The sequence below is a fragment of the Cornus florida genome, unplaced genomic scaffold, assembly GCF_030987335.1.
Source record: "Cornus florida cultivar Cherokee Brave unplaced genomic scaffold, ASM3098733v1 CherokeeBrave_3.0.0_Hap2_Chr11, whole genome shotgun sequence".
Lineage (NCBI taxonomy): Eukaryota > Viridiplantae > Streptophyta > Magnoliopsida > Cornales > Cornaceae > Cornus > Cornus florida.
The window spans coordinates 96,995,162-97,132,790 of NW_026775581.1; the positions used below are offsets into that span (position 1 = coordinate 96,995,162).

At 34.8% G+C, this 137,629-nt stretch overlaps 11 protein-coding genes and 2 pseudogenes across 13 annotated transcripts; 7 read left to right on the forward strand and 6 right to left on the reverse strand.

Annotated features, from left to right (window-relative positions):
* The first annotated feature begins 19,022 nt into the window (after nucleotides 1-19,022).
* Nucleotides 19,023-19,121, forward strand: LOC132287368 (small nucleolar RNA R71; annotated as a pseudogene).
* An 11,713-nt stretch (nucleotides 19,122-30,834) lies between these two features.
* LOC132281622 (uncharacterized) lies at nucleotides 30,835-32,923 on the reverse strand (annotated as a pseudogene).
* Nucleotides 32,924-41,297: 8,374 nt separating this feature from the next.
* On the forward strand, nucleotides 41,298-48,094 carry LOC132287212 (pyrophosphate-energized vacuolar membrane proton pump-like). The gene is made up of 8 exons (XM_059789753.1): nucleotides 41,298-41,703; nucleotides 43,786-44,360; nucleotides 44,482-44,861; nucleotides 45,751-45,837; nucleotides 45,947-46,277; nucleotides 46,708-47,118; nucleotides 47,352-47,411; nucleotides 47,537-48,094. Exons 1-8 carry the CDS (start codon nucleotides 41,460-41,462, stop codon nucleotides 47,741-47,743), a joined length of 2,295 nt encoding a protein of 764 aa, XP_059645736.1. The 5' UTR covers nucleotides 41,298-41,459; the 3' UTR covers nucleotides 47,744-48,094.
* Nucleotides 48,095-49,779: 1,685 nt separating this feature from the next.
* LOC132284783 (uncharacterized) lies at nucleotides 49,780-57,893 on the forward strand. The gene is made up of 7 exons (XM_059786911.1): nucleotides 49,780-49,989; nucleotides 50,131-50,211; nucleotides 50,328-50,452; nucleotides 50,571-50,667; nucleotides 52,495-52,604; nucleotides 53,207-53,281; nucleotides 57,561-57,893. Exons 2-7 carry the CDS (start codon nucleotides 50,142-50,144, stop codon nucleotides 57,609-57,611), a joined length of 528 nt encoding a protein of 175 aa, XP_059642894.1. The 5' UTR covers nucleotides 49,780-49,989; nucleotides 50,131-50,141; the 3' UTR covers nucleotides 57,612-57,893.
* Nucleotides 57,894-58,254: 361 nt separating this feature from the next.
* LOC132284781 (uncharacterized) lies at nucleotides 58,255-59,654 on the forward strand. Its single transcript, XM_059786910.1, has 2 exons — nucleotides 58,255-58,984; nucleotides 59,297-59,654. The coding sequence occupies exons 1-2, from the start codon at nucleotides 58,541-58,543 to the stop codon at nucleotides 59,387-59,389; spliced, it is 537 nt and encodes a 178-aa protein (XP_059642893.1). The 5' UTR covers nucleotides 58,255-58,540; the 3' UTR covers nucleotides 59,390-59,654.
* Nucleotides 59,655-60,226: 572 nt separating this feature from the next.
* On the forward strand, nucleotides 60,227-61,290 carry LOC132283885 (triphosphate tunnel metalloenzyme 3-like). The gene has a single exon (XM_059785923.1). The coding sequence runs from the start codon at nucleotides 60,240-60,242 to the stop codon at nucleotides 61,146-61,148; it is 909 nt and encodes a 302-aa protein (XP_059641906.1). The 5' UTR covers nucleotides 60,227-60,239; the 3' UTR covers nucleotides 61,149-61,290.
* Nucleotides 61,291-65,524: 4,234 nt separating this feature from the next.
* On the reverse strand, nucleotides 65,525-71,290 carry LOC132285117 (phosphopantothenoylcysteine decarboxylase subunit VHS3-like). 3 transcript variants are annotated; one of them, XM_059787283.1, is made up of 5 exons: nucleotides 71,017-71,288; nucleotides 67,065-67,123; nucleotides 66,586-66,909; nucleotides 65,999-66,075; nucleotides 65,760-65,784 (listed from the first exon to the last, which is right to left on the reverse strand). In XM_059787283.1, the coding sequence occupies exons 1-4, from the start codon at nucleotides 71,107-71,109 to the stop codon at nucleotides 66,036-66,038; spliced, it is 516 nt and encodes a 171-aa protein (XP_059643266.1). In that variant the 5' UTR covers nucleotides 71,110-71,288; the 3' UTR covers nucleotides 65,760-65,784; nucleotides 65,999-66,035. The 3 variants fall into 3 exon arrangements, with proteins under 3 accessions (XP_059643264.1, XP_059643266.1, XP_059643265.1); XM_059787281.1 differs by lacking the exon at nucleotides 65,999-66,075 and having other exon boundaries at nucleotides 65,525-65,784; nucleotides 71,017-71,290; XM_059787282.1 differs by lacking the exon at nucleotides 65,760-65,784 and having other exon boundaries at nucleotides 65,876-66,075.
* Nucleotides 71,291-73,319: 2,029 nt separating this feature from the next.
* On the reverse strand, nucleotides 73,320-78,092 carry LOC132286896 (uncharacterized). Its single transcript, XM_059789321.1, has 3 exons — nucleotides 77,958-78,092; nucleotides 75,675-76,173; nucleotides 73,320-74,636 (listed from the first exon to the last, which is right to left on the reverse strand). The coding sequence occupies exons 1-3, from the start codon at nucleotides 78,035-78,037 to the stop codon at nucleotides 74,517-74,519; spliced, it is 699 nt and encodes a 232-aa protein (XP_059645304.1). The 5' UTR covers nucleotides 78,038-78,092; the 3' UTR covers nucleotides 73,320-74,516.
* A 749-nt stretch (nucleotides 78,093-78,841) lies between these two features.
* On the reverse strand, nucleotides 78,842-84,677 carry LOC132285861 (boron transporter 4-like). Its single transcript, XM_059788094.1, has 14 exons — nucleotides 84,591-84,677; nucleotides 83,529-83,634; nucleotides 83,356-83,438; nucleotides 82,836-83,028; nucleotides 82,597-82,735; nucleotides 82,337-82,502; nucleotides 82,084-82,250; nucleotides 81,258-81,431; nucleotides 81,069-81,164; nucleotides 80,859-80,975; nucleotides 80,210-80,532; nucleotides 79,516-79,795; nucleotides 79,296-79,436; nucleotides 78,842-79,110 (listed from the first exon to the last, which is right to left on the reverse strand). Exons 2-14 carry the CDS (start codon nucleotides 83,630-83,632, stop codon nucleotides 79,078-79,080), a joined length of 2,016 nt encoding a protein of 671 aa, XP_059644077.1. The 5' UTR covers nucleotides 83,633-83,634; nucleotides 84,591-84,677; the 3' UTR covers nucleotides 78,842-79,077.
* Nucleotides 84,678-94,168: 9,491 nt separating this feature from the next.
* On the reverse strand, nucleotides 94,169-95,603 carry LOC132281623 (zinc finger BED domain-containing protein RICESLEEPER 2-like). Its single transcript, XM_059783316.1, has 3 exons — nucleotides 94,494-95,603; nucleotides 94,235-94,371; nucleotides 94,169-94,178 (listed from the first exon to the last, which is right to left on the reverse strand). The coding sequence occupies exons 1-3, from the start codon at nucleotides 95,601-95,603 to the stop codon at nucleotides 94,169-94,171; spliced, it is 1,257 nt and encodes a 418-aa protein (XP_059639299.1).
* A 4,004-nt stretch (nucleotides 95,604-99,607) lies between these two features.
* On the reverse strand, nucleotides 99,608-100,090 carry LOC132281624 (uncharacterized). The gene has a single exon (XM_059783317.1). The coding sequence runs from the start codon at nucleotides 100,088-100,090 to the stop codon at nucleotides 99,608-99,610; it is 483 nt and encodes a 160-aa protein (XP_059639300.1).
* An 11,348-nt stretch (nucleotides 100,091-111,438) lies between these two features.
* On the forward strand, nucleotides 111,439-118,891 carry LOC132287125 (uncharacterized). The gene is made up of 7 exons (XM_059789632.1): nucleotides 111,439-112,086; nucleotides 113,452-113,587; nucleotides 113,900-113,981; nucleotides 114,720-114,895; nucleotides 117,495-117,632; nucleotides 117,709-117,848; nucleotides 118,266-118,891. The coding sequence occupies exons 1-7, from the start codon at nucleotides 111,969-111,971 to the stop codon at nucleotides 118,517-118,519; spliced, it is 1,044 nt and encodes a 347-aa protein (XP_059645615.1). The 5' UTR covers nucleotides 111,439-111,968; the 3' UTR covers nucleotides 118,520-118,891.
* Nucleotides 118,892-120,267: 1,376 nt separating this feature from the next.
* Nucleotides 120,268-126,021, forward strand: LOC132287126 (probable histone H2A variant 3). The gene is made up of 2 exons (XM_059789633.1): nucleotides 120,268-120,500; nucleotides 125,590-126,021. The coding sequence occupies exons 1-2, from the start codon at nucleotides 120,390-120,392 to the stop codon at nucleotides 125,884-125,886; spliced, it is 408 nt and encodes a 135-aa protein (XP_059645616.1). The 5' UTR covers nucleotides 120,268-120,389; the 3' UTR covers nucleotides 125,887-126,021.
* Nucleotides 126,022-137,629: the final 11,608 nt, after the last annotated feature.

Genomic DNA, 137,629 nt, shown 5'->3' on the forward strand with positions numbered 1-137,629 from the left:
GAGATAGAGTGTGTGTGTGAGAATGAGGAGGAAGAGGGGGTTGGGACCTGGGGTGGTTTTGCAAACACACACATGGTCCATACATTGCCACTTGTCAAAATCTTGTAGATTACTAGCTTAGGATAAGTTACCACATTGCCCCTACACTTCTAATGCAATACCAAATGCATCCTCAAAATATCATCCCTGTATATATTTATATAAGTGTGAGATGACCACAACGCCCTCAATGCAAATGGCAAAATCGGGAAAGGTTCCTGAGCATGACAATCATCATTACTTCTGAAAAATTCTAAAATCAATCTTGTCGCGTCTAATTGACTTAAAATAAATAAAATACACCTTAAAACCGGCTCAAGAAAATGACTTAAAATAAATAAAAAGCAAAACAAGGCACGGAAAATAATTAAAATAAAAATTCAAAAAATAAAATCTAGAAAAATCTAGGACACTATAGGGTTTTTTGCACTTTTGCCAAATTTGGTAGTACTTGGAATTTGGTACTATAATATTTCAATAGTAAAAAAGTAAGGAGTTGTTATTTGCGCTCCAAAATAATACTAAAGCAATCCACTTCTATATATTCATACATGAAATGACAAAATTGACCTGAACTATCCAACTGCGTCTTCTTCAATTTCCTCCATTCTCTTTGGATTTCAAATATATAAAAAGATATATACTTACTTTCTTATTTCAAACCTTTCATCGTCTTCTTCAAATGGATTGTTTCCATCACATTCTTACTTTCCACGAATCTTCAATATTTCACAAAAAAAAAATCATTTATATTTCACAAAAAAAAAAATCATTTACACAAACTCTGATATTTCTTTTATTCTAAATTTATGATTATTATTTGATATTATAATTTTAATTAAAAAAATTATTAATTATTACTATCAAAATTATTTTAGGGCGTGCTGTTTTTTCAAAATTCAGTTTGTGTAATTGTGTTAGAATTTTTCTTTAATTGCTGCCCAAATCAACGAAATCGAATTTTTCTTTATTTGCTGCCCAAATCAATGAAATCACATATTTACCTACTCTATCAAATTTTTCGATTAATTGGATTATCTGGTTATTTATAAGGTTAGTTATCCTCATATCTTGCTTTTTATTTTTTATTTTTTATTTTTAATATGAATGAATTTTTATTATGAGTACATTGATAGTCTGACATAGTAGTTATTAAGAGGACAATTGTGAATGTACTGAATAGAAATATTATGAATGAATGTTTTACCTTTTACATATATTGTTTATTCAAATTATATTATATATATATATATATATTTATATTCACATACGTATACATATACATATACACACACACACACACACACACATATATATATATATATACATATATTATTGCTATTAAAGATTGCTCCCGCAGAAAGAAATTCCTGGTTAACTGGTATATCATTTGTTCTTTTTCAGCCCCTAATCTTATTTAAAGCTGAATGATTAAAGAATTCCTTTTTTAATTGTTGTTCTTCTAATCTGAAATAACTAGAAAAGAAAGGAAAGAGAAAATTTTAAATTTTTTTTTTTACAGTTTGGATAAATAAAAAGAGAAATCTAATGGAAAATTTAGTTCCCACATTAAGTATTTTCCCTCAAATTTATTTAATTATTTTTTTATTTTTTTCACATGAAAGAAACGTTTATTTGTTTGCATTTCCTATTTTACCAATAACTTAATCGTGGAAAGTTTTCTCCAAAACAACTTATATTCTAAGATAAGTTCGCAAGACAAATTATACAATTATATATATAGAATATCAATGATAATTTGGGTAAAATTGCTCAAAATAGATCATGCTTCTAAATAGAATTTTTAGTTTTTTCAATAGTTTGTTCTATGTGTATATATATATTATATGGTGAAATATTTGATTTTTCTCCCAAATAGTAATATGCCTCTTCATCTCTTATTTTTTTCTCTTATTTTTTTATTTTTTTTAATTTGTTTATCTTAAACTAATAATTAGTTTTACCTAAGGAAATATTATGATGCCTTATTCTAAATATAAAAAATAAAAATGAATATAAACAATCCATCATTTTAGTTCACAAGGGTAGTTTTGGTATCCATAATCAATTTCTTTTCACTCTCGTGCTATACAAATTAACAAACTAATATTTTTCTACAATTTTCTTGGATAAATTTTCATACTAACCAAATGTATGCTAGAAAATCTTTCTTCTTTTCATTCATTTCACTTTTCTTTCACGTTCACTTTCTTTTCTTTTCTTTTCTAACTTATTTCCATCTAACCAAACAGAGCCTTAATGAATTTGACTTTCACTTCAAAGGCCGGTTGATTGAAATTTGAACGTTAGAAGCTTGGTAAATATGAATTTAAGAAGCTTGGTAAATATGAATTTAACTTAATTGTCAAGTCAGCTTTTTTACCCCCTTACTAGACTAATTCAGTGAGAGAGTAACTGGAGAAGATTTTTTCCCAATCTCATACATGATTCTTTCCATTTATTTTTATTTTTTATTTTTCCTCTTTTTATATGTATTTAGAATAATAGAATAACCAACTATTTTCATAATTTTTTTTTTTTTTTTTTTTTTTTCACAAACTAGGTTTTCATATCTCTTGAATGTATTGGCATACTTTTATAAGAACTCTATAAGAAATTAATTTATACAAAATCTATAACAGAAACTTCATTTGAAGCTTTAAATATCAACAAGAAGCGATGATTGAAGAACCTAAATTCTTATTTTATTGATTTATTTGTGTTTTCTTTCGCATATATTGTTTTTAAATTTTCAATTGTTACTTTCTTTGAAAGTTATTATTATTTTTTTCCTTTTCGGTAAGTAAAAATAGTTATTTTTGTTGATTTATTTTTGGAGTGTTTTTTTGGAAGGCATCCTATATTTTGGTTTTAAATATCCTACTTTTACTCTGTCACGTGAAGTCGGTGAAGTATCGGTAGGGGTGCACATGGTCCAGTTTGGTTCGATTTTAAGAATTTTTGAAACCAAACCACTCCCTACCGTTCTAGAAAAGCTGAAACCGAACCAGACCATTTAAGCCCTGGAACCAAACCAGCCCAAATCATGAAAAAACGGTTTGGTTCGGTTCGGTTCGGTTCCACAGTTCTAGTTGAATTTTATTTTCCTATTTTTTTCCTTGAACTGTATATATAACAAAAATATCAATAAAAGTATTCAGATTCCCAATTCCAAGATTAAAATACAAAGAGAAGAACCAAGGGGAAAGTGGATGATACAGATAAAAAAAAACTAAACCCTAGAAATTAAAATAAGATTGAAACTTGCTGAAACTGAATAGGATGACAAATCCGTGATTGAAAATTAAGAAACTTGATTCGTTGTCGTTGTTAATTGTACCTGAGCCGCAAATACACTGTGATACTTAGAGATCTGTGAACTAAAAGTGAGAGAGTAGGGGAGAGAGTGTGAGAAAGAGGATGTCACCGATGGCAGTGATAAAAGATTGACGACGATGACTGAACTTCGAAGGTTGCTTAAAAGAGATTGATCAACAATTGGATCCTGCGGTGATGAGAACTAAGAAGTGAATGAGGCTGCGTGAGCAAAGAAAAAAAATGAGATAGTGGAGGAATGTTGGCATGCACCCAAAAATTAAAACATTGGGAGAAGCAAAAACAAATAATAAAATATCAGATAATGAAGAATGTTAGCTCCCGTTTGATCGTTGTGTCGAAATCCCTGGCAAAGTTAAGAGTAATATATATATATATATATATAACTATATATATATATATATATATATTATAACATATATTTATATACATATTATAACGGTTCAGTCTGGGCCGGTCCGGTCTTGTAGGACCCTAATCCGGGACCGAAGTAAAAATTCTCAGTTCGATTATTTTAAAATTGTGACTGGACCAAACCAGTATAGAAGTGACCTAAACCACCCAATTTGGTGTAACGACCCGGTCATTTGCCTTCCTTTCCTTTTTCCTGAAATTTTACGAATGAATTTTTTTCGTTTAATTTTCCTTTATGAGCTCTGTTTCATGTCGCTTAGTGTCATCTCGAGTGCTCGAAATTGATTTCTGAGACTCTTTCATGTGAATTGATAACTTCCTTTGAGGACCGAGTCATTTTCGCATTTTTCTTTTTTGGACACTATGTGCTATTTCGTCTTTTCCCTGTTCTGTCATTTTCCCTATTTCGTCTTATCTTCGTTTGTCAGTTTTTGGCACAACCTCACTTTTCGTACTCAGAGTTGGTTTTTGACTTCATGTGCCTTCATCTTGAGTGGTTTCCTCGAAATACGTATCTTTACTTTTGCAAAAAAGTACTCTGGTTACTCCCAGTGCCCACAGAAACATGGATGCACAATTTTTTAGAATCTTTTTCATTTCTTGGGGTGCTTTTCGTAAATATCTTTTGAAGATATTTTATTTCAGGGGCATCTAAGAAAATATCTATTGGAAGATATTTTCATTCTGGGGCAGTTTCGCAGTTAACCCTTTTTGTAGGGCCCATTGTGCAATTAACGAAAGTTATTGCAAAATGTCTCGTCTGGAGCCTGGATCCTCGTACAGGATTCATTTTCATATTTTGTCGAGTCGTGGACTCTTAGAATTTCCTTCTGGTCATTTTTCTCCAGTTTCAGAGTTTCTGGACCCAGTTGCCGCCGAACTTGTTCGGGGCATAACTTTCTGCTCGAGACTCAGTTTTTTACGCCATTTCTTTCGTTGTTCATATTTTCTCATTTTGAATCTTTTTCGTTCATGGAGTTTTGCCATTTGAGCGCGTCTGCTTAAAATCCACTTTTTCGGACCTGGCGGGGCCCTTTCGGGACAGTTTTTGAGACTTACTATAAATAGGATGCCCTAAAGTGAAAAATTAGATTTTGGTCATCTTCCCCACCTCTCTTGGCCGGATTTCCTAGCAGCCATGGCTGCCACTTTCTCTCTCCTCATTTGGTCCACTTTTCCTTGGTAAAAATCCTTCGGCCTTAGCATTTATTGCTTCCCTCGACGTGCTCTACCTTTTGCCCTTATTAGAATCCATTTATGATGATTTTTTGAGTTCGGGTTTAGAGTCAAGTTGAGATTTTCATGGAGCTTCTTGCGGATTCTTGTTCACGGTGTTGTCCTCGACAAAACCTCTCGGTATCGTCGAATTCGGAGCACTTTTATTTTGGTGGGCCTTTGGGATTTTCATCTTAAATTGAGGTAGGAGATGTTCTAGGTTTAAATTCTTGTTATATAGCATGTTTGTGATGCTTGTACTACTTATTTGCATGGTTAAATATAAAATCTAGAGATTTTATTATTTATTTTTCTTGTACGGGATCTAATTTTCCCGGTTGCTCATGACTTGATTTAAACATGTAGCATGATTTTATATTGCCCCTTGATATGCTCATTGTCGTGTATTAAAATTGGAACATTTGAATAAGTATTAAAGATTTTATTTAATATTTATCTTAGGTGAAAGATTAATTTACATGGTCTTAACTAGCTTGAAATTAATATGTGTTAGCATATTATATTAGACCTTAGCATGCTCTTCAACATAGTTGAATTTGAAAGTAATTGGAGGTGTTTTGAAAATTAGTAATTATTAATTAATTTGATTAATTAATTTGCCCCGAGTGCACTATTCACTCCATTTGAATTCCGACTTGATATTCTTGATCTACATGCCATATAACTTCACATATATTTGATTTAGAATATTCGGTGAGGTTTTGAAACCTTTCATTTAATTAATTTCCTTGTTTAAGATTTAATCCTCATGGTGATATACAACTTGGAATTGAATTGTGGCATGCTAAAAAATTAAGCTTTGGTGTGGTTGTTCACATTCATTAAATTGGGATTAATTGCATGAGAATTGCAACCTTTATTTTATATTTAACTTTAGTGAAAGTTTAATTTACATAGGTGTAACTTGAATGAAATTAGCTTGTAATGTGATATTACATTAGTTCTTGGCATGTTCTCTAAGATATGTTAAATTGAGAGCATTTGGTTCAGTTTGAAAATTTAGAGATTTTAATTAAAAAAATTAATTAAAATATATTTTGTGGTCGCATTAGCTTAATTAAGATTTTAACTTGATATTTGTATTGGACATGACTTATTTACTAGTATATATTAATTGTGAACCATTTAAAGTTACTTTAGAACCTTGGAAATTAAATTAGCATGATTTAATTAGAGATCTACTTTGTTGTTCCAATAACCTAATTGAGTTTTAGAATGGATATAGGTGATGACCAGGCCATGTTCTTTAATATGTTTTAATTTGAGGTTATTTGGAATTGAATTAGAATCTAGGGAATTTAATTATTTTTATTTAATTAAATTCTATCGAATTGAGCCATGGATTTAATTGTGTTTGAAAGTCGTTTCTATATCAAAATCCTGGACATGGATTTGTTGTATATTCATTTGGTTATGTTTTGAGCATTGGATAACATAGTTGCTATGTTTATACTCATGAGAATATGTTTTCCTTATTGAATATATTGTTGCCTTGTGTAATGATTTGCACATTTCGTATTTAACATCATTCATGCATAGCGTGTAACAAATCGCACACTGAAGATTCGACATTCATCACATCATATTAGTTATGGACTCAGAGCATGTATTGTATAGGTTTCCAAATTTGGTTGTTCTTGGTAGATAGTTGATTATCTTGCATATTCCTGTTGATATATGCGTTGTTGCACAACTTGTTGATTTTGGAAACTTGGGGATGTCGTTGTTTGGCTATGGCTAGGACGTGGTTCTAGTACGGAGAATAGTCCCTCTATATAGTCTAGTGCGCACATAAGGAGGTTACCCATGGGCTAGTAACCCTAAAGTAACTATGTTGTCAGTTTGATCTGGCGTGACGTCCAAGTATCCACTTTGTTTAACTTCGCATTTCATTTTCAAGTTGATAACTAGACGATGTTGTAACTTGTTGTTCCTTATTTGTCGTTCTATTTTAAGTTACATGATGTTAACTTTGCGAAATTGTGCTTTATGCGTTATATTGGAAGTCCCAATGCTGGTTAAATTACATCGATATTGAAAATTGTGTTTTGACGTTCTAACATAGCTTAGGATTGATCCTATTGATTCATTTAGAACTTCGATGTTAGGTGGCATGAACCACCACTGTTATTTTGTGCTTTAGATTCTAAGTTGATGGCTTTGAGAACTTATACCTTATTGCATTATATAACATGCTCTTTTGTTGTTGAATTGCATGGATAATGTGATTCTTGTTAACTTGTATTCAAATATGCTTTTGTCATGTTATATGGATTACTCTAGACCTAGTTCAATTGTATTGAAAATGCAATTCATGTTAATCTATGCTCAAGCATTCTTCTTGTCGTGTTCTTAGATTATCCCAGGCATGATTCATTTCATACACGTATGTATATCATAATTCTTGTTGCTTAGACTTTAAAGTAGCTTAGGATGCTCCCCGAGTCTCATTTGGACATAGACGTTAGGTGGCATGAGCCCTTTAACATGTTTCACCTTAAGGTGATAAATTTGTAAAATGTAGGTCGATGCATGCTCATCTCCTACGAGTAGCTTTATGTTACTCACCCCTACGATACTGGGGCATATTTCAGGTACGAAGACTTAGTTCGTGACGCCTAGCATTCTTTGGATGTCGTGTAGCTTCTATGTTTCCATTTCATGCAAATGTTAGCATGAAATGTCATTTTGTAGACTTATATGTCAAAATATGTATAATTGATTCCATGTATGTAATGTGTACTTAAGTACACTCCTTTCAATGTATTTGATATGTATGAGATGAGGCCGGAGGCCAATGACCATTATATTGTATTCTATGTACTTTTTTAACTTCATGAAATATTGTGAAAATCTTGAAAAATCGTAAGTCATTGTTTCACCATGGTTGCATCGGGTGTGGGAATTCCATTTTCATTCTTTCATAGGGTCTTATAAATCATGTTTGAAGTGTGGCCAAGGGCCAAACGGTCATTTGATCCCGTTTTGTATTTTTGGATTCCGAGTTTTCATTTCAAGTTCCATTTTTACCTTTTTGCCCGTTGGGGGGTCGGATTTTGTATCGGTGGTATTTTTAAGTCGTGGACCATTGCAGCACGTCCAAATAGGTAAGTTACGTTTGCGTGCATGATCGTTTCCAGGCAAAACCTTATCGTTTGTGTTTTGAGCCTCTTTTGAATTCATTTCACACTTTTTTTGCATATTCTGATCTAGGGGCATTATAGACTTTTCACGGTGGTTTTATTTCCTTCTTTCAACATGGTTGAATAGAAAACGTGATTTTAGGGGGGAGGGGGGGTTCTTTTTTGTGTTTTTCCAGAAAATGTCGTCTTGGTGCCGGAAATCGATCACAAAGTTCAGCTTTCAGTTTTCTATTTTGCAGCTTTTTTGACCCTCTGGACCAGATTCTTGGGAGGGCATTTTGGGCATTTTACATTGCATTTTTTTTTAATTCTCTTGCGTGTCACGTAGAGAACTCAATTTTGAGGGGGGTTTCTTCTTTGTGTTTTTGTAAAAAAAATCATCTAGGCCTCCAAATTCAGCCTCTGTTCTGGATTTTTCTGAAATATAACCCCACAGCAGCTTTATGGGCTGCTGCTGCCAGCCATGGTGCACTCAGCGGGCGCGCGACGTGCATGGGCGCGCGCATGGGCGTGCGCATGGGGCTGTCATGGCCCCTCGTCGGGCCACCGCGACGTCAATTATTCTTTTAGGCTTTTCTCCTTCGTCCAGACTCCGATTCAAGTGAATTTTTTTTTGAACTTGACTAATTTTTCGCTGTCTTTCCAACGGTATGCTCAGTTGCATCCAGTTCTTCCTGCATAATTACCAGTTTACCCTTTTGCCTTAAGTGCTCGTTTTTCTTCGTCATGCCGTTTCTCCTTCGTCCGGACTCTGAATCATGCGATTCTTGAGTCCATCTTGATTAGTTTTTCGTTGTCCTTCCAGCGGTGTCCTCGGTGGCACCTGAATCTACAATTTTTAGAAATGACTATTTTGCCCCTGGGGGCTTATTTGTCATATTTTTAATTTTTTGCTTCCGCATCAGTTCTTGTTGAGTTCCACGACCTCATGGAAGGTCACTTTGACTTCTTAAAGTCTTTTTTCTGTTTTCGCTTCCGCATTCGGATCCGTTATCTGATCATCCTTACGGTTCATCACAGGACACGCTGGCCTAAAAACCAGGGTCGTCACATTCGGTCTGGTCTGATTTGATTTTTCAGGTTGACGGTTTTTTTTGCACACCCCTAAGTATCAGTTTTATATTTGTCGAGCCAAGTACCACAACTCTTCTGAAAAACTTTCAAGCTTCAACGTTAAATAATACCATCCAGAATAAGTTTCAATAGTAATATAAGACAAATGCAAAGTTCACAAAAAGATGAATAATCCCAAGATTTTCTTAGTTTTGCTGTTAATTCTTTTTTTTTTTTCTAAAAAAAAATCCAATTCTACTTTTGTTCATATGGGTTCAATAAGCATACAACCATTGTTGTAAATTGCAATAGAAAAATCCACTCTTGCTTTCCACAACACCCCAACGCTAATTACTGAAAAAAAAAAAAAAAAAAAAAAAAAACCACTACCGGCTTGTTCTTCTAATTGAAAACTTAATTCTAATATTTTTACAAGAATTTGCCTAAATCGAACTTCATATGTTTGGTTTTCATTTTTATTATTATTATTATTTATTTATGTACTATTGTAAAGAAGGAATGAGAAGACTGCTGACAGTTGGCCGTTCCTATACGCCAAAATAATGTAGTGAATGCACGGTTCAAGAAAAGCCTTTTGGGTCAAGTTTAAATTTATAAAAATCACTACTACCATTACTACTAACGTAGCAAAGATGAGTAGGGATCGTCCCAAGGGATTGGAAGGCTACTAGTAATGGAAACAATGTTTAGGGTTAGTAGGTCGAGTGATCAAAGGTAGATTGTTTGGTTGATTATTCTACAATTAAGATTAAGCAAGCTCACTATAAAACAAGTAATTAAAGGATAAAGAAAACAAGAGAGAGATGTCTTGGGACTTAGAGATCACCACTAAGTATCACATTTCTATACACTCAATTCATAATTAATGAGGGGGAAAACATATGTTGCAACAATAGTGAGTGTGTGTGGTTGTTTCAATAAGCATGGATGACTAATTAAGTGTATATTGTCTAAACAACATAATGAATAGCACAATATATCAAACTAAGCCATTAATCCTTCCTTTAAGCTCACAATCCAAACACATCACATAATTAGAAAAATATACTATTTGCATTCATAAGTATGAAATATCAAACAGTAAGCATGGATTGTCCTCCCATTTAACAACTAAGGTAATTACATTACATCTAAGCTAATGACATGAAAATTAAACTAATTGAACTAAGGGAGAGGCGCAATCCATCAAGAAATGAGTATGAACCATCAAATAAACCACAAGAGTATTATATTAAGTACTATGTCTTGACAATCTCTAGATCTATAGCATCAACACACATAAACATGCACCAACAACACAAGAGATAGAGATAAATTGGAAGATCTATGGATAGAATGAAATGATCAATTGGAAGAATTAAACCACACAAATCATTGAATAAACAAGATCTATGTATATAAATATGTCAAAACATGTATTACAACACAAATCCCCCAAAAAATACATAAATCAAGGTAAAGAAAGCATGCTTAGGGCTAACTCTAGCCCCAAGAGGATGTCTAGCCACTCATGAATGTTGTCCTTCAACCCTCAAGGGCTATCTCCATGGTAGAAATGTTCTTCTTCTTGAGTTAAATGGAAGACCTCCCAAGAATGTGTCTCTAGCCTCCTCTTCCCTTTTCTTCCTCTCTAAGAATAATCAAAAAATTGTATCTATTAACTCCTAAAAGCATCTGCATAAAAGTGGCTCATAATCCTTATATAGGTAGCTCAAATGTCACGCCCAATGGTCTAGACTCGTACATAAGGGCTCCTTCAATGATTGCACAATGAGACAACTTTTTATAAGCTGAAAATTAATTTAATTTGCACTTGAGAGGGTTCGATCGATCGAACCTATGCTGAGATCAATCGAACTTGGCTGAGATCTATCAAACTTTGGCTGGATCGATCCTCCCATAGCGGCGCCTTTTTAGATAAGGACAGATCTGTGATATTTTGGGGAAAGAGGCAAAAATGGTAAGTAGGGTGGTATAACAGGATAAGATGGAATCTTTTCGATCGATCTGAGAATTGTTAGATCGATCGAACTTTGTGGGATCTTTGAAAAAGGACAAAAGAGCTTGGATCCATCTTGGAGAGTCTAGATCGATGAACTTTTGATCGATCTAAGTATTCTTAAGATCGATCGAACATGTTGATTTCCACTATTTGCTTCATTCTGCTTCCACTTTGCTCATTTCTTCCATCCAGCTTGAGTTAGCTTCTTTTAAGCTCTTATTTGGCTGAATTAGCTTATTTTGAGGATAAACAGCTAAAAAGGACAATAACACGAAATTAGTCTAAAACGGGGAAGTAAGATAGATAAAGGTCCTAAAATACCTAAGCTTAAAGGGTTTAAATGCGCATTTTTCAGCGCTCATCACACCCCCAAACTGAAATATTGCTAGTCTCTAGTAATGAACTATAAAGTAAAGGGGTGAAATGAACAACTATACAAGTATGATCTAGAAAGCAATAAATAGATAATGCCACTTTCGTAGGGAACACAATCAGCATTTAGCGTATGCAACAAGCCTTTTAAACCCCTACGTTACCCCTAGTAGATGAGTGAAGTCTCGTGAGGGTTTCCAGAAATGATACCCACAAACATTAAGCTCATTGTCACCAAAAAGGTACCAATATTGCAAACAAGTATTGGGAGAAAACTACCTCAAGTATGTAATTTTTCAACCTTTCCAAGCAATCTCCCAAAATTTTAACATCAAACAAGCAAATATGGTCCTCCACACATCAAGAAAATGATCATGTAAATCAAAACAACTCTAGAATCCTTTTTGAGTGGACCGACATCAAATATGTTGCTATCTTAGCCAACTAAAGAAATAACCACAACCTTACCCTCAAACTAGCATACAAATTTAGTACCGATCATCAAAACAAAGAGTGGACCATTTATTAAAGCTTTATGATCTAGGTGTGCTTATTCTTTTCACTCAATTTTTTTTTTTTTTTTTTTTTTTTTTTTTTTTTTTTTTTTTTACTATCCTAGAGGATCAAAGATGGAAGCATGGTATAATGTAGTGATCTATTAAGCTTTCTAGTAATCTATGAGGTCGAGCGTTAGGTAAATGACTCCCAAACCAGACGGCTTTAGGGCACTAGGTGTTGAAACACCCCTAAGGACTTACAAGCTCAAATCAACTAGGCTACAAATCAAAACAACCTCCATCTAATCATTTCTCACTTCTCACCTTTTGGGAGAAGTCCTCACTTTTTTATTACTTTTGCAACTTTTCTTTTTCTTCTTCTTTTTTTTTTTTTTTTTTTTTCAAGTTCAATTATTAACCTAGAGTTTGGGCCCTCCACCTTTCGGCGCGAGAAGTTCAGTCTTTGATGAGGTTAGAATCCCGGCTACTTAATGAAAAGGGTTTGTTATCCACTTTTATCAAAATGAAAGCTTTCAATACACTACTAGCCCAATTGGGATATAACCAATTCAATAATCAACAAAGCATGTACCCCACAAATGAATGCTAGTGTGCACCTGTGCTAGTGTAGAATCTTAGAGTGAATCTTAAAACAATCACAAAATTAAGATGATGTAGACCACAAGTCTAAGCAAGATATCAATCTTTCGAAAAAATTTACTCCTAAATTGCATCCACAAAGTATACAAGGAGTGTTAGACTCTCAAGTCAAGCACTTTTTAAATTTTAAGCAATATAGTCCTCAAAAGATCAAAATCATAACTAGTTATGGACCAATCAAAGACAAACCCTCAAATACACAAGTCATGCTTAAAATTTGAATTGAAAATAAATACTACAATTAACACCATTACTCCCAAACTTAAATGGCACAATGTCCTCAATGTGCAAAGAGAACAAAGGAAAGAGTATATTAGTGTAGCTATGGCGAAGAATGACCGGGACACAAGTATCTAAAGTGGGTAGTATAACCCCCCCCCCCCCCCCCCCAAACTTGGAATTAACCATGGTCCTGAAAAGATGGCACTTGGATAAAACTCATTAGATAACAAAAGGGATAATAATAGTGCACAGTGGACATGCAAGTGTAAATGGGACAAGAATTGAAGTAAAGAGAGAAGAAAAATGATGGTTCTGAAAATTTGGGCAGCACTCTCTCTCACTGAAGTCACTTGGATGCACCTGGTAGAGTCAATCACAGAAAAATATACCAATACAAAGATATGACATCCAAAATATAGCATGTATAGAAAGATAAAAATAATGTACATCACAATGTCTAGCCAACAGACTGGCCGTAAAAATATCATAACAGTAGCAATGTATCACAGATATATGAAATAAAGGTATAGAGATAGAGAGATCAAGAATATCATGCTGAGGAGGTAGGACGGGCAGGGGGCGCTCCGCGGATATCTCAGGATATGTCTCGCAGCGCAGTTATGACATCCGTACTAAGAGATGAAATGTCAGCTCGGATAGAGACAATGCCTTCTCAGATAGAGACTACGGCGTCCTCCAAAGCCGGATACGCTCCCCAAAGTTGGGTATCTATGCTGAAGTCTCAGGTACCACTGGATCAGGAAAATGATGTGCATCCTGAGCCTGCTTTAGGAAATGTAATGGTGACCTCGCTGAAGAGTGATGCTGTAGATCCTCTGTTAGAGGCTCCTGCTCCAAGTCAATGTCCATATGTACTGCAGCTGCCGGTGCGACTGCTGCTGGATTTGCTGTTGCTGCTGCTGCTGCCGCTGCCATCTCCTCCTCCTCAGCTACTATCACAGTGTCCTCCAAAAGACTCTTGATAATAGCATTGTAGCTCTTATTCCAATCCTTATTTCCAAAGTGGCAAGCTCATGTCTCTGGACGCTCATCTGAACGGAATGGATAGCGCTGATCTGGCAAGATCTGAGTAATAAGGTGGCCAAAAGGAAGGTACTTAGCCCGCTTGGGCTCGGCCTTGCTGATGTAGTTCGCGTAGAGCTTCATCATGACACTCCAATATAAGGCCAAAATAGAAATCCAGTACCCTATGTAGAAAGCATACAGGGCAGTCAAATAATCGTCTCGCCTTTGAATCTTGTAGCCAGCCATAAACACATTTCGGTACAAGACCGAATTGAAGAACCACAGATCATAGGGCAAATTAGTCCGAGTAGTAAATGTCTCGCCCTCACTATAATGGCCTGTAAGTGCCATAGCCATGTCTGCATAAGAAGGCCTCCTCTCCAGGATGCGATAATCGAGCTCAAGATCAGGAGGGCAAACATGTGGGCATCGACAAGACCTGGCCAGAGTCACCACTGTAATGCGGATAGGATGGCCATCGACAGTAGTGCGCAGCTCCGCCAGATTACTCGGGGCAGGTCGGAGGTTCTGGAAGAACATCCAAACAAGCCTCGGGTAAACTGGGTATGTAACAGGGGCTAGAATGGCTGAAATGCCCCTCCGGTCTATATCCTTGTAGGTTGCCCAGGTCAGAATGTACCGGGAGAAGAAAAAGATGTCAAAAACTGACTCATGCGCCACTGTAAGGTGTAAGTATCTCAGCAGAGGTCTGTCTAAAGTCTGGCCTGGCTGTGCATGAGGCGAAGATGGAGAAGGCGATGGTGAATGCTCAGCCTCATCATGGGATAATGAAGATGCAGAGGCTGAAGACAGTAGTCTAGAGTCAGCTGAGAGGGACTAAGCTGGATCTGCCTCGATATAATCCTCTAACTGCTCCGGCTGCTCATCCTCAACAGGCTGCTCTGAATCCTGGACATGAGATGGTCCTGCTTGATGCTCGGGTTGCTCCTGAATATGAGAGGGCTCGCCTGGCCCTTCTATCCTGGGCCTGACTCGGCGTGGATGATGCCTACTGGCAACAGTCTTTACCCTAGCCATAGCCTGCAAAACAGAAAGAAAAACACTTGCAGAAGAGTCAATTCAGGCATAAAGAAGTGAAGCACAGTAGATAGAAACATGTATGTCAAATACGATAGACAACACAGAACATGAATCTACACAAGTGATGATGGAGCTAAATAAACAGTGACATTAAGTGAAGCATGCTAAACAATATAAGTATAGAATGCATCCAATGTGGAAAACACAGGCATTGGGCATGTATAAGATAACATGGAATCACAAAAAAGTGTGTGTGAAGTGTGGATGCAAATCTGTGAAGTTCTATCGATCACAAAAATGTGAGATCGATCTGAGATAAGTTTGATCAATTTTTGAATGATCGATCGAAGAAAACTTCGATCGATCGAACTGGTAAGGGAAATTCGAAAAGTCACAGATCTGTGACGTGGATGGCACGGGGGCACCCAAGCAAGCTTGTGGGGCCCTCTCACATAACAACACAACAAGATTAGTCACTTGTAAACTCAAAACCATAGTCAGAAACAAATATATACATAAATCTATATACAAATATATATACATACTTAAATCTTCAAAAATTGAAAGAATTCAAGCATGGCAACTCGGATCTAGCAAGGAAACATAAAAAATATGTAGATTGAAACTCAAAACCCAAAATTATAACTCAACTTACCAAAATGGACGAGAAAAGTGTTGCTCGAGAGAGAGACGAGTAGATCTGAGATGAGGGAGAGAGATTCGAGGTTCGGGAATGCCGCCGGAGGTGGGAAAGGTTGGGGTGTGCAGTGGCGAGGGAGATGAGGGCTTAGATCGATGTTGAAATCGATCTAATGACCCTAGAGTTTCATTTTTAAAAACTGGTCCCGACAAGTTCGATTGATCAGGGAAAATTTTTGATCGATCGAATATAGATCGATCTTAAAAATGTTGAGATCGATCTCCCCTCACTAAACGAAAAAATATTTTTTATTTTTGAAATATTTTAAATTTTTGGACATTAAAAATTAAAATTAAAATTAAAAGTATTTTTTGAATTTTTGGAAATAAAAAAAAAAATTGTTTTTGGGATTTTTGAAAATTTTAAAATGAAAATAAAATAAAACAAGTAATTAAAAATAAAAATAAAAAATAAAATGAAATTTTTTTTGGAGTTTTTGAAAATAAAATAGAATAAACCAAAAATATTTTTGTATTTCTGAAAAATTTGAAAACTCTTTTTTTTTATTATTTTGAATTGGAATTTAAAATGCAGTCAAAACAAAAGTCAACAAGGGGTACAGATCGATCAAGCTGAGATCGATCGAAAGTTACTTCGATTGATCGAACAGGTGAAAACTTACAGAGAAGTTTGAACGATGCACAAATAGGCTTTTTTTATGGATCTCAAATTTTTTTCTAAGTGTGGAGTGAAGATCGATGCAAGGATAATTTCGATCGATCTTGGAGTACTCAGATCGATCGAAAGAAATTTTCGAACGATACACAGAGGACTGATTTATGCAGGAAATTTCAGATTGATGGAACAGAGCAATGATTGGATGCAGGGATAGGTGTTCAATTGATCGAACCTCATTTGATATCGATCGAACAGGAATAAATTGCCTATTTTCAGAATGAAAGTGCATGCATACTCAATCAAAATCCTATCCCTGTGTATGAATTCCAAAACATATCTAGACGGCGCAAAAAATGAAAGATAAAATAGAAATGAGGGAAGAATATGGTTGTAAACCCTACGAAGCATTTACTAGTCTTTAACGTCTCTAGCAAGACGTTGAGCTATTTTAGCTCGGTTCAAACATCTTGTAATGCATCCCCTCCTTAATGGGGTGATAAGTACTTTGAATTCCACCCAACAAACGGTTCCCTAACGAACTTGTTGGATTAGGTTCAAAGGAGATTGTTGGTCCTTTGTCAATGTGATCTTTGGGCTTCCATACCCTCTCAAAGCAAGTTTTTGAAACATCGTTCTTTAGTTTCAAGGTCGAAAAAGAACTTTTTGAAGTTTTGGTTTCAAGCAAAGACTTCATTCTTTCATATTCATTGTCTAAACATTTTTCTACAACATTTACTTCTTTATGCTTGTCAAATGAATTTGGGGTCGGATTGAAGATATTCAACTTCACTTTCATATGCCCAAATGAGATTTTCATTACCCCCGTCCTACAATTGATGTTGGCATTTGCGGTTGCCAAGAAAGGACGACCAAGGATAACGGGAATTTGGCTCTTGGGATTCGAAACCGATTCCGTGTCAATGACAACGAAATCGACGGGGAAGAAGAATTTATCAATTTTAATCAAGACATCCTCAATGATACCCCGAGGCTTTTTGATGGATCGGTCTGCAAGTTGTAAAACTACCGACGTCGGTTTCAAGTCTCTTATGCCTAATTTGACATATACCGAGTATGGAAGAAGATTAACACTTGTTCCTAAGTCTAGAAGAGCCCGATTAATGACATGGTCACCAATGATGCAAGAAGTAGTAGGTGAACCGGGGTCCTTGAACTTTGGGAGGGTGTTATGTTGTAAAATAGAGCTCACTTGCTCGGTCAAGACCACTTTCCTAGGTGCTTGGCTCTTGTTCTTCCTCTTTTGGGTGCAAAGATCTTTCAAGAACTTGACATAAGCCGGAATTTGCTTAATTGCATCCAAAAGTGGAAGATTAATCTTCACTTGCCTAAACATTTCAATGATTTCATTGGTCTTGGTCTTTTGTTTATCAAAATAAATGGATCATTTTAAGGCATCCAGAAATAAAGCTCTTGGCTCAAAAACTTTTTCAAAACTTTTGTTTGAAACATCATCAACACAAGAATTTTTTAAATTTTTTTTCAAAGCTTTGTTCAATTCATCCTTCAAATCAATTTTGGACTCACTTTTCAAATCACTTTCTAACACTTTCTCATTTGAATGATTATGCATATACAATGAATGAGGAATATGATGTGAAATGGGACGGGAGTCAACTTTTGGTTGCACTGGTTCACTCTCTTCATTGGACACACCTACTTGGTTGTCCATAATCTTCCCACTTCTCACCGCATTGACATGCTCAATTGTGGGACCTTCCGATGAGGAATGAGTCTCCACAACACATTGTTGCTTTAGTGGGGCATTTAAAGGCATTTTCCCTTTCTCTCTAGCATTTAAGGTACTAGCTATTTACCCTACTTGAGTTTCTAACTTAGCAATGGATTGAGAATGAGGATGAAGCAATTGAGTGTTCGCCTCTAGAGTGCCTAAAGCGGTCAAAACTTTCTCTTCAAAGCCGGGACTCCTAGAATTTCCTTGAGAATATAATGGTTGATTAGGGAAATGAAAATTAGAGAATTGGTTTCCATGTGATTGAAATGATGATGATCTAAAACCTTGGGAACCTTGGCCTTGCATTGGTGGCGGAACATACTTCCCTTGAAAACTACCTTGGGGAGGGTTTGAGCCTTCCCCTTGGCTTTTCCAAGAAAAGTTTGAATGGTTGCTCCAACTTGAATTATAATGAGTGCCATAGAGATTATTCCCTTGATTAACAAATGTAGCATTGACTTGCTCATGGGGCTCACTTTGCACATGTCCATGGGGACAATTGGAAGTAGAATGCAAGACACTTGAACAAGTCATGCAAGATTCATTAGATGCACGATGATGAATATGAGTAGGGGAGGAAGATACTTGATTCGCCGAATTTTGGTTGATCAAAAATTGGTCAAACCTTTGAGATAATGATTTCATCTCGGCGACTATGTCATTGGAGTTGTCAACTTGATATAAGCCAACATTCTTCTTTCCACCTAGGTTTTTACCATTTTTAAAAGATAAGGACCTATGCGTAGAATTTTCACTCATACTTTCATACAATTGCCACACATCATTTTCATGCTTATCAAGATAAGAACCACCCATAGATGTATCAACCATACCCTTGTGATTATCCGGTAAATTTTCAAAGAAATATTAAACTAATTGTCACTTAGGTATGTCATGATGTGGGCACTTCTTAAGCAAGTCATTGAATCTTTCCCATGCCTTATGAAACATTTCCCCATCCCCTTGAGAAAATTCTCTAATTGAAGTTCTCATAGCATTGGTCTTAGAAACCGGATAGTACTTTTTCAAGAACTCTTGTTGCATTTCTGCCCAAGAGGTTATCGAAAAGGCCTAAGATTATTGAACCAATATTCTGCCTTGTCTTTAAGGGTGAAAGGAAAAAGTTTAGGGAAAATTACATATAAATGGAGTCAAAGTTTCATATTTACTTAGAGACTGAGTCAAAGTTCCATATTTCTCTAAAATGGATTGCTGAGGTGGCACATGATTTTTTACTGTTTAAAAAATTGTGGTGCCTAAAATGCCCTTCCCTAATAAAAAAATAGTACCTTCAGTTCAAAAAAGTAGTACCTTCAATTCAAAAAAGTAGTACCTTCGGAGAAAAAGTAGTACCTTCGCGAGTGTTTTTTAAACATGGTACCTGGACGCCAAAAAGTAGTACCTTCAGTTCAAAAAAGTAGTACCTTCGAAGAAAAAGTAGTACCTTCGCGGAAGGGTATTTTAGGCATCACAATTTCTAAACAGTAAAAAACCATGTGCCACCTCAGCAATCCATTTTAGAGAAATATAGAACTTTGACTCAGCCTCTAAGTAAATATGGAACTTTAACTCCGTTTATATGTAATTTTCCCAAAAGTTTAAATCTTAAAACTTCTTCCGGCATGTCCAAGTATTTCACGGTGGAACACACTTCAAGAAACTCATCCAAATGCTTATAAGGTTCTTCATTTAGAAGTCCATGATAGTTAGGAAGCTTTTGAATGGTTTGTGGTTTGATTTCATAGTGATGTGCTCTAAATGGGGACAATTGAATGCAAGTGGGCGCATTATATTCATTAAGCACATAATGGTCTCTTAATGCAATGGGAGGATTCACAATTGGTGGTGCTACACGAACACCTTGATTAGCTTGAACCATAGGAGGTTGTGGAGCAAAGAGTGGTTGAGGCATTTCCAATGGAATTTGGCCTTGTTGTTGTGGTGGAATGAATAGTCTAAGCATGCCTAATGGTACTTTGATGTTTTCATGATGCACATTAGGGTGGAGGATGCCTTGTTGGTCTATGTAACCAAGGTCCTCTACATGGTCGTCATTCAAATTCTCCATTGGTGAAATGGAGTGATGAGAACTACCTCTTCCCCTAGGATTGTAAATAACCGATTCAAGATGAAAATTAAGAGGGACAAGAGTAGGATTTAACGACCTATGACCATGTATGCACTAGCAAAGGCAAATAAAAAGCAAATAAGCAGGTAACAAACACTTCGCCCCCACAACAAATCAATCGACAAATCTTCACATACAATGATGCCATGCTCCCATGCTTGAACAACATGCGAGGAAAAGTAAATTGCCTCCACGCGGGCTCACGATTTATCTAAGAAATGAAAAACAAGCCTCCACGCGGGCCGACCATTTAACTAGAGCTTGAGTTAGAAAGATCTCACAAATGGTCCTTAAGCAACTTCAATTCATTTTCAACTTCCAAGTTTTGCTATGCTTTGCAATTTTTTTAGATTTTTAGTCCTTTTTGTGCTTAGCTTAGCTCCTTACTTTGAATTTTCCTTTGCTCAACTTCCTTCACTCAATTCACCTAGCCAAAAAAGAACGAACACAATAAGTAACCAAAAATAAAAATAAAGTAAAGACACGATCAAAAGAGTACTAATTCCTAAATGTTTCCAAAACACGGCGTTGCCAATTCAATCCCCGGCAATGGCGCCAAAATTTGACGGTAGGCCATTCCTATATGCCAAAATAATGTAGTGAATGCACGGTTCAAGAAAAGCCTTTTGGGTCAAGTTTAAATTTATAAAAACCACTACTACCACTACTACTAACGTAGCAAAGGTGAGTAGGGATCATCCCAAGGGATTGGAGGGCTACTAGTAATGGAAACAATGCTTAGGGTTAGTAGGTCGAGTGATCAAAGGTAGATTGTTTGGTTTGATTATACTACAATTAAGATTAAGCAAGCTCAATATAAAACAAGTAATTAAAGGATAGAGAAAACAAAAGAGATAGAGGTCTTGAGACTTAGAGATCACCACTAAGCATCACCTTTCTATACACTCAATTCATAATTAATGAGGGGGAAAACATAGTTGCAACAATAGTGAGTGTGTGTGGTTGTTACAATAAGCATGGATGACTAATTAAGTGTATATTGTATAAACAACATAATGAATAGCACAATATATCAAACTAAGCCATTAATCCTTCCTTTAAGCTCACAATCCAAATACATCACATAATTAGAGAAATATACTACTTGCATTCATAAGTATGGAATATCAAACAACAAGAATGGATTGTCCCCCATTTAACAACTAAGGTAACTACACTACATCTAAGCTAATGACATGAGAATTAAACTAATTGAACTAAAGGAGAGGCACAATCCATCAAGAAATGAGTATGAACCATCAAATAAACCGCAAGAGCATTATATTAAGCACTATGTCTTGACAATCTCTAAATCTATAGCATCAATACACATAGACATGCACCAACAACACAAGAGATAAAGATAAACACATGAACATCTATTCTAGTATACATAGACATATGGATAGAATGAAATGATCAATTGGAAGAATTAAACCACACAAATCGTTGAATAAATAAGATCTATGTATATAAATATGTCAAAACATGTATTATAACACAAATCCCTTCAAAAATACATAAATCAAGGTAAAGAAAGCATGCTTAGGGCTAACTCTAGCCCCAAGAGGATGTTTAGCCACTCATGAATAGTGTCTTCCAACCCACAAGAGCTATCTCCATGTTAGAAATGCTCTTCTTCTTGAGGTAGATGGAAGACCTCCCAAGAATGTGTCTCTAGCCTCCTCTTCTCTTTTCTTCCTCTCTAAGAATAATCAAAAAATTGTATATATCAACTCTTAAAAGCATCTGTGTAAAAGTGGCTCATAATCCTTATATAGGTAGCTCAAATGTCACACCCAATGGTCTAGGCTCGTACACAAGGGTTCCTCCAATGATTGCACAATGAGACAACTTTTAATGAGCTGGAAATTAATTTAATTCACACTTGAGAGGGTTCGATCGATCGAACCAATGCTAAGATCGATCGAACTTGGTTGAGATCTATCAAACTTTGGCTAGATTGATCCTCCCATGGAGGCGCCTTTTTGGATAAGGACAGATCTGAGATATTTTGGGAAAAGAGACAAAAGTGGTAGGTGGTACAACAGGATAAGATGAAATTTTTTCGATTGATCTGAGAATTGTTGGATCGATTGAACTTTGTGGGATCTTTGGATAAGGACAAAAGAGCTTGGATCCATTTTTGAGAGTCTAGATCGATGAACTTTCGATCGATCTAAGTATTATTGAGATCGATGAACTTTCGATCGATCTAAGTATTCTTGAGATCAATCGAACATGCTGATTTCCACTCTTTGTTTCATTCTGCTTCCACTTTGCTCCTTTCTTCCATCCAGCTTGAGTTAGCTTCTTTTAAGCTCTTATTTGGCTGAATTAGCTTATTTTGGGGATAAGCACCTAAAAAGGACAATAACATGAAATTAGTCTAAAACAGGAAAGTAAGATAGATAAAGGTTTTAAAATACCTAAGCTTAAGGGGTTTAAATGCACACTTTTCAGCGCTTATCACATTACTGGGAAAAAAACATTACCTACTTGTTCTTCTAATTGAAAACTTAATTATAATATTTTTACAAGAATTTGCCTAGATCGAACTTCATATGTTTAATTTTCGTTTTTTATTATTATTATTATTATTTATTTATTTATGTACTATTGTAAAGAAGGAATGAGAAGACTGTTGAATTCTAAGTTCACAAAAAATTAACAATCTGAAGAGTTTTTTTAACAAGTTTTGGTGTTAATACTAATAATATACATGGTCTTTGTGTAAGAAATTTCTAATACAAATCAACTAATAGATCCAATGCATAAATTTCATAAGAAGACATACCAGATATAGAAACTCAGTTTGGAGAGAACTATAGCGGAAACAATCTTCAACCCTCTCCTATGTCTATAAAATCGGATGATGGACTCTAAGGCCTTTTACGCATATATATAGTGAGGGTTGGGATCGTTTCATTCATACGTGAAGAGATGTGTTGGTTCCATCAATCGACACAACTCTTTATATGTGACTATTCATTTTAAGGGTGCAACCTTTCTTATATGCATATATAAATAATATATTTAATTAATTATTGATAGACTACTAATTTGCTTACATTCTCCCACTTAGTCTAAAAATAATTAATTCCGATCACTTCAAGATCAAAATGATCATTGCATGTACTACAAAATTAATCCATATATTCATAAGAAACACCTCTACTATTTAATTTGGAATACCTTTGAGTTTACTAATATGGGATCAAGGGCGTCATTATATCATCAATGATATAAGATACCAATGGTGATTGATACTAACAAACTCAACTCCAAAGTCACATATATACAACATGTGAAAATATTTTAATAAAATATTCATTCCATGCATGGGTCCTACCGTGTCTTAATAAGGACACACCATGTCTCAAAACAGAACACTTAAATCACAAAATTTTCCATACACACATGCACTAATATGAAAAAATCTAGTAAATGAGGATAATAATTGTGATCACAAAATAAAATTGTCTTTACCTAAGCCAAATGTGACCTCCCACTAACTAAGTAAATTAATGTTGTCAAAGAGAAATATGCATGCTTACTGTACAACATTAGCGGCAAACCCGTAGTTGGGATCAACAATCTTTTGTTGGGTATCAATGTGCTCAATCAGACACTAGCTGGTTCTGATTCCTCTATTTTACAATAAGGTATTAACGGTCATATTTTTAAACCAACTTAAACTCTTGTTGTTTCTTTAATACAAGACTGTAGCGAAATTATTGACCTGAAGTTCAAAACTGATATTTTATAATGCATGAAACGTGGCCTTATAACATGCAAATAAAATCCGCTTCTATCACTTTTCATAATAGTAAAACAATACTTGAAATGAATTTGTATAATGTCCTGACAACCAATAAAGTCAATTTTTACCACTCCTATAAAGATATGGTTTTTAATTATTTGCAGATATCTTATAAATTTCTTTGCCACGTACTATAGATCCAAACCAGGATCACTGTGAAATCTACCGATAGCAAATGTTATATTATAGTTAACCATATGCAGACTTGAGCATACATTAGGTTCCCAAAGGCGTAGAAAATGTCTTTTACCTAATACTGCTATAGTTATTTTCTTGGTAATTGGATTACCAAATTTCTCAACTTTTACAATAGGTACAATTCTACTTCTATAGTGTTATATGTCAAATACTTCCAGAACTTTATCTCATTACGTTCTTTGTGATAATCCAAGAATTTTACAAGATTGATTTAGATGAAACTTAATGCCAATAAAGAGGCTTCACCAACACCTTCATCTCAAATGTTTGAGAAGTTAAATTGTTTAATTTCATATACAATAATGTCACTATCATCCACATTTAACATTAAAGATGAATTTTACTCCCACTGACTTTGAGAATAACTAAGGCCACATATTTACAGTTTAATTTATGGGAATGTCAACTAAACTTTCCAAAATTAATTAAAAAATGTCTCAAAACAATTAACTCTAAATGGAATCAACATAACATATAATAATATTTCCTTTGGGCCAAAATTATCATATATTAGTCTCCCACTAGTGAAATAATTTTCACATTTGAAGCTAATTAATCATAGAAAACACAATAATAACTTATACTCCTTTGGGCGTAGTGAGTCATCAGTTGTGTCTTCTACACTAATTACCTCAATCCGCTTAGTTGGACAAACTCAATGATCCACCTTTGGGCTTGATCATTGATGTCTTTACTAAACGCCAACACAATCCTTTAACTTTAACAAAATAATAATTTTGTCACTAGTTACAAATATCGTTAAATTTTTCATGAGTGTACCACTTTGGTGACTAAACACTCAATCGAATTTAATGACACTTGCACTTAGAATTGCAAAATATAATTCACTTTTCCCAATTGAATCAAGACATATACATATACATATTATACAATAATTTATAACATGAGACACATGCATAATTATGTATATAATTTCAATAACATGTATAATTTCATAAATTTGTATACTATGAAACTTTAAATTAATCATTGACTATGCCATGTATATCATCAAAAATATAAAACATTTAACTAGTGATGATAATTTATGTAAATTAATATTTAAGGGACAAAATAAGATCCAAAATTTGTCAAAAATTTATCCATGTTATACAAACCAATTAAAATATTAACTTAGCGACCCTTATTCATAGAGTAAGTAGGGGTGCATGCAACATACATGACTCTGGGTGGAGAGACATGATTATTGGTTTAAATTCAAAAGACATATATGTTGGTTTAATCCTAAAAGACATGTCTGTTAATTCCAACTCCACATGACTTTTGATTGACCCAAACTAAAATATGTAATGGTACGTTGAAATATATAACACTTCACAATCAATGTTAACTGCACGTTGTTGTCATGCACATTCCAATTGAGTTTATAGCAAAACACCTTTAGAATACCACACGCATAACTCTTCGTGCATAGACCACAAAGCCTGCATACCGGTGCATGCAATATGTATGACACTGTAGGTACAGAGATATGTCTATTGGTTCAAATCCAAAAAGACATGTCTATTGCTTCAAATCCAAAAGACACGACTATTATTTTAGACTCCAAAAGTTATGATTTTTGAGAACATTTGTAACCCAAACAAAAAACATGCAATGGTACGTTGAATTGGTGGTTTGTTTCAACCTACAACCGACATAAAGAATCATACATATTCTGCATGTGATTAACACAACTGTCATAAACAATTATGACTATGCATGTGACTAAGGATAACCCTTTATATGAGTTCATGCATAAATTGAAATAGGAAATATTCACAAATGAAAAATGTTGGTGTGTCATGAACACTCATTGTCCCATAAATACCCAATGACGTTGATGTCCAACATATTCACGTTAAAACATTCTTGTAAAGACCGACTCATATATGTCATATTTAAGTACATGCATATGGACGTATATTATATATAGCGTGATACGTGATGATTAGTGGGTACATTCGTAAAACAACACCACAGAGAAAATCAAACCAACATTGTTTGTGTTCTTCTTTATATATATATATATATATATATATATATTACATCCGAAATGTCGGTTAATAAATGACCAACCACAATTACCAGGAATTTCAAAGAACAGTTGTGACTGTTCAATTTAACTATTTCAATTTCTTTGTCACAAGGTCTGTGTATTACGAGAATTGTAAAAGTTTTTTTTGATCTCTTTGGTTACAATATATGACATATATCTACAAAAAAATATCAATTATATACAAGCACATGTCATACACTTTTACTAAAATTGGACGCATATAATTATCTCTAGTTTCTTTGTATAAGAATTCTAATTTCAGTGTGTATAAACATAAAGCACAATAATGTTCTAATTAATAAGTCTCTCTGTGTTCAATATACTCCATGTATATATTGCAGGGAAATTACATACGTAAAATAAATTTATGTATTCAAATCCATGTCGGCTCTGATACCACATGTAAGAAAATTCTAATACAAATCAACTCGTGGATCCAATGCATAAATTTCATAAGAAGACATACCAGATAAAGAAACTCAGTTTGGAGAGAACTATAGCGGAATCAATCTTCAACCCTCTCATATGCCTGTAATATCAGAGTATGGACTCCAAAGCCTTTTATGCATATATATATAGTGTAAGTAAATGAGTAGTCTATCAGAGTAAAAAAGTATGCATTCGGAGATATAGGAAAAGAGTCAAAGAAGACAAGGAGGAAAAGATGTTGTTGGAGGTAATAGAAGTTATTCTTGTGAAGTGATCATTTTATCTACAATAATAATTTTAGAGCACCAATAACAGTTCGCAAAATATGAGAAAAATGTGCATATATATTGTGTCACTCAATAACTGACAATAGTCTAACATCACATTCGTTTTGTTTTTGCACCACATTCATTGTATAACAACTCTGCATTACGATATATCATGTTACTTGGCACCGGACATTTGGAGATGATTCTACTTGTGCGATCAAAACTATAGTTATTTTGTATAAAAAAAAATATATAAAAAAATTAAAAAATTTCAAACCAGTCTCTAATTTTTCATCTTAACAATACCCCAAAAATCTGACACTTTAAAAGACTACCATAAATCTTTGGTTAAATGTGCTAAACTCTCCCGAACCATCCAACTTCTCCAAAAATATTTCTGAACTATTTTTTTTTTCTCTCTTTAAAGTAAATTATTGGGTGAACTCAATCAATCATAGAGTCTTCTCCATCCCTGCCTCGTCATATTCATCTGTGGATTATGAAAATGTCATTGAAGATGATGAAGGTATAAAGGGGGTAATATATAAATTTTGTATTTAAGATTTTTTTTTTTTTTTTTTTTTTGGCACTATAAGCTTATAACCATGGTCAACAAAAATAATAATAATAATGATAATAATTATAAAATCTCTAACATGTATTCCCATCACATCATCTCATGCCGAGCAAGAGAGAGGGGGGTGAAGGTGATGGTAGCCGGCAAGCGAGAGAGAGTTCGGCGTTGTAGAGCACGGCCAGTGGAGAGCTCGGCGGTGCAAAACAACGACTAGAGAAGTCGCGATTCCGGTGCAAATCAGAGACTGGCACAGCGGCAACGGATCCGACGTTGGCCACGACGGCTTATGCACGCCGGCGATTGACAAAAAAAGGGGCAATATGGGCAGTGAATGAATTTCAGCAGTGCTCGGATGGGGGCGAGACGGTGACGGCGAGCTTTCGTAGCGGTGGGCGACGGGATTGTGGAGAGGACTCAGCTGCGATTAGGTGCTTCGTAGCGTGATGGCAGTGGTGAACTTGCATTCGAATGATGGAAATTAAGGGCATTTTAGTCCTTTCATGCGTCCAAGGGCAGTATGGTATTTTAAAATAAGTCAACTGTTTTTAACGGTGAACATTCACCGGAACTTGGTCGGATGGGGTGACTGCAACTTTTTTGCATAGTTCAGGGGGTTTCTTACATTTTTTAAAGTACAGGGGATTTCTTACAGGTTTCTCCATTGTTGAAGAGTTTTTTTTGCACTTAACCCTAAAAAAAAAATAGAATGTTGTGACTGGCCTGATATTTAGTAACCGCAATTCCCAAGGTACCAAATAATATCCCGAGAGAGAGAGAGAGAGAGTGGTAAATAAGTAGAACCTGACGCCCAATGTTTTGCTGGACTAGCCCAACACTGTGTTTTAGTATGCTAGTGGTGGGGATTGGGCCGAAGATTTGTTTGGTGAGAAACAAAATATTAGGGCTTAAATCCAATGACTTGATGTTCAAACATAGGGCCTAGTGTAAGGGATTGAGTTGAGCCTCTCATACGCCATCCACTATAAAGAAAGAAAATATCAGTTTATACAAAAGAAAGATCCAGAGCGGACGTCCAAAGCTAATTTGAGATGAAATAATTAAAAATAATTTTAAAACATTAAATATAACAGTGTGGTGAGTTCACTGAGTTGTGATACAAAAAAATAATAGTAATTCATGTTTACTGTTATATTTTAAATAATAGTGATAAATATAATTATTTTTACTGTTATATTTAAATAATTATTTTTACTAATTATTTATATTTTTACCAACTAAATATAAATAATTAGTAAAAATAATTTAGTACATTAAATTATTTTTAATGTTTTAATTTCAAAACATTAAAAATAATTTCAAAACATTAAATATAACAGTGTGATAACTGTACTGTTATTTAATGTTATAACAGTGTGATAACATTAAATATAACTGTATTAAATTATCTTTTTAAGCATTATGCCCTTTGAATATGCGTTTCCTTTTTGACAAATTAATGAAAAATATTATTTCTTAAAGTCAAAACAAAGCTAAAGAAATCACCATTAATATGAGAGATACAAGAGATATGAAAAATTGATCAAACCAACGTCCAAGGAATTGTCAAAGACTCATTTTAATATCCAAATGCTACGAACGTAACATGTCTCATACTTTATGACTGGTTACCATAAAATTCATATCAAGTAATGGTGTTAACATAGTATTATCAAATGGTTAAATTTTAAAGGAATAATTTCACTTACTTCCCTCGAGGTTAGGCTAAATTACAAATAATATTCTTAACGTTTCAATAACTACACCAATCTCCCTCAAAGTTGGCTCCCTTGTCACACTTTGCCCCTTCCAGTGACGGACAGCGCTAGTCAATAACGGTTTTTGATGATGTCAGCCATTTTTGAGCATGAAATGTCACATTTGCCCTTACTATAATTATAAAGATATTTTCACCCTTACTTTTGAATTGAAAATTACTTATATGCCCTCAAAACAATCCCAATTTATACATCTTCTCTCCCTAATACCTATTACTCCGTACAAGAATGGTTCTCTTACATACATAATATATATATACACACACACACACACACACATAGCTGCAAATCGTCGCCGCGACAGCAGATCGCTGCCGAAATCGATGGAGCCCCTGGCCGCCGGAATCTATGGAAACCTTCCGTCGACAGAGCAACTCTCCTCCTCAGCTCCGCCGTCCGCAGCTGCTCCCTAATCCAAAAACCACCCCCTATCGATCAAGAGCTATTTGAGTTCTTCATCGATCTGAACTCCGCAATCAACCCAATCAACAACATCATCTTCTGCGAAAACATAATCCCTACGACGACGATTAAGACGAACTCAATGAGTACCAGAAGAGCAACTACTTCATCGTTGTCAAATCATCGTCATTTCACAAGTTTTGCAGCTTTCAGTTGATCGGTGATTCGAATCACTTCACCAGTGAGAACCGGTCGAGCTCGCTACGGTTTCTGAATTCGGATTTGCATCCGATCAGGAGTTTCACCAGGTGCGACTTCTTCGGTGAATATTATGGCAATCACGTCCATGTCGGCGAAGTCGAGGCGACAGATGTTCATGTTTGGATCGATGAAGGTAAGCCGGAGATAGTAGCTCTACTCCGCCCACACATCTATATATCTATATATATAGATATACACAAGTTTGACCCATTTGAACTCTTTCTCTCTAAAAATTTCTTGGATCCACTAAGTTTTCTTCTTCCTCAGTCTTCTTATTTTGGGTCATCACAGTTGGCTTCACCTGTGGATGGTAGTGTCGCGTTGGTCATCGTAGAACAAGAGTCCACCATTGGTGATGATTATGATGGTGGTGGTATGGGCCGTGGCGCCACCACGGTCACCACCTGTGGTAGTTGTCTGTTTTAAGGTTGTTAAGATCGGGATTCTACGTAGAATCGTTTTGGACTTCGTAGAATTGGAATTGTAGAATCGGATCGTAAATCGTAAGATTCTACCAAATTGTGAAAAAATAATTAAAACTAACTTCTTAAACAATAAGATATGTAAAATATAACCAAAATAAGGCCAAAACACACCATATTACATATCCATGAGTTCACAAATCTCAAATCCTAACAATATTCTAAAGTTCAAATATAAATAAAAGTAAAAGAAAATATTCCAAAGTCTGAATATAAATAAAAGAGGATGTAACACAAAATAACATAGTCCACAAATCTCAAATCCTAACTCATCCCTCTCCAAAGTTAGAAACTAAAATTACATATCCACAAAGTCATCATTGAACCCTTCACCATCTTCTTCATTAGCTTCATCAATAGGATTTAATGGCTGCAAATCTTCATTATCATCAATTGCATAAATTTCCTCAACTACAAAGCATAAAGAAAGAACAAAAATTAATATAATGTAATAATTTATACAATATTATAATAAAAGTTTAAAGTTTAAGTTCTTACGTGTCCTAGTCATCCTTTCTACTTCATCTTCTTCATCGGAATCATCTTCTTGAACTTTGTCATTAAGAACCCTCAACCATTTAGATTTTGTTGGAATAACTGGATCCTCTTTTTCGGTAATCCATTCATCATCGGAAGAGACATCTTCAAAACTAATTGGTTCTATGACGGCTTGTCTTTTCACATTCCTCTCCCTCAATTTTATGTTATATATAACAAATACCAAATCATTCATTTTCTTTTGTCGCAATCGGTTTCTCCTTTTTGAATACACCTAAATATATTGCCAATGAGGTTAAAACTTAAAATTAAACTACAACATTATTAAAATTTTAAAACTATGCATTATTCAGCAATTTACCATCTCAAAGGCACTCCAATTCCTTTCACATCCCAAAGAGCTACATGTTAAACTCAATATTCTAATTGCAAATTGCTTCAATTCGGGGCACTCATCACCATATGAATCCCACCAATCAACTATTATATTAAAAAAATTATAACATTAAAGTTAAAACTATTCAATTTTCAATTGACATTTGAATTACGAAATATAATAAATTATCAAATATCAATATTGCATTTTCTAACTTGGAGACTTCCTGTTCCTTATTAATATTGCATTATCTAGGCCAAAGAGCCCTCTTGCAGCTTTGAATGTGTCCATTTGGCAATCAATTTTTACTCTCTCATTAGAATCAGGAACCATTCTTTGGAGACATTTATAAACTCCTATTTTCACATATGCATCTAAATGGAAACTTGGACTATATTGGAATTGGGGATTCAGAAAATATCCTGCCGCGTGCAAGGGTTGTTGAAGTTGAGATGCCCATCTTGCATCAATGATCGTACAAATAGGTTCATACCTGCAAAATCGTTAATTTAATGTAAGTCTAAGTTTAACTAGTTAAAAACAATACTATATTCTAAATAATAAAAAACTCTATTACTCTTTTAGTTTTTAAATAAATTAAAACTTTACCACTTTTTGATACCATTGAAGTTTTTCTTAATTTCCTCCTTTGCACGATCCATTGCTCCATAAATGAATCCCATAGCCGGTCTCTCATCAGAATCCACCAATCGGAGTACTTTAACAAGAGGTATTGTAGCTTTTAGACAATTAGCAATATTTGTCCAGAAGTTACGATTGCCTAAAGCCACGCCTTCAACTCTTTTCCCTTTACGTGTCCTTGCAAACTTACTAGACTTCCACTTAGAGGATGTAAAAAGATTTATCAATTCTCCTTTTAGTCGATTAAGGCGCTGCAAAGTGAAGTAAGAAGTGGCAAATCGCGTCACTGCAGGTCTAATAAGCTCTTTGCAATTTGTGAATTCTTTCATCCAATGGTTAAGCATACACCTTGAATAAATATATGAAACAATCATCCTTCCATCTTCAATTGTCTCACTATGCATCTCAATTTTTTTTTCTCAAAATCCTCCAACATCAAATCAATGCAATGAGCGGCACAAGGTGTCCAAAATAATTTTTTCCTCTTTTCCATCAACATCTCTCCAGCCAATTTGTACTTAGAAGCATTATCAATGACAACTTGTACAACATTTTCTTCTCCAACTTTTTCCACAATCTCATCTAACATTTCAAAAACCATTTAGCCAGTTTTTGAAATATCAGAAGTATCTCGGGATGACAAAAAGATAGTTCCCGATGGGCTATTGACAAGAAAATTACATATTGAACGTCTCCTCCTGTCAGACCACCCATCTGACATATTAGTACATCCAGTCTTCACCCATTCTCCTCTAAAATTCTCAAGTATATTCAATGCTTCACGCACTTCTTTCTTCAAGAATGTCTCTCTAATTACATGATAAGAAGGAGGATTGAGCCCCTTCCCATACTCTCCAATCCTTTTAATCATAAGAGGAAATATGGGATTGTTCACACAATTGAATGGTATATCATTGGTATAAAAAAATCGGGCTATGATTTAACATACTGCATCTCTCTCTTCCTTTTTAAATTTCTCATTCAATGTTGTTTGCCGTGACGAATCATTTGTTACAAATCCATCCAGTGCACCACCTTATTTCCGCTTCTTTGATTGTTCTAAGGCTATACATTCACTATCTTCTTCATCGATATCAACATCATATAAGTTTTTTTTCTTCTTCTTTTGACTTTCCTCTGTATGAGCTTGAAGAATTTTTTGAAATTGTGTTCTCACTTCTTCGGGCACTTATGGACACGGCTCAACATTTAAATGAGTGCCAGCCAAGTGATGTTTATGCCGATAAATACCCCTAGAATGGGAAGTGTTGCAATACCGACACTTCACTTTTTTTGAAGTCCCATCCTCAACCCCATGTTCCCATCCCGGATCTAATCTTTGTCTAGGAGCATTTTTTCTTGTAATTTTACCATAACTTCCAACTGATGACATCTATTTCAATATTCATACAATTCAAGTTATTTAACCAATCAAAAGTTTTGCATTCATATAATTCATATAACTAGTGTTTGAGCATTCTGACATAGGAGAAAGAATTGAGAACTTCAGGCAACAAGGACACCCCTAGAATTGATAAATTATCTACAAAAGGAAGCTATTAATATGCCTTGTTCAGATTACCATTACACCGAGCAACAAGCTTGAATAAACAATTAATATGCCTTATTCAGATTACCATGACACCTCTAGAATTTTGTAATGATAATCTTAAAGTCTTAGTAATTATATATTCATCTACTGGTAATCTTAAAGTCTTAGCAATTATACAATTATATATTGTATTTAATCAAGTCAAATTTAGAAGAAAAACCAAATTTAAGAAATCTTAAATCAAAACAAGAAATTTGATTTCATAAGTCAAGACTTTGATAACTCTACAATTACAAACCTAAAGAAGAAGCTACCCCAAATCTTGAATAATCAAGAAAAATATTCAGCTAGAGCTCAATTAGCTATAGTAAAAGCTCTAAAAAATAGTGATAAAAATTTAAGTGGCCAGGTAAACTTAAAAACAAAAACTACAGAAATCGAAAAAGATAGTCAAAACGTTAAAAATTGATCCAAATCAACTCATTAGCCAAAACTATTTTTCCTATTCAAAGTAAAATTAAACCATTAATACAAAAGATTATCAGAACATTATGAATAATTTCTAAGAACAAGTAGATAAAAGGTTACAATCTTAGAATAATCAAGCTACGAAGGGTTATAGAGATCAGAAAAAACTCTTGAAATTTCTTGATTAAGGAAGAAAATAAATATAGAACATACCTGGCCGAACCTGTAAGCTGCTGTATGGATCCGATCTGCTCGCTATGAGTCTCTGCACTGCCGCCTCTTCTCAATCCTCACTCCTCTAGGAGTAGGGTTCCCGTTTCTAATTCTATAATAGAGTAGGGTTTTGTATTTTATAATTTATAGAATAAATAATTAAATATATAATTTGGTAAATAACTTTCTATACAATATTTGGGCCAGGCTTTGGCCTAAACAACTAAAAGAATAAAGGCCCAAAGACCAAATAGTATAAAGGCCCGCCCAAACACCCATTTTGGTAGAATCGGTAGAATCGTTGGTAGAATCGTACGATTCTACGATTCTACCGATTCTACCCCCGATTATATCAATTGGGCAATTCTGCTGCGATTTGAGTCGATTTTGAGATTTGAGTCGTAGAATCGTGCAATTCTATGACTCAGAATCGCGATTTTGATAACCATGGTCTGTTTATGTATTCATGGTGACTAGTGTGTGTGATATAGAGGGAGAGGTGAGTGATAATGATTAACGTAATGGATCGTCAGAGGAAATGGCTATAGCGAATAAAATAAGTCGCCAGAGAAAATAGGTTCCATCGTGGGGAGCGGGCGGCGGGCGGCGGGGGTTTGTACATGTAGGTGTGTATATTGTTCCATTTACACACACATAACAATATTTTTGGACAATATTGTAATTTCACAAAAAAGATTTTATATCCTGTTATATTACTATAATATAAGAGGGTATTTTAGTTATTTAACATGAATTTCTACCGGAAATCAACGCTGGCCACATTGGAGGGAGGTGAGTGATATTTCTGAAACATTAAGAGTACTGTCTGTAATTAAGCCTAACCTCAAGGGAGGTAAGTGAAATTATCCCAATTTTAAAATGCAATCTGCATATATATTATATAGGGTTAAGTGCATTAAACCCCCTCACCCTATTGCAAGAAAGCCCCTTAAGCTATAAAAGTTGCAAAAAACATCTTAAACTATCATTTCTATTGCAGATTGCTCCATCCGGTACAATAATGCAGTAAAAAATATCACATGCTGTCACATGACACAAATTTTGAATTTTTATGACAATAGTGCCCTTTAAAACATGAATGGATAATAAGGCCCTTCTTTGTTACGGTTACACAACCCAAACACGCCTTATGCCCAACTGTCACTATTCATCTTCTTCAATGTGCACACAGTGCTCCAACTTCAAAAACCAAACATATGAGGCTGGTTCGGCAAAGAAACTTGCACGCCACACATGGAGAATTCTATGACGACATGTTCTATATATATTTTTTCTAACTCTGTTGTGAATGTTACATTACATCTATAACACATTGAATTCTCCAGATTAAATTCTAAAAAGTCAAAAAATAATGCGAGAAAGAGATTTGTTTGATATATAATAGGAAGGCACACATATTTATATATATATATACACACACGTATATGCATATATGGGATTTAGCGAAGTTTCATTTATTGATTTTTGATTAGCAGGTTTCCATTAAAAGTTTCGCATGAAACAAACATGGTAGGTCAAAAAGATAAACACACACACGCGTACGTACGTGTGTGTGTGTGTGTGTATCGTGAGTACAAAATCTTTTCTCTTGTATATATATACCCACAAAAAAATTCCCAATTCTTTAGAACCCTAATATCATAAAATTCCAAAATTGCTTCCCCAAATCAAACTCACTCCTCTCGGAAGAAAATGATCATGTGACTGAAAAGGTTGATTTGTATCAAGAGAATGGATTTGAAAAGGTTGATTAAGAGTATGGATTTGAAAAGGTTGATTAAGAGTATGGATTTGAAAAGGTTCCAAGTGGATGATAAGAGGTCGTGTACACAACAATAAATAAACACGCGCATGTCCTCATTTTGCTCATCAGCCTTATCAATGACATAAAAGATGATGATGATGATGATCATCTCAAAGGTGTTGCCCCTGTGATGTTTTTATTCTATTTCGTCTGCTATGCTATGGATGCCCGCAGTCTCTTCTCTTTGTCTCCCTTAAAACTTTTCTTTTTCTGTGTAATTGTGCTTCTTGTGGTTTGGGTTGTGTTTGGTGAACGGCGTAGAAGTACAATAGATTTCTTTTTTTCTCTCTTTTTAACCAAAGGCCAAGACAAAATAAGGGTGCATTTAGTAACGTTTTCGTTTTCTATTTTTGAAGTCTTAAGAAAGTAGAAATATGATTTTACTTTCTTGAGTGAAAATAGAAAACATGAATGATATTTATTAACACTTATTGTTGTCACAACTTTGAAAACATAAAACAATAACTGTGTTTAGTAATATAACATATTTGTTACAAAATGTACATAATATTCTTTAAATTTTTATTTTATTTTTTATTTTTTTCATGGCAAAAATTTTAGGAGTTATTGATTAGAGGAGAGGGTGAGGGGAAGGGTAGATGACTTGAACACGAACTCTCGGACATAGGGAGTAACCCAACCACTCAGGCACGACACTTACTTTTATTAATATCAAAAACCCATAAATCTAGAAAATCTAATTTAAAATTATAAATCTTAAAAATACCCAATACATTATAAGTACAAAATTAGATATACGAAGATAAAAACATTCCCACCAATTATGTACATAAATACATGTATATGCATGATGTATACATTTATTATGTGATATATAATATATTTAGCATATGATAATTTATTATGAATAAAAAATATTAAATAATATATCTTATATGTAATAAAATATATATTGTCTTATAATATAGTAAATTAATTATAATTTAATGTTTACATATAATATAATATAGATATGATATAATATAAAATATCTACTGCTTAATAATTTAAAAACATTATATTCTATATCAAAAATTATTTTGTCACAAAAAATAATTTACATTATTATTTAGTATATTATATATTAAAATATATTTTTATCAAATAGAAAATAATATACAATATTTAATTTATTCTATATTAAAAATATAAATTTTTATTAACATTTAATATGCAACTTAGTATATAACACAAATAATATGAATTTTATTTGAAATAAATAGTGCCTGTGTAATAACATTAGTGAAAACTTTTCTGCGCTGCAGTGCCGAAAATATAAGAAACATCATTTTGATGTTTTATCTTTTTTTCACAAAAATTAAAAATATTTTCTGTTATAGAAAAATAAAAGGGAAAATTACATATAAATGGAGTCAAAGTTCCATATTTACTTAGAGGCTGAGTCAAAGTTCCATATTCTCTAAAATGGATTGCTGAGGTGGCACATGGTTTTTTACTGTTTAGAAATTGTGGTGCCTAAAATACCCTTCCGCGAAGGTACTACTTTTTCTTCGAAGGTACTACTTTTTTGAACTGAAGGTACTACTTTTTGGTGTCCAGGTACCATATTTTTTAAACACCCGCGAAGGTACTACTTTTTCTTCGAAGGTACTACTTTTTTGAACTGAAGGTACTACTTTTTTGAACTGAAGGTACTACTTTTTTGTTAGGGAAGGGCATTTTAGGCACCACAATTTTCTAAACAGTAAAAAACCATGTACCACCTCAACAATCCATTTTAGAGAAATATGGAACTTTGACTCAGTCTCTAAGTAAATATGAAACTTTAACTCCATTTATATGTAATTTTCCCAAAATAAAAACATTTTATTGAACGCGATTTTTGTTTTTATTTTGCCTTTTTAAAAGGTTAGTAACAGAAAATAAGAAACGTTTTTCGTTACTAAACGCACCCTAAGGGTGTAGTTTAAAATGACGTCCTATTTTAAAAGGGTACGCTGGTCTTTTCCGTTTTCCAGCATCTAAAGCTGCGTGATTGGGTTAAATGCAGAGAAAACATAGGTTAAGGAAGTTTGTTTTAGTTTAGGGGGTTTCTTGTAATTTGATTATAGTTTAGGGAGATTTAATGCATTTAATATAATATATACATGTATACATACATTTGAAGCAAATCAAATCAAAACGGTGCGATGGTGGGTTCCCAATACTTTCAATCTGTGGACCTCTGTCAAACAAACCAGCTGATCTCGAATTTTGAGCTAGGGCTAAGCATTTATGGACCACACTGCCAATTGGGGTAGTAGGGTAGAACCTCTCCTTCAAGAGGAAGCAAACAAGGGCTACAATGAGCAACGTAACAACAAGGACAGTGCCACGTCCACCTCAACAATTATTTATTATTAATTGTTGGTGTCCTTTCCCATGCCTTACTTGGTTCTCTCACTAATCACATGTCCAACTCTTATGTTATTTGATTAATATCCAATTCCAATACTCTATTAATTTCACCTGACAACCTTTTATATTTAAGTATTTAATCGAGAATACTCATTTTGTGCGTTGTACGGCCAACTTCAACCTCACCCTTCTCCACCATTTTATGGGATCACAATTAATCGTACTTAAAGTACCCTTACTACCAAATTAATTAATCTTTTTCACAGTTTTACTTTATTTAATATTTTGACATTTCATAATAAATAAATAAAAAGTCATTTTCTAAATAATTAGTTGAATCTCATATTGGGATAAGAGGAGAAAATAGAAGATCAGAAAGGAAAATTATAAATATTTTGATACATTTAGACGGACCCACATGAATTCCTCTCATGTGCATCACTTGTAGAGAGCCCTTTCACTCTCATTCCATCAAAGGATTAACTAGTTGAGTAGTGTTTGAAAATAGAGCTGATTCAATTACCCTTGGGTCCTCCAAATTCAAAAGATTGATAATTTTAGAAAGAAAAATAAATAATTAAGTAGTATTTGCAAATTGGGATACAATTTGAGGTTTAAGAAAATCTCAAATGAGATTCCGAGCACCACAACCTTCATTATCACCACCTCTACCGCAATTATTCATTTGTTTTAATTTTTTAACCTCAAAGAGTTTCTGCTTAAGTTAATAATTACACATCACGCCTTAGAGAATAGTCACTCTCTTATTACACCAACGCCCATCTTTATTCACTCCCTCAACATAATTGCACAACCTTAGACACATAACATCACATTCTCCTTTCTAACCAAACACCACCAAACATAAAAAAATTAAATTATAAAATACACAACACCAACACCAATATATATAGATAATTAAATTAACACAAGTCAAACACCAGCCTACCTAAAAAGTAAAAACCCATTTTCACTACTATTAAATATATTTTTTGAATATTTTTTAGAATAATGGAAAGTATTTACAAAATTACCTTAATAATTAACAATGACACAAGTAAGGCTCATGAGACATTTAACAAATTATTTATCAATTTTTTTTTTTTTTTTTTTTTTTAATTGTAATGTTTGTTTTGGTTTATTATTAACATTTAAAAGTATATAACCATTGATTGAGATGTTCAAACAACTCCCCAGAACAATTGGATTTAAATGGTAATATTCACAACTAGCTAAAAATATCTCTCCAAAAAATGCCAATTATTGCAGTGGTACCAAATTACCTATCACAGTCCCTTTCCTTGTTGAGTGCGTTAAATCAATGTCTGTTGGAATGCAAGAAGCAACACATGGAGGGAAAACAACAAGTAATACAAAATAATAATATAATAATTAAAAGGAGAAAAGTTCAAAAAAAAAAAAAAAGATTATCCGGAAGAAAGGTGCACGCAATTCAACACACGCAAGGGACGTCAGGAACCACTCAGCGGTTCCAAGAAACCATCCTTTTTATCCTCAACAATATATTGGACGAGCCTGTATAATGTGTTCTTAAACTCCATTGAAGCTCATGCACACCTATCATCCTCCACCTAGCGATGATAATTAAATCTTCATCACCGACAATTTAAACGGCCTAGATTCTTTATTGGTTCCGTCAGATATGGAGATCTGGCCACTCAATTGAGATCTCTCAATCTGACTTCAGCTGGTGTGTTTGGGATCTAGTACAGACAGAACCACCCTCCAATCTTGTGAAGCACAAAATTTGGACCGTCCATTTTTAGTTTGTCCCCCTATTATACATTTCAAGCCTATAAAAATTGGAAATAGGTTATTCCAATGTAGGACAAGAGGTTTCACGGGCGTTGACAGAGATTTGAGAGTTAGTTCTTGACGTTTTGCTTTCAAAACGTACTCTTGACTTAAATTATATGTATTTTATGGGACCAATATACATGGTCTAAAAAGAAAAAAAAAAAAAGGATAAAAGAGAATCCTCAAATGTAAATTGAAATTGAAAATGATCTTATAAGTTTATCAAATTATTGTTAATTTGTTTTTTAGTTCATAACAAGTATTTCAAATAAGACCTAAAATTAAATGATTGCACATTAATTAAATCAGATTAATTATAGCATATTCATTGTGAAACTAATTTATTTTTTGTTTTAACTAGTTCGTTTTTTTATGAAGTTCAGTTTCAATTTGATTTGAGTTGATTCTATACTAATGAACTCTAAAACATTTTTTATACAATGTATTTATTTTCTAGTATTTTTAATGATTTTTTAATTAAAAATGTCATACTTTTTTTTAGAATTAATTAAAAAAAATTTATATACATATTTATATATTTACAATCTACAATCAAATTTATTGTTGTTTAATCTCTTTTAGTTTAACAAATGTCAAAACTCAAGCTTGGAACTTTTTTTCTTTTCTTTCTGGGAAGGTGAAACAAGCTTTGAATTTGATTCTAGACATGTGGGTTAATTTTACAAGTTGCAACAGTGGAGTATCACATATGATGGTGCTGAGATGTACACTATCAGCTCCTAAAAAATGAAAAAGAAGGTTGATTCCGACATCGATGCGTCGAAAGTACGAGCTCAACTCATCTTAGTATTCCCGCTCTATCCTTTTACAACAAAAACTCACATATCCTACACCATGCAACGCTGTCCCACCGGCTCACTCATATTTCTCTAAATCACAACCGTTGAATAATCTCAAATCTCAATCACTATCAAACCATAACTTAATAAACCGCCAAAAACAAGAAAATGTACCATACCTACTAGAAAACAGCCACATAATATGACTCCTACTTATCCTCAACTATATCGGTATGTATCTATATAAATTCTCAGTTCCTCACACCACCGAAACCCTTCCGAGCTGCGTGTGACACTCTGTCTCTTATCTTTCTATCTCTAAGTCTTTCGGGTCGTCACCGGCGAAACCTAGGGTTCCGGCGAGGTATTGAGCATGGCGTTGCTGTCGGATCTGGGGACGCAGATTGTGATTCCGGTGTGCGCGGTGATCGGAATCGTGTTCTCTCTGGTCCAGTGGCTGGTGGTCTCTCGTGTGAAGGTGTCGCCTGAACGGAGTTCTTCGTCGCCGAAAAACAAGAAGAATGGCTACAATGACTACCTGATTGAAGAAGAGGAGGGTATCAATGACCACGACGTCGTCGCTAAGTGCGCCGACATACAGAATGCTATATCCGAAGGTGAGCCTCAGCTCTAGATCTATTGTTTTTTGTGCCAGATTTGTTTGTGGTTGTGATTGTTCTTGTTTTACAGTATCAAGTTTCTATATATTTAGATCTTAGTTTAGTGTCTGTTGGTTTGCTCAGAAACAGAGCAAACGAAAAGGACAGTGAAAATTTGGAACTTTATTGTTTTTGCTGTGGATCCCATCCACTACATCACAAGGATATCTATAGAAATGGGTTTGAAAAATCGGCTTAAAAAGCATTTCCCATTTTGTTATATATGTCTTTCTTTCCTGTATTTTCTTGGCAGTCAAACGGAGCCGTAGGCTATGCTGTGACGGATTCAATTAAGGCTACACTTGACTGCACTCACTCTGCCGATAAATCAGCTCAAACAGTGAGGACTACATGGTCTCATCCAATCACAGCTCGACACACAAGCAAAAATCTGAATAAAACTGACACATTTACTTGCTTGTGGAGTTGTAATTGGTCGGAACATGTAAAAATTTCACGTTATCCATGCTTTTGTCAGTCTTCTGTTCTCTTAATTTGTTATTAGTTTCTTTTATTGTTGCATATATTTCGAAGAGTATAATAGGCCCATTTTTTTTTTTTTTTTGGTCATATCTGTATAAAGTACTTAAGAATTTTGGTATTGATTGCTGACTAGTACTACTATTAGTAATCTACAATATATGGTATTTGATAAATCCTTTAAATGAATTTTGATGAAAAAATATCTTTTATATATATATATGTATATTGGCCTTCTAGCTAAATTTTTTTAGAGTTAGAGCCGAGATAGGAGTGTCATTGAGGGTGAAAAGTGTTCGTACAGATCCTATAATGACAATGGTGTTGGGCCGCGCAGAGAAATATTGTATTAAAGTGAAGCTTTTTTTGCAACAAGACATAAAAATTGGATGATTTTCAGCCTAGATTGAGATGATGTTGCAATGAGTCGATCCTTGTTATACGTTACTCTCAAATCTCAATGTCATAACCCATTGACTGTCAATGTTGTAACCACTACCACAATTTGAGACCATCATATGGATGTGTGGCAAGATAAGAGGGATAAGATAAAATGAATACATTTGTAAGATAATGAAATTAGCATCCATTAGAATTTTAGAAATAGAATGAGTGAAAATCAAGGAAGAAGATTTTGTGATGTGCAGTGGAAGCCACAACTGTTTCCACGAGGAAGAGTGGCATGGTCCACTTTGTGGGTAATGTTTGGGAAATGATAATTTTAGGAGTGCCACAGGTCAAAATAATAAGGAACTGTCCGATGGTTATGTTGCTTAACTGAATTATATTCAAACACAGCGTAACGACAAAATAAAATTCATGTAACCGACCTCAAATAGTTGTAAAAGCTTTATTGAGTTAAATTGAGTAATATTATTGTGTAGTTAAGGCTTTTGCTTTCCATGCTATCAAGGTTTCGATGTTTATATTTGCTAAAATGTTGTTGGAGGTAATATTTTTTAGTGAATTGATGTCTTCCAGCATTAACCTTGGTACTTACAACTAAACGTATTATTTAAATGTGTCCTTACCATGGTTGTGTTCTTTAAGCTTGTTACTTAGTGGTGTTTTGTAGCAGGCGCTTTGCGTAATTAAACTTAACTGGTCTGTAGGGAAAAAATTAAGCTTCATGGTAGAGTCAAAGTATTAGTGTCTTTGATTGGACTTTTGTTTTTAATTTTTTTTGGGATGCCTCTATTACCATCAAATACTAAGTTTAAAACTAGTGTTATTTTGTGGTTTCTGACTTTCTGTCAGAGTGCCCATTATTTTGATTCTGATTGTAAGATTTGGTCCTTGATTTTCTTGCAAATTTAATGTTTTAGAACCATTGCTAGATTATCTTCCCCTTCAAGTTCTGGCTTGTATATGTATTTTAAAATATATATATGCTAGTTGTGTAACTGATAAGTGCTATCTATTATTCACACCATTTTTTACGTTAATAGATAGAATATATCTCTGCAATTTTCATTTTGCTTCACACTTTGTATGTTTTGTAAGCTTTTATAGCTTTTTATTTACAACTCATTTAAAGTAAGGAATCTGTTAATGCTACAGGTGCAACGTCCTTTCTATTTACTGAGTATCAGTATGTGGGTGTTTTCATGGTTGCTTTTGCAATTTTGATCTTCCTCTTCCTGGGCTCTGTTGAGGGCTTCAGTACAAAGAGCCAGCCATGCACTTACAACCCACAGAATATGTGCAAACCGGCACTTGCAACTGCTTTATTTAGCACTATAGCTTTCTTGCTTGGTGGATTAACTTCAGTCCTGTCTGGTTTCCTTGGGATGAAAATTGCTACCTATGCAAATGCAAGGACAACTTTGGAAGCTAGAAAAGGTGTTGGAAAGGCTTTTATCACTGCATTTAGGTCTGGTGCAGTAATGGGGTTTCTCCTTGCTGCAAATGGTCTTCTGTTCCTGTATATTGCCATCAATCTCTTCAAGCTTTACTATGGTGATGACTGGGAAGGTCTTTTTGAGGCTATTACTGGTTATGGCCTTGGTGGATCATCCATGGCTTTATTTGGGAGAGTTGGTGGAGGTATCTACACTAAGGCTGCTGATGTTGGTGCTGATCTTGTGGGAAAAGTTGAAAGGAATATTCCAGAAGATGATCCAAGGAATCCAGCTGTATGCTACATTACTCTCTTGAGTTTCCAAGTGTTTTTGAACACCTTTTCCTTTTTTTTCAAATTAGTTTATATGCTCATTCTTTTTTCTGTTAAGTTAATTTATATGTTTATTCTTGCAGGTGATTGCCGACAATGTTGGTGATAATGTTGGGGATATTGCTGGAATGGGATCTGATCTTTTTGGCTCATATGCCGAATCATCATGCGCTGCCCTGGTTGTTGCCTCCATCTCTTCCTTTGGGATCAATCATGATTTCACTGCAATGTGTTATCCCCTGCTCATTAGTTCTATGGGCATCCTTGTTTGTTTGATTACTACCCTTTTTGCAACTGATTTCTTTGAAATCAAGGCTGTCAAGGAAATTGAACCTGCATTAAAGAAGCAGCTTATTATCTCCACTGTTCTTATGACGGTGGGAATTGCAATTGTTAGCTTTACTGCCCTGCCATCATCCTTCACAATTTTCAATTTTGGAACTCAGAAAGTTGTGAAGAACTGGTAAGCTTCAATTTTCTTCATTTGCTCCTTTCCTTCAAAATAAAAATTGTAGGTGATATCAGTGTTCCAACTTCTATAATTTGCGTTAACTTTATGGTACAACATTGTTGTAAAAGAGTGAGCTGTTTCAGGCCTGGGCAACATGGAATGTAAGACCTTGATAAGTTGTTACTTTTCTTCTGAGGAAGTCATCTTGGTGACATCATAAGCATGGATAAATTATTCATCTGCTTGCTTACCTAGGTTGCAAGTTTATCTAATTAAAGTTGAAATTCTTACTTGAAAAATGGTAATTCAGAGTCAATATATTGATATCTATTAAGGTATCATATATTGGCTTTAAAAATTAAGTTCTCCCATAATAGGATAAATGATTTTTTGCAGTTGATGTTATAAGCTGAAAACAATTTGAACGTACTAGTTTGAGGAGTCCTTAGGGGGGTTCTAGGTAATGACTATACTGACAATTGCAAGTATTCCTCTTTCAAGAATTCTCGTTAGGGGATAATGAGTAATTGGATCTTGAATAAATCAGTTGTATTTTCCTGACAATTGCAAATGATGTACACAATTCTTTAGTAAGTTATCTACTATTCTAAATGGGCAAACATAATTTGATCACGTGTCATTCTCATTCTTGTCTGTCGTTGGACTCCATTTCCTGGAAGTTTTCTTGTTTCCAAGCAATTACATGCCTTACAATTTTCTTATAATAAAATGAGTGTCAAGTCAACGGACAAGTATACCTATAATTCGTTGCACTGTGAATTGAACTCAAGCAATTGATACTGGCAGATTTACATCTCATCTGATTATTTGCATGCTTATTAGGTGTATAAATTTGTAAAAGAAATTGTTATATAAGGAGTTGTATGATTCTATTTTGCAGGCAGCTTTTCTTGTGTGTGTGTGTTGGGCTCTGGGCCGGACTTATTATTGGATTTGTGACTGAATATTACACTAGCAACGCATATAGGTATTTCAAATAGTAACTTCAACCTACTTCTTCCTGACTTACGATTACTTCATTTTCACGTCATTTTCACGTCGAAACCCTTAACGCATTTTCCCCCCTCATAATATAGCCCTGTGCAAGATGTTGCTGATTCCTGTCGGACTGGAGCTGCCACCAATGTTATTTTTGGCCTTGCCTTGGGCTACAAGTCGGTCATCATTCCAATTTTTGCCATTGCAGTCGGTATTTTTGTTAGTTTCAGCTTTGCTGCCATGTATGGTATTGCAATGGCTGCCCTTGGAATGCTTAGCACCATAGCTACTGGATTGGCCATTGATGCTTACGGTCCCATCAGTGACAATGCTGGAGGTATTGCTGAGATGGCTGGCATGAGCCACCGTATTCGTGAGAGAACTGATGCCCTTGATGCTGCTGGAAACACCACCGCTGCAATTGGAAAGGTATCATATCCCCTAAGGCGTTTGTTAATGAACCTTTCTTTTCGGTGGGCAACCTCCTTCCTAGTTCAGCATTGATTAAAAGTATTCTTAAATGCTTATAATCTTAATTTTTGGATGTTGACAAGAGTTGATATTTTTTAGAACAGTTCTATAAATTTATACCAAGGATAGTCTTTATTATTCCCAGAATGGCTAATGACTAAATTGTATCATTTTTGCGTTTGATTTTTATAAAAATGATCAGCTGTTGGCTGGTTTTTGCACCGCAGGCCGTGAGCTACTCTATCATATGTGACACTTGTCAGTCCCTTGTGCTACTTTCTACTCTTAATCATATGTAACTTGTTATTAACCAAAACCTGCATTTGCATCTCTTTCCTATGCTATGCTGGTTGTCAGTAATTATATTTCATTCTACATTTTCTTATAGGGATTCGCCATTGGATCCGCTGCGCTGGTGTCATTGGCACTTTTTGGTGCTTTTGTGAGTCGCGCATCTATTTCAACCGTTGATGTCTTGACTCCAAAGGTCTTCATTGGTTTGCTTGTTGGCGCTATGCTTCCCTACTGGTTTTCTGCCATGACCATGAAGAGTGTGGGTAGTGCAGCTTTAAAGATGGTTGAGGAGGTTCGCAGGCAGTTTAACACCATTCCTGGTATAATGGAGGGCCTTGCCAAGCCTGACTATGCCACTTGTGTCAAGATCTCCACTGATGCATCCATCAAGGAGATGGTTCCACCTGGTGCCCTTGTCATGCTTACACCCCTCATCGTTGGAACCTTATTTGGGGTGGAGACTCTATCTGGTGTTCTTGCTGGTTCTCTTGTTTCTGGCGTCCAGGTAATATAACATAAGACGTCACATGGCAGATTAGTGAATGACTTGGTAACTAGGATTACAGTAGGATCTAGAACATAAACACCCCTGTTCTCCAACTCAAAGAAAACAGATAAAGAAAAAAAAAACATCATAAATTCATAATGTCTTGAAATACTTGTCAATAACCTTAATACCTTGTTGTTTGGCATTAAACTATAGTTTCTGAGTTTGCTTAATGGATATATTTATTACAGATAGCAATATCCGCATCCAACACCGGTGGTGCATGGGATAATGCCAAGAAGTATATCGAGGTAATTATCTGGTTAATTTGGTCATGGTTTTATTTATATTAATATTATATCATGATGTCGGCAGGTTAATTAGTATATTATGAAGATATTGCAGTAATGTTGTTGACTTGGAATTTTTTCTTCAGGCTGGTGTTTCAGAGCACGCGAGGACACTTGGACCAAAGGGGTCTGAGCCCCACAAGGCAGCTGTGATTGGTGACACCATTGGAGACCCTCTCAAGGATACTTCAGGCCCGTCGCTCAACATTCTGATCAAGCTCATGGCAGTGGAGTCGCTTGTTTTTGCTCCCTTCTTTGCTACTCATGGTGGCCTACTTTTCAAGATCTTCTAAGGAGAAGGGTTGCTGAGATAAATATACAAGGGGTTTCACTTCTCCCTTGTACGATTCTCTCTCTACCCTTTGAGTATCTCGCGCATCTCTCGCCAATTCTCCCTATGCATGCATTATCTTCCCTAATATGGGGTTTCAAGTTAGTTTTAGTTAGTGGAACATTATTTTTGATGAGCTGACGATGATGATAATGGTGATGGTAAGAACAAAGATGCGAATTGTCACTCTTATCAGAGAGTAGATTTAATTATGTATTATTTTTTCGGTACTATTGAGAACAGGTAGTTTACTAAATTTACTTTTGTAACTTTCATTTTTCATTAAAGCAAGGAGAGCCTGAACAGACCAGTATTTCCATGGATTGCTGCCATCACTCTGTTCACACTTCACAACGGGGCTAATCTCGTTTAAGTTCCGTTTGTTTTGACTTAAAATATATTTTTTGGAATTTGAAATTTTTTTTTTTTCAGGTAAAATATTTTTTTGTTCTTACTTTGTGTGTTTGGCAAAAGTTTATGTTGAAGTAGGTTGAGGTCGAGTCCTTGAACGGAATATGTAAAAATTTATAAATAAATTATTTTAATTAAATTTTAATATATTGTTTTTTTTCGTAAATATTTTACGACAACCAAACATCATAAAATATAAATGTATTTTCTGAAAAATATTATACGTTCAAACAAATGGAGCTTAAATGGTGGACAGCTTTTGCCTATGGATGGACTGTCACTGGCATTTCACTTATTTAGTTGAGTTGATCAGGGGCCACACACACCCTTTTGTTTAGGTCCGGAGTCACCTTTGAGATGGGAAGTTATTCCATTGGGCCAAATGCCCTTTGGTTTGTTGCTAATATTAATTTCATTTTTTTCTCGAAGAAATAGTAGAGATAATTTAAAATTTTCTTTTGTTTATTTTCTACATGTGACTTTCGATTTGGCTATAAGGTTTTTTTTTTTTTTTTTTTTTTTTTTTTTGCCTTATTATTACTTGATAGTGGTACCCCCATTTGGGAAGTAAATATGTTTATTGTGTAGACATATTTTTCCTGATTTCGTAATAGGCTAAAATGTTCCTCTATTTTTTATTTCTGGCTTGTCTTCTGGAATATAAATTCTCTTTTATAGTATGATTAAGTTAGTTATTATTATCTATTGATTAGTTAAATCATTTATTTATTTATTTAATTCATTTATTAAAAAGTGTTGAAATCAACAATGAATATATCAATTGTAATAATACCTTTATCACTCTTTATGAGTTAATTGCACACAACTCACTAAATTACGGAGTATTAAAAAAGTTGCACGTGAACGTTAAAATACTTGAAATATTGAAAGCTTGAACCTTAGTATTACTTTTACAGGGTCCCCAAAGCTATAAGAAGCTTGCATATTACTTCCTGGAAAATTTGATGATATGCAAAATATTTATATTGTCTTAAGTTTTATTTAGGCTATGTTTGGTACAATATGAGAGAGAAGGAAAAAAAAAAAAAATTATGAAAAAAGAAGAGAAAAAAAATAAGAGTATCATTCAAGCTAAATTGTCATTTGAATAAAAAGAAAGTGTTTAAGTGAATAAAAACATGCCCCAAGACTTCTATGGTATTTTAATTTTCTCTCTAATGAAAATAAGGACAAAGCTAGTAATTAAAAATTTTCATTAAATTTTATAATCATTTCTTTTTATTTTTTTCATTTTTAGAATGACAGCAAAATTAAAGTGTTATTTGAGAACGGATTAAATGCTTATTCACATTTGATGACTTAATTTAAATATCATTAAAAATAATAAACGTTACATAAAATGATGTAAAATTTTAAGTGACACAGTTATGCTAAATGATGAAAATTAAAAAAAAATATATATATATCAAAAAATATTTATTTTTTAATTACCATTTAAAAATTACACACTTGAAATTCAGTTGTTAAAACTTTTCAGTATTTATGCTGTCCCTCCAAATTTCTCAATCTGATTGGACAAACATGATCTAATCTAAAGCAGTGATGCGTAACGCACAACAGAGCAGCGAAGCATGGGATCATGAATTATTGTCATTTGGGGATAAACATCAGTTTCTTCGTCACCTTGAATAGCCAAATCTCAACGCTTTTTGGTGCTCCGATGATGACTAAGCACATCGTCTTATAGTTGGAGTATTCCTTGCTTCATTCATCATCAATCCTATCCTCTCTCTCACTATTCTCGTCTTTTCTTCCAGTCCCTCCAAGACTTTTCAGGTCTCTTATCTTTCTCTGTCCTTTTTTACTAGTATGGTTTATCAATATTCGCTTCCTGAACTGAAACTACATATTTCTACACAAAAATGCAAATATGATTAGTGGGTATTTGTTAATTTAATCAAACTTGTTCATTTACAGTCAGGGAATCAATGGGTAATGCATCATCAACGCTAACTCAATATGATATTGAAGGAGTTCAAGAGCACTGTAACTATCTATGTAAGTCTTCCTTATATACTTATATCTATCTATATATATATATATATTTTCTTCTTGGGTTTGTTTAATTTTGTTGTTAGCTTCTGAATTGAATGTTTTTTTTGGGTAAATTTTAGTTTCCCAGCAAGAAATAGTGTCACTCTATCAGAGATTTTGCCAACTTGATCGGAATGCAAAGGGTTTTATCTCAGCTGATGAGTTCTTATCGGTGCCAGAGTTTGCGATGAACCCGTTATCTCAGGTAGTCTATGGGGAGAAATTTAAGATTAATTAGTTAATTGATTTGTATCTGGTTCTTTTTGGGTGATGTGCTGTATGTGTTTGATAGTTTGCCTCTTTGGCTTTCTGGGCTTTTGCAGAGGTTGCTTAAGATGGTGGATGGTTTGAACTTCAAGGACTTTGTAGCATTCTTATCAGCATTTAGTGCTAAAGCAAATATGCAGCAAAAAGTAGAACGTAGGTGCAATCATAACTGTAATTCGCTTTACAATAAATAGATTACAGTTTTGATGAAATATTATTATTATTTTGGTTCTAAGATCTAAATGAAAAAAATAAATGCACTCGTGTAGTTGACTTCGATATTGTTGTCAATTTAGATGTTTCATGTTGTCAGATTGGAACCACCTCCAATAGGAACTTGCACAATATATTTTTGATGAAAAATTTCAAATTGGTGGACCTGGTGATCTTAACATATATTGTGTTTAATGGTGTAGAATAGTTAAAAATTCAGGATTTGATATCAGTGGCAATTGGGATAGCTTAGTTGACGTGCCTTACTTGTATGATGACTATAATCATTTTAGGTTCAAAGGTTTTCCTTTACATTGGTTAACACTAACACACACATTTTGTAGATATTTTCTTGCCCCCCCCAAAAGGTATACTTGTAGGTATTTTAGTTGAGTCGTACTACATCTACTCCATTATTGGTATTTAACAATTATTTGGCACTTGGGCTAATATGGAATTCGGGTGTTCAATTTTTTTTTTTTAAAAAGGTCATGGAAAACTCATGAAGGAGTGGTGCTAGACTTTGAGTGGATTATTGATAATATTCAAAATTTTGTAAATAATCCTTTACTTGTTTACAGTAATCACCCTATTATATGAAGCACAATCACCAAACTTGTGTTTAAGATTGTGGGTTTTTGGCCTAAGATGGTGGATGGTTTGAACTTCAAGGACTTTGTAGCATTCTTATCAGCATTTAGTGCTAAAGCAAATATGCGGCAAAAAGTAGAACGTAGGTGCTATCATAACTGTAATTCGCTTTACAATAAATAGATTACAGTTTTGATGAAATATTATTATTATTTTGGTTCTAAGATCTAAATGAAAAAATAATGCACTCGTGTAGTTGACTTCGATATTGTTGTCGATTTAGATGTTTCATGATGTCAGATTGGAACCACCTCCAATAGTAACTTGCACAATATATTTTTGATGCAAAATTTCAAATTGGTCGACCTAGCGATCTTAACATATATTGTGTTTAATGGTGTAGAATAGTTAAAAATTCAGGATTTGATACCAGTGGCAATTGGGATAGCTTAGTTGACGTGCCTTATATGTATGATGACTATAGTCATTTTAGGTTCAAAGGTTTTCCTTTACATTGGTTAACACTAACACACTCATTTTGTAGATTTTTTCTTGTCCCCCCCAAAAGGTATACTTGTAGGTATTTTAGTTGAGTCGTACTACATCTACTCCATTATTGGTATTTAACAATTATTTGGCACTTGGGCTAATATGGAATTCGGGTGTTCAAATTTTTTTTTTAAAAAGGTCATGGAAAACTCATGAAGGAGTGGTTGCTAGACTTTGAGTGGATTATTGATAATATTCAAAATTTCGTAAATAATCCTTTACTTGTTTACAGTAATCACCCTATTATATGAAGCACAATCACCTAACTTGTGTTTAACAAAAAGTCACTTGCAACCTAGGACATCTTCAAAGTTATAAATTGTTGTAGTTCAAGGAGCTGCAGACTATTGAAATTATCCTTGTTAACAGTAGGGATATGTCCATAGCATCAAAGGAATTATTTATTAATATTTTCTTTTTCTATTATTTTATTTTATTTTATTTTTGTTGGAAATCATTTTGTTTGTCTGTCCTTGTAATAATTTGGATGTTTCTTGACCATCAAAATGCACAAAAGTTTGATTTTTAATATTTTTGAATTTATGCTTTGTATTAGAATAAGATTGTGCTGTGTTTGGGTATTGTCTGGTATTTTTAGTAACACTTTTAAATGCTTCTGTGTCACAGTTATTTTCAAAGTTTATGATTCAGACTATAATGGGAAGGTGACTTTCAATGACATATTAGAAGTGCTGCGGGATTTGACAGGTTCATTCATGTCCGATGAGCAAAGAGAGGTACTATGAATGTTGCATTCAGTTTTGTGATTTCTTTCAGTGTTTAATTATACATTTTAAAAAGGGGTCATTACCAAGTTTGGTCCCTGATAATGGAGGGTGGTGTGAGGGTTGGACTCTGGATACACTCGTAATCTTTGGTATTATTTGCACAAGGTGGTGCTCTCAGGATTCAAAACCCTTGTTCTCGAACTTTGATACTCCGAGCATTTGTCCATAAATGTTTCACATTTATTGTTGTCTACAATGGCCGTGCTAATCAAGGTGTTTCATAAATAGAGAAACCTCTCATTGGGGCATGAGGTGATCATGTGCCGTATATTTTAGGAGAAAGCTTGTATTCCTAAATTATGGCTGGATGATCCGTATATTAGTAAACCATATATTTTTGACTGCCAAAATCTGAAGCTTGTTATACCATATGTTCTATAGATTTGATAATTTCTATACCATATAAGTCAACCATAATCTTATCATTTCGTTGTTTGATGTCATAGATTGGGTAATTTCTATTCCTTGTTCACCATATTGTATTATCTTGCTGCTTTAGATATTACTAGAGTACAAAAACTTCATCACACCATATGTTTTATGTTTTGTAGGAGGTCTTGAGCCAAGTTTTGCAGGAAGCTGGTTATAAAAAGGAATCTCCTTTATTGTTGGATGACTTCATTAAGGTTTGTTATCATCCATATTGTTTTCATATGACAATTTATATAATATATATAATAACAGAGGTTAGAGGAAGAGATGAAATGCTCATGGGGCAACTTCCTAACTTATTTCTTAGCACCTTCCTGCACTAAATGAACTCTATAAATGATAAATTAGCATATGTTAGGGCGGGGGGTGGGTGTTGGGGGGTAGTAATGTGCATAAAATGATTAGATGCTTCTCCTCTAGCATCTTGTTGGGCAAAAAGAGAAGTGCTATATTATTGTCTGATCTTACCCATGAGAGAATGAGATAATTTAGAAGGGTACCTTAGTCTTAATAAGACACTGTCAAGGCAGCTACTCTGATTAGAGTTTCACCAATTAATGCTATAAGGAGTCGACATTATAATGGTTAAATCTCTTTTCAGGACTGGTTTATCAAATTTCCGAGGATCTCTTTTTAGACATTTTTTCAAGTTCAAAAAGGGTTGTGTCTACATACTGTTTGTTGCATGTCCAAATTGGAATAAGTATGCATCAATTGCACTATCTTATGACTTACAAGGTATATGGTCCAACATGATTATAGTCTTTTAAATTAAGAACTTTCCATCTTTGTTTAATAGATATTACTCCGCTCGATAATCAAATAAGTAGTGAAGACCAGGCTACCATAAGCATGAACAGGATACATGAAATACAGTTTGATTTCAGGAAACCACCAATCATTATGAAAATGTACAGAGTAGAATAAATTATGTCAATACGTCCAGATATGGTATTTAGTTGTAGAATATTTGTGACAAGTAGTGAATCCTAATTTTAGGATTACTGACCCATTTAGCTTAGTCCATATAATGTATTTTTTGGAGCTAGATGAAATGCATGTTAGGTACATTTATTAGTAGGTATGAGAGGTTTAATGTCGGATCGCAAAAGTAGAACACTGGCACAACTACGACACAAAAAAAAACTATATAGTCATCATCATGGATCATCCTTGCCTTTATCACAAATGAATGGGATAAATAAATTGTAAATCATATAATAAGTAGATGCAGTATTATTTTTATATAAAAAGATATATTATATTTGATAAATATTATTTCATGTTAAGTAGATTCAATATCTATTTAGTAACATGAAATTTATAACTTGAAAATCATATAAATATAACAACTGCTGTTCCACAAAGAAAGTTACATGTAAAGAAAGGTGGAACAAAAATACAACATATAAAGGTGTGTGTTTATGTATGCTACTTAGATATGTTAATGTATATACACACACGTAACTTGACGACTCCTCTCCTACTCCAATTCCCAACTACTTCAATGGAACCTTTTTATATATTTCAAAATATAAACAAACTTTAGATGAATTTTATATAAGCATTGAATTTAATTTTTCTGAAGATTATAATTTCTTTTATGCTAAACGGAATTACTATACAACATTTAAGGTCCATTACTCAAATGTTAGCACATCCAAAAAGTTTCTGCTATGTCCAAAACTAAATATTTATACTGATACATCCGAGATGTGTGAGCCATGCATCGAGGAGTACCTGAGAAGTGCTGGTGTTTGACATAGATATGGGCCATATGGCTCTTCCTTACAAGCGTCTATGCTTCTTGACATAGATATGGCTCTTCCTTGCAAGCATCTAGCTTCTTAAAAAAGCAAGTTTTGTTTGCTATTCCAGTTCTTGTATATTTCATTAAACATTGGTTTCATGGAAAAAGACAAATTTGAAATCATTATCCTTCCCAACCATGATGTAAATACTTGAAAAATGTGACTAGCTGCCCTCGTTTTCTATTCTAGGAACTTCGGTTTATTTTTTGAGAAGTTATTTTAAGATGTGGATGTTTTTTTTTTTTTTTTTTTCTGGTTAAAGTGGAATTTTTTTATAGATATAGCGAGAATATACAAGTAACAACAAGGGCATTCCCTTGGAAAATAAAATCAAAGCAAGTAAAATAGTAAACAAACAAGAAAACTGTAACTACAATGATTAGTTACAGCAAGGAAACAAAAAGCCAACTTAAGCTTGTAGTGAGGCAGTTCCAAATTCCCCAAGTTCCATATTTGCGAGAAGTAAAACCTCTCCACAAACAGCCTGGGCAATGTGAGTAGCAGTTCTGAAAAGTCCGTGATGTAGCCTATTATTCCTCTCATTCCATAGATACCATATTGTTGTAGCACAAATTCGTTTTTGTGCCTTGTGCTGTATTCGTTGCTGAACAAACCAAAGAATGAGATGATGTAAAGTATCAAACTGAGGCATGTGCCATCCAAAAAGCGTAGACAACCACTGCCATACATCTTTGGCTAAGGAGCATGTGACAAATAGATGATCTATATCATCTTCAGCATGTAAACAATTGTGACAGATTGCCACGGTAGGAATGCCTCTCTTCTTCAAGTTGACAGAGCATAGTAGCTTGTTCTGAATTGCAAGAGCACAGATCAGCGAAGCTCTAGGTCTCGAGCCACTCCAACACACTTCATACCAGCCAACAGTAGATAACTTGATTCTCCATCTATCCCAGATATTTTTAAGCGAAAACATACCATGTCTCCATTTCAAATGGTTGGAAGCTTGCTTCAATGGTAAGGAAAGAGCAAAATTATTGAATTGCAGCACTGAAGTTGCATTACTTACAGGTAACTGCCATTGCCCATCATGAATAATTCTGGAAACAAGGGCTTGTTTTGGAAGTCCAAAATCCCTATACACTCTGTTACCCATCTTCTCCAGCATACGTTCACCTTGTATCCAAGGGTCAGTAAAAAGGAAGGTAGATTCTCCATTACCAATTTGAAAATCTACATTAGCAAGCATGAGTTCCATCACTTCCAGCATCTTCTTCCACAACAGAGAGTCAGTGTTTTTGTTGTGGTAGTTCCAATAAGAAACTATCCTAGTATACTTCCATTTAAACCAAGCCACCCATAAACACTCCTTAGAATGCAGGAATTTCCAAACTGAAACACAGGTAGCTGCTCCATTGATGTCCTCAATTCTCTTTACCCCAAAACCTCCCTCTGACTTTGGATGTGTCACTCTATTCCACCCTAAGGCATGCAACTTTCAAGAAGTGGATGTTAGCAGTAGAAAATAGTCAAGAAGCTCCAAGGGATCAAAATTTTCAATCTACTGAGAATGAGGGATTTGGATGAATAGTTGAGAAACCCAATCTCACAAAAAAGTCATAAAAGTGAAAAGGATGCAATGTTGGGGATTTTGTTTCCAAAGTGAGATTAAGCTGAAAATGGGGTTGATTTAGAAGCAGCTGGCATATAATTATGTAGTAATAGCAAATATAGGGCTGCAAATAAACAGAGCCAAGTTGAGCTCATTCGGGCTTGGGCTTGTTTGTTCCTAGGTTGGCTTGGGCTTTTGATGGCTCAGAAAGTTGGGCTTGGGTTTGCTCTGGTTGTTTATGTGTATTGTGTTGGCTCGCTCATAAGCTTGTGGACCATGTTCTTTAATAGATTTTATTTTGTTTCATATTTTTTATATTTCACTAAATTGTATTACTTTATTTATCAATAAATAGGTAACAAATTTGTCAAAATAACAAGAAAAATATATAATACATTTGTTTACTAATGAGCCTATAAAAATACCTGTTCACGAGCTTATACACGTCCCGTGTTCTTGAGCTGATACACGTGCATGAGGCGGTCTTGAATGAGCTTGAGCTGTTCATGAGTAGTTTGGTTCATTTGCGGCCCTAAGAATATTATAGCATTATCAGTCATTTATTTGGGCGGACCATTGGGGCCAGCCACGTGTGTGCTTATCATGAAGCAAGGGTACAACAGTTTCATCCCATTAGTTTATGAATTATACTCATCAACAAATCAGATGCCAACTTAGGGTCATATGATTGGTTGACTTTCTATTAAATGGGTATCATTCTACATAAAGAAGTTGATCTGAAGGCTTATGAATTGTCTCGAATTCGTTCTTAGAATGCAAGTAGATTTTACCATTTTTACGCGTGGTTTCAACCAAAAATGATCTCTATAAACCAATTATTTTATTTATCTTTAGACTTCCTCTGAATGAGTAGCACATACATGTTCTTGGATGCTGAGGGCATCCACTCTTCATAGGAAAACTTGGGATTTGTGATCCCAAATAAAAATTTTAGGATCATAAAAACCTTTCCTATATAAAATTTAAAGCTGCTTAATTTATTTTTCCTTTTCTTTACCATCTTTCGCTTATATATTTTTTCATCCAAATTCTGTTATGTTTATCATTATTACTCTGTATTGGTTTCAGATTCTTGGCAAACCAGGCCTGAAATTGGAGGTGGAAGTCCCGGTAGACTAAAGCTGAGACAGTGTTCTTTGCCAATTTAATTCAAGATTAAACCTGAAGAGAACATATGCCCCTTTGTGGAAGTTCATACCTGTATTATTGTTTTTTGTTTCTTTGCTTCTCTTTTTTTCTTCTTGTTTTCTTTTAATCTCAACCAAAAATTAAGAATAAGCAATGTATATTACAATAAAAAATGAGCTTATTCGTAAAGGTTCCATGTAAATACTGTGTGTGTGCATGATGAGGGTTTTGGCCAAGTGTTAATTTTCTGATATATTTGATTCAGCTGCTAAATGATTTTTGTGTGTTTGTGATTTATTGAATTTTCTAAATTATCCTCCATCAAAGACAAAAGAGGAGGACTTGAAGGTAATTTGATCTAAACCCCAGGCTAAATTGAATGTTGGTATTCAGATAAGGTGCTTAAATGCAGCCAAATTTTGCCTCCCAACTTGAAAGGCATTTCTGCTAATTTTAGATTTATCATAGCATCATCATTAACCGCCTTTTACCCTGTAAACTCTGATGCTAAAATCAGAGCCGAAATTCCCACCAATAGGGACAGATTTGGAGTAACGACATTTTCTTGTCAAGTGCTTTGCACTTTCCTATTGTGTGTGTGTGTGTGTGCGCGTGCGTGTGTGTGCGCGTGCGTGTGTACACACACAGTGTGTGTATAAGCAAAGAAACAAGATTTTCAGCTGTGTCTGCAACCCTGAGTTAAGCAGCTTCATTCCATTTTCACCATCATCTTCTCCTACCAACTTTCTCAACTTCCCACTTTACGCTTGTAAATATTTTAGAAAACTTTCACTGCAAGTACCTCACTCTTGGAGCAGAGCTTGTCTTTTTAATTGGGTTTTTTTTATTCTGTTATCCATGATAGACCACAGACGCTTGGTACTTGGAGTGAATTACCATGTGCAGATCAGAAAAACGATATGTTAGAAAGCTCTTTGTATAGAATTCCTTCCCTATTTGAGGTAGATTCGATGATAGGAAACAAGAGAAGGTTTGATCTTTGTACTTCAAAGGCAAGCACGTCAAGTGATAAAGAAGAGTCATCGGATTCAGGGGCTTCTAGTTCGAATCATGTGGCTGGAAAAGCATCAGCACGTCATTTTGGAGGTAAGCGCCATGAGGGTAGGAAGGTGTTGGTGAGTGCTGCTGAAGTTAAACTGATTGATGAGAGATTGAGAAACCTCGAGGAAGAAGCTGAAGTGATGAAAAAATCTTTCTTCGAGAGCATGGAAGAGAGGAAGAAATTGATGAATGAGATAGACCAGCAGTTTCAGGCTATACACCGAAGTCTTCACTCTAAAATTCAATTCACAGTAGAGAGATCTAGTGATGGAATCTTGATCATCAACCCTCATAAGATAAAGGTAGGTTATCTTTCTTGTCCACTGATACAAATAGATGATGGTCTAGCTCATGCAGGCCTGTTCTATTTACCTTCTGCTGCTTTATATATATATATATACATACATATATGTAAAAAATTAATCCTCACTTCCTGTCAAATATTAACATATATGGTTGGAACTTATTGTTTGGCTTGATCTACTGATGTACAGTGTTTCTGTCTGCTGTTTTTGATTGGACTCGTTGTGTTTGCTTTTTATCATTTTTCAGTATTTAATGGTTCTTTCCTCCATATTACAACTGACTGTGATGTGTTAATGTGATATATATAGAATGGAGGAACAAGGACTGGTTTGTCACAAATTCTGCACGAAGAATCGAATCCATCACTTGTCATCAGAGATCTAAGAGCTACATTCTCATAGCATTGAAGTGCCACCTGAAGTTTCATATGATTTTCTCATTTAGATACTGCACAATTTTTTGCCTATTCTTCTTCTACACATGTTTTTTCTTCCCTTCTTGTTTCTGTAACGGTTTTTAGCTTCCTTGGTAGGGTATAATGGTTCTTCTAAAACAATTTTCTCAATAAATTCTGTGATTTCATCCTTTTTTTCGCTTTCCTTTGTACAAATTTTTTGGAATGTATGGAACTTCCCACCATTAAGTGAGCTTAAAATTGTAAAATTGTTGAGAGCCATTTATCAAAATGGTGTCCTTCATATGCAGATTGCATCTTTTCGATATTTAGTTTTGTCAATATTTAAGCTATTTTTTCTATTAAATCAATAATAACTAATAAGTCCATCCATATAAGCAAGCCATGAATTGGGGACTTCATTTCCTTGGATCAGCTTTCATGGAGCACAGTTCTGTGAGGCGTGTGCCCTGCTTTACTTACCTTTGAAGCACACTTGTCTGAGGGGATTGGAGTGGTGGCCAAGGCTTTGGCTTGAGCACCCCATGAGGGGTGGGACTGCACTTGCACTCAATCTTGCAACTTTTTCATGTCTATTAGCTCCTCAATCCTTCCTTGTCGGGTAACTAGAATTTGAGAATGATCGTTTCTTGTTAGTTTTATTTAGTTTTTTCACTTCGTGTGTCATGATGCGAGTGTCCTGAACTATGTAATTTGTAATAAATTTTGGGTATAACTTGCAAATTTCTTAAAATTTAGGAGCATTAATTGCAATTAATTCTAAGGTCAATTTAGCGATCTCTGATACAGAAAAATTGGCTTTATTTACAAAAATTGCTAAAGCTCGTGCTCATGGCATGGGTAAGATGAAATTTTTGTATAATTTGTATGGATTTTTTTCAGCAACAGAAAAAAAGAAGCCCGATTTATTCAATTACTCGCGTTTTGTCGTTTCCATCACAAGTTTTTGGAATCTATACGTAAAGAAACCAAATCCCACAGCTCTTCACTGCCACCACTTGATTCAGCAACAAATCCTCCACGCGTCGCCACCATTCACCACCACGCCACGGTGGCGGCGGCGGTCTCCACCACCACCAGGACCACCGGGAAGGGCCCTCCAAACCAATTCCGAAAGCCGAACAGAACAAATGGAAGTGGAGGTGAAGCTTCGCCTACCTGACTCTGCCTCTCACCAGCGCCTCTCCGATTTACTCTCTCCCTTCCACTCCAAAACCCTACTCCAAGAAAACCTCTTCTTCGACGGCGCCGCCTTCGAGCTTTCCTCCAACCTCGCCGTCCTCCGCCTCCGCTTCTACGACCTCGATTCCCTCTGCGTCCTCTCCCTCAAGGCCAAACCCCAAATCTCCGCCGGAATCAGCCGCGTAGAGGAGGATGAAGAGCCAATCGACCCCGTCCTCGGCCGCACCTGCGTTGCCGAACCCTGGCGGCTCTTATCCATCAATTCTTCAAGAATTCTGAACAGAGTGAAAGAAGAATTTGGGGTTGGAGAGAAGGGATTGGTTTGTTTGGGTGGGTTTAGGAATGTTAGGGCAGTGTATAACTGGAATGGATTGAAATTGGAGCTGGACGAGACTCATTACGAGTTCGGAACGAGTTATGAGATCGAGTGTGAGAGCTCAGAACCTGATAGAGCCAAGAAATTGCTTGAAGAGCTGTTGAATCAACATGGGATTAGCTATTCGTATTCGGAGGTTTCGAAATTCGCAGTTTTCCGATCAGGTAAGCTACCTCATCAAGTGTAGAAAGACAAAGTTTGTGACTTTAAATTCAAATTGTTTGTTTGATAGATAATCGAATTCAAACTTTGAATTCTCTGATGTTTATGTGTAATAATTGTATGTGAATTCTGGTAACATTGATCAATTAATATAGTTCATTAGTAGATGACATTGTCTTATGCTTATTGATTCTGAATAAGAAATGTTGTTTAGTTTATGAACCAGTCTTGTCCAAAGAACCTTCTACATTATATATAAGGCAATGCCTATTTACATTTTGAATTGGGTGATTGCCCATTGTCTCTAATTCAACATATATTGTGAGTATAGAGCTTGACGTCCGTCCAAGAATTAAACAATTTATGTCTTTTTGTTGTACTTATACTTTTCAAGATCAGGTGTTGTTCAGATTACGAAAGTTTCTATGGCTTAATGTCAAAAGTTTCTATGCTTAATGTCTGTCTTAATTGGATCACTGTTTCAAACCATTATTTATCTTGATTGGAACCGTGGCCTTCATTTTAACACCCAAAAACGGAAATTTGAGTTGAGTGCTGCTTGTTGCAATAACGTTTTTATTCTAATTTGGACTTGCAAACACCTTGTTGTGACTTGTCAGAGAAGAACCCGCAAAACCCAACATACATTCTTCCTTCCATTTATTTGTGGAGTTAATGGAGCACTTGGACTTTCTTGTTACCGTTTTTTTTCCGGTTTTTTTTTTCCTTCTATTCAGTTGTACCACGTAATGCTCACTAATCTCAGTCACAACATCATCAACGACTAGGTTGTTCTACTCATTGTGATGCATCTTGTATATGCTATATTAGTTGAATTTTGGGGTACATGGTCTCGAGGCTTTTCGTATATATTTTTGTTGCTTTATAAGATTGAACTAAAATGATGATGCAATGAGCTAACATGCTCCTATTTATGCCAGTCTTTGTATCTCATCAAAGCCCCAAACAAACAGATGCAATTTATTAAATTTCTCTACTCACACCTCTTTGATTTTAAACATGGCGAAGATTTGCAAGGCACAGCAACCTCGGGTGACACACCAATGTCACGTGATTCGAATTTTCTTTATTATAAGCCTCTCTATTGCACGTTGCTCGTCATACGAGGTAGTACCATATGATCCAAATAACAATTATCAAGTGCATTCATTTGGGTGTGACCTCGACCATTGCACCCAAAGTGAAGAGCAATTTGGGTTAAGCATGAACCAAAGTTGCTTCATGACTGCTGCTTTATTCCAAGTTTGGAGATGTGGAATGCCAAGACCACCAGCAGAAATAGGTTTACAGACACTACTCCAAGCAACTCTAGCTCCCCCTTTCTTCAGTTTTTGACCTCTCCAGAGGAACTTCCTCAGGATACAGTTGATCTCTTCCAATGTGCTGTGACTTTATCAATGAGAATCTTGCAGTCAGTTGGCTTGAGTCTTGTAGAAATTAGAGGAACACCAAGGTATCTAATGGGGAGAGAGCCTTTTTGAATCCCAAGAGTGGAAAGAATTGATGCTTCCAGATGTGGGTTAACTCCAGATAGAAAGATATTGCTCTTTCAATGGTTAATTGATATACCTGATATCAAGGTAAAATGGTCAAGTGTCTGCTTTATAACCTGCAGTGAGACAATGTTAGCATGAGAAAAAATTAGGAGGTCGTCTTCTGCAGCTTAGAGGTGCCATTAAACCCTTTGTCAAAATGGAAATTGGGAATGGTTTCAACACCAATTTCTGGTTTGACAATTGGTGTTCTCTTGGTCCTCTTCAGCACCTTCTCACCCATGATCAGCTTTTAAGCACAGATGTTGATCCTAACACTAAGGTTAGTTCATTTATTGTTGGATCTTCATGGAGCTTTCCCCATGTCCTCACAACCATCATTCCACAACTGCTTAACCTCAATTCCCTACCTATCCCAAACCCAGACCAACATGATTGCAGCACATGGCTCCCTTCTCCAAACAGGAATTACACCATATCCCACACAATCTCAGTCCTTTCACCTAATACAAACAGCCCCTGGTCACACCTTAGTTGGTTCAAACATGGAATTCCAAAACACAACTTCATCCTTTGGTGTGCCATTCTGCATAAACTTCCTACCTATGATCGTAAACCAGTGGCCCATTGGCACACTCCAAATCTCTGTTGCCTCTGCTCAACCCATCCAGAATCTCACGACCACATTTTCTTCAGATGCTCATTCACCAATCCCTTATGGAAATTTATTGAAACACGTTGTGCGTTCTATACTCAGCCTTCATCATGGAGGGATCTCATCACTTGGGCAAGTCAAATTTGGGTAGACAATAATGATCCAAGGAACATTGTCCGTAAAATCTGTCTTGCAGCTCTAGTCTACCATATATGGATGGAGCGTAATCGAAGGTACTTCAGAGGAGGAGCCCTTTCAGCGAATGCTTTACTCAATTGGGTCCTTGTTGACGTTAGACAGAAACTTTCCTGCTTCTCTGTGAAAGATTGCCACAATGCCAGACGCATTGTGGTTGAATGGGAGCTTCCTGGTCCATTCATCCGTCCCCCTCCCATGCCGCCAGATTGACACGTATGGACCTCCTCTGCTGGTGCTCCCCTCACCATTGGAGGTCTAAACTGCTCACCGGAATTTTAGTTTTGTAATTCAGATGGTTGGGCCGACTGGGTCTTATTTGTTAGGTTTCTTGGCTTTGTGCATTGCAAGACTTTTGAAAATTTGGGCCAATAGGCTATATGTTTCTTTCAGCCCTTATGGGTTTGTACAGTTTGCAAATTTTAATCTTATCTTACTTACCATTAAAAAAAAAAAAATTATCAAGTGCGTTCATTTTACAAGTTGCAATAATGGAGTATCACATATGATGGTGCTGAGATTTACACTATCAGTTCCTTAAAAATGAAAAATAAGGTTCATTGTACCTCTGATGTTCCCACAGACAGTGATGAGGACTCACACATCCTGGATGCCATCAGATCTCGAGAGATAGCTAACGCAGCCACCAGAGAGCTCGTTGATGTCAGCAACTGTGTTGATAGAGACAACTCCCTGCTACAGAGAAGATTGAAGCACCTCCATCCAACTCTTGACCACAGTTATAAGCTTAGGATGGACAACAACAAAGCTGATGAAGCTATGTACCTGCGTAGATAGATTAAGCAGCTAAAGAAGTGACTCAACAAGCTGTTTGTTACCAATCTTGTGTATGGTCTGGTGTCAGAAGACCAGTATTTACCAAAAGTAGCATGCAAGTTTGAGTTTGAACCATCAAGAGGAGTAGGAACAAACTCACCCAGTGGCGCGTGGGGTGCACCAAGATCACCATTACTCTGTTGAGGGATCAAACTCTGGACAGCAAGTCTGGATGTGAGATCAGATACCTGCTTCTTTAGTTGCTTAATCTCTCTACGCAGGTACATGGCTTCATCAGCTTTGTTGTTGTCCATCCTAAGCTCATAACTGTGGTCAAGAGTTGGATGGAGGTGCTTCACTCTTTTCTGTAGCAGGGAGTTGTCTTTATGTAGGATATCAACACAGTTGCCGACATCAACGAGCTCTCTGGTGGCTGCGTTAGCTATCTCTCGAGATCTGATGGCATCCAGGATGTGTGAGTCCTCATCACTGTCTGTGGGAACATCAGAGGTACAATGATGAGGAAGGTTGTGGGAAGGCTGATAGGGTGGTGCGGTGGTGGGGGGAGAAGGGAGGAGGAGGGGAGGACATCCTTAGCTATTTTCAACTTCTTCCTGAAGGGCTTTATGGGTTTAGAATCTTCAGATAGTGAGAGAGAAGGAAATATGACGGAATGAGTCTTCACGTGATGGAGAGAGACTAAAGAGATGGAAGATGTACTATTGTAGGGAGAGAAAAACCCCTAGATTTCCAAGTATTGTCCTTTCTGAAAAACGCACATGCGCTCTGCACTTCCATTTGTCTACACACGAGAGAGAAAAAGTTGCTCTTGCTCGGATCTCTTACAATCCGGACCGCACATTGTCCCACCGTAATCTGTGACTCACAATACAAATAAAATGGGACGTATATATATATATATATATATATATATATATATATATTATATTTTGATGATTTAATCATTTTTAATTTAATTCAATGGTGTCCACAGATTTTACGCACCAGAAAATTAAAAGATAAAAGAAAAATAACATTGGTAAAATTAAGAGTTTTACCTAATAAAATAAATTTTTTTTAAAATTCACTTTTAATTTTAAATGAATGATGTAAAATTTATTTAAAATGATGTTCCAATGGACTCATTAAAGGACCATCCAACTAATAAACCCATTAATTATTTTTAATTTCACTACATAAAAATAATTTAATTCCAAACAGGTGGTTTAATATATTGATAGTACTATATACCATATGATCCGAATAACAATTGTCAAGGCTGAGGTTTCATCAATAATTGAAGCAGTTGTTGCACCTTATGGGGGTGTTGCATCCTTGAAATAAATATGTTTCATGAGTATCGTATCCTCAATGTGGTATGTTGCACCATCAATTTAAAATGCACGCACAAAACCATTCACTGGACTCGAGAGGATCCTGATACCAATGGGAACACCTTTCTTGCCCTTTCAAAAATATAGCATTTCTGGCATGACCTTATTCTGTTTAGAACTTGTGGACTGAAAAGGAATTTAAAAAAATTTAGCAATCTGTATAGCACAGAAATGATGGTGTGAAGCGCATAAATTTTTAGCACCAGTGTTCAAATTTAGTATTTTTAAAATTTCTACGTGCTTTGAATAATGTAAAATTACAACTGAAAAAGAAAAAAAAAAAAACACACACACACACTATATTAGAAATTTAGAACATCCAATAAATTAGATATCTGACCAAGTGCTCAATCCAAGTGCAGTCACTCCCACTGTGCCTATAACTTGCCAATCTCTGCTCTCACTGTCTCACAGTGCCTAGAATTTGCATAAGAAATAGCAAATGTTAACCTTACTCAAGAGAGGGTCTACAAATTCAAGATAGTTTCTACAGAAAATCATACAATCTAGTAATATTTTAAAGAAATCAACGCTCTGTATGAACAATTTAGACTATTAGATTGCTCTGCATTTGAAAATTCAAGGAAAAAAAAAAAAAAAGACATGAATTTTTTCTAGCTTAAGGTGCTAGGTTAAGTTCAACAAAAGAAGAGGATTTTTTTTTTTTTCATTATTTGAATAACCATTCATGTAAATAAAAGAGCCTATATATAAAATTTAATATAGACTCCACTTGTATAAATACCAGAAGGAAGTTGGTACACAAAAAGAAAATGGAAAATGTCTCTATTCTTAAATTGTAGATGACCAACTCAAGGTATTCTTCTACTTACTACATCTTTAAAAAGATCCATCCCCCACCTCAACCACCAAAGACCCAACTTGAAAAAGAACAAGAAGAAATCAAATAATAATGACATTTCTCACTTTTTCTTCTTAAATGGTGGCTGAGCTTGATCTTCCTCCTCGTCGTCCTCATCATCGTCATCAGATTCTTCATCGTCGTCATCTTCCTCATCATTGTCGTCGTCATCACTGTTATCATCACTTGCTCCATCGCCAATGGCATCAGAGTCGTCCTCGGAATCATCTTCATCGTCACTATCATCATCTGAAAGATCATCATCCTCGTCACCTTCCTCATCATCATCATCACTGTCATTTTGGTTTTCATCACCAACCTCGGTATCACTAGCATCCTTGTTACCATCACCAGGCTCTGTCAATTTTTTAAGGTCACCAAGAGGAAACCTGCAAGAGAATTACAATAAAGATAGCTAACTCATTTTCCACCATTCTCTGAACAGTTAATGAAGAACAGAAAGAGAAATGAGAAAATATTTGCTTGCATATATATAAATAGATACTTGCATATAAATTATAAAAAGAGAGAAGGATTTTCCTACCGTTTATCAGCTCCAATGGTGTCAGAAAGCATATCGATATCATTGCGCAAGGATGCAATCTGAGGAGGGAAAAAAAAAAATTTAATGCACAGATGTCCAGACAAGGAAGTACAACCAGCTTAACATTGAGACCGATATACTTCAGTGACAGTAACATAGAAGTTTCATCATTGACACACGAAACGAACACCAAAAAACTAGTAACTATAATTGAGCCTTAAGAAATGACCAGACTATCCCAAACAAAGATCTACAGAGAACATATATAATGAGAAAATTTAAAAAACTACTGTGAGCTAAAAGAAAATTATTTTTAAAAACAAAACAAAAAAAAAGAACTCTAGGAACAACTCTTTACTGCCTATGAACAACTACGAAAGAAAAAAGAAATTTTAGGGTGCTATTCAATTCTACCACGTTGTTTACTCTATGCGGAAGGAATCCAACACCCGTTGCGTGCCAAACATCACTCATAGAAGAAGCAAGCCAAAATTTATTAGGAACCCTGATGCTTGAATGTATTTTCAGCTAAAGCAACTTGTCAACTAATAGATAGCAGAAAGTAAACCCTGCTAATACCATAAAATCAAGACCAAAACCCCATAGGCTGCAGTTTTAACTTCTAAATAAACCTAGTTCTATATTTTTAAGGGTCCATTTACTTTGATAGTAAACTATTCCTGTAGAAAAAAATCTCCTAGAAAACCTCAAATCCCTCCCCCCCGCAAAGCTAATGAAGCTATTGTTGAAGCTATCGTAACATTTGAAGTAACATATGCATAAAAAAATTGGCGTAAAATCAAAATATAACTGGAAATAGAAAAAAAGATCACCATGACTTGCTCCTTCCAGAAAATACTTTTACCATCCAGACATCAAAAAGGGTTGAGAATTCTAAGTAGAAAGGGTGTAAATTGAAAAGCAAGAAATGGAACAACATCGAAAGACTAGGGAATTTTTGGATGGAATCCAAACTTGTTTTTTTTTTATAAGTAAATACGTAATGAAAAGCGTTCAAAAGGGGAACGCATCCCACAAAACAACAAGACCTAATAGGGCCTATAAACTCTCAAAGAGTCCACAAAATCAACAATCTCATCCATGGATTTACAGATGGAATCCAAACTTGATAAAGAGAAATAATTAAATTAAAGCTTAAACTTTGGCCCAATTATCAACTAGTAAGACTTGGTTCGCATGATCTTTATTGGTCTGATACCAATAATGGAAATTATTTCAGTGCAACAAGGACAAATATGTATCCACAACTGAAAAGTCTTGGTCCTACATTTTTCCAATATATTCTTGTATCACTTTGGGTATATGAAAGCAAACAAAATGTGCACTCATGTCATGTCTTACACCTCATTCTACATTATACTAATTTGATGATGCATAAATTCAATCCAAAAATAAATGAAAAATATCTTGAATCTAGGCCCAATTATTCGCTTGTGTGAGAGCAAAAATGTATCATCCTTTTGTATCCCTGTCTGATTCAAATTCCCTTCCATCCTTTACATAACATCTGCCCCACCTCGCTTCCGTTTTTTTAGGCTGATCCTTTTTCTTCTTCTTATTTTATTTTATATTTTCATTTTTCGTATTGTTATTTGATAAACCATTATAGTATATAAAATATCTGATCCATAATAATTATATATATATATAACACGGTTCAAGATTTAGGATTGCATGTATGTATTTGGCATGTTTTAGTAATAAAATTAAAATAAAAGATATTTTTGTACATTTAACACTATGACAGGTGGGTTGAGGCCCCCTTCCCCAACCTGCTCCTGCCCTATTTAGGTTCTGTTTTCTTCATCTTTACCTTGTCCCAATCCTATTTAAAGTTTTAAACTGCCCCAAACCCATCCCAACAGGCACAAGGCGAAGTCCACCGGCAGTGGGGCAAATTGTCATCACTACAAAAAATTTCTAGGGAAACGTCAATAACTGTTTCCTTATTTTTCAAAATGGAAAAAAGTGAGTTTCAAAGAATTAATTAGTTTGGCATTCAAGAGACAAAAAATCATTAATTTGACAAGTCATTTTGAATTGCTTGCTTTAATTTTGATAAGATTCTTTTCACTATCAGTAATTCATGCACGAATGAACTTGGGAAAAAACCTACGAGCCAAGCTTGCCTCATCATCCCTTTTGATTTTACGCCCTGTAACTCTTCCTCAGCCAAGCTTGCGTTGAATAACAAATCAAGTATTAATTGCGTAAAAAGATAAGTTTCTTATCATTATCATGTTTGTTGGGGTAACTGTGACTTCTCAAGAGAATTAATGACTACCATCTTTGATGCATGACAATACTACCATACAAAGAATTCTTAATCGACCAGTTGCGAGAGCACCGGGGCTGTGAAACAACATATTATCTTGGACTCACACCAAGGTATCGATTACAATTAACAGTTTCTTGCATAACAGACTTACCATCTTCAGGATTTGATCCTGCACCATTGCCTAATACATTAGTGAAACAACCCTATTACATTCCTTTAGTCTTATTTATATTCACAAAGACAGATAAGTCCTATAAAAATTTATCAGGATAACAAAGCCCCACTTTTGATAAATATTTCCAACTAAGTTCAAAATTCTATCAATAATGATTTTTTTCCAACATTGCTCTTTCTTTGGATACCTTTAATGTTATTTTATCAAAATACTAATTATCCCCTTCACTTCTATATTTTTAATTAGTATCAATTTACAATAACAATGTGAAAAAACAAATAGCCACCTAATTAACAATTTCCAAAATGCTTAACAAGTTATTTAATTTCACTAATTGTAGTGGAATTTATTGTAATAATGCATAAAAAGTTCCACATTTTTCTTTTCATGTAGTAATTCATGAATTTGTTTTTAAGAACAAATTATTTCAAAAAAATTATATTAAATTTATATAAATTTGAGATTATGTTTTATTAAAAAAAGTGCATAAAAAAATTATTTGAAATTTATTTTAATAAGAAAAGGACATTGTAGGTAATTCAAACAAGAAAGGGAAATACTGGGGAAAAAAAAGTTGTTAGCGGACGTGGGAACTTAAATGGAAAAAATTACTAAAAGCAAAATTTCGGAGGACTTAATGGCTCTTTCAATTGTAAGGTAGGACCAACATGTAATTTTTCCTAATGTTTTCTCTGTTTGGTTTCTAAATATTGCAGCGTTCATCTAAAACTTATTCATGCTCTGTGGAATAGAAAATTTGGTTTTGAAGGATCTGAAATAATAAAGATGTAAGATTCAAAAGTTTCATTTCTTGTCTTTTGCTCTAATTCTGTTGGCAACCAATCAAAGCATAAAATGCACATAAAATTTGGAAAAAAGGAAAGAAATCAGGAAAGAAAGGGAAAGAAAAAATAAGGCATCCAAATCTAAGTAAAGACTGGGAATAAAATGGGTCTGAATGGACAACAAAATAAAATAAAATAAACTAGAGATGAAGAACCTGATTGCCGATAAACAGAATATCTATTATAATCCAAACATAAGAAAATCCTACATAATGTCTAGAATTGAAAGGGAAAAAAACAAAAAACAAAAAACAAAAACGAAACAAACTAATAACCCTAAATCCAAAAGGCGGCAATATTACAAAAACAAACAAATAATCCTAAATCCAGAAGACAGCAATATCACAAAAACCCAACTCAACAATGTACTCCCTATTTGAAAGCACATCATTATAAGCGTGTTAAAGCTCCAAAGAAACTTCTACATTACAATAATAAATAAATAACAAAACAAACAAATAACCCTAAAACCAAAACGCAACAATATCACAAAAACCCAACTCAACAGAATACTCCCTATTTGCAATCACAACATATAATCATGTTACACCTCCAAAGAAAACTTCCACATTACAATAAAAAGCATATCTTTAAGGTTAAATTTCATAAAAAGTGAGATTGAGTTGTACAAACCTGCAAGAGAAGCCAAACAGGAGATATCTGAGCAGTAAGAGCTGTTTTCACCACCGCAGCCTCCACCACAGCGTAATTACTCTTCACCTCCATTGCACCAGGAACTGTGGAAAGCAATAATCAAAGAGCAGAGTGAGAGCAGGTGGGGTGTGGGTGTGTGGGTGTGAGAGTGAGAGAGAGAGATCTTGTACTCCTGTAGTGAAGGGTTTCTTTTAGCAGTGTTTGGTGGAGAGAGGGGTCAGAAAAATTAGGGCTCGGAATGCAGATTGTGCTTTTGTCTAAATAAAATTAGTGAGATTTTGCTGGTGTCTAAATAAAATTAGCGTTACTGTCCATTTTAAAAATTACTACGTATTAGTAGTATGCTTTTAATTAATGATGAAACCAATATAAAAAATCAATTCAGAAGTCCATTTCGAAAATCTATTTTTATATTTACAGAAATAAAAAAGAAATTCAATTTTTATATTTCAAAAGTTTGATTTTAGGGCCGATTTTCAAAAACTTTATGTTAAATGGCTCGTGTTTATTATTATTAAGTAATTAACTCATATTCACTGATTTTACTCTTTGGAATATTTTTTTTTAGGGTAAAAATGTTAAGAGTTAGTAACTAATTGTTAGAGTGAAGGAGCAGTAAGGAGGGGATAAGGTTAGAATCGAAACTCTCATGTATGAGGTGTAACCCAACTCATATACCGTACTTGCATTTAAATGCAAGTCTTTCTTATTATAAAGTTGTTGTTTTTCTTTTCTTTTTTTCTTTCTTCTTCTTCTTCTTCTTCTTCTTCTTCTTTTCGTTTTTTTTTTTTTTGTTCCCATTCTTTTCATGGGATGAAAGTATTTCCTTTGTTGGATAATATTGAAAATTAAGTATTAAAACTTTTAAGGGTTAAATTTTAAATGCCAAAGTTTTTGAGTAGTAATTAAAAAATAAATATTATTTTAATTTTTAGTGTTTATTAATGTTTTTGTCACTTAAATTTTTAGTTTATTTTAAGTGATATATAATTGGACAAATACTTAATCTATTTAAAATCAAATACTAAATTAAGTTATCAACCCGTATTATACGCCTTCAACAGCCTGTAATGTTTGACCACTCCAAGAGTCGAACCAAAACCTAGATGACAGGCTTTGTACCAACTAATTTAAAGTATGAGGGTTAAATAAAAGAAGCGAAGAAGACAAAACAAATGATATCATCGTATTAATTTGCAATTTTTTTTTTCTTCATGCAAATCACTTACACCTATTACGTCTCAAAAGGACTCGGAGATATCACCAAACTCATTAATGAATTTTAAGTGAGGCTTGAGGGAACAATTGCTTCTTTGAATAAATTCCAACATTAATTCAAAGTTTATAAACTATTAAAAAAAAGAAAAGTCTAAACTAAGTTACAAAATCCTTCTCAACAGGAGTGAAGAAGCCAAAACAAATGATATCATCGCATTAATTCGCAAATTTTTTTTTTTTTCATGCAAATCACTTACACTTATTTTGTCTCAAAAGGACTCGGAGATATCACTAGACTCATTACCGAATTTTAAGTGAGGCTTGATGGAACAATTGCTTCTTTGAATGAATTCCAACATCAACTCAAAGTTTATAAACTATTAAAAAAATATAAAAGTCTACACTAAGTCAAACAATCCTTCTTAACAGGTGTCGCTCTCGCTCTCAAACTCCACGCGCATTCTCGCTTAAATTCTCCTTGCTTCTGACTTAATTCTGCCGTTCTCATGCTCCCACTCTCGAATTCGCTCCCGCCTCGTTTTAGACGAGCAAGGTATTAAATACTAAATATATTCATACTTTTTACATGATGCAACACTACCTTTAAAAAAATAATGATGTTTTAATGTAAAAGTGTTCATAAATTTCGAAAAAGTTTAATAAAATTTAAACTTTCACAAAAAAGTGCATTATGAAGTATTGTTTGGTTTCCACGAAATTTTAACATGGTATAACAGTCCAAGTTCATTCCAAGAGATTGTGACCTGAACCTAAATTTGCCCAAAAATGCCTTAAAATACAAAAATGTGCTCTTAATGTTAATGCAATCACAATGCCAAATCATAACACCACCAAAATTCCAATTTATGATATAATTAAGGTTTCAAAAAGCCATAAAAGCGAGTACTCCAGAAAAGAAACTCTAAAAATCCAATTGCATCAATCAATTCTTACAACATTCCTGCCATAATCCCACACATGCAATGGATTACAATATTCAAACACATCATGATGAAAATGCAATAACTAGACTAATTGAAAGCCACTAAAATGAAGCACAATAGTCAAATAAAACATGCGAACGTAATAGTCACTTGAACAAACATTGTTTTGGAGGCAGATTAAACATAAAAACGTCCTTAAACACATAGCTAAACTGACTTAACATATTTACCATCATCTCATGAACAAAAGTACCAACCCTCTCATACAATCTCATCTATTTTCCCATTTAATTTCTTTTCGATTTTCTCTTAGCTGCATTAACTTTTTTCTTTCCCTTTGTACCACGAGTATTTTGAGAGTGCTCTTCTGTGACTGGACTAGAAGTACCTTGAGAGATCTTTTTGTTGCCCTTAGCTTCCTGGATCATTTTAAATACAACAAGACATTAATCAAGAATGCAAATCCGCTGTGGAAAAACTCTACAAATATATAGTTAATTAAGTTCATGTAATATAAAAATATATATATATTTGCAATTAACAACAGTACAGTGGGAGACAAACCTGAAAACCTAGGCTGCCACAAAAAAATTACAAGTTCAACTCAGGCATCATTATAATCCATCATAATGAGAGAAGATAAATTATGAACTTAATATTTTCAGCACAAAAACAAACCAAATGGGTAAGGCGGAAAAGATGAACAATCTATTACTGAAATAACCAATAACATCAAAAATTAGGTGGCAAAGAGTCCCAAACAAAATCCTCACGAGAATAATACAGACATGTATTGAATCTATACTTCATACTTCCCATGAGATATTTACTTCCTTCAAAATATCACAAACATTACAATATATATATAATATTTATGAAAACACCACCAATATAGACCTATAGTGAAACCATACTTTGTAGGGATTGATAGCCTAAATTGCAGCAAGTACAAGAACAGTCAGCAAAAAAAGCTGATTGAAAAATATTTTAAATGTTGAATGGGAGCTACGAAAAGAATTGCTACTGGCAGATCTTTGCCAAGAAATGAAGTAGATCTTTAGCCAGGCAATCATGTCCCACAAGTCTACTGGCATTTTAAGAGGTTAATTAAGTGTGTTATCAACCCCATAGGTTATTGGCTTCAAATAGTATCCCTGTTTGGAATAGGATATTGGCTTCAACCTGTATTTTGTTTGGACAAGCTATTAGAACTATTACCAAACTATACAATATTGTTCCTTAGTTATACCAGCCGCATTTAACACCATGTAAGGGGCAAAATCTACTGAGATTGGATTAATGGTGTTGGTGAAAATTTCACCATAAGCAGTAGTTGAATTGGCATAACGAAAAAGCTATCCAAGGAGTAGGCCACTGAACAGGGATAACTCTCCCCAGCAAGCATAAAATGCACCAACCCGAGTGAAGATCCCACGTCTACAAAAAAAAGTTAAAAAGAGAACCAGTGGTGTTAGTCATTACTCAAGAATCAATGACAGAAAGTGTGCAATGAACAAGAGGCTGAATATTGTCAACCCAACAAATCTATGCTTCAATGTTTACTTGGAAATTAGGAAACCTACACTTATCAAGCAGACCAAGGGGAAGACTGTAACTAAAATTCATGGGTTCGAACTTTTCAGTCATGCATAGCAAATTTAAATTTTGAGCAATTCATTCACTAATTAGATTGTAATCACAGTTGTTCTAAGTCGAACAAGTTTAATAATAGTGTCTTATAATAAATTCAAATCACCAACATCATACAGAATTGGAGAACGCAAGGATTTGATGCACTAATTAAAAGAGATTGCAACTATCAACATATCATATGTAAAAACACACAAAAAAAGGGCATCACTCGGTTTCCTTGAGATTAAGAACACTAAAGAGATTGCAACTATCAACTAGCCATGCAAGCTTCATTTCACACTCACAAACACAAAAAGTCATACCAGCTTCATTTCTCACACACCCAAACAAAAAAGCCACAGAAGGAACTATTTTTGTATAAGATCATACCAGATAGATTGAATTCAGTCGACTGATACAGTAGCATACGTCACAACAACTAAGGATTTGCGGAATTATGTGACCGAGCATGGTTGACTAATTTATTCTCACATCTTCCGATTTCCTTTTACTTAAGAGTGCTGGTAAAATGATATATAGGAATCCTGGGGTGGTATGCCTTAATATGTCAGTTTTAGGAATCAACTGTTTTGGTTGCCTTCCTCATATGTTTTTGCATTTTAGGTTCATATACCTTTTCAGAATTGATACTAAACCTGCTGATTCTTTAGGGATTGCTTATAATATACAATTGATCATATAATTTTCCCCACAGTCTACATGTTTAACATAAAACCTCAAACAAACTAGATAGCTAACACAAAGTAAGTAGTTCATATAGTCTAACCATAAAATTAACAGAACAAATAAATAGTGATCATGATGCAAGTCAACTGAGCTTACATTTAGTTCCCGAGCATCGCCATCAGTCACTCCAGTCTGTATCTTGTGCTCATGATGTTCATCCAGTCCCAAATCACGCATAAACTTTTTAGCCTGATCATATGACCCCGGCAATGTCTCACCTTCAGGACATACATCCTTACAAAACTCAAGTAAATCGTCGATACATTTGTCAGTCCATCGATATGTATCTTTTATATGAAACAACTTCGAAAGAAAAGTTGACGTGGCCATTGGAGCACCAGGATACATTTCAGGTTCTGCAACCCTTGGCAATCTCTCAAAGCTTCCCTCTCCTACCTCACCTTGTGGCAAATTAGAATTTTGACTCCACAACTCTTCACACTGTTCCGTTTGCATAATTGTTCCCATTGGTACATCTTTCAACGTTTCATTTACTCCATCAACATTTCCATCTTTATTGTATTTATTATCGCCAACATTACTTTCAACATTAACATTACCACTCTCTTGATATCCCTTATCCATGTAAATCTCCCTGTAAAAAGTAAAACAAACAAATCTAAATAAAAGTGATCTGATAATTGATATATGCATCATGTATGCTTAAAAACTCATTTAACTTCTTCTCTAACAGGTGGATGGTCCTTTTACATGCATGGATAAATGTTTGTCAACATATATCCATATCTAATGGTATCTCAACCCCTGGCTTTATCACATTCCTTCTTGGTTTACTTTATTTGGTATGTATGTAAACATAGGCCAAACTAATGACGAAACTACTAAATTGCATTGGAAACCACAAAGAACATGTTGCAGTCACACAAGGAAGAAACTAAGTATATAACAATCCTTAATCCAAGTGGAATATAGCGGCAGCTTACAGTATGCAATAGCAAAAGATTAGTATATGCTATAAAGAACCAACAATGTAAATAATTCCATATTAATGCTTTAAATCCCAGACTAATGATGTCAAGAACAATACTAAAGAAGAAACTAGCATATCAGGCAACAACCTGGCTATATAATAAGATGGTTCAACCATACAATCAGCTGCACACTACATCAAAATAATATTAATAAATTAAAACTAAAAGAAAAGTGATAAAGGAAACTCATATAACATTATGACAGTTTTAAACAAAAGACAAGCTTAGATGAGTGAAAAGAAACAAGAGCTGCTGAGTAGATGAGTTCGGATCCATCAAGATTGGAACACAAATAGTAAAGAAAGAAACTTTAGTCACGTAAAAGAAAAACCATTTCTATGCTGCACAATAACAATCAAATTAAGTTATAATCTTACCAAAAACATTTATGTCAAGATATTTAGTTATAGAACAACAAGGGTAATTTGAGAAAAAATATTTACTTTGCAACTATGAGAAACAAACACAAATAGAATCTCTAGTCATGTACTAATTCCCTCCAAAAAAAAAAACCTACACACACACACATACACATGTATTACTAATTTACTAGTGGTGTGCTATTATTTTTGCTTTAACTGGGATGAAGCCAAGCAAACACTACAGACCTGGTAAACAACAGTTTTAGATTGATCAGAAAAGAAACATAGCAAAGTCGTAGTCTAGTATTCTACCCATATTCTTGTATGACCAAGTACAAATCAAAAGCCTAATCAACTATATAAACATATCTCAATTTAACGAGGAAGCATAAATTACAGAAAACTTAACATCTAATTTGATATGCAGAAATGTACTTGCAAGATGATAGAATGGAAAAACTGGAAACATATAGATGAGAGAAAATAAATGATTATGATTACATACAAAAATTGTATATGCCTCTGAACCATTATGAAGTGTATATGCATGTCCAGTTTGGTCGCCAATACACGCTGATACACAATAAAACTATATATATATATATATATATATATATATATATATATATATATATACATGTGATTAATCGGATATCTATAAACAAACAAGAAAATAATGAAATAGATGACATTTACGAAAAAGAGAGAAGGATGTGACCAAAAATGATACAATATATACTAAACCAGCGTATATAAATAACACACACATATATATACACACACAGATTCAATAAAATACACGATTAAATCTGTAATGATCGAACAGAGTACTAATCATAATAGAATATAACAAAACACGTATTGGAAGGTAAAAAACAATAAGACAAAGAAACTCGCTTTACCCACTTGGCCAAAATGCATAAATTAGTGGAGCAATAAAAAATAAAAATAAAAAATCTAGAAATACATATACATAAAATTTTGAAGGAAAATAGAGAGACCCGTGAAAGAAGAGTACCTATTACCTGTCGGGAAAATGTTGACAAGAACATTTAGTCCGCCTTTTCCACACAAGCACACATACATATCCATGCATTTGCTTCATAAGATATCATACTTGTTTTCCAATATATATATATATATAATTATAGAAGAATTACCTGAAGAGACGGATTGAACAGTTGGGATTAGAGCAGACTGGGGAATCGCTACTAGGGTTCCCACGGCTCCTTCGTGAAGTGATTAGAGTGTACAGAAAGAGAAAAGCTGTGTGTACTAGAGTGCGTGGATATATACAACGTCCAAACGATGTCGTCCTGAACCCACGATCAGCAACGATAACAATTCGCAAAAATTGAAACGACAACGTTACCTTGCTTGATGGCAGCAAAGTTATGGCGGCTTTTTTTCCCGCCAAGGAAGCGAGGGTGTAATGGCGGCAAAGTTTTGGCGGGATTTATTTTCCCACAGAAAACGAGGCTCAAAGACCCGCCGACGAAAACGCAGTTGTAAAAACTCGGTGAGAAGAGAACCAAAACCTATGGCTCTGAACTTCAAAACCAATAATCTTCACAGCTCGTGATTAATCTAAATACAATTGTTATGACTTATGATCCTGAAAACTTACGGATAGCAATGCAAAAACGTATGCTCATGAACGTACAAAAAGCTTTTTATTATTATTTTTCTCGACATAAGATTTGATAGAGCGGCTATTTAAACTTGAAATCCTCATATGACAGTTTTAGTTTAGAAGATTAACTGTTTAAAATTTGGACGCTAAACATAATCAATCCCACATCGTTAAAATATAGTACAATAAACTTCATGCAGGTATGTCTTACTGTCTCAAACTCTCAATTGATTCAGAGCAGAAAAATATGATGGTAAATGCTTTAAACCCATTCCATCAATATTGAAGTATGGCCTTATATTATATTCATCAATAACATTATGAAAATAGTGTGGCTGTGCATCTTCTTCTCTATCTCCAAAATTACACTTTTGACAGCAATCACAGTTCTCCTCCCTACTATTGCATTTCTGATGAACTAAATACAACATGACAGTCCTTCTAAAGCCCTAATTATCATTGTCGTCGTCGTCGTCGTCAATTTTTCCCAATTCCATACTAATCCTATTCCCTCATTCCGTTTGGATAACATCCTCTGGATAAACCTGCAAAACCATAACATGTACCACCCTTAATTTTCCATCATTCAATGCACAGATACTTATTCACCATTATGTAAGTACAGAATTTCATATATAATTTAGTTAAAGATAGAATCAGATATGTAAAACATTATGTGAATGGGCAATTTTGGCGCGTCATTAGCTAGGAAAGTGACTCAGATACCTACCTGACCATGTCTGTCTTCGCTGAAGCTTACAGTTCTGAGCTTCAACTCCCCTCTTCTAGTTGTGAGTTCATCTAATATCTCAGCATCACACATTTCTACTTCATCTTCCTCCTTTTCGAGGTAAGGTGTAATTTCCTTTTCCTGATCGAAAAATTGTAAGTCGATCATACCAATATAAGGACAATAAAGATTGACAATGGAGAAACTAATAATCATATACCCTGAAAGAGAAACTGAGAGAACGCTGCGGGGTCCCAGCAATTTCTTCGTACTCAGCTGCATCGAGTTCCCGCAAGTGGCGTGATTGAAAAAACTTGGGAAGGATATGTTGCCTGATGCTTATGAGGAGGAAGAATAGCAAGGGAAATAGTATGCCAGCTATAGGTATCCATGTCACTCCGAAGCATACCAGAAAATATACGAACTGGAAGAGTGTAAATGTGACTATGTGTCTAAATGGTACTGATTCCACGAAGGAAGCATGAACCCCTTCCAGAACCCTGCCAACACGGTTTAATTTGCATAGCCAAGTGAGAAACTGAATTATTATGGACGAGTAAGAGACTAAGAGTTAAGCACACAGTGGTATAGCAATGTTCAGCAGTTAGCCTCGCAGAAAAGTGTGAATATTTTGAGTCCATTTTGTTGGTCATACCAACACATGAACCAACTTTATTTTATAGATATCAAGAGAAGGTTACGAAATTTCATTTCCTTGATTTCTTGACTCAATATTTTCTGTTATGAACTCCATTCCTATTTATAAATTTCTGCTGCCAAAATCAGGAAACCATTGGGGAATTAGTTCATAACTACATAGTTTGAAATTCCATTTAACAAATTATTTAAGTTGATTAAACCGTGCCCTTATATGCTATTGAATCATTACACTGATCTAACAAAAGTGAACTTACTTGTATCGCCGGTCAGGTGTAATGAACAAAAGTAAAATCCTTTCCCAGAACTGATTTCCAGGGAGGCTCTCAATGGCCATATAGGCAAAATATCCCCAAAGAACTGATGTAGGTATCAGCTTTATCATGGGCATAGCACATATTGATGCTGCCACAAGGAGTGACTGTAACAGGTTGCTTACTCTCTGTTCGTTAACTCGGACAGGCAAGTAGGCTTCAATGTGCTTATCGGGATCAAAAGTACTCTTTGAATTTTCTCCTTCAATTTTATTTTTCATAACTGCCTCTTTCAACTTTTCCAGCTCCTTAACTACCAATGATGTCTGCAACAGATCCATATCATGACATTATAGAAGGAAAATCACAAAACTGGAGTACTCATATGGATAATTTGCAATGTACACATGACAAAACCAAGACATGTGCCCTCATTGAAAAAACTGGGTAAATAACTTCTTCAAAAAATTTAAGAGATCTATCACAATGACTTGAAGTGTAAGCAAAAACTAGTATATCAAATCACAAATTTGTCTTTGCAGGGCATGTATTAAAGGATATGCATTTACTTCAGAAGAATACTACTAGAGTTGAGGTTTCAATGCCAAACATTTCTTCTGAAGGTAACCTTTTCTCTATCAGAGACACTTACATTTGGATAGCTGTCCATTTCTATGAACACGGCTTGCATGTTGCCATAGATTTCAGAGTTGCTAGCTTGCTGTTTTATGCTTTCCTTGGCACTCTGAACCATCTTCTTTCGAATCAACTGCATATCATGAATCACATTATTCAAACTACTAAACCATCTCAATTACCGACTAATTAAAAAGAAATTCCTCTAAAATTATGTAACACCTACCTGCTGCTTGAGAACAGCGAGGCTCTTAGTATGCATAGGGGACTGTGGCAGGACCCCATTTGAAGGAGGTAGTCCAATCAATCCACAAAGCAGTGTCTGTGACCACATATATCAAAATAGAGCACTAATTAGTACGTTAAGAGAATATGCAATGAAAAGGCAGAAAGACTAGAAGTCAGTCATATATACCATAAATCCAAGCAACAATATGTCATAGTGGTAAGCAGAATGGTTCTTGAGGTTGAACTCCTTTTGTTGTGCCATCTGTGAAGCAACACTGTGGTCGAAAAAGTAAAGCCCAGCAATCATGACAGCAGGAACGAGAGCAGCAAATATGTATGCCGGAGGAACCTTCCCCATATCCTGCAGTTTTATATGAGGTAATTTAGTATATACAACATATTGAACTACCCATACTTCAAACAGAGGAATTTTGTCATTCAATCGCACTTAAAGGGAGAGATAAGGCGACATCAATCGACACTGAGACAAATTTGAAGCCACTTCTAGACAAGATTACAGCTCTGTGCCACAGGAGGATATCAGATGACTGATTATGTTGTTCCCTCCAAAACCTGCATTGCTTCAGGACTACTTTCCTAACTAAAAAAGTGTGGCCTAAGACCACTTGGTTTCAAACAATTCTATGGCTTTATCGGTAGCTTTTTTCATGATTTGTTCAGTTTTATCAGTAACTTTTTTCATAATTTGTTCAATTTCCCATTGTTGTAAGAAACTGCTTTTATTGAAATATTAGAATTGAGGTTGTGTCCAACAGTGTAATTTAAAGTGAAAGAAACATAATGAAGGATAAGTTTTTTTTTCCCCCTTTCAGATTTGAATGCTTATAAAAAGTATTGATTTGTAGAAATGAACTGAAAAATGCATAACCATGTGTAAACTCTAGCAGGGACTGAAACATTATCTGGAAATAAGAAATGGGGTCCAAATCTCCAATAGAAAAATGGAGCTGCTTCTATGAAACAATAGATTTAAAAATTGACAACATAATTACCTTGATTACAGTCCAATGGTACAATGATGCTGATTCCCATGGGAGAGGGCTGAAGAGCCTTCTGGGAACTCCAGATGGAACTTTGCTCGGTACACTGAAAGACAGTGCTGTCCACACTAAGACCATTAAAGGAACCCCATAGTCAGCAATGAAACTTCGGAGCCACCCTGTGTACATTAATAGAATTCTAAGGTCACCACGTGAGCACATTGAACAATGGAGTTTAGGTCATTAAAAAATTGGCTTCATAAACCTGTGCCATATCTCCAAGACCTTGCCCTTCTGCTCCTTAAGGCAGTATAGAGGAGGCCAAAAGCAAAGATGATCGCCAGTAATCCGTTTGTGTAAAGCCACTGAAATTGATACTTTTCTATTGCCGGATCCTCACCTTTGGGGGTATTAAACTCACTTACAACTCCCTATGATTCAAAAGTCCACCTAATGTTTAGAATCACATACGATAATCGTCTGTCACAATCTATAATTTGATCTGTTTTCTGATCTTCAAAATACCTTGATAGCCTCTTGGATGAAGAGAACAACAATTAAAATGCCAAAAAGTTCTCCGGCAATTCTTGTAAATCTATTGATAACAGTACAAGCATTGCATATAGCAAGAAAAAACAGCAAGAGTGCTGTCCAGACACAAACCCTGAAGTAAAAAAAGAAAAGAAAATAAACATCAAATATGTATATTCAATTATATGCAAAAAACCATGGTTGAGAAATATGAGAAGGTTGATTAATAGTACCATCCAGCCCAGGCCAAGAACAATGTCTTTCCCAAATCTTCCCTTCCTTTTGCGAAATTGTACAAATAGGTGTACATGATAACAGTGGGTTCTGCAACTCCTAATATTAAAAGAGGTTGTCCCCCGAGAAATGAGTGTATGATACCACATAAAGCAGTAGAAGCTAAAGTTTCTACTGTGCTCAAGCTCCCATCTGCATACAGAAAACATGACTCTTAAGCGCATCAATTAAAATACCAACTGAAAAATAGAAGTGACGGCATTGACACTAAATTATCTTTTCATTTGTGCTCCATTTCATTGCCAATAAAGGAATACAAGAAAAAACATTTGTTAGTTATTTTCAAAAACAAATATACTAGTTAGAGATTTCTACTTTATTTCTAAGTTTAAAGGGAACCAAACAGAGCATTATCCTTATTGAGTCAAGACTTGCACATAATTTGATTGATTAAACATTCTTAAAATTCTGTTAACCGGAAAATATTATTGAAGAAAGAGTAGAGGAATAGTGACAAACCTGTATCTCTACTCAATTGCTCACCAAAGGCAATGACAGGAAGGGCAGATGCGAAGAAGATATAGGTGGTTGGAGCCAATATCCTGGCATCGACAGAGAAACAATTAGCAAACACCCATTAATAATTTATGCAATTCCAACTCTGTTTGTGTTAAACCAAACGAAGGACATACCCGAAACCTGAACGAATGCCACCAATCCAGTCTTGATAATAACACGGTGCTCTTCCTTGGATATCTTTTACAATACCTCTGAATGGAGCTTTAATGTTCTCCATTACTGAAAAGATAAACTCTAAACAATCGGATACTGTGTCAAATATCATACAGTGGGGAAATGCAGACAGACTTTTGAAAAATTCAAGAATGCAATGTCATGAAATCATCCACACCAACCCGAAAACAACAAAGGAAAGAAGAACAAAAGATTCTAATATGGATTCATTTTCTTGAAATTCAAGTTCACAACCATCAAGCATCTCACTATTTTGGCATCCTTGAGATTAGAAGTTCGAATCTCCTTAAGGCCACCTAGGAAATTTTCTAGGCAATTGTCTGGTGCATGTGGGACGGGAATTGCATGGGTCGGGTGGTGAATTATGGGTGCTCTGAGAGGCCCACCACCATGGTTGAGACAAAAATAAAAAAATAAAATCTTATTATTTTATTTATTATTATATATTTGTTGTGAATAAACAATTTGAAGTTCAGAATTTAGTTATTCGCATAAATGAACTGACAATTGGACTCAACAAATTTTTACATCCCCATCTACAACTTGGTTACCCTACAAAAATCCTTCATAGTCAAAGACATAGGAATTGAACAAAGCATAAGGAAACACCTAAAAGAAGTTCCTGATGTTTAGGCTGGCACAAAATTATCCTAATGTGCAGAAAAAAGACTGTATTTAATATTAATATGTGTGCATGTCTGTGTTTGTGTATGTATCTTCAGGAATAGAACTGCAGATTTAAAGCTTCCGAACATACAAATGTTAAATAAATTAATGGGTTTGCATTCAACATTATAAAAATTCTAGTTTTGTATAACTACTACATAAATAAATAAAAATAATAATAATTGGTCATATATAAATATATATATATATGTGTAATTATGTGTGTATATATGTTGTAGCCGTCCACGAAGTAGCTTAACAAGGAATGGAACTGATCGAAGGATTGAAGAGGAAGTAGAAAAATACTTGTCTAATAATAAAAATGGAAACCAAACCTTTTGAAGAAGATTTCAGGAACTTCGCCGGCGGGGAAGTCACCGTTTTCCGGGAGAACGCAGATTCGCATACAGGATGTTTTTTGGTTTGACTCGTTGCAATGTGGAGGCAAAGATCTCTGAGTCTTTTTAAAACACCCGCGCGAGTCTGTGGGCCCATCTTTGGCCATATATTCCTCTTTTCAGTGTCAAAATCAGGACTGACATAATGAGTCGTATCGTTACATAATTCATTTATTAAATGAGTTACACAAGTTGTATTGTATTTGTTTAACAAACGAATTGAGTTTGAATTGTAATTGTCTCGATAATTCAGTGAATTAGTGCCTCCGGTAGACTCTGAAATATCAGACTTCGACTCTCTGCATTTATTAATTTAACTTCTAACACTTCTTGACTTGTAAAAAAATATATAGTAATAAATAAATAAAAAATATTAATTTTGAATTGAACTGTTTAGCAAATACTCATAAATTGACACAAAATGACCATGACGATAATACAAATTGTCACTCCTAACAGAAGCCAAAAGTTGGATCATTCTGTGTGCATAAGAAAAGAAAAGATAAAAATCACCCCATATAAAGTAAAGTTCGCGTACACCTTATGTGAAGTGATGTCCACCTTTCACCTTTACATAATATCGAATTGTACTTATAACCAACTTCTTTCTTTCGTGGATATTGCAACAAATAATGCAAATAACTAATATATTTATTGAGTTTATACATATATATATATAATCTTTAAAAACTCTCCAATGAGTTTATAAATGAAAATTTATTTTTATTTACTATAAATAGTAGAACATTCAAATTGATCACAAGGGGGAACACCAGAGGAGACAAGTTTGTCTCAAGAAAAAGAAAAAAAGTCCCTCTTCACAGGGTGAATTTAGGACAGTAGTGTCATATTCCTAGATTTATATTATTTTAATATAAGAATGGTATGATGCATGTTAAATTGAAAACGTAATAGACTATATATATATATATTAACATATTTTCTCATCTATGTATACTTATCTTATCATTGAAATAATAAAAAAAAAAACACACACACACACACGTGTAACATCAATGTATAAATTTATGCATATATATATATATATATATTATTCTTAAAAATCATGCAACTTTTATTACATCCATTAAGGTTACAATATTGCATCAACATTTACTTTAATGGTGTTTGCATTCCTTTGTTGTGCTGGCGAGTGCCGACATCCATAGCCATTAGTGAATACATCTCCATGACATTGATTCGTGTTTGCCCAACAGATTCCCATTTCTAGGCTGCTAAGAGAAAGGGTCAAAGTTGGCATGCAACCTTGCCCTTTGAAAGACCTACTTAACAACGTACAACTGTATACAGCATATATATATATATATATATATATATATATATAACTGAACTTGTAGTTTGTTGGGCCACGTTTCTTACAACTCTTGCATAAGAAAAGTTTGTGGGAAAGCTTCACACATCACTCGTGAAAATTCAAACACCAAATCAACCCAAATATCTCTTGAGGTTGTTTCCAACTTTCCATGCAATTCATTTCCTTTTGATTTATTTTTTTATTTTTTTCTGTCCTTTGTGTTTAATTCAAAAATGAGAAAAGAAATAGGAATATGGTTTTAACTTTTGTAGGATAGGAATTGAGTTTGTTGTTGATTGTTGAGGACCTCTTATATAATTGAAATATATATTAGATGTTATTATCTGAAATTGAGTTAAACCCTTGTTAAATCATCTAATTAAAAACACTTCTAAAAAAGATGCACGTTTTTTCAATATATATATATGTGTGTGTGTGTGTCATTTTGAGATGAAAAAGACATTTTATTTTTTTGAAATTATTAAGAATGTTACCATCTACATATATAATATTAACTATAAGTTAAGAATTCAGAGTGAATTTTTAGGGTTCTGTTGGACATGTGAGAAGGTAGCCAAGTTAAGGACTAGTCAAATAGAGAAAAAGATGAAAAGAAAAATGTTTATATTTTATTTCTATTATGTATTCCCAAAGAATGCTGTCTTGCACCAATTAAAATTTGATGCATGAAATAGGTAGGACCCTTTGGAAAGAAATAGTCCACAATATTTATTATTATTATTTTTTTAAGTGTATGATATCATTTATTTGGACGCCCTTGTTGTGGTTAGATCAAGCGACAAATTTGGACACTTTGATTTGGACACCAGTAGATTGAGAAGGATTAAAGACTAAATCTAATTCTGATATCAGTTCTTTGTGACCAACAAGAATCTCCAAGTTCTAACACTTGTCTTATATCTAGGTGTGCACCACAAGCACCTAATACCAAGCTTGGATTAAACTCTTGTTAGTCAATTTGGATTACTTTTTTAAAATTTGTGACGGAGTCTTTAAAAAATGTTGTCCGAACCCTTAAAGATGAGGTTGGTTATGATAGATATGTCCAAATTGATCAACAACTATATTCAAGTGACTTGGATTTTTCATGAGCCTTCTCATGATTATACAAATATCAAATAATTAAATGTCGTATGTAACTATTTATCATTAAATGATCAATAGGTTGGTGGCTTAGTAGTATCAGGCTCTTACTTCTTAAATAGAGGTTAGAATTCGAGTCTCAGTGAAGGCACGTGTGTGTGTGAGTACAAATTAAAAAAAAAAAAAAAAAAAAATTGTATCATTAAAAGAAAATTTTGGACGAAAAAGACTGGAGGTAGATCCACCTTCACATGATTCAAGTGGACACGTGACCTTTTCTTGTCAAAAATGGAATCCAAGTGGTACCTAAGTTAGCTGTAAATTGTTGTGGTAAAAAAGTAGTTATCTGGTCGATTGAGAACAAACTCAAAATAGAGGTTGGGCTAACCTAAATTTGTTTTGTCTTCTCTTCATGTGGTGCCAAATAGTTAGAAAACAAAAATTGAAAGAAAACGATGTGAAATCAATCCATGTCATGGATTGTCGGTGACGGAAAATTGTTCAAGTAATTCGTCTTCGTTTGAACCAAGAGAAAATGATGCGGAGAAATCACATAATTTGATATCGAATACATTATCATAGTGACGATCTAATAAACAGTAAAATATCATTAAAATTTATGTTTGTATTTAAGAACACCAAATTGATACTTTAAATTTGAAGTTAGAGAAAATATAAATTTTATTTAAAATTTTAACTCAATTTTATTCAATTTCAAATTCATACTATAGAGTGCTTCAAAACATAGCATGACTGAATTTGTTTGATAATTCGAAAAATAAAATAAAAAACCCATCTCTTGCATGTGATAGAAAATAAAGGAGTAATTGTCATTAAAAAAGAAGGCAAATTAAGCAAGTAATAAAAATTTCATTGTTTGATATTTTAAAAAACTTAAAAGATGAAAATAAGATGCAAATAAAAAGAAGAAGAAAGAGTAATTTTTTGTTATAAAAAAATTGGTAAATTATACTGTTCTCTGTTGAGATTTGGACAAATGCCACGCCGATAGAATATTTAAGGTTTATTGTTTTAATCTCCCTTCATATTTGGTGCATATACTCAACAAACCCCTACCCCGTTTTCTCTACGTCAGAACAGTTAAATTTTTTAAAAAATTGCCCTAGTACACCATAAATGTCTAAAGCTTAATTAACAAAGAACAAATAACGCAGAAATCTCTAAAATTACATGAAAATTCAGACTTTCAATGGTACCAACAACAATCTAAATGATTCAATGGACATCTAAAACAAGATAATTTATAATCTAAATGATTCAATGGACATCTAAAACAAGATAATTTATCACACAGATCCATAAATGAAGATACCCTATAAATAAAAGGATTGATGGCGAGGACTGTAGGTTTTAGTTGATGTCGGCGTGGCCAATTTGTGGTCGACGTTAATAGGACCCTCGTTGAAGATCTGAAGGGTGTCACGTCATCTGAAGACAGAGGGTTTTTATGTACCTTGAACTAAAGAGAATTTTGGAATGTAGCCTTTATAAATTCAATGGATAAATTAGCTCTCGATCATATTAAATTGGGTTAATATTATGAATAACAATATTTGAGCTATCAAATTAATTTATCATCGAGAATTGAATAGTATAACATATATAGAAAGATCTTTTATCCATACCAATCCAAAATTGGATTCCTCATCCAATCAAGAATTTTTTTATTCATTTTATCATTCTTTCTATAACCTACCCTTCGTCTTCCTTGTACTATCATATGACGAATTATTATCTATCCGCCTTCAACTTCCATTAATCACAAACTTAAACAAACACTAGAAGTGAAATAGAAAATAAATTAGTTAAGTTCTAAACTCCATTTTAATGATATAAACTCCATTATATATATATGTCTGTGTATAGCCCAATAACTTGAAAGAGCCAACCAATTAAGCAATTTTCGTCTCACAGCAAGTTCTTATGAACAGACCCAAAATGTCCTATATAATATATATGAATTTTTAAAATTATTTTTACATATATATAGAAATTTGTATATTATGCCCCTCCAAAAATATTAAGGTTCCAAAATTCTCTTAATTTTTTCCTTTTTTTCCTCATTTAATCTTTAAATTTCTTTTTTTTTTTTAAATCAAATTTTCCTTATTCAATCATACTCTAATTCATTTCTTTCAAAATTGTGTCATTTTTCTTCTCCAATTACTTCTTATTTGTTTTTATTCCTTCTTCTACTTCTTAAACTTCTTCATTTTCTATTTTTTTTTTGGGTACTATGCCACCCTGAATTTAAATCCTGGTTCCGCCCCTGGTAGTGGTCGGTGGAGTTGGCGGTGACACGAGAGGTTGAGGTTGATGGTGATGGTGATGGTGATAAATATGAGAGAGAGGAGAGAGAATACTTGATTTTTTCAGTTTATCACTATTTTTTAATCTAAAAATTTAGGGTAAAGTACACCGACACCCCCCGAGATTTTTTATAAGGCCAACCATATACAAATTGAGTCATTTTTGGACAAAGACACCCCCTCAAGTTTGATATTGTTAACAAACATACCCCAATGGTCTCTGACATGTAATGAATTGACATTGTTGACCTTTGACTTTTATATTTACCCTTTGAATGTGGAAATTACCTTTCTGACCTCATCTAGGATTAGTATGCACATACCCATTTATTTCCTTATCTCCTTTCTCTGTTCTCTCTCTTTCTCCTCTTACCGCCCCAACACTAGTCGCCTTGTTTCCCACGACATCGCCGACACTAATTCCACCAAACCACCACCTCTTCATCCTTCCATTTTTCTCTTTTATATACATACATATATATATATATATACAGATACATCCAGATACATAAGGCGGCGGCGAGCTGTTGTCAAGGATTAATCACACCGGTGAATCAAATGATGATGATGATGATGAACTAGAGGCCTTCGATTTGGCTTAGTCGATTTCGTTTTCCGTTTCAGCGATGGCAGCTCTAACATCGCCTTTTTCAACTATGATCGGAAAAAGTAGCCGTAGAAGGTCTCGACGTTCTTGTCGGACTTGACGCCCACCACGATCTCTATAACGACCTGAACTCGGGAGTCCGAATCGCTAACTGGGTCCTTACTCGAACCGATGACATGCAAGAGTACTAAGGTCATTTCATAATAAATAAATACTTTAAGGCCCAATAAGGAAAAAATGGTCGTTTAACTCAATTGCAATGGATTATAATTCAAAAATGGTAAGACCGTTATTTGCTAAGGTCATACAATAATTAGAATGACATCCGGGGGGTAATCTGGTCATTTCACATCTAAGACATTATTATTACATCATTCTAGAGTCCATGGTAGAATAGAATAACCTTAAGTGAGTAGGAAGGGGCAAAAAATGGAAAATAAATATCAAGGGAAGAAGAAGCAGGAAACGACCCACGTGTGATACCCTTGGGGAACTCAGTCGACATGTGGTAATTTTACGCCGACCGGTTTAGCCTTCAACAGTGCAATTGTACACTGCCTTAATACCACGTGTGGTAATTTCACGTCGACTAAAACTTGTATGTTTTCTCCTTATTTGGCCAATCAATACACACTCAATTATACCCACTTACACAACCACTAAAACATTGCTCATTTACCACCATTATACATATATATATATATATATTCACTTACGTAAATCAACCTAAAGCATTGTCAAGTGTGTCGTTCATCTAATCCAATTACAATTGTAATTGTCCAAAACCCAACCATCCAACAACGGTGCATGTCAATATATATATATATATATATATATATATATATATATATATATATATATCCAGAAAATGCCAAATAGCTAAAATAATAACGTTACTAGTTTAAGACCCTTAAAAGGTCTTGATTACAATGCCTTATACAAAAATAAACAAATTACTGGCGCTTTACAAATAAATTGCATTAACTAGGCATTAATTACAAAATTGTCAAAGAATGTATCCGTCAATCCTAACTATACTTGTAAGGTCCGTCTTCAACCACGTCATTGTCATACCCTAAAAAATGATAAAGGAAAGGTTGAGCATGGTGACTTAGTAAAAGTCGCCTAAGGCGTTAACTTTAGACTCCCTTGAGTTGCACAACACACGTTAGGGATGAAAGAGAACCAGGATCATACATTGAGGATGTCATAACATTTAATTCACAAAACAAACCCAACAATGGCATTTTGGCATTTCAATACGAATATGCATAGAATGCAATGCAATGCCCATGACTCCCTTGGTAGTGACCGACCCCAAACTTGGCCCCTACGGGCTCCAAACTTTGTCTCTACCGACCCCAAACTCATATTTAAAGAAAAACGCTAACTAACTTTATTGAGGCAAGATTGATAACTATCCCTAATTCCAAGTCCGGCAACCATTTGGGATCTAGTATAAACTTTTTCACGTCCTACACCGGACCGCGCTCCCTCTAGGTCAAGTTAACACCGGACTCGCGAAATCCGGTTCATTTTTATATAAAAAAATTCATTCTTTGATAAAAACTTTCATTCAACCTCTTCTCATTTCCCGCCATGCAATGCACATGCATCTTTTCTCATCAACATAATCTCAATTTTACTTATATAAAAATGATGAAATTTACATGGCATTCTCAATGCAAGAGCATGACATTATGCATAATTTAACTATAAGAATAACATTCATAACCAATCAACTATAATCATGGCATTACTACTTTACATAACAAGAAACATGCTTATTTATATAATTCTCATCACTTCCATCATACTAGCAATTAATACTTAGAATAGAAAAACATCCATTTATTTTATATAAGCATGCTTAAAACATAATATCAAATCATCATCACTTATCAATCAACAAGTCATAATCTTGCATTCAAAACAAGAATTTCTCTATAAGAATGAACAATATGCTCAATGAGAAGTAAAGTACAAAATATTAAGAAGACCCTACTTCAAGATGCAAGCCAAACAAACCCTTATGCAAAGCCCTAATTTTTGAAATCCTCCAAGTGCATGCATAGTTGGTTTCAAATGGAAGCTCTTGTTGTGTAGATTACAACTCCCTTCTTGGCCTTCTCTCAAATCTCACTCTAAACCCCTCTAATTTGGCCTTGAAGCTTAGAGTATATGAGTGTATGTATAGATATATAGAGAGAAAGAGAAAGTTGGAGAGAGATTAGCTGAGAAAATGAGGAAGAAATGGTTGACAACTTAAAAGAAATAGATGTGCTCTTCATCATGCCAAGTGTCACCATGTAGTCCAATTACCTTTATGTCAAAGTTACCTAAATGTCTCTTGGCTTTATTACAATGCCAAGCATGCCCCCAAAATTTCCCACCGTTGTATAGATATAGATATATGTATATGTATGTGAAATGACAATAACGTCCCTCATTTAAAGTAAGAAAATCAAGAGAAGTTCTCAAACCTGAAAATCGTCTCGACTTCCGAAAAATTATAAAATCAATCCCGTCACCTCTAAATGAATTAAAATAATTAAAATAAAATTTTAAAACCCTCGACTCGAGAAAATGAGTAAAACGGCCATTCGGGCTCACATGACATACAAAACGAGGTGCGAGAAATAATTAAAATAAAAATTCAAAAAAATCCAAAAAGTTCGGGACATTACAATCTCGCCTTTCGAGTGCTTGTCGCACAAGCTAATCGTGGATTTAAGGACCAAATTGAGGATTACTGTCATGGGTAATGGAGGTGAAGATGCGTGGTGGCGGCGATGGTAAGTGGTGGGGGTGGATGTAATGTTTCCGATTTTTCTCATTTTCTATTTTCTAGAATTTTCTTGATTTTTTGAGAGTATTTTCATATTTTTTCGTTTTGCGTGCCGAACACCGTGGGGTGTGCCGGGTGTGTCAGAGTGTTGATTGGGACATTTTCTTGAGTTCAGGGCTTGTATAAATACAATGGTCGCCATTTCGGTATTTTTTTCGTTTTTCGGGCCGAAAGGTCTCATGTGAGACCCGTTATCGGTATTTTGTGTACGGAAAATTTATTTTTGGGTCCATTGCATTTTACACATGCTTATTTAATGCATTTATATGTAGATAAATGTTGGTGTGTGGTTGCATTTAGAGGTGGCAATTCGGGTTCGCGTGTCATAATCGTGTCGTGTTGAAGTAGGGGTATAACACTAAACAGGTCAACCCGAACACGACATGATTAATAATCGTGTCACATATCCTAAACCCGAACACGACATGTTTATTAAACGGGTAACACGACACGACACGTGTAACCCGTTTAATAAACGTGTCGTGTTAGACACACCAAACACGACGTGTTTAACGACTTATTTAACATGTTTACCGTTTAACCTGTTTAACTCGTTTAACCCGTTTAACCTGTTTAACCCATTTAACCTGTTTAAAGTGGTTAAGGCCCAAAGATTAAAATACTAGCAAACATCCAAAAGAGAGATTAAATGCCAAAGATAAAAATTAAGTCACAAGTCATAAGTTACAAACTGAAATAAAGATAAATCATAAGTTATTACAGACCGAAATAAAAATATTTAATAGAAATGTCAAGTAACATGCAATCTTCTTAAAAGCCAAAAATCCACAACTCAAAAACTTCCTTCTGGAATTTGCATGCACTCTTTTCTGAAACACCTAAAAGTAGAAATTCCTACAAAATAGGTAAGTGTAAAATAAGTTTAGATAATAATAATTAAAAAAAAAAAAAACAGATTGAAATATAAAAGATTGCATATAACAAATTATGTGAAAAATAAAACAAATGTAGAGGGCTTTTTTACCTAGCTGGATTTTAATATTCGGTCACGCTAACACTGGTGGAACATTGGCCTTCAACAGGGTCATCATTGTTGATATTAAGTTTCATCACATTATCAATCAAGTCATCCATTTGAAGCTTCATTGTATCTATAGTAAAACATACACAAAAAATTTATTACTTCACTATTTTCTGCAATAATAAAAATATAATTTGAAATTTATTATAAGTTATTTACCTTTCAAACCAAAAAGCCAATCCCTCGTGCATACCAAAGCCTCCACATTTTCTGGTTTAAGTGCACTACGATATTGATCAAGAACCCGACCACCAACACTAAACGCAGACTCAGAAGCAACTGTAGTGATTGGAATGCTCAATATATCACGAGCCATTTGAGCAAGCACGGGATACCTAAACTGATTGGCTTTCCAATAGGTAAGCACGTCAAGGTTCGCATTCCTATTGATTTTTGGTTCATCTAAATAGAGTTCCAACTCTGATTTTTGGGCATTTCCAAGCAATTTATCATTCTCAAATGAGTCAAATTCCTACATTTCAATAATTAAGAAAAACAAATAGATCAATCAATGCTAAAAGTAGAAAAATAAATTGATGTAATGAATAAAATAGGCATTAAATGAATTTAATATCTCACAAAAGTATTATTCACCTTCATAACATCAATGAACTTTTTAGTTAACTGTCCTTCATCAACTTGCCGGTTCCCACTTTCATCATTTGGTGAAGATGTGGATTTTGTGGTACAAGCCATAGGAGAATTCAACAAATATTGATCAAAAAGGTTAAACAATGCATCACGAACTAGTGTGCTCTCAATGTTGTTATCACCATTAAGCTTGTTATAGCTAAAAATAACAAACCCAAGCTTGTATCTAGGATCTAAAATCACAGCAATAGCAAGAATCATGCTATAATCAGACCAATACTTTGCAAACTTTGAATACATTTGAGTTGCCATCTTGCTCATAAACTGATCCTTACTATCCATTTCCTCTCGCAATGTCGATTGAACCGAAAACACAGATGGAAAATACAAGTTTGCTGTAGGATACTTGGATCTAGAAAAGATGTTTGTAACATCATAAAAAACAGTCAAGAACTTGTAAATCTTTTCTATCCTACTCCACTCTTCTTGAGATGGACAGAACTTGTAATTTGAATCACTCAACTGCAAATGACAAAAAGCCCGACGATAATAAATGGCTGACTCAAGCATAAGATATGTCGCATTCCATCTTGTAGGAACATCTTGCCTTAACCCTCTTTTACATTCTAAGGAAACATGAGAGACACAATCCAAGAATTTTTGTTTCCTCATTTGAGAACCTTTGACATATTTAACACTCTCACGAATCTTTATGATAGATTCATCAACCTCTTTTAACCCCTCTTGCACTATCAAATTTAAGATATGTGCACAACAACGAATGTGAAAAAACTCCCCACCACTTAATAAAGCATCATTCAAATTGAGTTGAGACTTCAGCAATTCAACAAATGAACAGTTTGAAGAAGCATTGTCTAGAGTAATTGAAAATAGTTTCTTTTCAATCCCCCATTTAGTTAGCAATGTATAAATCTTTTCTGTCAAAGCAACACCATTGTGTGGTGATGGCATGTAAGAGAAGTTCAAAACTCTATTTTGTAAGCGCCAATCCACATCAATAAAATGTGCAGTAAGAGATAAGTACCCATCAGTAGTCAGAGAAGACCACAAATCAGATGTTAGAGAAATCCTACCATTTGTTGATTCCAACATATGTCGAAGCCTACTCTTTTTCATTTTTATGCATCCTTAATATGTCAGCCTTGGCTGTGTTCCTACTTACGGGCTGAGCCTCCTCATTTAAATAACGACACATGTTTCTAATGCCCTCATATTCAACAAATTGAAATGGTAGATCATGCATAATGATAGCAGCACTCACTAACTCGCGAAATTTATTAAAATCAAGCTTAGAAGCACGCATAGATATGGATCCAGATGACTGAGATAAAAGCAACTGACCTATGTCTCGTGTATCCCTCCTAACACACGAATCTATATGCCTCTTTAAATTACCAGTGCCATACCTGCCCTCCGCAATATACTCAGTCCCACACTTCTTACATCTGCATCTTCTTTTCTTGTCCTTGCCGGGTGGAAGTATATCATAGTGCAACCAAACTTTTGATGTGAGTTTTCTTTTGCGCTTCGAGTCCTGTTTCTTTTTCGGTTGCACTTGCACATCTGCATTTTCATTCTGATCCACTTCAAGGTCAATTAAATTAAGATCATCTTCTGATCCACTTTCGTCAAGTCTCATGGCAGAATCCATCTAAATATTACCAAAAATAAATAAATAAATCAAACATATATAATAATTAATCAAACAAAAATTAAACAACTTGACCTATTCACCCCCTTTAAATTATTAAGTGTGAATCACAACTTGAACTCCTTTACATCAACACACCATATAGCATACAACCTGAAATTTCTTCACTTCTTCACGAACCACAGATGATTTGTGGAGGTTTAGCTGGCTTGTCAGAGTAGCTCAGCAGTAAGAAAACAGAGCTTATGGTTATGGGCTTAAGCCGGCCCGTAAAATTATTTTGTGGAGGTTATGAGATTATTTATTTATTTTTTTGTTTGGAGAATTGAACAGAACCATTTTTCTTTTCTGTGATATGACAGAGATTTATATAGAAAACACCATTGCAAGGAATGTAATGAACCAAGTCAACTCGTGCCATTTCTCCTTTATTTTTTATTTTTATTTTTATTTTATTTTTTTATTTTAGTTCTTCATCTCTGTTTGATTGGATGATGAATTATCTGTGAACTGTGATGTGACATTATCATGTAATGAACCAAGTAATTTATCATTGTAGAAATAAAAAATGCAGTTTAAACTTTAAAAGTCAAATTGTTTCTTTTTTTTCAAGCTAGATTACAACACAGTAACAAATCCATAATACACCTTTATTTTTAAAATGCTTAATATAACCTTAAAATGAAAAATGAAAAAAAAACAAAAAACAAAAAAAAAACAAAGAGATAAAGGTTGAAGACGGACAGGGACGTAGAGACAGACTTAAAGTATTTTATAATATAGACTCGAGAATTGAATGAATCGTAGGGTTTGGATTGTTCTTAACCTAATCGACTGAGATTAATAATAAAATGATTAGAGGCAACTACTGTGTGCATATTACTATAATCATCCCCTGATCTGTCATTGATTAAAATAGTGTTATTTTATGGCGCATGTGTTCAGGGGTGTTGTGGCAGTAGATAAATAATACTTCATGTAAAGACATGTGATCTGGTTGGCTTTGCTAGCTTTAAATACAAGAATTTGGTTTGTTTCGTGGACACGAGATTGGGTGATGGTATAGAAGCATGGGTAAACTTGAAAGAGGAGGACATGGCCAAATTTGAAGCTGACAAAGAGCTGCTAGCAATGGTTTCTACTACTTCGTGTTATGGGCTTAAGCTTGAGGCATTATGTTTAAATTATCATGTTTTCTTGTGCTGTGCCGTACCCTTTCTTTGATGTGAGTGAGTTTGCAATGAGCCAAAATCAACATATATATAATGAAAAAATCCGTGTGTCATGGACCCATGGTGAACTCACTGAACAACGGCCATTTTGTTGTTCAACGGCTCATTCAGAAACTTTAAACATAATGTTTCTAAAAAATAACAATAATAATGGAAAAAAAAATAGATAAAACTTGTTTAAAAGTAGATCTGAAAGAAAAAAATTAAAGAAAACTTGTTTTCAAATAGATCTGACAGAGGAAAGACAAAAAAAAATCGACCTCTTGTTGTTTCAGAGTAGATCTGAAAGAGAGAAGACAAAAAAATTAAAGAAAAGTATAAAACTTACTTCGTGTTCTTCGCTGGTTCGCTCGAAGTGTAGACTGTAGTGTTCTTGAACTTCTTGGTCGCTCGAGGTGTGCTGGTGTGGTGTGGATTTGAGAGAGAGAAGGAGTTGTCTGGGTTGAATTTTTCAGAGAGAGAGAGAGAGAGGAAAGAGGAGAGACCGAGAGACTGAAGAGTGAACCGTGATTCTGTGAAGCACTGAAGGCGCCGCATAAGGTAGTGTTCAATGATTTCAATCTGTTGATATAATTTGTATAATAGCCTTAATAGGGTTTCTTGTGTAACAATAAAATGACCAAAATGTCCCTAATAATCAAGTCAAAACAGGTAACCGGTTAGACGGGTTCACGGGTGACACATTTAATTAAACGGGTTAAACGGGTTGAGCCACATGAACCCAAACACGACACGTTTAACTAAACGGGTTATTCGTGTCAACCTGTTTACGACACGAACCCGTTTATGGTAAACTCATTACCCATTTAACTCGTGTCGTGTACGTGTCGTGCTGGCGGGTCGTGTCGAACTTTGCCACCCCTAGTTGCATTGCATTAGTTTGTGTATTAAAGTGTTAAGGAGATATTTGTTATTAAGTGAGCCCCACGAAGCACTAACCATATATTGTATCACCACACACTACTTTGCTGCCATTTCTTCCTTCAGATTCGTGGCTAAGCTTTCTCTCTTTACAAGAATCATTTTTTTCTTTTTAAATCATACTTTTTTAGTCTAAATTTCTCCATTTTACACTTGGTTTTCAACTTTGCCAATGAAGGTAAAGTTGACAAGCTTATCGAGGACATCATTTTAATCAGAGCAAAGTTCAATCTGGTCATCCTTTAGATTTAAAAATTTTTGGGCTGAAAATGGGGTTTTCTTCATCTCTTGAGATAGTGGTGTTCTAATTCACAATTTCTTTTATTCTTTGTAAATTTTCATTTATAAAGTTGGTTATAAGCATACTTAGTTTTAGTTATTTTGAATATGGTGATTGTATTTAGTTGTGTTCATGATGATAAATGATGTAGTGTGTTAATTGAGCCATGAACTTAATTAATTTGTTGTGATAAAAAGCATAATCAATAATAACAAGTTGTATGTAAAATGTTTGCCAATTGCTATGTAAATTAGAGATTATTAGTGTGAAAATAAATGTTTAGAATTTCATCTCAAAATGTGAATATGTTTTTTTTTTTCCTGAATGGGTATTTATATAAATATAAAAGAGATAAAAAACTGTACAAGTGCTTAAGGAGGCATACCTCCTTTTACAAATCAAGGCTTAGAGAAAGCCCAATTCCAGTAAATACTGGACAAAATCAAATAAGACAAAGTCATAGAAAAAACCTTTAAAACACAAAACTTAAGTCCTCTAAACTAAGGGAGAGGTAAGACAATACCTCCCATACAATAGTCCTAGCAATATAGGAAGCTTGCTCTTTAATACCATCATGTAGAATAGAATTTCTCACTATCCAAACTTTCCATATAGTTGTTCAAAACACAGTACTAAGAATTCTTGATATGATTGACTTTCGGATATATTGTTGGCTGAACCAATCCACAATCTGTTATAATGAATTCCATACAGGCAACTCCATGTGTAACAACCCAAACAATTCCAGCCATATACTATTAACATAATGGCACATACAAAATAAGTAATCATTGGAATCTTCATTCTGCCAACAATTATGACAGATAACAGTCAAAATAATTCCCCTTTTCTGTAAATTCACTAAAGACAAGTTTTTATTTTGCAGTATAATATAAACCATCACAGCAATTCGAGGCCTACAATGATTCCAAACTAAACAGCTCCATTGCAGGGTTGGACTTGAGAATCTGCTAATATTCCAAGCTAATTTCAGAGAGAAGTTTCCATGTTTCTACACAATAACATCCTTTCCAGAATTAATCTCAACTCTAAGTATGTCTATAACAGCTTCTTCAAGCAAAAAATCAGGAATAGCCCAATTACCATTCTGTATAATATCAGCAACTTTAAGATTTATATCCACTTGTCTAAGAAGAGCAGCCCCAACTTTCTGAATTAATGTTTGCTGCTCACACCATGGGTCAGTTAACAAATTAAAATCCATGCCATCACCTATTTTGAGCTCAATATTATCTAACAATAGCTGCCTAACACCAATCAATTGCTTCCAAATAGCTGAATCATCACCCTTATGAACCACATTCCAGAAAGAAACTCTCTGTAAATAAACTGCATGTAACCACTTGATCCAAAGTTTGTATTTTTTCTGAACAAAATCCCAGCAGATAGAAATTTTTGTAGCTGCATTTATATCATTAACTCTTCTAATGTTGAACCCTCCCTCTGAAGTAGGTAAAGTAACGTGACTCCACATGATTTGAGAGATCTTTTTTACATCATGTTTGCCACTCCACAGAAACAACTTGAATCTTTTTTCCAAACTATTCTTAACTTCTCATGGGATTTTGAAAACCGAAAACCCAATGATGCAAATAAGAAAATAGAACACACTTGATTAATTCAATTCTCCCTACAATGGACAGATTTATAGTGTTCCAATGAGCCAGCCTTACATTAATCTTATCAAGCAAACCTCTGAAGTCCCCAATTTTCAAACAATTGTTAGACAATGGTAATCCCAGGTACTTGGAAGGGAATTTTTCAATCTGAAATAACAAGATATTGGCCAACCTTCTACTACCCTTAACTGATTTAGAGAAAATGACTTAAAATGTGACTACGACGTTGATGGAATGTGTAGAATTTAATTGTTAGATTTGCGAATTGAAAGTATGTAAAGTGCCATGATTTAGAAATATGAGAATGTGATATTGTGTGAAAATTCATGGTTTAAACATGGTTAAATGATGTAGGTGATGTGTATGAAATTTCTATATTGTCATGGCATTGAAGAAATTGCATAATTCATGCATTGCCATTGGAAAAATAAAGGGAAAATTTTGTTTTAAAAACAAATGAAATTATTTTTGGGAAAAGTTTTTAAAAAGTGTTTACGAAAACCGGATGCCTATGAGGTGCCTAGTGATCCGTGGTGTTAGTGTGGTCTAGAGGGGACTAGGGAGAAGTGTGATACCCCCAGATTCCCGAATGCGGTTGGCCAGATCCACGCCCGAATACCCGAGGATATCAAAACAAATTGATAATAAACAAACATAGAGTACAAAAGAATAAAGAAGAATAAATAAAATGCTGACAAGAAACTAAAATGATAATCTAATAATAAACCTCATAATATATTTCCATTAATTAATAAACTCTTCTGATACAACTGATCCTCCAAAATACAACTCGGGAATCCATACTGTGTGGACCCCTAGAAAATCCAAACTAAACAAATAACAGCAATAACTGTCTAAATTAGAAAACTGAATCACAAAGGAACTCCTATGTAGCATCGGAAGAATGAAGCAGACTGATCCCTGCTCAGCACGAATAACCTCTACTCCTGACGAACACCTGAAAAATAATGGTGGGTCAAGCCCACAAACAAGTTCTACTCTACTACAGTCCAAGCAGAGATCCGATATACGTATACATCCTAGTCAATCCAACAGTAACTAGTAGTCCGTATATATATATACACACACACTAAAGGAACCTCACTAGACTATAGGGTTGTCTCAACCTGAATAGTAGGCAACATGCAAAACGCACATATAGTGGGCATGAATACCTAGACCTACCAGGGTACACAACTACATTATATCTAGTTACACATCCCTGGCGATACACGCACCTTAACCACTGATCCTGAGACTCAAGCTCATATCATGGCACCATACTAATATATATATAATCTAGTAACCATCCTATCCAGTATAAATTAATCTTCCATAAATCATTCAACTTATTCAGCTGACCTGACTTGAATATAAGTAGGACTTAACATTTTAGTTAATCCATTCCCTTATATAATAAATTAATCCTCCATAAGTCATTCAACTTGTTCAGCTGACCTGACTTGAATATAAGTAGGACTTAACATTTTAGTTAATCCATTCCCTTATATAAAATAGGTAGGACTTAACTGATACGTTAATCCGTCCCTAGAATGCTACCGTCCCATACCGGTGCATTAAATCACACAATTCAACAATTGATGTAACGATTAAGGAAATACATCAAACAATCCAGAAATAACTATGATAATATGATATCAAGTTATCACAAAATAGGAATGACTTATTATTTATTTAAGTTTCCTATATCACATGTCCTACATTAACTGAATCTTATACATATGATGATATTTTATTATACCGTCAAATAAACATTCTCCATATCTAATTCATCCTACACATTTAATCTTAATTGTTAAAATATATTAAAAGATTAAATTCATTCGTTTGTTTAAAACATTCAAATAGCAAGCATCATTATGATTGAGTCTATTTAAATTTATTTAAACCCAAACTTAGTTCCTATTTAATGTTTAGGAATCCTAGGCATGTTTTTACGTTCCATCATTCCACAGATATGAAATATACATAATTTAAACATGTAAAAATTCACATCAGAAATCAAATCAAAATCATGCATTTATCAATTCATAACACAAGAACAGATATGAACCAAATTCATAAAACCTATGTTCTAATTTAATTAAACATGCATAATTATTTAATTTTATGTGGTTAATAAATCTTGAAATTTCCTAGGCATGTATAGAAATACGAATAAAAGGGAAAGAGATAGAAGAAGAACTTGCCTTAAACTTTCGGATCGAAAGTTAAACTTCTTCTTCCTTGATCTTCTCTCTACAGGATTTTTTTCCTCCTTCCCTCTCTAACTCTCTCTATCTCTAGAATATATCACGTGAATATTTCTAACCCCCTTTTACAACCTATAACTATATATTTATAGGCTAAATAAAATAACCCTAACCCTTTTTCCAATCCAAGTCAACTTAAAAAATATATATATTAAAATATTAAAAAGGTAAGTAAAATATGTTACGTATATAATTTATGTATATGTTTATTAAATTAATAAATTATACACATTCCATTATTTATTAATGGATTATCCAATAATACTTAAGTTACCATAATATTATAAAATAAGTTAAAACATAACATGTCTCAAATCTATGTATATTTTTATTATTTAAATATAAAACATATACATCAGATTAAATATTACTGCCCAAGTTACTATAAAAGTATTTAATAAATTACTTTTCTTTTTATATATGTATATAATATATATATATATATATATATATATATATATATATATCCATACACAACTATCCATAGGTAATAATCCATACACATCCAACCTCCAATCCAAGTAGTCAATGGGACCCAATTGGTTGGCCCATTACTACTAACCATAACCATAAAAGAAAAATAAAATAAAATAATAAAAGAAAAGAAAACATTTAATTTATAATTAATCAAAATACCATTTAAGCACATAACCTAATTAAACAATTAACACATAGACAAATACAAATAATGCATAGACACATAATCAAATAATTAAGTAATACCTAATTCAATTAAACACATAAGCAATTAGTCAAATAATCAATTAAATAACTAAAAATATAATTAAAACAAATAAATAAATACCGAGACTATCCTTTTAAAATTAGGGGTATTACAAGAAACCCTAGCGTGGTTGAGCTAACTAGGCCGGATACGACGCCTTGGAGGTGCCTTGCGGTCATGGATGGTTAGCTAATCCTCCTTTCGTAACGCTTTGGAGGTGCCTTGGGTCGGATTACACTAACGATTTGAAAGGTGAAATGGTAGTGTTTCGAATATGGGGAACGACATTGCATGACATGGCATTTCATTGACATACATTGCACACTTGGTGATTGGACGACTTGCGCATGTATCTGTTGATATTATCGTTGCTTTGTTTTTTTTCCTCGAGATATGATTCTATTATCTCATATCCTATTCATTGTATGGATTCACGGGGTCGTAAGCGGTGTATCTTAAGCGCTTCCTACTGAGTTTTATGCTCACCCCATCATTTTAACATTTTTCAAGTCACGAAAAAGAAGTGGTGGACGACGTTCCTCCACAGATTTGAATGGGTTAGTTGACCGTTTTATTATCTTATATATTTGTGATCTCATTTGTTTTGTATAAGCCTTGGGATGGCACGTACATTATGTATCGACCTTGGGACTTACCATAGTGCCCTTAGACGACCTCGGGTCCGGGTAAGGACCAGGTTAACAATTTGGAGCCTCGGGTTCGAGTCGTTACAAATTTAGTATCAGAGCTTTAGGTTCGAAAACCTAAAGACGACGGGTAAGGTTAACCTAAATGAGACTTTAGTTGATTTAGAAGTATTACACGTTAAAGTGTTATTGTTTTGTGAAGCATGTTTACTTGTTACTTGCTTATGTGTTACGGTTTTGAAAGACATGCTTTCTTGATAAGTGTTCAAATGTTTACGTGTTTAAATGCTAAAAATTGTGTTACATGGCCATATATGTGGAATAATTATATATGATCCAACTATGTAAATGAAATGTGAAAGTATTTGAAAGAATATTATACATGATAAGATAGAAAGTATGTGATACATGACAATGCAAGCAGTAGGTACGGTTGTTGCAATTTTCTTTTATGATAATGTGACAAGTAATGAACATGATATTTTGGGTTTCATTCATTTTGTATATGTATATGTATCTATATATTTATGTGCGTTTATGCGGTCGAGTAAGGGATGGTTACTAGTACGTTAGAGTACTTGTCACGGTATAGATGGTTGTGTAAGTTTTGACCTGGATAGGCAAGGAGTTCGGTTACTCCAGGGTTGTTGGGTACTGGTTCTTATCGAATGACTGATGTCGACTTCTAGCTCGTGGACTCAGTTATTCAGTGTGTAGTCATCCTGATTTTCTTGTTACATTTTGTGCAGTGCTTAAGGCACGACTTTAGAACGGGTTCATATTTCATGGCATGGTGTCTTTGTTGTGTGTGAGTTTCTTGCATCGGTGGATGGGTCCCTGTGACCGTGGAGGTCAGGTGTGCGAGTGAGGGCTTCGAGGGAGAAAGGTATGACTTTAGAAGGTTAGTGTTTATGACTTGGGTCATGGTTTAGTGCGGAGGTTCTTTTCGAATCGATCGTAGTAAGTGTGACAGAAGTTGTTTTAGTCACTAATGTAGTCTTTGGGTTGTAGATGTGTACTGCGGGTGTTCTGATACGGTCTAAGGAAGTGTGTTGGTTACGATTGGTTGAGAGGTGATTCCCATTTTAGAAAACTACAAGAGCGTGTTGTGGGTAATTGACTCTCGGTGAGTTGATTGTATAGCTCTGTGGATAAGCGGGGTTATAGGTTGGCATGATTATTGAGAGAGTCTTGAGGTGGCATATAATGATCAGTTTTAACTGTGTAGTGCAGGGTTGCACGATAAAAGCAGGTAGTATGGGGTCATTGAAGTACTCGGTTGTTTCGGATGAAGTGATAGATGGTGGGTACTGCATCACCAAATGGACTGTGTTTTAGAAATTGAAAGCTGTGGGCTGGAGTTGAATTTTACGTTGCGTATGGGGTATGAGGAGGTAGTGCTTATTGTTTAATGATTCGAAGAGATGGAATGTCGATTGGAATGATTGAGACGGGGTTGATCTTGTAGGTTTAGTTGGTAGCCTCATTTGACTTTTGTCGGAGCTAAGGGTGTTATGAGGAACGGGAATGATGAGAAGTAGTGACGTTGAACCTATGGTATGAAGTTTTATTGTTTAGGTATGTAGATTGTCTTAGGAGGAGTGGTTTAAATGGCCAGTTAAGCATTGGTGATTGATTGCATTATAGATGGTTTTGAGGAGACGGTTGGGTGTTGAGCATTCTTGGTTTTATGCTCAATTTTGTTTTGAGAATTTCTTGGCATGGCATTGCCGTATGGAGGTTCTTTTTTAGTGGTAAATAGTGGCCGTTGTAGGGGAGTATCGAAAGTGATGTTTATTATCTTGTTGTGATGGTGTTATCTTAAGGATGTTGGAGGAAGAATCACTTGGTAGTGGCTTGATGGTCCGGTGGGATGATAGGTTTGAACTGTTGATTTGAATGAGTGGCAGTGAAGGTGTTATGGTGTGATGTTTAGTGATGAAGAACAGAACAATTTGAGGCATGATCCGAATGTGGTTTAGGAATTGTGAGTTTTGTTATATGTTGTCAGGTAGGTGATGGGATTGTGCGTCAGTTGAGAAGATTGTGGTCGGCTTAGTCTTTAGAGCCAGTGAGAGCGGTGTTGCTATATAGGCATCTTTTTTTTTTTTTTTTTTTTTTTTTTTTTTTTTTTTTTTTTTTTTTTTTTTTTGCCCTTTTGAAGGGTCAGTAGGTTGTTGTAACTGAGGTCACGGGTCTTGTGTGCACGGTGATCGAGGCAGTGTCGCCTAGGTAGGTAGAGATGGAATGGGTGGTAAAGTGTCGTTTTATGGCTTCGAGGTTGTCGTTTGGGAATGGCTGATTCTAGGTAAAATGGGGCGTGTTGTCCAAAGGGCTGAGTGTCGTATGCAGGGTTTCGATGTTAATAGTGTATGATGGTCCGTTAGTGGCGAGATCTCCTAGAAGTGAAGTCGTAGTTCCGTATATGTTTCCAGTTGGTTCTTCTCATTGTGTGTAAGGAGTTCATTTCATCTCAGGTGAGATTGAGTATCCACGGTTAGACGATTAGTGAGTAATGAGTGACAGGGTGTCGGGTGCATTCAGGTAAGAGTAGCTAGTATCTTGTGAGAGCGGGGTTCGTTACCCTTTCCATTTGTTCTAGTCCTGGCAAGGACATCGTTTGTCGTGAGTTTTATTTTTCATTTGGGAGTTATGCGCATTCGTGGGTGGACGGACTTGTGTGTGGTTTGTTATGTTGTTGAGTTCATCGATAAATGTTTGGTTGATTCGGTCGACTCACTCCCACGGAGGGAGATAAAGTCATCGGTTTTTAGTAGTGCTTGTTTTGAGAGTAGTTTTGACGGCACGAGTTGCCGAATAGGGATTGTGTTTTAGGGAGATAAAGTTATCGTCCAGGCACGTCTTCGATGGTGGTCACTGCAGAGGCGGCGCCGACACCACCACAATCTTCGTTCCTAAGCGAAAATGATCCGATAAGAGGCTGTGGATTTGGTGGTGGGATTAAGACAATGACTGTTGGTTTGGTGGGGGATTTGTTCAGTTGTTGGCTTTTCTGTGATGGTGGTGGTTGTTTGGGACTAATATGTACAGAAGTTAAGATGGGTGATATACTAAGGGCAAAAATGTCATTTAAAAGTTTGATATTTTATAGTTTAAATTAATTAAAATTATTGAAGGTCAATATTGACTTTTCACAATTTTAAGGGCTTGACCAATAGGCCTGTGGCCTAGCGGTACAAGACTCCTACCTCCCAAAGGGAGGTCAGGAGTTCGAACCTCAGTGGAGGCAGTGTGTATGAGTTTCCCAACTAGGAAAAAAAAAAAATTAAACAAAAAATAAATAAAATTTAAGGGCTTGTGTTGGATTCATTTTTTGACAAGGGGTATATTTGTACAAAAAAGACTTAACATGTATATGACTGTCCTTATGGCAAACCTTAAGGAGGTGTTAGTGTATTTTACCCAAAAATTTATTACATTTAAAAGGAGGGTACATACGGTCTCAAGGAAGGTTACTATAATAAACTTCAAACGTTATACCTGAACAAGATTTGCCCAAACCCCAAAGAAATTCACCATAATTTATCATAAAAAAAATATATTTAAAATTGATCTTTTATTAAAAAAATTCAAACAAAAGGGATAATTATTTATTCACTTTATTTGTTCCTCCCTTTCTGATAAACCATTTCTCTCTTCAATTATATTTGTTTTTTCATTCATTATCCATTCATTTCATACGAGTAAAAAATAAAAATAAAAATAAAAATGATACCAACATTTCTAATTAAAAAAAATATTCTGCGGAACATACCTTAGCCCAGAGCTGGCTCGAGCCTTAGGCGACTTAGGCGGTCGTTTAAGGCCCCAGCCAATAAGAAGGCTCCAAAATTTTAAAATTTCTTTATATTAAGTTATACAACTTATACTATAATTATTTCTTAATATGGTTAAACTCTAATAAATATAAAAAATTTATATTAGGCCTTAAAGATTTATATCCTAAAATAATTTATTATTATTATTATTATTATTATTTTGTCAATCCCACTCGTTTCAATTTTATATTAGGCCCTCAAATATTTATATCCTATAATAACTTTTTTTTTTTTTTTTTTTTTTCTCTTCTCATTCCGATTTTATAGTAGGCCTCAAAGATTTATATCCTTATATGACTTTTTTTTCCCTCACTTTTTCTATTCTCATTTACAATAACACTAAAAACATTTTTGAGTAAGTTACACCAACACTAAAATATTAAATATCTATTTAATGTTGTTGTTTGGAAAAATGGAAAAAACTTTCCAATTTTTTTTTTTTTTTTTTACATTTTATCTTCTTCTTTTCAGCAAGTCTTGTCCTCCCCATCTCATTACAAGTTTACAGTTGTTATGAATGCATTTTTATTCTATTTAAAAATTTGTAGAAGTATTAAATTTAGGTTTTCTAAATCAGGTTCAATGGTTCTTTTTCTTTCATTATTTTTTAATTTTATTAATTTTTGTTATTATAAATTTGTGTGTATATTAGTATATATATTTGTATATTTTGTTTTTGAGTTATGAATAATTTTATTTATATTTTTGACCTAAGACCTCAAATTAGATTAACCCACCTCTCTATTGTATCTTTCTATATTGGTGGAGCTTCTGTAACTATCATACTAAGTCTAGGTCTTCTAATAATTTCAGGGGCCTCAGTCTTATCAATATGTGCGTATTCTTAACAATGCAAATTATGAAGAGGGAGAATATGGACTAAGTAACATCCATAAAGCATAAGGTGACTGAAAATTACAAGTGGATATGTTTGTAATTACACAACTCTTTATTGTATCTTTCTATATTGGTAGGGTTTCTGTAACCATCTTATTAAGTCTAGGTCTTCTAATAATTTCACATATCTGTAACTATCACACTAAGTCTAGGTCTTCTAATAATTTAACGCAAGTCTTAGTCGTATCAATATGCGTGCAGGAGCGGCTGGACCTTAGGTGATTTAGGAAACCTAATGCCTCAGCCAATAAGAAGGCCTCAAATTTTTTTTTTTTTAATTTCTTTATATTATATTCTTCCTAAAATTTTTATTTCCTTCTTATTATCACTTCAGGCAATATAAATGCCCCAAAATTTGTATTTCCTTATATTATAACTTTCAATTTTTTTATTTGTTTATATTATAACCTTCCTAAAAATGTTATTTCCTTCTTATTATTAAACTCTATCCAATAGAAAGGCTCCAAAATTTTTTTTTTTTTTTCGTATATTATAACCTCCTTAAATTTTTTATTTGTATTGATTATTACCCTAACCAATATAGATTTAATAAGGGCCAAAAGATTTCCATCTTTATCTTAACTATTTTTTTTCTCTCTCTTTCTCAGCTCATTCACAATTTTTTCTTTTCCTTCTTCTTTTTTTTTTTTCCTCTCTCTCTCTCTCTCTCTCTAGATTTTGTAAAACTTTCCATATTCTTATTTTAACTTTTATCTCTTTGTGGCTTTTTTTTTTTTTTTTCTAACATATTTTTCCTCATTTTTCATTAAGTATAAGTTGTATTACTCTAAGATCAATTATGTAACAAAAAAATTAATTGGATTGACTATATATATATTAGATATTAAAGGCCACTTTTATATTTTTCGCTTAAGACCTCAAATTATATTGAGCCGCCCTTACCTTAGCCGTGGCAACATACATCCCATGGTTGGCATGTGAAAGGCCTATATACCATAACTCATCAAACATGTGTTGTGTTAGGTTTGTATGCATGCATGGACCGGGACGCGGGAATGAATACATTTGGTCCCCTTTTGAATGTGATTTTTTATTGAAAATGACGGAGTGAAACGTATAAAACCAAACAAGGAAAAAGATTCTAATTCCACTTGTTGATGAAAATGTTATGTTGTTGACAAAGATGCAATGAATTCTTGGTTTTCCAATTTCTTTTCCTCTTTACTGTGCATTTCAAAATATAAATGTGACAGTTGCCAATTTTATTTATGGTAGGAAAGCTATGGAGATCAAATTGGAACACGAATGTGAAGTCTGGATGAGCTTTGATTATTTATTTTTATCTTGACAAATTAAGAAGGGAGGAGACTCGAAAGCAAGCACAATAACTAGAAGAACTGAGTATATTACCAATAAACCTCCTCGATCAATCTAATTTAAAGGTAACCAAAAAAACAGTCATTATTATATTTTTGAGAAACTAACGTGTTCAATCTTGTATAATTTATAATTTTACGAATTAAAAAACAATATTTTTAGTAAACTTTCACATAAAATAACTTCTTATTTCATGGGTAAATTCTGACTTTTTTTTATTTTTTTTCGAGAAATAATATGTCTTTCAACCTCAATTGTCGACTCTTCCTCCCAATATAATGTGGTTGGGAATGAGTCGAAGAGAAAGAAATGTTTATAGGATTTTTTTTCTAGAGTTTCAACGTGATCCAACCACGTTATATTTGGAGGAGAAGTCGACAATTGAGATTGGAAAACCTATCATTTCTCTTTTCCTTTTTGTGCATAAAAAAGTGGATTTTGCATTAATTGAGTTGGGCCATATCAGCAGCAGATACGTTTGGACTTGGTTACTGAATCGGGTTTGGGCTTCTCGTCTTGAGTTGAGCCTGAAGATTTAATTGGACCTAAACAAAAAGCATGGACCTCTTTTTGTCACCATAAATCGTAAACCTCCATATCTTCCAAGTTAAAAAAACGAAAGTCTGGAGTTCCTACTTGCTGGTCAACAGCCCAAGCCTTCCCGGTTTATCATCACACAACATTTTAGAGAACTTCATTTACTATTCACCATTCCTTTTTAATGCTACATTCACACTATGTAGTTATAGCCACACTCATTTTGGGGTTAATTGCACAAATTCAATACTGATAAGCAAGCATATATATGTGTGTGTGTGTGTTTTGTTTTTTTTTTTTGTTTTTTAAAGTGAATATATGGTTTAAATATTATGTAATGATGCGGAGTTTTTTTAAGAATAAGTTATACTAACCTCCTTAAGTTTGGACAAATTATATATAAGTAAATAGTTATTACTTTTATTTACGATTTAGCATCTGTTTGAGGGTGGTGGAAAAGTAACTTTTTAGCTTGAAAAGTTAATAATGTGACTAATATCACTATATTATAACTTATTTTATACACAGATAGTGTAAAAGGTTAAGAATGCCGTAAAATCTTATAAAAAGTCGTTAACCAATCTTGTGACCTAGTGGTATATTTTTTATATTCCAAAATAGATGATTAGAGTTGGAATTTCCAAAGAATGACCAAAAAAAAAAAAATCTAACAAAAAGTTAAAATAATAAATGATCCATTATGTATAATTTGTCCAAATTTCATAGGTCAGTATAATTTAACTATTTTTGTGGATTTATAAAACTTTGAAAATTTTACAACAAGAGGGTGGGTTTATATTTAAAAATGTTTTTTTGCACTTCATTTTTATACTTTCAAAATTCACTTATATATATATATATATATATATATTTCAAAAGAAAGGAAAAAAACAAAAGAAAATGAAGCGATGCGATTGTCCATTCATCACACACACTCACTGCATGCTATATATAATCAGAATGTTCCATTTTGCTTCACTGCGCCTGGCCCTACAGTTTCATATATAGATACTGATACATTTATTATACTTTTATGAATTTTAATTTTCACTTTTATTTTTCTTCTTACTTTCAATAATTTTGATATATATCATGGCTGAAATTTTGATTTGTTAGGGTTAGGAGGTTTGGATTCATCCAGAAATCAGGGCGATCAAAGGAAATATTAGGTTTTCCCACCTGTGTTCATTGCCGCCATTTCTTCCTATGCACATACATATAAATTGTATTATACAGATAATGTATCTGTAAAAGTTCGTTTCAGTTTGTGTAACTTGCGTAATGATCAATTAGAGGATCTAATACTTTATCCGAAATCGCATTTTTCTTCAGGCAATTGTGCGTTTTTTGGGGGGTCAATTGTCGGTTTTTAGGGTATTGGGTGATGTTTAATCGGTTTTGATCGTTTAGGAAAGCTTGTTAGTCATTTTCATCAAAGCGATCACATTTAGGGGTTTGATAATTTGAATTTGTGAGGAATGGATAAGAAGAAGGTGTTGGTCCCACTTGTCTGCCATGGCCACTCTCGGCCTGTCGTCGATTTGTTCTACAGCCCGATAACGCCGGACGGATTTTTCCTCATCAGTGCTAGCAAGGGTAAATGTGAATTTCAATAGAGATGTTTAGTTTTTTTGATTCATTATGCCAGAGATTACTGCCAATTTTTGCCTTGTGCATTTCATACTTACGCATTGTTCCTTTATTTCTTTTATCATTATGGACACTCCTTGGTTTAGTATGGAATGGGAAATTATCCTAATTGTTTGTGTTTGGAGTGAGTATGTGAATCTTGAAAAAATGATTCAGATGATGGCATTTTAAAATTTGAGTTAAGTTTTATTTTACATTTTTTTTTAGAATACTTTGATGGCACAAGATTAGGATCCACTGTTGGATAAGTGCACATTTGTATTTATAATAGAAGTCTCACATTTTCAGAACTATGACATAAGATTAGGATCCATAGTTGGATAAGTGCCATTTATATTAATACAGGGCTTGATTTGATATGAGTTTAAGTCACTTGATTGAAGTATGATGAAATTATCAATGAAGCTGACTTATGATGAAACTGGTCTACTAAATGGGGCCGATTAGATGATGCATTTGGTCAGATTTAAGTGATGGCAATATGTTATTAGACAAACACAGGTATATGAAGTTAAGACTAGTGCTGAAACATAAAATCAGTGTGCATAAAGAGCACAAGTTGTTGTGCCAAACATAAGTTTATACTACTCTGTTCCTACAAAGTCTTTGCCTATTGAACATGAGTCATGGACTCTTTACTTTTCGTCATGCACTTCTGTGAACACAATCAAAACAAGGGTACTGGTGGACTTTAGAATTTAAAAACACTGGATTGGGAGGTCCATCCCCACACTTGATCCTCCTCATACATGAGTCCATGTAACATTGGTCCTTGCCACTTGTCAAGGAAGAGTTTTATAGTTAACATGAATTACAATTCAACTTTTTTTTTTTTTTTTTAAATTTAGTTAGGTCAACCTTGTAGTTATGATAGATAAAATAAAATTTTGATTGTTTTGAAATCCTAAAAATGAAAACCATTGGAGGGAAAGAGATGAAAGATTTTTCCTGCTTCCTGCTAGACCTTGACATGGGACTTGAGAGTTAAGATCCATAGACACCAAGACAAATTATTTGAGATAAGGAATAATGATTTGGACGTAAGGAGTTTGGACTTTGGCGAAAAAAATTATCTGAGGTTTAAAGTAGAGCTAAAAGTTTCCTTGAAGTTGGTAGTGAATGGTAAGCTAGATATGCATCATTATATGCGACCTCTTCCAAGGGTTTTTGGTATTTAATGAAGCCTGTGTTATTATTAGAAGCTATCACCAGAACCTCTTCCAAGGGTTCTTGAAGTTGGTTCTGGTGATGAATGTGTCTTATCACTGAAAATCCTCATTATACTCATTTTCTCTATCATGTATAATTTAGATTCGAATCCGATGCTAAGAAATGGTGAGACTGGAGACTGGATTGGAACGTTTGAAGGTCATAAGGGTGCAGTGTGGAGTTGCTGCCTCGATACTAATGCTTTACGTGCTGCATCTGGGTCTGCTGATTTTACTGCGTATGTGACCAGGCTTCTTCTTTTTACACAAATGTTTAATGCAACAGTTCTATGTATTTTATGGTCAAGTGTATGCCTATTAAAAATGTTGAAAAATTATGTTCTTTATGCCACCAAGAAAAATTATGTTCTTTATGCCACCTTGAATAACAGGTGATGCCCATAGCATAGCTTTCACATATATTTCTTTATAAGGATATGTTATTAATAGCAGTCTTCCTGAGCTCAAAACTGCCTCTTCTCAAGCCTTGATTACTTGTATACATAAATCTTTTAGATTTAATTTTATGACTTGTTCATATTTGTTTGCAGGAAATTATGGGATGCATTGACTGGGGATGAACTGCATTCTTTCGAACACAAACACATTGTTCGGGCATGTGCCTTCTCAGAGGTAGAATTGATATCTTTAATCAACCATGTTCAGGCCTTTGAGTGGAATTTCAAATTTCCTTTATGCCTATTTTTATGTCCTAAATAATTTCTTCACTGGCCAAATTTATAAATTTCAATGACTAATCTGTATCTCATTGATCTTTATGGGCACTTGATCTATTAGTTACTGCCGAAAATTGGAAAACATCAAATGGTAGCTCCTTCACAACATAATATTCATGTACTTCTTGTTTGGGACATGTTTTTGCTTTGAATATGGAGTGTTTACATGGAACTATTTTCCTTATTTATATCTAATATCTTAAATGTTTTCATATATTCTTTCTTTGAAGTTGGCTTTAGTTTTTAGTTTTTTATTTTATTTTTAATCATAAATACATTTATTCTTATGTATTTCCTCCCTCCTGTGATAAATCTCTTTCTGATACAAATTGTTCTTCCCTTGGTTGGTTTCTGCAGCCTTTGCTTCATTTATTCTGCAGTTCCTTTTCAAGTTGAAAATTATTGTGATTAATTTTATGACATGGACCTTTATTTTTACTTGGTTTATTCACCTACTCTTTAACTTTGCAATCAATTCTGGATTGCAATTTTTTTATTTTTTTATGAAATAAGTGACATTTGTACACCATTGGTTTTTATTTCTACCGAGGGAAATTATCCATATGCATAGATGTCTTCCCCTTGCATGGTTGATGGATGTAGTTTGAATTGAAATTTATTGATTATTGTACAGGATACACACCTTCTACTCACTGGTGGTTTTGAAAAAAAACTTCGCATTTTTGATTTAAATCAACCTGATTCACCTCCAAAAGAAGTCGATAATTCTCCTGGTTCAGTCAGAACCGTTGCATGGCTCCACAGTGACCAGACCATATTGAGTTCCTGCTCCGATGTTGGGGGCGTGAGGTATGCACAGAATAATCGTGCGAGTGATATTATTATTATGTTGTTCTTTTTTAGATACGTGTTTGTCATATCCTTATTTTGATTGGTTGAGCTAGAGTTTATGGCTTAGAATGTGTTGATTGAATATGAAGCATAAGTTCCTCAAATTGATTGATGTATTGTCCTTGTCTTACAAGAATAAGTACTGAGCATTTAAAGTAACTTGTTATTTTTATCATTTTCCACCCTTTATATTTGGAACAGTATTTATGGCCTAACCCAAGGACATGATAGCTATCGATAAGCTTTTCTGTTTTCACTCTCATTAATTTGTGGGCATGGGCAAAGAACCCCTTGCTATTACTAAAAATTGCTAATTTTTATGCAATTTCCATGTCACAAAAAGTTGGTGTGTATCTGTTATCATAGTCGGATAGCTTTTTAGTTTGTCTTGTGGTTAGAAATGACAAATTATATTAGTCACATGGTGAATGAAATTTTGCAGGAGACTAAGGGAAGAAAATTATCGAAAAGGAAACATGGCAGTGAGATGATGTATACAACAAAAAATAAGCAACAAGAAGATTTAGAGAAATATAATATATTAAAAATTGTCGTCAAGAATACAATATGTAAAGCTAAACAGAATGCATTAAACAATTTATATGCAAAACTAGACCATAAAATATTAATGAAGAATAAAGACATTAGCTAGAGGGAAAAATTACTTTCAACACCTTTTGAATGAGGAATACCCTAGAGAAGAAATGGAACGTAATGAATTTAATATAGGAATGGTAAACGAAATCAACAATAAGGAAGTAGTAGACACACATAAAAAGATGGGAAAGAATAAAACGGATGGACCAGAGAACAAACCTATAAAAGCATTGAGTATGTTAGTAGAAGTTGGAACTGAATGGCTAACAGATTTATTTAACAAAATTATAATGGAGGGAACAATGCCAAATGAGTGGAGGGAAAGCACAATAGTACCCACTCATAAAACAACAGGGATATATGAAATTGCAATTATTATCAAGGAATTAAATTAATGCATCATAAACTGAAATTATTGAAAATGGTGATAGAGCGAAGATTTAGGTAGGAATCCACAATATCTAATAACCAATTTGGATTTATGCCGGGGAGATCCACAATGGATGCCACCTACTTAGTAAGACTGTTAGTTGAAGGGCGTAAAATCTGCACATGGTCTTTATAAACTTAGAAGAAGCATATGACAGGGTGCCGAGAGATATAAGTTGGACCTGACAAAGAAAACAAATTCCTATAGCAATGATAAAGATTGTTCAAGATATATATCTAAATAAAGAAACTAGAGTTCACATAAAATGTAGGGAGAGTGTGAGACTAGCGATTTTTCTATAAGGTGCAATCCTAGGACGCATGGATACAACCATGGAGCATGAATACGACACGGTAAGGACACTGCGATATGGCAAATATAACAAAAAGTAGGATAAAGATATGATAGGGATATATCAAAAAAAATTATTATATAGTAATATATTACTATGCATAAAAATTATAATTTTACCTCATTTTATCCATATAATCATGATTGAAACCACTAATTTGGATCTTAGATTTATATATTTTAAATTACTTTGAATCCCATTCTTCTAAGAAAAATAATTACAAAACCACCTCGTCGTGTCCTGAAAGTGTCCAAAATGTGTCCTTGTCGTGTCTCAGTAACTTGTGTCCATGCAGTGTCCAACTAGAAAATAAAATATACAAATTTTAGGACACTTCCAGTTGTGTGTGATGCATGTCTGAGTGTTTGATTCCACCACGATACCTTAAGGAAAAAGTGTCTCTTCCGAGGAGCAATCTAAGGGTCTGCACTAAGGCAATATTTATTCACAAATCACAATTTGAGGATAAATTGGCCGCACAGCCATAACTATCGTCTTCTCCAAAATCACAAAAGACTTACAAGAAGAAACTCCATGGTGCATGTTATTTGCCGATGACATGGTGTTATATGACACTTCTAAAGAGAATTTAGCAACAAAATGACCAAAAGAAGTGTGATAATATAATTATCGCACTTCAGAACCAAAATATTATTCAAAGTGACCATTTTAGACACTTGGGATCAATAATACAAAAGGATTGTGAGTTAAATTGTGATATAATTAGGAGAATTGGAGCAGGTTGGACAAATTGGTGACAAGCTAGCAAGATTTTATGCGATAAAAGAGTAACAAATTCTCCCTCTGTCCCAAAATTCTTAACAAGCCTGTCATTTGTCATCTTTCTGAGGTACAAAATTAGTTATATCATCTAATGCATTGATTTACAGCAACTTCTTGTTACAGTTTTGTTGCAAGTTTCATCATGCATAGAATTCTGTTTGCTTGACTTCATCTTTTGTTTTAAATCAGAAGTGCATGAACGTCTTGACTCTTGTTACAGTTTGTTGCAAGTTTCATCATGCATAGAAGTCTGTGTGCTTGACTTCGTCTTTTGTTTTGGTTTAAACTTAATTTAAATCAGAAATGCATGAACGTACTCTTGTTATCTGCGTTGGCCGTTTTGTTATTATTAGGTTATTTGCCCTGCTGTGCCTGATATAATTTCAATTCCCTAGGTTATGGGACGTGAGAAGCGGAGCAATTGTCAGAACACTTGAAACCAAATCATTTGTAACCAGCGCTGAAGTGAGTCAGGATGGTCGCTATATAACTACTGCTGATGGGTCTACAGTCAATTTTTGGGATGCAAATCAGTAAGTATGAATTTGGTTGTGCCTAGCAAAAAATCTGCATGAATGGGTAGTAAAATTTCACTTTTTCACGTTTTAGTTTTGGATTAGTGAAGAGCTGCAATATGCCCTGCAATGTGGAATCGGCTTCATTGGAACCAAAGCTGGGTAATAAGTTCATTGCTGGAGGAGAAGACATGTGGATTCATATTTTTGATTTTCATACCGGAGAAGAGATTGGTAAGTGTCTTGAACTAGTAGGAGTATTAAAATTAAAGAAGTTATTTACGCAAAATTGTGATTGGCTAGTGCCTAATTTAAGTATTACCTGCTGCTCAGTATATACTATTAAAGACAACTGTTACCAACAGTCCAATGTCAAAATGATCAAGGTTGGAATCGCATTTTCCAATCTTTCACCATATCTAGGTTCTTGAGAGACCACATTCACTGGTAATCCTAATGTCGCATTAAGGCACAAATGATCACATATTTCGTACGAGGAAGGGAAAAAAAAAAAAAAAAGAAGAAGAAAAGAGAATAAATTACTTGTTTTTTGCTGAAAACTACTCAAGTGGCTTAAAGGTCTGTAAGCCTTAGTGGCAGACTCAATGATAACACTTTTTATTAGCATCTTACTCAATTACATTGTTGCAGGATGCAACAAGGGCCACCATGGTCCCGTCCACTGTGTTCGATTTTCACCTGGAGGCGAATCCTATGCATCGGGATCTGAAGATGGAACCATTAGAATATGGCAAACTGGCTCTTTGAGTCATAATGAGCAAGAAACATCTTCAAATGGGCCAACCGGAAAAGTGAAGGTTGCAGCTGATGAGGCTATTCAAAAGATTGAGGGCTTTCATATTGCCGAAGGTCAGTCTGAAGAGAAGGAAATGGTAGAAAATTGACAAGGAACAACTAAACGTGTTTTTACCCAGCCTGATCTGTGAGTTGAGAGCTTGTGGGTGTGACTCTGGTGGATTATTTTGCTCCAAAATGGTAGCAAACTTCTTTCGGTAATACTTTCTCTTGATCTTTTCTTAGAAAGGGCGTCCAAAGAATTCACACACAGGACAATTACTTGAGAAATCTTGGTTGAGAAAATAGTGTAGAATTTCAAAAATTGCCTGCAGTTTACTAGCTTTTTCAAAAGAGTCACTGAATCAACAGGATTTGAGGTCTCCGTACTAGAACTTAATAACAGGAACATATTTAAGGAACTTCTACAAAGCCTGTTAGGCAGTCACTTGTAATAATATATTTCTATTAGATTTTGTGTTTTTCCCCCTGGCAAGACATCTTCACACTCCAATGGGGGGACTTGTACCGTCACCTCTCACTTTGAGAGGTTGGGGGATATCTTTAGGGTTGCCTTCATTTAAGCCCTAAATCTCACTTGAGGCGAATTGAATAAATTGTATGTGCACGTATTTTTAAAGCAAGCCAGCCTATTAAGAGAGCCTTGAGCCTTCTTGTGACAGGAGTTTTTGAGATGTGTAGAAAGTTAAATGAATATTTTAATAATCAGTCTAACAATTATTTAGGACAACTCATGACTCTTGGTATGAGAGTGATGGTCTATTTTTAAAAAAACAAATGGATTACTAAATTCTATGATATGTAAGTTAGGTTGTGCAAGGCAAGCTTGATTTGAAACTCAAGAACTTCAATTTGAGATATATTATTATTATTATTATTATTTATCGCTATTTTGTCAGGATTGATATAAGAAAAGGGCTTACAAATTAGAATGTTCAAGACTCGTTATGGGGCTTAAAGAGTGAATTATTTTATTTTAGTCCACAGTCCTTTGAAATGCCAACAATTCGAGCCAGGTATCATTCAGACTTGCTTCAGATGATAAACTAGTTAATTGCTCATTCATCTTCGTCAATAAATGGAAATCAATAAATCCTTGGGGAGTTGAAGCTTGAGTTTGATAAACTCATTCGAAGTAGGGTTGATGGTCACTTTCTTGCAATGCAATACGGTATCAATTTGACCCATCCCAGTGAGCCTGAACTCAACCTACTTCTGATGGAATAATTATGGATGCACCTTATAAAAAATTGACCTTGACAAAATACAAGAAGACCACAACCTCAAAACACATTTTTAATACACCAACACTCATCGATGAAGTAGATAGCATGGGACTTGGATGCTCTACATCACTGTGGAAGGTTCTATATTCCATTTAAAAGTAAAAATTATATTTTCGAATGCTGAGGGTGGATTATTGTATGTGAGTTTTACTTAATGGTTCAATCTTCACTATTAATATAAAGAATGTGACTTTGACCCTCTCTAGCCTTCTCCTTCTCAAATGGTGTAGACATTCTTAACTTAGTACGATATATAAAATTTTTATTCAATAATCATTACTTTTCAAACTTGAAATATGTGTACATATCTCACATCTCAGATATATTTACTGTTTGATACTGCTTCTAATAAAAATTCTTTATTTTTCCATCATAAAAAAAATAAATAAAAATAAATAAATAAAAAATTTCCATTCTTAGACGGGGATTTACCAAGCAGACTCAGCGGTCACCAAAACCCCCACATCACACGGATAATTTTGTCATATAAAAGCTCCAATGAGGGTATTTTCGTCATATAGCCACCATATAACTTGCTTCGCCTCTCGTACTCGAATCACTTTTACGAAGTACGGGTCTCTCCCCTCTCTCTACCCCCGCTATTGATTTTTCCGACCGACAGACCGTTGACATCAACCGGCGAAAACCCTAGATTTCCTTTTTTGGCGGGAAAATGTCGGGCAAAGGAGCGAAAGGTCTTATAACGGGCAAGTCCTCCTCTGCCGCAAGCAAGGACAAAGACAAGAAGAAGCCGGTCTCTCGCTCTTCTCGCGCTGGTCTCCAGGTTCTATCTCTAAAGCATATAACAAATATGCTCTCTCTCTCTCTCTCTATATATATATATGTGTATGAATTTCCCATTTTCATAAAAAACTCACGATTTTGCGGATGGGATAGTTAGAATACCTTTTCTTTTAATTGGTTTACTAATTGGTAGCTGTTATATGTGTATGAATTGGTTTACTAATTTTGAATTAAAGCAAAGGTAATAGGCAAAATCATTCCATTAAATAACTTTATGTAATCACAAGTCTTGGACGCTACCAAAACAGGTCACAAAGACAATACAATTATGAACGAAGACAAAAAAATGTAATAAAAAAACCATAAGCAATGTGGTACCAAATGGGTTACTTTTAATTATCTATGTTACTTAAGTAAATCAAACCAATTACACCCAAATCAAAGGATCATGCAGAATCATAATTCTGGAAATTTACATGATTGTGGCCTTTTAAACTGTTTGTGGAAGGAAATGTGAGGCAGTATGGTTAATTTCAGATGGGCAATGGAAACAGTAAAAATGAGGTTATATTTTACCAAGAAAGCAGTGCGACCTCCATAAGTACGGAATAATCAATTGATGATATTGGGAAAATCTCTGATCACAATCATTCACGAGAGAAGATATTATAAAGAGAGAAGAATAGACTTAGCAACCATCATAATAAAGTGGCTTTATGTGTCGAGACCTTGACCGCCATATCACTTAAGTAAGCATGTGAATGTTTAAATAATGTGTACGGGTACATTTGAAGGTTACAGACAATGTAGAAAAAATTAAAGTACCAATGTCAAAGTAAAGAAAATAAAGATTTTAAGACTATAGTGCACCTTACTTGATAATTAATCAAAAGTTATTCATAGAAAGGTAGACAAGTCTACCTATATATCTCTTTCGAGTCTTTCCAACTGTTACTGTGAGGTCAATGAAAGTAGTCACAACTTACAAGGTTTGCTTCATAGTGGTTGCCTCAAAGTTGATTTAATCGAAAGCACAGCTGCATTCAAGTAGTTGCTGACAATACAAGCCTCAGAAGAGTGATGATGTTGATAGTAAATTGTGATTGCCTTCAGTCAGGTTGGATGACTTTGGTACATAGAGCTAGGCTATTCCTTGGCATAATTGTAGGGAGTTGGACAGTCAAATATGAAATGTATTCAAGTTCGGCAGAAATCATTTCATGCTAATAAAGTGGAAGTTTAGGTCCGTACCAACCCACCCCCTATTACCCAATGATGGGTCCTATATTTATAAATGACCTCTTCAGTTCGCTACTGTTAGAGGATTTAAATATTAAAGTTACACCCTCTCTAATAGTTTAAGTTTCTATAGTAGATAATTGTTAACATGATATCAGAGCCGAATGTCTCAAGTTCAAACCTCATTGTCACCCTAATAATTAAAATTAAAAACACGTGTTGCACCAAAAGAAAGCCACATGTAAAGGGGCGTGCTAGAGGATTTAAATATTAAAGCTACACCCTCTCTAATAGCTTAAGCTTTTAGAGTAGATGATTATTAACAACTACATAGTTAGTATGAGTAGACATCACAAGACATTTCCAATTGAGGATGAAAATAATGAATTTTATTTTGACTTACTTCTTGAGCTCTAAGCTTATCTTTATCCGTTGCTATGGTCAACATGGCAATGTTGGGATGATTATTAAGGGCACTATTGCGATTGCCCCATAGCCCACGCCCTTGCCAAGAAGTCAGCATATATTTTTAGGATTCCACTGACTCCATTGTTTGAAATGACCGACATTTCGTCTCTTTAGTTATTTTATTTTATTTTACTTTTGTGCTTGTGTGATTTATGCTTGCAGGGCCCAATTTCTCCTTCATAGGATAGTTTAGGTTGCGTCTTTTGATATATATATGAAAATATATTACTCAAATGTGTCGTAGAGCTGAGCTTTACATCCTTTTCTTGAAATATTGATTCGAAGAAATCAACAAGGAATTCTGTATTCTTTATTCACATCTAAGCTATTAAGCTTCTTATTTAGTTTTTATTTTCCTGGTAAGTTGTGAGTGACTTTTTAATTTTTCTCGTTCATCTCCTAAGCGTTGCTTTCCTCTCTCTTGATCAGTTATGGCCCAGTATTTATTTTTATTCTCTCTCTCTTCTTTTTTTCTCCTCAATTTTTACATTTCCTCTACTACTGAAGCTTGATGTACTTTAAAATACTATATTCCACCTTACCTAAGATTCGTTTACTGAAAATTATTATTATTTTTATGGTAAAATAAGAAAAGAGAGCAATTGGAAATTCTAAATGCCTTACTTATCGAAAGAAAGAAAAAAAGAAAGAGATTCTAAATGCCTCAAGAACTAATTTTGATCTGACCTCAAGGACGAGAATTGATTGATGCATGAATCACTGTATTGTCTTGTCCTAGACTTATATTTTCTATTCATTTTGGCTGGTTCAGTAATATTATTAGAACAATTGTCATTGGCAAGGCAACTAGGGAATCACCATCAATCTTGGAACTTCATGGTGGCTCTCATGGAAGTTGTCGAAAATGTATTATGTTGATGAACTTGCTAATATTCTATTGGAAGTCCACCCACTCATGTTGAGAAATCAATTTCAATGGTAAAAAGAGGAGTGAAATGAAGGTATACTGTTACATCACATAAGAAGTGTTGACATGATGTCTAGAAGGGAGGTGTGGGTTAAGGGTTCAAGTCTTATTGCTAACAATCAAATTTTTGTGCTTGTGTGTATATATAGTTACATGTAAGAAAAGAGAAATGGATTGTTAGCATTATAAGGTTCTTGTAGGAGATTCACTGGAAGAGTTAAAAGGTTGTTGAGGGAAGAGAAAGAAAGCTAAGAAGAACCTAGCTCAAATAAAATCATGAATCCTTGTTTCTTAAAAGTCAGGGTCAGAGACAACCGAACCCTCTAGTTAGTTGAGCATCTCACATCTATGTGGCTTGATTGAAGTTCTTTTTTCCCTGAAATAATACTGACATAACGTATAAGGTTGATTATGCTCTGCAACTTTTGTTTTTTGTCCTTCCTCTAACAACGTTTTTGTTTAGTTAAGGTAATTTTTAATTTTCAGAAATGAAAGCAACATGAATATAAAATTCAACACCATTTTATTTTCTTGTTTTTCTTAAGAGGATTCACCTTTACTTCGTTTATGGGGAGGTTATCTCTGAGAGCGGCGTTGGGTCATGACCTTAAGATCAGAAGTGCTGGTTAACAACTTTACATTTATATGGAATGAAGTTGAAGTAGCCTTTTTTGCCTATAATTTTTTGGTTTATCTGTCTTTAGGAAATACTTTATATATTGTCATTATTCACCTCATGTTATGATAAATTTTCTATTTTAGCTTGACAAATTTTCCAATCACGAGGATGTGTACTAGACAGTGCAACACATTTTCCATCTTCCTGTAAACCAAAGGGATCCTTGCCAGGATTATCTACCGGGTTTATCATCCTTTGGACCAGATGTCCCTAGAACAAGAAGTTGTATTTACACCATATTTTAAATAGCAGCATGAACAGCTAGAGCTGGCTCATTGGCCAAGATGTCTCCAGTGAAAAGAATTGCTATGGAGTGAAAAATGGGCAGTCCAGAATTTCACTAATTTTACATGTCCGAACCGTGAACATAAGAGTGGAGATATCACTCAGAAGACGGGGACTTGTAATACACTCACATTGACATTGTTGAGTAATTAATGGACAGGTTAGGATGGTTATATAATGAGTTGAGGACGTTAGTTGTTTTTGTTTCAAGGAAGAATAGATAGTAGTAGAATGAGAAGCTGTGAGAGCAGAAATAGAAATGGGGTATAGATAATAGTGCAGTTTGAGCATCAAATTCGTTGTTTTGAGATTACTAAATTTGAGTTGTTAGACTAACACGCCAGTGGCCTAGCGGTACCAGGCCCCTACTTCCCAAAGGGAGTTCAGGGGTTCAAGCCTCAGTGGAGGCATGTGTGTGTGAGTACCAACCAAGGAATAAATTTGAGTTGTTAACTACTTCAATACATGTGGAATTTGAGCATAATAATGGAGTTTGAGCATCAAATTCCTTGTTTTGAGATTACTAAATTTGAGTTGTTAGACTAACAGGTCAGTGGCCTAGCGGTACCAGGCCTCTACTTCCCAAAGGAGCTCAGGGTTTCAAGCCTCAGTGGAGGCATGTGTGTGTGAGTACCAACCAAGGAACAACTCACATGTGTGTGTGAGTTGTTGACTACTTTAGTACATGTGGAATTTAGATCTAATTACTATTTTGCCCTGCTTATGAGATCTGAATAGGATATACAACAGTTGACGTATATCAGCTTTAGACACTAAATTTAACTTGACTCGTAATAAGTCTTGCTCCAACTATTTGGTCCCATGCATAAACCCTGTTTTGCCAATTGCTCTATCTTGGGTGATAAACTTCAGTTAAACCATACTCTTATGGCTTTTCTACAATGTAGATTCACATTAATGTTGGTCTTTTCTTACCCAGGCATTAATTTAACATGTCTTCCTTCCTTTAGAAAACTATGGATTTGATAGATTAATTTACCCGGTCACTTTATACTTATCAAAAAAAAAAAAAAAAACTATGGATTTGATAGTTTTAGATCATCCCAAGAGAGAGACAGAGGGGATGGAATATTTATGCTGAAGAAAGCAAACAATAGAGATGTCGAGAATATCTAGGAAAATTTTGCATGGTAGTTTGGTATAGTGCTATTCTATTATGGTCAAATTGGATACATGTTTTCAAAATACTTGGCCAATAAAAACCCATAGTGGCAAGAAGGTCAAGATATTCACCACATGATGTCTAATGAAGAAACCTGGAAATTGAAATATGCAACTAACTTATTTGTCTCGATAACAGTTGTGGTCTTTTATGAGGTCAATTTTACAAGTGAGTGTAGAAAACAGTCTGCAATGTAACGCATGTTTTTAAGGGATTGAAGTCTAGGAATTTTTCTTTTGTGATGTTCTATACTCAAACCAACAGAACATAGTGGTTTGTGTTTCTTGTGAACTGAATGACATAGTAGTCCTGTATTTGAAACCCATTTTGTCTGAAATCCACTGCAGTTCCCCGTGGGTCGAGTTCATCGTATACTGAAAACAAGGGTTTCTGCTAATGGGAGGGTTGGAGCTACTGCTGCTGTTTATACAGCAGCTATATTGGAGTATCTTACTGCAGAAGTGCTGGAGTTGGCAGGGAATGCTAGCAAGGATCTGAAGGTAAAGCGCATAACACCAAGGCATTTGCAGCTTGCAATCCGAGGGGATGAAGAACTTGACACCTTAATCAAAGGAACCATAGCTGGCGGAGGGGTTATCCCTCACATCCACAAGTCACTGATCAACAAATCGTCCAAGGAATAGTTTAGAACTTTTTTTTTTTGGTTAAATGTTGAGAACATGTTTACTTTGGCTTGTTAGGTTGTACTCTTTAAAACATGAAAAGAATGTGCTGGAAACACTGACAAAGTCCAATGTGAGGAAGCTGCTTTTCTCTCCTGCCATCCTGTCATTCATGCTCATTTTCGGAAATGCCTTCAGCAGAAAATTGTTGAGTTCTACATTGTAGTTTTGAAGAATCCAATTCTTCAATATCTGTTACTTTTAGCTGTGCAATTCTTCAATATCTTTGATTTTTATGTGAATAAAATGAATCTAACCTATGCACATTATATACATGAGTAGATGCAGTAAACTCATTTGGAACCAAAATTTTCAACTCCAAAGAGAGCCAAATAGTTGCCCTTGTTGGATGTTCTATGTTCATTCCCCACCTCGGAGGCTCGCGAAGCTTTTAGTTATTGTTTCAGCAAATGGGACATTCTTTTTATAATTAACAAACATTGGAGGTTATGTTGAACTTTTTCATAAGCTAATAAACTAAGAATATGTCATCTAACATGCTCTTAAAATTATGGTTGAAATCAAAGCACATTTTCAGCAAGTAACAAAACCTGCCAATCTGGACATTCTTCCGTGCAAACATTCAGAGAAAAAAAAAAAAACCTGAAGTGTCGTTCAAAATGGTAACTCAATTTAGGTTTTTTTTATAGCTTCCAAAGTTTTTTTTATCAATAATACATCAAAAAAATAATTATTAATAATAATAGTTTCCCGTGATACTGAGAATTAAAATGTTACATTGCAATCTGATTGCTTCCAACTTCTTGAACTACCTTTGAAGAATAAACCTAATGTTGACGATTTTAACAGTAACACTGTTAACTGAAGTAAAACAAACGGTCATAGATGTTATCCAAAATATGGTCTAAGTATACCAAATACTATAGTATTATTTATTTAAATATTATCTGTAAATATAAAATAATATAATGCTTATATATATAAATATTATAAAATAATAATCTATATATATAATTACTTATAATATATAGTTTAATAAAATAAAATAAAAAATTATAAATAAAGGAACCTGATTAAAAGTCGAGGCTAGAATTTGATTCTATGTCCTTAAGACAGATTCGCCCCGTTATGGTGCTTACGGACTCAGTGGCATCTATCTTCCAGGATACAACGACTTGTCTTCCTTCGGTAGCAGCACTGCAAACCAAAGGAATAGGCGAACCCACTCGGTGTAATACTCTCTGACTCGAACTCGGACTCGGAGTGACTGACTAAGGCTCGAACCCAAATACTAAGGCTCAAACCCACAGACTAAAGGGAGAAGGAAGAAGAAGAAAATTCAGAAGAAGTGAAGAATTCTCTAAATTTGGTGTGATTTGCAAATGATCCAAAGGGGGGTATTTATAGATAGTAAGGTGCCTTTTCGGGTGGGTGCAACCATGGGTTATGATGGTTCGGAAAAAGGTGTAACCCTTTGAAAAAACTAAAAAGTGATTTTTTTAATTTAAAAGGTGTAACCCTTTAGAAAAACTAAACTTGTTTAAACTTCAATTGGTTTCAACATTTTTTCCATTTAGGCTTTTCAAACACCTCACTTTGGATCTAATTTTTCATTCACCCAGAAACGGATTTGAGAAAGTAAATATATCACGTTCATCTCCTTGCGGAGGGTAACGCGCTGGTCTATAGATCCGCAAAAAATTCTTAGTGGAATCTATTCCAAATTTCATCCAAAGTTTTTGTTTTGTATACCCCATTTCCAACAATCCCCCACATGAATGGAAAGTAGCGTCAATTGCAAATAAAAAAGATACAGACACTAGAGAGAGTACTATTAGAAAGTAACTGCATCGGGATAGGTAGTTTTTGGCCTTGAATCTTCCCTAGTGTATTACTATCGGATTTACTGGCTAACCAGTAAACATGATGTCTTGAACTGTTCAGCCGTTGATGTAAACCAAGATAATAGCAAACACACAATTCCTTCCCGCACAAAGTCGGTTTTTACGGTTGTGTTCATATGGCCCTGAACAACTCCTGGTATTTCATGAGCGCTCTAGAAAACTTAGCCTTAGAAGTTCTCATAGAAGCGGCCCCACTTCACACTCATATAGGTGACTTCTTATTAAGAGTATTCTACTATACCCCACTTGAATTTTCAAGATATAAGAGTCATTAAAAGCATAGCTTATCCTACTCATCGCTGTAAGTAGCACTGTCTCATCATAGAAATGGGTAGAAGATTAATTCTTCCCAGTGCTTCTGGTGAGCCATTCAGAATTTATGTTGTCCCTTTGAACCTAGATCTTGGGATCTCCAGTCAACTAGGTTGGGTTTCCATTAAGATGACTCGTTAGCTCTCGGCTTTAATCCCATTCCCCTCGATGAACTATACACTTGCTCTCTTGTCAAACCATTTGTAAACGGATCCGCTAAATTATCTTTTGACCTGATATAATCTATTGAGATTATCCCACTTGAGAGCAATTGTCTAACGGTATTATGTCGTCGACGTATATGTCGAGACTTACCGTTATACATATTACTTTGTGCCCTTCCAATTGCTGATTGACTATCGCAATGTATACATATAGCGGGCACAGGTTTAGGCCAATTTGGAATATCTTCTAAGAAATTACGAAGCCACTCAGCTTCTTCACCAGCTTTATCTAAAGCAATAAATTCAGATTTCATAGTGGATCTGGCAATACAAGTTTGTTTTGAAAATTTCCAAGATATGGCACCTCCTCCAATAGTAAAGACATAGCCACTTGTGGATTTAGAATCCTTTATATCTGATATCCAATTAGCATCACTGTATCCTTCAAGTACTGCTGGATATCTAGAATAATGTAATTCATAACTTATGGTATATCTTAAATACCTTAGAACCCTGATTATTGGAGTCTAATGGTTCTTTCCTGGGTTACTTGTATATCTACTCAATTTATTAACTGAGTATGCTATGTCTGGTCGTGTGCAATTCATCAAATATATTAAGCTTCCTATAATGCGAGAATACTCAAGTTGTGATATGCCAGGACCCGTATTTTTCAATATATGAAGATTTACATCAACAGGAGTCTTTACAAGACTACTATCTTCCTTATTAAACTTTTCTAATATTTTCTCAATGTAGTGAGATTGAGATAATACTAGACCATCTGATGTTCTAGAAATCTTGATTCCTAGTATGACATCAGCTATACCTAAATCTTTCATATCAAAATTTTTGGTCAACATCTTTTTAGTAGTTTTGACTATAACATTATTACTACCCATTATTAGCATATCATCCACATATAGGCACACAATGACATATCCATTTTGAGTGTTTTTCACATAAACACATTTATCACACTCATTAATTTTAAAACCATTTGACAACATCACTTTGTCAAATTTTTCATGCCATTGTTTAGGTGCTTGTTTCAATCCATATAAGGATTTTACAAGCTTGCACACCTTCTTTTCTTTTCCTGGAACTATAAAACCTTCAGGTTGTTCCATATAGATTTCCTCCTCTAATTCACCATTCAAGAAGGCTGTCTTAACATCCATTTGATGTATTTCTAAATTTTGCAATGCTGCAATAGCTAATAACAATCTAATAGATGTTATTCTTATGACTGGTGAATATGTATCAAAATAATCCAAGCCTTCCTTTTGCCTGTATCCCTTAGCAACAAGTCGGGCTTTATATTTATCAATTGAACCATCAAGCTTCATCTTCCTCTTGAAAATCCACTTATACCCTAAAGGTTTAGTACCAGGAGGAAGATCCACCAGCTCCCAAGTATGATTTTGCATGATGGATTCAATTTCACTATTTATGGCTTCTTTCCATAAAGGAGCTTCAGGAGAAGACATAGCTTCCTTATAACTTTGTGGCTCATTCTCCAATATATATGTCAGAAAATCAGGACCAAATGACTTAGACGTTCTAGCTCTTTTGCTACGCCTAGGTTCTTCCTTATTTTCATCATCTATAGACTCTTGGTCTATATTCTCTTGTATATTGCTATTAGTAATATCATGATTTCTTTTAAGAGGATTTTTACAAGGACATATATCCTCAAAAAAACAAGCATTCCTTGACTCAATAATTGTATTGACATGGATGTCAGGTGTAACACCCCCACATTTTCCACGCATAAGTTGATCAGGCTTATACACGAAAAACGAGGGATATCAAAAACAATTGGCAATATACAAGCATGGAATACAAAATGATGGAAATAAAAGAATTTAGACAGGAAAGAAACATTAAATAATACAACATCCATTCATCCTTTATTTAATACAGTACTTCATTACAACTTGGAAATCCTACGTCAGGGATCCCTAAATATAACCCTGAGAGTTCAACGTCAAAAGTAAATAAAAACTGAAACTGAAATACTACATAAAACTTCTACCCTGCACTGGATCGTAGGAGTAGATGAGTTCGGATGATGGTCCCACACTGCTAACCTCAGCCTTGAAACGGATACTGACCGTATCCTGAAATAACAACAATGGTGGGTCAACCCCACGAGCAAGTCCTCTCTACTATGACCCAAATCAGAGAATCAAATAAATTAATCATTATGAATCGGATGAGTGCTATATCTGTATACATCCTACGGGAACTATCCGATGTATAACATGACCTCAACCAGAATAGACGGTGATCACTTAGACTCACACTAGGTGGTCAAGTGTCGCCTTTCCCTACCCGGGAAATCAGCTATTATACATGGTGTACGGTACTGACAACACAGACTATAACGAACTACACAGTGATAACACCTCGCAAAGTACTGATGAATATACTGAGCATATAAATTAGGCAACACATGCCAACAATATTAATAAATGTACCGAGAATGTCAATTTAGGCAACACATGCCAATAATATTAATAAATATACCGAGTATGTCAATTAGGCAACACATGCCAATAATATTAAACCACATACCCCGACAGCCACACATCTGTCTATCGCAACGAATGCATAAGGTATAAATGAGTCTAAACTTATTAGTCAGCTCACATGGTTCTATATGGCAACACATCCATATAAATGCGACATAATAAACAGTCCATTTATTCCCTGAAATGCACACAGCATAATAATCATGGTTTATATACGATTAACAGTATAAATATTCCATAATATATAATGGGTTATTTATATGAAGAAAACCAAGCACTAATTAATTTAACATTAATGGTTATTACAGTTTAATAAAATAATACCATTAATAGTCGTTAAATCAATTACATATGTTTACTAGCGATTCGCACTTTAACTGATACAATTAATATTTAGAAATATTAATCGGACAATTATAATAATTAACGAGAAATAAAATAATAATATAATGTCCCGTTAATTCCAAAAATGCCAACCCGAGGCCCCAAAATGTATAGTGAAGGTCCTGGTAATGACAAAACAGTCCCTAGGGGTATTCTGGACTTTTCCAGCAGCCGCAGAGGCCCTTCACGCGCCCCCACGCGCCTCCCAGAGCTCCCCACACGCGCCGCCAAGCTTTCCCACTCTCCTACGCGCGTCTGGCGTCAGCCACGCGCTCACACGCGCTCCCACGCGCGTTTGGAGAGTCCCACGCGCGCGCACGCGCTGCCACGCGCGCGTTGATGGCTTCCTGCTGACGTGGCGTTCTCCGGTTGGTTGGCTGCATCATCCTTCCTACATGCGCGCCACACCGGATCATCTCACCCTATCTTCCCTCCATCCAACGCCCACAGATCCGGGTGTACCGCGGTATCATGGACCGCGATGCACCGGATCAATCAGACTCCACTAATGGCCAGGATGCGCGCGTACACCCTTCTATGGTGCGCCGCGTTGCACCGGATCACTCCGGTCGTCTCCCCCACTGCCGGCGACCGGAAAACTCGCCGGAAGGTCGCCGGAAATTGCAGAAAATGCCCGGAAAAATCTAGAAAATTCTAGAAAAATCCCTAAAGTCTTATTTAATTATTTTTAGCCATTATTAATTTCATAGGACATTAAATAAATATATACCATCCTATATAATTAAAATTCCATTAATTTAATAAAATAAAATTAATAATTTATTAACCTCCAAACCTTGGCTCTATGCATAAAAATAAGCTAAACAATTAATTTATTAATTCAAAGGGGAAAAGTAGATAATAACTTGCCTTTTTGGATTTAAAATAAATCCGCCGGTCTGCGCGTAGTCGGGTAAAATTGCCTACACCGGTCCAAGCTTCTTTCTCTTTCTCTTTTCCTTTCACTCTTATAAAATAGCTCTCTAGAATTTATACTTTGCTTCTAACTCCCTTTTATTTTTTTCTAAGGCAAGCTAGTTAATTTATACACAAAATATATAATATAAATATTACAAATATCTAATTTATAATAACTTCTCACCCATTTCTCATATTCCTACCTATATGGCTTTAAGACAATGCTATCTTTAATCAAGATATTTGATCCACCATTCTACCATACTAAATGAAATTCTATCCTAGTATTTAATTTTCCATCATTACATTGATTTATTATAACTATTATTATTATTATTACTAATATTATTATTAATAAACTTTTATTATTATTATTATTATAATATTATTATTATTATTATTAAACTAATATAATTATTATTATTGTTATTACAAAATAATATATTATATCATCATAATACTTTATAACACAAATATAATATTCTAATTAACTAATATTGCTTAATTAAACAAAATAAACAAATAATAATACATGCACAATTAAATACATAAATTTACTATTTTAACATACACAATTAATTTACATGCACCATTAAATGAACTTAATATAACAATGAAGCATGCACAATAATAGGTACAGGAATCCACACATAATTGAATTTAAATACACTAAACTCTTTAATTAATTACGGGGTATTACATTCTCCCCCCCTAATAACGGAATTTCGTCCCCGAAATTCACTACATACCTGTATTAAAGAGCTCTGGATACTTGGCACGGATAATATCTTCCCGTTCCCAAGTAGACTCTGTAGCACTATGATGACTCCACTGTACACGTACTAATGGAATAGTCTTCGTGCGCAGTATCTGATTCCTACGATCGAGAATACAGTAAGGTTGTTCCAAATAGGTTGCATCGGGTTGCAACTCAATCTCACCCACATCAATGTGTTGGTATCGATCTTCATCCCGTAGAAATTTTCGCAGCATAGATACATGAAAAACATTATGTACCCTATGAAGATTATCTGGTAGAGCCAGACGATAAGCTACTGCCCCAATCCGATCTGTAATCATAAAAGGACCCACAAAACGAGGCGATAACTTACCCTTTGACCCAAACCGCATTACTCCCTTCATAGGAGAAACCTTAAGCAAAACCTGATCACCAACCTTAAACTCCAAAGCACGAGTTCGACGGTCAGCATAACTTTTCTGTCTGCTTTGAGCTGTACGCATCCGATTCCTAATAATAACGATCTTTTCTGACGTGTCCTTAATAAATTCAGGACCCAAAAAGCTGTTCTCACCAACTCCAAGCCAACAGACAGGAGACCTACACGGTCTGCCGTACAAAGCCTCAAATGGTGCCATACCAATAGTTTTCTGATAACTATTGTTATACGCAAACTCTGAAAGCGGCAAATATTCCTCCCAATTGCCCTTAAAATCAAGAACACATGCCCGCAACATGTCTTCTAAAATCTGATTAACTCGCTCAGTCTGTCCATCTGTTTGAGGATGATAAGCAGTGCTAAGATATAGTTCTGTACCCAAAGCCTGCTGAAAGCTCCTCCAAAATCCCGATATAAACTTCGGATCTCTATCTGATACGATGGACAATGGTACTCCATGAAGTTTCACCATTTCTGCAATATACAGCTTAGCATACTGTTCTGACGTAAAGTTTGAACGAACAGGCAGAAAGTGAGCGGACTTGGTCAATCTATCAACAATGACCCAAATAGAGTTGTGATTATGCTGTGAAGTAGGTAATCCCTCTATGAAGTCCATGGAAATACTCTCCCATTTCCACTCTGGTATGGGAAGTGGCTGTAACGATCCTGGCGGTCTCTGATGATCAATCTTAATCATCTGACAGGTGCTACATTTAGAGACAAAGATAGCTATATCTCTTTTCATGCCGGCCCACCAAAACTGGCGTTTCATGTCCTGATACATCTTGTCTCCCCCTGGATGTACAGAGAACTGAGAAGTGTGTGTCTCTCTCATCACAACATTTCTCAAATTATCAACTGAAGGCACAATTAAACGTCCCTTGTACCTCAATCCTCCATCAGTCCCTATAGAATAAAAAGGAACATCTCCGGAGGCTAACTCCGAAACCCGATCAATACACTGTTGATCTGAGAGTTGCGCTTGAATGACCTGATGAATGATAGAAGGAGTTACTACCACACATGCCATAAAAGCGTCTGCTAACTCATCAACAGTCTTCAAAGCATCCCACTCTGTTGTAAACAAAGCTGAAAGGCTGACATATGGTCGGCGGCTGAGTGCGTCTGCTACAACATTCGCTTTCCCTGGATGATACTGAATAGAGAAGTGATAGTCTTTCACGAATTCCAACCATCTGCGCTGTCTCATATTCAGTTCCCTCTGTGTGAACAAATACTGTAGACTCTTATGATCGCTAAACAATCGAAAAGTCTCCCCCAAAAGATAATGTCTCCAAATACGCAAGGCAAAAACCACTGCGGCGAGCTCTAGGTCGTGAGTCGGGTAATTAAGCTCATGAGGCTTAAGCTTCCTAGACCCATAAGAAACTGGTCGCTCTTCTTGCATCAACACACAACCCAAACCCTTCAGAGAAGCGTCGGTAAATACTAAATACTCGATTCCACTCTGAGGTGTGGCTAAGACAGGTGCAGAAGTTAACTTACTCTTCAATTCAGCAAAAGCAGTCTGACAAGAATCATCCCATACAAATGGTACATTCTTCTTAGTCAGATGAGTAAGTGGACCCGCAATTTTGGAAAATCCTTGGATGAACCTGCGATAATACCCCGCCAATCCCAGAAAACTGCGAATCTCTGTCGGTGAGGTAGGCTGTCCCCACTCCATAACGGCCGCAACCTTGGCTGGATCTACCGCTAATCCTTCTTCTGACACTACATGTCCCAGAAATTTGACCTCTTTCTGCCAAAATTCACACTTCTCAAACTTCGCAAACAACTGATGTTCTCGAAGTGTCTGCAATACTGTGCGTAAATGTCTGGCATGGTCCTTCTCCGACTTAGAGTAAACCAGAATATCATCAATGAAAACAATGACAAACTGATCTAAGTATTCTCTGAATACTCTATTCATCAAGTCCATAAAGACAGCTGGAGCGTTCGTCAAACCGAAAGGCATAACACGAAACTCATAAGATCCGTACCTTGTGAGGAATGCTGTCTTCGGAACATCTTGTTCTCTGACTCGTAGCTGATGATAACCAGACCTCAAATCGATCTTTGAAAAGTAAGTAGCTCCCTTCAACTGATCAAACAGGTCATCAATTCTGGGCAACGGGTACTTGTTGCGAACAGTGACCTTGTTTAGTTCTCTGTAATCAATACAAAGACGAAGAGATCCATCCTTCTTCTTGACAAACAGTACTGGTGCTCCCCATGGTGAAGTACTTCTGCGAATAAATCCCTGGCTGAGCAACTGTTGAATTTGATCTTTCAACTCTCGCATCTCCACTGGTGCCATTCTGTACGGCACCTTAGCAATAGGCGTAGTGCCTGGAGCTAAATCAATAACGAAGTCTATCTCTCGACTCGGTGGCAAGCCTGGAATTTCCTGGAATACATCCTGGAATTCCTGTACTACCGGGATGCTGTCAAGAGATACCGCAGTCGCTTCCTGTGAGTCCTCCTCAAGAACGAATAAATAAGTGCTAGGCCCTCTATCAGGTTGTGGTACAACAAGAAGATACATCTCCTGTCCTGGTATAGAAAATACAATAGACTTTTCGTAACAGTTAACCTGAGCATGGTACTGAGATAACCAGTCCATCCCAAGTATAACATCATACGAATGCATATCTAACACTAACAAATTTGTAAGAAATCGAAGCCGGCCCATATCTATAAGGATATCACCGCTATACTCTCGTAAAATTGCGCCAACTCCCAATGGTGTATAAATATTAAGAGGTTGGTCACATAACTGAGTCGTCATACCAGATAAGATAACAAAAGATCTAGACACAAAAGAATGTGATGCACCAGTGTCAAACAGTATACGAGCAGTTCTACCATGTATAGAAAACATACCCTCAATAGCCTGAGGAGCCTGCGCATTATGTGACATGAAGTTATAAACTCTGCCATTATGCAACTGCTGTGGAGGTTGTCCCGGAGGAAATGGTGGTGCTGGAAGTGCCGGAAAATTCTGAACTTGCCCACGTGGCATCGGTGGGGCCGGTAGAGGTAACGGCTGATTAGGTCTCGGCTGCCCATACTGTCCCTGCTTAGCTTTGGGACACATCTTGGCCGGATGCCCAATCTCTCTACAGTGATAACAACGTCCCGTAAAAGGACCTGCCTGCCTTCTCTGTTGATTTCCCGACCACTGTTCCTGTCCGGTCTGAGGTATCCCACCTTGTCTACCCTGATTAGGGACTCCATCCCTCTGCACATCTAGGTTTCCTTTGTTTTTCTTCCAAGGTTGATGTCCTTGAAATCTGCCCCGATCATTGGACTTGGCACCACTGCTGCTTCCTTTCTCCCCTGTCTGGTAGTCTCGGTTAGTCCGCTTATCTCCCTTGGACTTCCGGTAATCACTCCTCATCTGGCAGTGCTGTAAGGCGGCATTAACCACCTGGATATAAGTAGTATATGCCGGACTACCTAAGATCACCACTTTAATCGGCCATATTAACCCCTTCACAAAGCGGTCTCTCTTCTTTTCTTCCGTATTGACCTCCTCTGGTGCAAATAATGACAAATTTATGAACTTCTGTTCATACTCAGCCACAGTCATATCTTCCTGTTGCAGATCCAGAAATTCGGTCTTCATCGCTGATCTTACTGACATAGGAAAATACTTGCCGTCAAAGCGAGTCTGAAATTCAGCATACGTCAATCTGGTCCTCTCATCGACAGTAGTAATAGACTCCCACCACTGCAATGCATTGCCTATCAGCATAAACGTAGCCAGCATCTGTTTCTGCACTTCGGTACAGATTACCATCCGAAGATGACGCTCGCTCTCCTGTTTCCACTGATATGCTAACAAGACATCTGTGGACCCCGCAAATGTCGGTGGATTTCCCCGGATGAACGAGTGACGAACTTTGTCCCATGACATTGGCTGTGCCACTGGTTCAGGAACAGGTACTATCGGAGGAGGTTGTTGGTTTCGTAGAGCAGATGCTACTCCTGCTGCCACCGCTCGTGCAATGATATCAGCAACTTGAGGAGAAAATTCCTGATTCTCATTTTGAGTTGGGGAAATACTGCGATGACGGTTCGCATTCCTTGTCCCACGCCGAGACATCCTTCTATTAAATTCAGAAAAATCTAACGTCAGTACATTATAATGGACCGACTAAAAGAATACAAAGAACCCTAATACTTAGGCTCTAATTATCAGAATACACAACGCGGAAGTATAGTAATCACAGATCCCTAAGACACTCGAACCTGGAATGCTCTGATACCAACTGTAACACCCCCACATTTTCCACGCATAAGTTGATCAGGCTTATACACGAAAAACGAGGGATATC

Coding starts and splice junctions, on each gene's coding strand:
- LOC132287212 (XM_059789753.1), top strand. CDS start 41,460: ATGGCGTTGCTGTCGGATCTGGGGACGCAGATTGTGATTCCGGTGTGC. Junction 41,704..43,785: donor ACAGAATGCTATATCCGAAG/GTGAGCCTCAGC, acceptor TTAATGCTACAG/GTGCAACGTCCTTTCTATTT. Junction 45,838..45,946: donor TACACTAGCAACGCATATAG/GTATTTCAAATA, acceptor CTCATAATATAG/CCCTGTGCAAGATGTTGCTG.
- LOC132284783 (XM_059786911.1), top strand. CDS start 50,142: ATGGGTAATGCATCATCAACGCTAACTCAATATGATATTGAAGGAGTT. Junction 50,668..52,494: donor TATGCAGCAAAAAGTAGAAC/GTAGGTGCAATC, acceptor TCTGTGTCACAG/TTATTTTCAAAGTTTATGAT. Junction 53,282..57,560: donor TGTTGGATGACTTCATTAAG/GTTTGTTATCAT, acceptor TATTGGTTTCAG/ATTCTTGGCAAACCAGGCCT.
- LOC132284781 (XM_059786910.1), top strand. CDS start 58,541: ATGTTAGAAAGCTCTTTGTATAGAATTCCTTCCCTATTTGAGGTAGAT. Junction 58,985..59,296: donor TCAACCCTCATAAGATAAAG/GTAGGTTATCTT, acceptor TGATATATATAG/AATGGAGGAACAAGGACTGG.
- LOC132283885 (XM_059785923.1), top strand. CDS start 60,240: ATGGGTAAGATGAAATTTTTGTATAATTTGTATGGATTTTTTTCAGCA.
- LOC132285117 (XM_059787281.1), bottom strand. CDS start 71,109: ATGGAGGTGAAGAGTAATTACGCTGTGGTGGAGGCTGCGGTGGTGAAA. Junction 66,910..67,064: donor ACCATTGGAGCTGATAAACG/GTAGGAAAATCC, acceptor ATTCTCTTGCAG/GTTTCCTCTTGGTGACCTTA. Junction 65,785..66,585: donor CCACCATTTAAGAAGAAAAA/GTGAGAAATGTC, acceptor ATTCCTTTTCAG/TCCACAAGTTCTAAACAGAA.
- LOC132286896 (XM_059789321.1), bottom strand. CDS start 78,037: ATGAAGCAAATGCATGGATATGTATGTGTGCTTGTGTGGAAAAGGCGG. Junction 76,174..77,957: donor TGTCAACATTTTCCCGACAG/GTAATAGGTACT, acceptor TACTTTTTACAG/GGAGATTTACATGGATAAGG. Junction 74,637..75,674: donor GCGATGCTCGGGAACTAAAT/GTAAGCTCAGTT, acceptor TTTTTTTTGTAG/ACGTGGGATCTTCACTCGGG.
- LOC132285861 (XM_059788094.1), bottom strand. CDS start 83,632: ATGGAGAACATTAAAGCTCCATTCAGAGGTATTGTAAAAGATATCCAA. Junction 83,029..83,355: donor GCAATTGAGTAGAGATACAG/GTTTGTCACTAT, acceptor TTCTGTATGCAG/ATGGGAGCTTGAGCACAGTA. Junction 79,796..80,209: donor ACACCTGACCGGCGATACAA/GTAAGTTCACTT, acceptor CCGTGTTGGCAG/GGTTCTGGAAGGGGTTCATG.
- LOC132281623 (XM_059783316.1), bottom strand. CDS start 95,603: ATGTTGGAATCAACAAATGGTAGGATTTCTCTAACATCTGATTTGTGG. Junction 94,372..94,493: donor AGTTCATTGATGTTATGAAG/GTGAATAATACT, acceptor ATTGAAATGTAG/GAATTTGACTCATTTGAGAA.
- LOC132281624 (XM_059783317.1), bottom strand. CDS start 100,090: ATGTGGAGTCACGTTACTTTACCTACTTCAGAGGGAGGGTTCAACATT.
- LOC132287125 (XM_059789632.1), top strand. CDS start 111,969: ATGGATAAGAAGAAGGTGTTGGTCCCACTTGTCTGCCATGGCCACTCT. Junction 112,087..113,451: donor CCTCATCAGTGCTAGCAAGG/GTAAATGTGAAT, acceptor TGTATAATTTAG/ATTCGAATCCGATGCTAAGA. Junction 113,982..114,719: donor GGGCATGTGCCTTCTCAGAG/GTAGAATTGATA, acceptor ATTATTGTACAG/GATACACACCTTCTACTCAC.
- LOC132287126 (XM_059789633.1), top strand. CDS start 120,390: ATGTCGGGCAAAGGAGCGAAAGGTCTTATAACGGGCAAGTCCTCCTCT. Junction 120,501..125,589: donor CTTCTCGCGCTGGTCTCCAG/GTTCTATCTCTA, acceptor AATCCACTGCAG/TTCCCCGTGGGTCGAGTTCA.